This window comes from Strongylocentrotus purpuratus, unplaced genomic scaffold (genome assembly GCF_000002235.5).
Source record: "Strongylocentrotus purpuratus isolate Spur 01 unplaced genomic scaffold, Spur_5.0 spur5_scaffold_20, whole genome shotgun sequence".
NCBI lineage: Eukaryota > Metazoa > Echinodermata > Echinoidea > Camarodonta > Strongylocentrotidae > Strongylocentrotus > Strongylocentrotus purpuratus.
The window spans coordinates 5,967,979-6,095,134 of record NW_022145606.1 but is presented as its reverse complement, the minus strand read 5'-3'; the positions used below and the strand labels follow the sequence as shown (position 1 = coordinate 6,095,134).

At 37.0% G+C, this 127,156-nt stretch overlaps 1 protein-coding gene, 1 long non-coding RNA gene and 1 other non-coding gene across 5 annotated transcripts; 1 reads left to right on the top strand and 2 right to left on the bottom strand.

Moving 5' to 3' along the window:
* Positions 1-31,810: 31,810 nt before the first annotated feature.
* Positions 31,811-31,919, bottom strand: LOC115927812. Its single transcript, XR_004065775.1, has one exon. It is a non-coding gene; the product is annotated as a U6 spliceosomal RNA (small nuclear RNA).
* A 786-nt stretch (positions 31,920-32,705) lies between these two features.
* Positions 32,706-96,868, top strand: LOC587208 (kinesin-II 95 kDa subunit). Its single transcript, XM_030992662.1, has 21 exons — positions 32,706-32,846; positions 35,553-35,650; positions 37,004-37,194; positions 48,744-48,868; positions 80,692-80,816; positions 81,442-81,525; positions 83,227-83,306; positions 83,581-83,650; positions 85,457-85,549; positions 86,101-86,179; positions 86,830-86,971; positions 87,300-87,472; positions 88,781-88,917; positions 90,132-90,329; positions 90,669-90,788; positions 91,699-91,817; positions 92,046-92,162; positions 92,827-92,932; positions 94,317-94,456; positions 95,095-95,148; positions 95,790-96,868. Exons 2-21 carry the CDS (start codon positions 35,648-35,650, stop codon positions 95,860-95,862), a joined length of 2,229 nt encoding a protein of 742 aa, XP_030848522.1. The 5' UTR covers positions 32,706-32,846; positions 35,553-35,647; the 3' UTR covers positions 95,863-96,868.
* Positions 96,869-100,313: 3,445 nt separating this feature from the next.
* LOC115927181 lies at positions 100,314-126,402 on the bottom strand. Of its 3 annotated transcripts, none has more exons than XR_004065485.1 (8): positions 126,118-126,402; positions 114,978-115,060; positions 113,783-113,833; positions 112,621-112,671; positions 111,366-111,416; positions 104,792-104,839; positions 101,527-101,650; positions 100,314-100,500 (listed from the first exon to the last, which is right to left on the bottom strand). It is a non-coding gene; the product is annotated as an uncharacterized LOC115927181 (long non-coding RNA). The 3 variants fall into 3 exon arrangements; XR_004065486.1 differs by having other exon boundaries at positions 114,978-115,057; positions 126,118-126,145; XR_004065484.1 differs by lacking the exon at positions 126,118-126,402 and having other exon boundaries at positions 114,978-115,106.
* Positions 126,403-127,156: the final 754 nt, after the last annotated feature.

The window sequence follows — 127,156 nt, the reverse complement described above, 5'->3', positions numbered from 1 at the left end:
CCAAACTTTAGAAACTGTATAAGAAAGAGTGTCAATGGATATACTCAACCTCTAATTGGGTCGATATAAATAATGAATTACGAGCACCATGTATAGAAAGAGGCGGACCGAACAAAAATTGTCAGGGCATCCAATTTGTATGACGCTTAAAGATGCATCTCCAGCATGTAACACGTGAAATGAAATCACAGCACAGAACATTACGTTCTTAACATTTTTAGGCTCATACTAGTATATGCCGTGACAGCTTTTGAGGCAGGGGCGTAAAATGTCCCCTTTCATGAACTGCACAAAAGGGGGAAATCCTTCCGCTCCTCCCCCCCCCCCCCCCCCCCCCAACCGTGTACCTGCGAACTTGTTACCCCAATTCGATTGTGCTGCCCCTATAGAAGTATAAATACTACATAATTTCTCAAACGGCCCCCAATTTTACTTAATGTATGTAATTTTAGTAGAAAATATGTCAATAATTCTAGCTAGATGGAATACACATATCCACGAGGCATGATGGAACTTCACAAGCGCTTTCGATTTATTCTCATCAGGTGAAGTGATCAATCCATGGTTTTACCAAGGAGGTGCTGGTACCTCCTTGTTTTACATGGCTATATATACACAAGTATATGGTAACACATTCAAATTAGGATCAGGATTATTACGCCGCCTTATGGATTTACTTATTGATTTTATGACTTTGATTATTCTGGGTTTCCTCTTTTCTTCTTAGGATTAGGTGTTGAGGAGTGAGCGTACAGGTATAGTCTGTATTTGTTTCAGATGACTAATAAATGTATACAATATTACAATATACATACATAATATCCTCGATCCGCTCTTGTTTGACGATAATATGTGACAAATATAAACAGAATGCCCCAAATCAAAAACTTCATTAATTCTTGTCAACACAATTGCGAAATAAAAATCATAATATCAAATTTTATCACCATTATTCGCAGAATTGCTTGGTCTCGATAGTACATGTAGTATTACTCGTGACATCTTTTGGAAGATATCGTAAGAAACACAACCTTTTATAAAATTCAGAGTCTAAAAGAGTCCAATCAAAACAGAAGTTACTTTATAACATGGTCGTAGTTAGCCTTTAAACAAGGCCACATGCCTGATAGACGCCGACCGACTAAAAAGAGACTAATCGCGAAAACCTGAATGAACGCCAGTGCGAATTGTCCAGACCTGGACATTCGTCATTCGGTCGCGCGTTCACTCCGGGTATCTAGACTCATCTCAGCCGCTTAGCCAGAGTCAACGAGGCCTTGTCAAAAGGCTAGGTCGTAGTAGGTCCATGTTTATAACATCTGCTTTTCAAGTCTCGTCGTGACTGTATATAAAACACACACATTACCGTCGCAAATAGTTTTGTACGTAACCACAACTAAATTAGCTAGAGATATTTTGTATTTATTTATTTATTTATTTCACATATTTAAACAGGGTTTCATTCAGATTAAAAACTGGTCTTCCATAAGGCCATGTCTCAATAAAAAATACACATAATTATACACAAATTCTCAAAACAAAATTATACATATAACACTAGTAGGAAGAAAAAGACAATAAATTGAACAAATAAAGCATATTAACATCAAACCACAATGATAAACAAGTAATTAAAACTAACGATATGAAACAAGTTACGATAAAAAAACAAAAAACCTGATCTTTGCACTGCCGAAGTTCACAATATACAAACTTGACCTGTGCACGAATTACTATAATGACTATTGAACAGTTAATAGTGCATCCAAAGTTCACAGGAAGATATAGTGAGTATACTATTATCTTAAAGGGAAAGTCCACCCCCAAAATAAGTTTGTTTCGATAGAGGCAGAATAATAAGAAAATCAGGTGAGTGAAAGTTTGAGCAAATTCTGAATGAAAATAAGAAAGTTATGAATTATTGAAGTTGTGATCAATCAAATACAAATTGGCAACTCTGTGACTTATTACACGAGCTCTCCTTCATTTGTTTTGTGCATAATATTCCATAAAATCATGTTTTCTTCGTTATTGATGACGGAATATATATTTGTTCCTTGCAGGGGGAGTATAGAAACATATTTGCAATTATCATATTTAGGGTGCATGTATGGTTGAAATTTTTCTTGAGAAAAAAATGAAAATTTTAGATTTTTTAGTACTGAGCAAATGGAAGTTGAGCTCGCATGATACGTCATAGAGTTGCCAATTTGTGTTTGATTGATCACAACTTAAAAAATCCTAACTTCCTTATTTTTAATCGGAATTTGCTCAAACTTTCACTGACTTGTTTCTCTCATTTTTCTACTCCTATTAAAACTAACTTAATTTCAGGGTGGACTTTCCCTTTAACGCACATGTATGCATCAGACCATAGTCAACTTACATCGCGCTGTCTTGCATTATATATTTTTGCGAGTGAATTAGTGCATTGCACGCAGGTCACTGTCACAGTAGGATAATAAACGAGACTTCCCGAGTTTATTCTCTGTCTCATTGTGACTTAAAGGGGCACGTTCCCGCCATTGTAGTTATCGCTGCTCTAGTCATCGCCATCTTGGTTCCGAAGATCGACTTCTAATTTGCATACAGCTGTCAATCAAAGTACGCGCGGCCTGGCCTGCCTTCGTCAAGCCAGCTGATCGTTGCCGATCCTGACGTCACGAAAGTGGGCGGAAACAGCAGCCAAATCTTAGAACCGAACTGCGATTGGTATTACTTCGGCACATGTATGCGATAATCGGCATTGTGCGGGCATTCGGAACATGCCATCTGCGTAAGAGCCGTGTTCTGTTGGTGTCAATAGGCAGCTAGCACCGTCCGCCGGCGGCCTGCAAATGGGACATAGTACCTTTAACAACGAACGCCCTCAGGAATACGGGGAACATGCCTCTTTAACCAAGAGCAGTGCATATCACAAATGCACGAGCTAAAAACATGTAGTATTCGATTTATAATATGGGTCTACAATACGAGTATAAAGTCGAAAAATCAACGGTTGTTATCACAAAATTCCCCTCCCTGTGCATATGGTAAAAATGAATGCACGCCCACGTGATCCATTTCGACGCTTCTCATTGGCTACATTCTTGAACCCATTTTATAATGAACACTAAAAGGTATTACGTAACCTAAATTGTGCATTTCATGTTAGAAAAAAAAGAAGATACAAAATAACAAAGCGGGGCAGGGAGGCCTCATTGTACTCTGATTGTGGAGGAGTAACGGCCTCATCACACCGTCATGTATTTCCTGATGTAAACAAGAATCATAACTGCATTATGACTGAAAAAATAGGGGGAGTGGGAGGGGGAGGGGGAGGGGGAGGGGGAGGGGGAGGGGGGAGGGGGGGGGGAGCTAGGGTGGAGGGTAATTTTAAAGTTTTTCAAGCAGATATTTTGATCACGAGTTCGAAGCGTGGTCATGCATCGCTGTTTTCATTGCTTACTCTCGTATTCACCACCATGCAGGGGAATCGGAGTGCGATTAAAGATCACGGGGTCATTGACAGAGGTAAGCCGACACAGTACAGTAGTACGTCGTGTGGATGAATAAACAATACACAACTTCTCCCCTTGCAAACTCTCTGGCTTATGTAGGCTCTCTTCACTACTTTGCCTCTTTTCGTTACTCTCTCTCTCTCTCCCTCTTTCGGAATCTCTCTCTCTCTCTCTCTTTCACTTTTATCTATCATTATCGATATAAATCTCACCTTTTTTGTCTCTTTCTCTCCGCCCCCCCCCCCCCTTTCCCGTTCATAATTTATGTTCCCTCCATTTCTAAAGCAGGGCTCCCACTTAGCCGAGTTGGAACCTCGAGTTGTGGCGAGCAGGCGCGATCTTATGGCAAGCCGTTTTATTATTAATTGATATCAAGAAATCAATTCTTGATATCAAGAAATAATTTTATGTTGTAAAGCAATGGTAATTCTTGAGATCAAGAATTCGATTTAGTGATATCGGGAATTCGATTTCGTGATATCAAGAATTTAATTCTTGATATCAAGAAATATGCTTTATTCTCTGTCTCTATTAATCTCCTCCCCTCTCTCTCTCTCTCTCTCTCTCTTTTTTTTTTCTCTCTCTCTCTCTCTTTCTCCTACTCCTCCTCTTTCTCTAAATCAGTTTTCGGAATATCTCTTCCGTATGAAATTTACCATTCCTCAATTTATTCAAAGTATGGCGTTGTTCATAAAAGATTTTTTTTAAATATTGTAGAAATAGTTCATAAAGGGGCTATGTATCACTTTTGCTGTCCGAGTTTACATCAAACCTTTAAATTCAAATTCATTTAATTAGAATCAGAGCATGTGAGGTCATTCTCAATCTTAACGATGGATAAAGAAAATAAAAATTGTAGTTTTAAGAAAATAAAAGAACTTTAAATGATAATTATTTCCCCTCGTTTGCTTGCTATTATCAAGAGCTACCTGATTTGAAGCATACGGTTCCCATCTAACGTACCCGCTTAATTATGATGTTTACTTTACTCTATCTGACCATAAAGACATATTTTAATCTTCAACAGTCTCATTTACACCGTTTTATTCTAAAGAATCACTATCACAGAAAGTAAACAAAGAGGACACGACTAAGGCTAGACACCAAGGCGATATTATTATTAATGACCCTGATCAATGCCCACTATCTAAAACACACAATGACTGGCTCTAATATGAAGCTGATTGCTTTTTATAAAATAATGAACTTGAAGGTCACCTTGACCACGAGTCCATGTAATGGTGCTCTTGACCATGAGTTCATGTAATGGTGCTCTTGATCATGAGTTCATGTAATGGTGCTCTTGTGACTGCCCTTGAAAAAAAAATCAGTTGTTTTTCTTTGAGGAGGGGGAGGGGGGGGGGCTTTGTGGGCCTCGCCAAAATCAAAAAATGCTCGAACATCCCGTTCCTTGCCCCCTGTTCTTTCTTCTCGGATCGGTATATGATTAATATTATTCATGTTCCAAGTAATCTAATACATGCATGCCGTGGTTACATGTTTCTTTACTCCTTTAAGAGAGTAACAAGTTAAAGGTATGGTTTTTCATAGAAGACTGGGCTCCCCCCCCCCCTAATGACAAAATGCATAAGCAGTTTTTTTTATATCAAACTTTGTTTATTATTACTGCCCCCATGCGAAGTGCTATAGGAATCGTATAATTCGTCGATCTATATATGAAGTCCATTATTGTATAGTCACTCTAATCTTCAAAATCACCCCTTCGGTACAATTATTGTCTGAAATTCAAGACTATTACTTTTGGGCTCTAAAGCCCTAAAGTCGATTTGACAAATAATAGTCGTTATTCTCCCACTTGAAGACATTTTCAAGCCCCACCTTTTTTTTAGGGAAGTTCTAAATTAGTATTATCTTTCAAATGCAGTTGGAATTAAACTTTTTCATTTTTTTGGCCTGCAAATGGGACATAGTACCTTTAACAACGAAGTTTAACATACGAAGTTGAGGTAATAAACTTTTCAAAGTGTATATAAATACAGAATTTTTAGAGGAGTCAACAGCGCTTTTTACCCAACTTAACACTGAACACACAGACCTATAATTGTATGTGATTAACGTCTCGGGTGTCCTTTTGAATTCATTTGATACAAAATTCCTAAGGACTACACTAGTATGAGACAATGAAGTCAGTTCTTCTCTTATAATATCAGATACATTTTTAAGACTGCGGTATAAGATTTCCTAAATGATAATCTTCATCATAGGGAATAATCTTAAAAGATCACAGAAACTCTTTAAAATCTTTCTCCCAGATGTGAAGAGTAATAGGAGGAAGTATCTGATTTCAATGTCTTACGTCGTAATAGATCTTAATCACGGTTCATTGCAATGTGATAACGCTATGATAACCATCATAACAAATAGTTGTTAGTACACGATGTATGCTTTTTTTTATGCGTCCCTTTGTTTAATTATCGTTACATTCGATACCAACTTCAAATTTAAAAAATACAATTATTTTTAAAAATAATTATTTTGGTCACTGCCCAAAAGATGAGATCATACCGTATTTCCTTGTTGTAATAATCACTGCCCACAGTATTCGACGTAAAGGCATGTAAAGAGGAAAACGTCTTAAAAAACACAAATGTATTCTTCACGTGGGTGCTATGAGCAAGGAAATGGTTGCCATGGTTACACAGCATCCAATTACTCTGGATATGGTTCGACATTGAAGTATCATCGTGAACGAGAGTGTTTGCTTTTTATTTTGTTACGAAACAAGGTGAGGGGTCATAAACGTATGATGTCGGACAAGAAACATTTCAAATTGCATTAAACATTCACATGATTCACAGTGGGGTGGATAAAGCGTACTAAGCCACTTCCCAACCCTCACCCTTCCACGATGTATTTTGAGAGCCATTGTGTTGCTTGTCAGCGTATTTTTTTTCTCTCTCTCTCTCAATCCCCCCCCCCCCCCCCCCTCTCTCTCTCTCTCTCTCTCTCTCTCATTTAAAAATAATAATAATTTAAACAAATAAAGAAAATCTGGATCCTCCAGTACAAATTCCAAGAAGACATGATTATTTGTTCGAACTTTGAAAGGAGGAAAATGAAGGAGAATCTAAATGTCGCTATCACCTGTGAAATTAACCGGAGAAGAGATCAATCAAGACGTCGAAGATTTGAAATATGATCCAGTATCCTCTTTGTTACCGGGTGTTTATTTGCTAATATCCTGAATAGCGTTGGATTTCGGAACATGATCCGTCCATTGTATACCAATGTAACTTCCCCATCCCTTGAAGTATCGTATTATATGGAATAACGGTATATAGATTCATGTGCCAACTATATATAGGAGATGATGAGGTATTGTTTTCGTAACAAATTGAAATTGAATATTTCAGTATGCGGCATTGCAATATCAGCATGTTCAAACGTGTTCGAACAGATTATTACTTCAAGAACCATTTTTGTTCGCAGCTTCATATTATGTATTGTGTTCCAAGCACGGTTGTTAAATATTATTTTTGACTGCATAATAAACTGAGAATGTTGCTTTTATTTAGGTGGGTAATTCAGGAAAAGGAAAATATTGCTGAAAACTGTCGAAACTTTTTCTCTGGAAATGATATTTCAGTTGAACTTGGCTTGACCTTACAGGATATTGACTACCGGAAATAACGCTCTACGTGATGATAATATACCTGCACTTCAAAGAGCCATTAGACATTACGTGCTATTTCCTGAATTATAATAACACTATTATCCGAATGTGGATGGGCACTCCCCATTCCCCTCCAAGATCATTGTCATCCAACCCAGGGCCCCGTCTCACAAAGAGTTTATACCAATCACAACTTATTTGTGATTGATATCAATCGCAACTATGTACATAAGAGATTGGAGACTGCAAACTTGGGATTGATTGGAGGACTTGCGATTGATTTGGATCGATCGCAACTCTTTGTAAGACGGGGCCCAGATCTCACAATGTTAGAGGCATTACCTGTTGTTATCCAGGGTTGGTTCTAACATGGCCGTACTAGGTCCATGGTTCTAGTGAAATTTACCGCTGGTCTACTGTCTAGGCCACCCTTTTATGGTAGATTGTAAGTTTGGGAACAATGGGATTTTAAAGATAAAGACCAGTTATGGTCATGCGATTGTATTTTGAAAGAAACGTTGTGAAACCGATCAGAAAAGGTTGATCATTTAGCATAGATGTACTGCAAGATTCTGGAATCATCAAAATGATAAGATATTTGGCCCAGTCTTCATAAAGTTTCAAGCAATATACACAAAAGGATGTACATGGGACTACGCACACGTGCGCGACACGTGCGTTTTTATCTCTCACAGGCCAATAGATAAACTAATTTACCAAATATATTAAATAGTAGGCGGTTTCCCGGCAAATTTTGTATCATCATGTATTATTAAAAACATATTCTTTCACATGATAGAGCTTCCATTTCATTTTTTTAAATTGGGGCGTTTCCAATACTGGTCTCTACCTTTAAGAACTGTAAGACTCAGCCACAAACCCAGATGAGCGGTCGCGATAGCTTAGTGGTAGACCAGTGGTCGCGTTACCGGGAGGACCCGGTTTCGAGACCAATCGATACGCCTAGTGCGATTTGTTACACTCTATACAACTTAAATGTTAAATCACCATTTACAAGGGCCGAGGAGTGCCTAGTTTTTAAAAAAAAATCAAATGGTCACTCCTCGGCCCTTTCAAATGGTTATTTAACATTTCAGTTATGTGGGTAAGACAGTAATCCTCATTATCAAGTCCCTCGGAGAGGTCTACAGACGTCAGTCCACTGGTTGCTTACTTATACTTCCTTAGCAGTCAGTTATAACTAAACAAAAAACGAACACGATAATTTGAAAATACCACTTTACATTTATCGAAAATGTAAGCTTTCCCTGGCGAATAACAAATTGTCCTCCTATACCCAGGACTATGACATAATGGACTGCTTCCTTTAAATTTGACCAACGCACCGTCTATCAGTATCAGACAGTCAGTTGACCTTCAGTCTTCAAAGACAAGGTCAAGTTCCTTTGTTCTGTCACTGACTACCACTGCACTCTTACAAGAATATGTTTGCATATACTTACAAGCAGCATGTAAAAAATATGTTTGTTTGGCCTTTTATTTTCTTCGCTGATTTATGGCCGAGATAGCACTTTTATAATCAGAGTGTTATTGAACTATTCCATGTTTGTTAACCAGTCACGCGTGAGATGTGTGTCCTCAATATTATGAACGCTCCATGTCTATGGGGCTTTATAGTGCGATAACAACATCACGAGACGTTCAAATATGGCATGGATGTTCAAGTTGACTCTGAGTATAGCCTCCATTGCATCATCGTGGCTAGATACCTCGACTTGAATGCGATAGAACATGGTGTACAAAAGGGGGTGAATAAAGTAATGTGTTTTCAGAATGCGGCACCAACGCTTTCAGCAAAGGTAAAGGTGAGGGGGGCACTGAAAAAATATGATTTTGAGGCGTTGTATTTTCCCGCTGTTTTTTTCTCCGAGGATGCGTAGCGTATTAAGATTGAACCTAACATTACAATGCATCACAGAGTCTACCATGGTACTCAGCAATGAATTATCATGTTTTACACTCATTTATTGCCCCTTTCCTTGTGGGAGACACACGGGAGGGCGTCCCCAAGGCCCCCACCCCGGCCTACGCCCCTGAAGGCGACGTATAAAGCGTACATGGGTATAAACAGGGATTTCTTTTTTGCAAAGATATTTAGAGGGTCAGAATGAAGTACCAACACAAAAATCCGAGAAAGAGAGTGGAGAGGGCAACAGCTGATTAATTGTGAGAGTCTCGACAACTAAAGGGTTTTCATAAGTATTAACAGTTTAAACAAAACAAAACAACATTTGCATTATTATGGTAAGTTATTGGCTAAAAAACCCCGCATTGCATGATATGCCCTCTTAATTTCCCACAATTCATCTTCGCATGATGCATGACCTATACGGCATACGTCTTACGAGTTCGTATCAAGACAATCATGGAGATCATTGACGGTTTGCTGTAGATTCTCAAAAAGTATTACAACCCAAGGTCTATGAATACAATCATGTTTGTTTGCAGAGCTTGACCTGAATGTACTTTGTGTTTTAGTCCCTATTGTGATTCGGGTAATATCAATAGACCTTGACTTGAAAGAATATCTTATATTTATGATTCATGAACTGTTGCCCATTAATTTAGCATAAGGTTCCATTGAAAGATTAAGACAATTATTCTTGACAGATATAGTTTGTGTCTACTCGGAACTTTATTGTTCAATCTGAAGAGTCAACATGATTGATCTAAAGAGCTCTGGCAATATATGAACTTTATCAATCAAAAATAATTCATATTGTAGCAGACATTTTATGAAAAAAGGTAAAGAAAAAGTATTCAAACTTTACGGGCAAAAGTGTACTTATATCAGTGGCGAAGTTATGGAGGGAGGGACACCTGATTTACCCCTCCCCTCAAATTGTCAGGTACACCATAATGCTCCGACGTCAAATCCGCCGCGGTAACTTTCTTACACTAATCGAATTCCTAACCGAACCCAACATTCCAACTAAACTTTAACCCTAACCCTAACACTAATGCTAACCCAACACGTAACCAGAAACCCAACTGTAACTCCAACCATAAACCTTTATCTCCGACAATAACATGTCGGATATCTAATCGTCCATCCAGGGGCGCTCGTCATCCCATCGCATGCAGAGATTGATGGGGTATACACACATTAAATTCTGAACGATAACAATTATTTATTATGATAAATCAAAATATGTAAGGACCCTCGGCTTGCTAGTGTGAGATGGTGATTTGCTCAACACCCTACTTGCCAGCTTCCCCCCCCCCCCCCATCTCTAGATATAACTCTGTACAACCAACTAAACCTGGATAACACTGATTTATGTGTCTTGTTCTATATTATTTATGTACCATTGTATACATTTATTTCATGTATATAATTTCTTATGATATATGTAACATTATTGCCTTGATTCCTGGCATTCTATATACAGAGAAGTGAGGAGAGAGTTTCCAGATAAGTTGATAATTCTCCTTATCAGCTTGTGTTTACGCCCGGGTCAGCAACTTCATAATCCCCCAAACAGTAGGCCCTATGTCCTTGTGCAGCTGTAACATAAACAGTGACCGTGTGGTTTCCCCCATTCACCCCTCTGTTAGGAAAAAGGGTAAAAACAAGCATCTGTACTGTAAGATACTCATTAGATTAAACTCAGAACACTGTCCCTAAACGGTTGATATAGAGAGCTGCTTTAGCTGAATGTAACAAGGAATTGCTGGAATCAAAGTGATGAATCTACTAGTTTAACGCCTACTTTGTAAGCTTCGAAAACAGGACCCTGACTGTTGCAGTTCCATATTCAAGGACCATACAGATGCAGAGTAGGCTACCTCAATGCTGTGTTGGTTTTCTTTGATTTGTTGAAATACTAATGTCAGTATTAGTTGCTATTGTTTTCTACTATTTTCGCTTAATATGTTAAGGTAAGCTAGGATCCAAGTTCTCCTTGTACTTAAGCCTTCCCGGGTTTCGGCACCAAAATTATGTGACCTCCTATTTGTGTACAGGACGTGTTTGAAATATAATTATAACGACTGAAATTAACTAATTGATTACAAGGTTCTACGAGAAGGCGGTAATAAAGGGAGAGTCTGGAATCTTTTGCTTTTACCTTTCAACTGAACAAAAAGTTCTTTTATTAACTATTCCGAAACTAGCACAAGACTCAAAAGTATATGAGTACAAACAATGATAAATATAGTACGATCAAAGAAAACCAACACAGCATTGAGGTAGCCTACTCTGCATCTGTATGGTCCTTGAATATGGAACTGCAACAGTCAGGGTCCTGTTTTCGAAGCTTACAAAGTAGGCGTTAAACTAGTAGATTCATCACTTTGATTCCAGCAATTCCTTGTTACATTCAGCTAAAGCAGCTCTCTATATCAACCGTTTAGGGACAGTGTTCTGAGTTTAATCTAATGAGTATCTTACAGTACAGATGCTTGTTTTTACCCTTTTTCCTAACAGAGGGGTGAATGGGGGAAACCACACGGTCACTGTTTATGTTACAGCTGCACAAGGACATAGGGCCTACTGTTTGGGGGATTATGAAGTTGCTGACCCGGGCGTAAACACAAGCTGATAAGGAGAATTATCAACTTATCTGGAAACTCTCTCCTCACTTCTCTGTATATAGAATGCCAGGAATCAAGGCAATAATGTTACATATATCATAAGAAATTATATACATGAAATAAATGTATACAATGGTACATAAATAATATAGAACAAGACACATAAATCAGTGTTATCCAGGTTTAGTTGGTTGTACAGAGTTATATCTAGAGATGGGGGGGGGGGGGGAAGCTGGCAAGTAGGGTGTTGAGCAAATCACCATCTCACACTAGCGTTCTGGAACGTTTTAATCTGCGATACCCAGAATCGCAAAGACTTCCAATAAATAAAATCAAGAGCAATTCCGTGCAATGCCAGATTGTATATCAGATTCATGTTATAAGTACATTAGACATAATGTATAAAACAAAATGAAATAAGCAATCATGTTTGGATTGAAGATACGTCATACTAATGTTTTATAGGTGATGAACGAACTATTGAAATTGACCGTTGTCAGTCAAAGAGCGTCCGTCATCCATCTCATACAGATGGGGTATACACAATCGACAATCATAATCAATTTATTATGATAATTCAAAATACGTCGGAACTGCCTGCTTCCTAGGTTCTAGACGATTTTAATCGGCGAACACAATGACAAAGAATATCAATAAGTCACCTCAAGAGCAATAATACCCTATTGTATATCGGATTCATGTTAAAGGTACATTCGACATAATATAGCCAATCATGTTTGGATTGAAGAATACGTAATTGTATTTGTTTTAGAAGTGATGAACGAACTATTGAAATTGGTTGATTTTTGATAGTCTTGGCCATCGTGTTTGGTATTCACAATATATTTGTAAAGTAGTTTGCAGGCATAAACCCTTCTAGTCGAAGAGCGTATACAGTGTCTGAAAAAGAATAGACTATACCGACGGTCTGCCGCACACCATCATGATAGCCAGAGACTGGCTGATCTAGGCTCTGCTCAAGGCTTTATAAATTATGGTAAAGTGTCAAATTAGAGTCTGATCTGGCAGACTATACGATGCTTACATGGACCTGGGGTCTGCGTGAGGTATCCCTTTGAGATGGGTAAGGCGAGGAGTGCTTAGAGGCAATCAATATTGCTCCCATTATCGGTATTATCATTCGAAGGTGAGCTAGACTTCCAATACCCACCCCTTCCCCCTCCGTCTCTTCTCCGCACCATTATGACTCCCATCGTCTCTCTTGTTTTTCTCTGTCTCTGACATTTGAGTTGGGTCCATTCTCTGACTCACATTACCTTTCCATAGGCTAGATATCCTTCTATCTATCAGCATGTATTATCTATCTCCAACTCCCATTCCCCACCCTCTCTCTCTCTCTCTCTCTCTCTCTCTCGCTACATCTCTCTCTCCACCTCCTCATATTGTCCTTCTTCTCCTTCTCCTCCTCCTCCCTCTCCTCCTCCTCCTCCTTCTCCTCCTCCTCCTCCTTCTCCTCCTCCTCCTCCTCCTCCTCCTCCTTCTCCTCCTCCTCCTCCTTCTCCTCCTCCTCCTCCTCCTCCTCCTCCTCCTCCTCCTCCTCCTTCTCCTCCTCCTCCTCCTCCTCCTTCTCCTCCTCCTCCTCCTTCTCCTCCTCCTCCTCCTCCTTCTCCTCCTCCTCCTCCTCCTTCTCCTCCTCCTCCTCCTCCTTCTCCTCCTCCTCCTCCTCCTTCTCCTCCTCCTTCTCCTCCTCCTCCTCCTTCTCCTCCTCCTCCTTCTCCTCCTCCTCCTCCTCCTTCTCCTCCTCCTCCTCCTCCTTCTCCTCCTCCTCCTTCTCCTCCTCCTCCTCCTCCTTCTCCTCCTCCTCCTTCTCCTCCTCCTCCTCCTCCTCCTTCTCCTCCTCCTCCTTCTCCTCCTCCTCCTCCTCCTCCTCCCTCTCCTCCTCCTCCTCCTCCTCCTCCTCCTCCTCCTCCTCCTCCCTCTCCTCCTCCTCCTCCTCCTCCTCCTCCTTCTCCTCCTCCTCCTTCTCCTCCTCCTCCTTCTCCTCCTCCTCCCTCTCCTCCTCCTCCTCCTCCTCCCTCTCCTCCTCCTCCTCCTTGCTCCATCATCTCCTCCTTCACCTCTTTTCCTCGCCACATCTCTCTCTCTCTTTTCTCTCCTCCTCCTCCTCGCTACCTCGCTACATCTCCCCCTCCATTCGTTATATGTAACGTATAGACCGATGTCGTACCTCCCATTATTTCCTCAAAAAGTAGAGAAAGGCTTGCCATAATATTCAAGAACATAATAATTAAGCATGACTTTTAGTAGCATAACTGGAGATGCACAACGTTACCTTTATCAACGGCTATTTAGGTGGAACGTCATTTTAATTACTGTAATTAGTCTTTTTTTAATTAATGTTTATTTAGCAGTGATTTTCATATCAATTTCCCCGACCGATGTGTTCATACAAGCCGGTGTTACAATATTCTCTTGATGTGCAAAGCGCGATAATTATTACTGACATCTAGGTTAATTGCGACTGCAAACAAGTATAATTATACGTTCTCCAAGCAGCATGGAACCTCCCAACTAGAGCGTCATCTCAAGGACTCCATTTATCTTCTCATTATGCGCCCAATCCAATCCTACGCCAGTTAAGTGCGCCCAATACGTTAATCCAATCTTAAAGGGGTACACGACGAATTAATACATCATAATAGTAGCCCCGTATCATTTCGCCGTACACGGGATCTCCCTTTTGTATCAAAAGAGAAAAATACTAATACGAACACTTTTCTGATCAAAACTGGTAAAATTATTGTTGACAACTATACCAAGCAGGAAGACAGAGAAAAGATGGAAAAGGCAAATGCATAAGATTTAATGGCGTAGTTAGAAATGCGGGCATCCCAGATTAAGTTGGCACCTGCCCAGATTGAGGTCTAGCAAAGTGGGGAAAAGAGTGGGGAAAAGAGTGAGAAAGAGAGATAGAGAGAGAGAGAGAGAAGAAAAAAAAAGAAAGAGAGAGAGAGAGAGAGATAGAGAAAGAGAAAGAGAGAGAAAGAGAGAGAGAGAGAGAGAGACAGAGAGAGAGAGAGAGAGAGAGTGGGAGGGAAAGAGAGAGGTCCGAGGGAAGAGAAAATGAAAGGATGAAAGCCTACTTTGCTTTAGAATGAAGTCAATTATAAATGAGACATGAATAACGCTTTCTTCATATTGTTAAAGCTATTTGATTAGTAATGCTGTTTGAGGGGATACGGTACATAATTTTTACGCAAATAAAAAACTATAAATTCATTTTACATGTACCAGGAATCCGCTCTAGATTGTTTAAGCAGTTGATTAAGTCGACAACTAAATGATGTGACGAGGACATAATGATCAGACAAAGTAATTAATTCTCACTAACGTATTTGCACTGTATAGATAATCCCCCGATGATCAACCAGCCTTCGAACGCTCGCTCGCCCGACCGACAGAATAATCTGTGAACTAAAGCGCGCTCCCATGCAGTGACGTAGAAAGAGCGGGGCATTTGTGTGCGCCTTCTATACTTTAAAAATTGATGACTAAGAAAAAAAGGAAGAGAAGAAGAATATAAACTTTAATATGAAATAAAATTGGTATAGTTCAAAATATCAGATAAGATTTAATACGGGTAAGGGCTGAAGTAGTGCCCCCCCCCCCCCATTGAAGGTCCGCCAGTATGACTGACAAGCTAGCTGGGCCTGTAAAGCTTAAAGGCCGTCTGTACTTATTTGGCCAGGGGGATGCGACCACACAGCGTGGTCTCTGACAGGTGGTTATCTCATCAACTCAGCTCTCAATTAACATAAGAAAATAGGATCATGGGGGACCAACTGGCACCGATTAGGCAATGTTTTCTATATAGAGGGAGCAAGTAGTACAGTGGGGCTTAAAGTCTAAAGATCATGCATGACGTGGGCAAGAGGGAAATGTGACCTGGACACGTGACCTGGACACGTTCATTGTGAAAGTGATCTCGAAGGTAGTATAGGATTGAGTTTGACCTTCACGAGCAAAGGTCACCACGGACATCCATCCTTTGTCGAGACAGGAAAGAGGATTGGGCGAGGTGTTGCTTTGCATGCTGGGACAATAATGCCTTAGTCAAGATTAAGGTCTGATTTTATGAAGCATGTTATCAATAACAAGTTACAATGAATGTTATAAGCTACTGAAATCGTGGCATATGATTCGCCGAGAGCAAAATTTGTCATAGAAATTTAGCATTTGTTATTAATAACAATTTTTATGAAATAGGGCCCAAATTCATCGATCAGCCTATAATCAGGTGGTAGGACGTAACTCATAAGCTCAGACAACTGGACATTTGGAGCGATCTGAAAAACTATTAAAAGACATTATAGAAGCGGAGAGTGATTTATTCTCTGCTAATAATGGTATCTTAGAAGCGCCAAAACACTTCCTTCTTGCAAAATAATAATAATGAACGAAAACGACTCAAGGTTTTTGTTTTTCTTCTTTCAATTATCTAAATCTAGAAATATATTTCGAGTGGACAGGGCAAGAATATAATGTGTCCATATTTATTTCTCTTTGTGTCAGTTATCTCTCCTCCCCTTCCCATCCCCAATCTGTTTTCCTTGATCATTAATTACGGCTTGTCTGTCTGAATTCTTGCTCAATGTCGCGCGCAAAGTCTTACCACCCCTCCCCCCCCCCCCTCTCTCTCTCTCTCTCTCTCTCTCCACTCTCTTTCTCTGTCGGTGTCTCTCTACCATCTCCGTCCGTGTTTATCTCTCCCATACGTGCTTGAGAACGTTGTTTATTTGTCCATCCTCTAAAATATCTCACTCTATCTCTCGCTGTATATACCATGTGTATACAGAATGTATCCACCCGGGATGCATAGCATTATGAGCAGTATAGTTAGCAGGTACAATCCACTGTCCTTCGTTTTCCGTAACAGTGTCTGCATGTTGAGACTAGGCTGACGTCATACTACATAGGCTCTGTACTCGAGCCACACAGCCAGAGACTGTCAGGGCTAGGCTCTACTCAAGGCCTTTAGGAATTGACTTAATGTGTCATTATTAAAGGTAAAGACCAGTAATGGTCATGCGATTGCATTGTGAAAGAAACGTTGTGGAATCGATCAGAAAAGGTTGATCATCTAGCATCTAGCATCTGCAAGGTTCTGGAGTCATCAAAATGATAAGAAATTTGGCCCATTCTTCGTAAAGTTACAAGCACTATACACAGAAAGATGTATATGGGACTACCCTATATCTCTCACAGACCATGAGAGAAATAAATTTACCAAATATATGAATTAGTAGGCGGCTTCCCGGCAATTTTTTTATCATCATGTATTAGTTAAAACATATTCTCTCACATGATTGGTAATGAGAGCTTCCATTTCATTTTTTGAAATTGGGGCGTTTCCAATACTGGTCTTTACCTTTAACGAGCGTGCAGACGGCACCTCCGTCTAGCCTAAAGTGCGCGGCCTTCATCGCACCGGTGGCCTCTTCGTCCCCATCAAAATATTCAGACTCCCATTTCAAACTTTCAGAAAGTTGAATGTATAATGTTATACGTGGGCACGTACCTATTACACCTGCATGAATTTCATGTTTTATATCAGGAAATAAGATTTAAAATGACTTATGCAGCTGCTGACGGACTTCAGGAGAGTTAGGGGGCATAACTGTGTCCTGTGCCCCCCCCCCCCCAATCCTCTCCCATTGAAAACCTCGGTGGTATACCTTTAGTATGCATGTCCATGCAGGCATGACCTCCTTTAATATTTCGAGGTGAGGTTTTTTTTTTTTAATACCAATGTAGCTGAATAGAGTGTGATAAAAAGAACTATAGTGAGAGAGAGAAAAAAAACATATTGTGAAGCCATGTAACGTTTATCTTTAAAAAGAAGAATTATGAACAGACTGGGTGGATCCAGAATTTGTAATTTGAGGAGTTGAGGGCGTTCTCTCCCCGAATAGCGACAAGCAATAACAGAATATTGTATAATCAATCAATATTGACTAGAAAATAGGAAAAGTGTGTGTATAATTTAATGACCAAGACACGTGAAAAGTAATAGATCGGAGCTCCTAATAACAAAAGTGCCCAGTCGCTTTTAATATTGCCAAATCCGTACTTAAGCGAAATATTAAATAATTTTATAAAACATATTACGTGCAGAGTCAATCATATAATAATGATTTATTCTTGTTTTATGAGCACCAAAGTTCAATAAAATCAATCTGATAACACATAGTCAATATAAACATCATAGTACGTGCTCAGATACATGTAACAGAATATGTGACTTTCATAAGGGTTGGGTATTTCTTTAATTTGTGGTAAGGCGGAGTAACGAAAGTGAAATAATAATAAATCTGGAATTTGGAATACCGTCTCTATTAAAGCGCTTTACGGATATACACTACAGGGCGGATTGTTGCAACTTGTGAATGCAACCGAATGTTTATTGTTATTTTGTTTGTTTGATTAATAATATTGTTGGATTGGGTTTAAAGGCGCTTTTCATTCAACTTTTTTGTTTAAGCCCCACTGTCCTACTTGTAGCTACTAATTGCTCCCTCTATATAGAAAACTTCCCCAATCGGTGCCTGTTGGTCCCCCATAATCCTCTTTTTCTTATGTTAGTTGAGAGCTGAGTTGATGAGATAGCCACCTGTCAGTGAACTCGCTGTGTGGTCTAATCCCTTCTGGCCCAGTAGTATTGACGGTCTTGAATTAGTGTGGCCTTTTTCTATTCAAAAATCACATTCTATTTTTCCTTCCGCAAAGAAGAAATAGCAAAAATAGGGATACACAATAAGTATAAAATATACAATAATATGCAAATAATATGATACATTAATTAATCACCCTTTTCTCATACTGGACATCAGCTTCCTTGGATGATTCTCGTAAACAAGTAATTCTCTGTTTTTTCGTACATGTATTGTACGCCTGATCGTTATGTGGTATACATAATGTCTGGTATGTACAGGTGTCGTGGTCGAGTGGATAAATTATGTCGCCGGACTGTGGATCACAAGGTCCGCGGTTCAAGTCCCGCCGCGGCACTAATGTCCTTTGGCAAGACATGATCTACATAATTTTGCCACTCTCCACTCAGGTGTTAAAATGGGTACCCAGTAAGATGCGAAAGCTAATGTGGTTTGATTAGCAATGGCGCTTGTAAAATGGCGCCTGGCTGGAATGCTCCCCAGGGAGTGGAGAATGTGCATACCTTGTGTGCGGGTAAGCCTGAATTCGATGACCGGGGTAATAATGTTCCGCCGTTTGCTTGGTATGTTTATGGATAGGTCCGTGGTATAAGCCAGACCGAGCGTTTTTGAATGTTACGTAACTGTATTACCCATATATTAGTATGTGGGTGCATTATAATATACATCCATCTACATAAGATTTGCATTTGGATAAAAAGGTTTTGTATTCATGTCCGAGCTAGCTAGTGCAGAACAATTCACGTTTTTCAAAAATGAAAGAGCTTCATTACACCCACCCCTTCCCTTGCACACATTAATGTTAAAAACAATTCAATGCGGAGTATAATTTGTTCATAATGACACACGTACACATGGCCATGGGCGTCATTTACAGAGGGAAAAGTGGCGCCCCCCCCCCCCCCCCCTCCCGGGAAAAAAAGGGGCGGGGGGGGGGGGCTCATCCGCTTTTTTAAAGTTTTTGTTGAGGGCAGTTTAAATAGCTGGTTTGAGACACTCGTTGTTGAAGTTGTTGAAGGCGAATCATGTGAACTTTCTTTCATGCAATGAATCGATTTATCATTAGCAGATTGAAAAAGGCATCCGGCATGTTTTAATCCCGCATACATTGTGAACAATAGTAGATGCAGTAAAGATTAGAATAACATTTAAAATAATTCAAATCTAGACCTATATACATGAAGAAAAAAAGCATTTAAGAGGCTTGTTCATCCTATAATATGTTTAACATATCATTAAGATTTTTTTCTTTCCCGATAGAACCACATAATGAAGCATAAAATAATAATATCCATACGCAAAATATTTATACATGTATGGTAAATATCGTAACAGAGGCGGAGTACACACAAAAAAAATCACATACATATTCATCTCACGCAAACGGAAGCCTTAGTAGCCTACTTACCTGTAAAAGTAGAACTCGGAGATGCTCGGGCGTATCTAGGCCTAGTTATAATTTCTGCTCAAACAGACAAGACAATCCTTTCATCTCAAAACACAGTGATTCCTAAATCTAAAGACTGCAACACTAGTTAAAACGGTACAATTCCTGGTAATTTGTGAACGAAATGGCATCAGTCTGCCTTTGAATCCAAGCTCAGCTGAATACAGTCCCGTTTTAATGCAGTGGAAAATTATAGTAAGTTCATGACCTATATTTATTATGTACGTAGAGTGCCTGGTCGTATTACAGAGCGGGCCCTCGCTGAGCGATCAGCTGTTCTCTGTCAAGGTTTGCCGCGTTCAATGGGCGACCTTTCTATAACGCAGGTATGAATGCGCGTGTGCTGATATCGCGTTCTATGGGCGTATAAATGCCTTTTTACATGCAATGATTGAAGGCCCGCGGCGCGTGCGTTATTGAAACTTGTTCCTTTCGCCCAGCTCCAGGTCAAGAAAAGAGTCTTAGATATCAGACTCTTCTGGATTTTATAACAGTTTGAATTCATTATTTTTTCCTAATTATGCAATCATCATGCCTATGACCTCGAATTCTTGCAGCATTGCAAAGCCCTTATAGATGATATAGACTCTAAAGTTTGTGAGAAATTTCGAGAGACAAACATTAGTGAATTTTCGTACTTACCGACAGTCATAAAGCTTGCAACTCCAGACGAAATTCCAAGTGTCGGAAACGATATGCAATCAGCTGTGAACGTAGGTGGTTAACGATTGTAGGTTTGTCAGTAGCTTTGTTTTCTTTCTGAACGTCAATATCACAAAGAGATAAAACCTGAAACAAATTATTGAATCATTGAAATAAACACGTGCTTATATTGCACCAAAGCGCGCTTTACTGACTGCGTAACATAGAGCGTAGGCTACACGCGCAGATATGATATTTAGATTAATTTAGATTAATAGTTTAAAGGGAAACATTGACCTTACATTTTCATGTAATTTATTGTCAGAATAATAATTGAAGCCTACCATAGTATAATAATTTAGCAGATGTATATCTTGAATATTTTACCTCGGCTGAGAACAGAATGAACCAACAACAACAATAAATGTATGTAATGTGGGGGGGGGGGGTCGTAATTAACAAGCTAAAATAAAACGATGCAAATCACCTTGCATTCACCTGTATTCACCTGTCTTTTCGGGCTCCTTATTAAGACAATGTCTTGTCTAATTTGTCTTTATTTAATTTCGATTGTTGTTTAACTCATGATACATTATACCGATGGTTATAGGCCTATTTTTGTTTATACCCATATTTAAAACATTACTCTAAAATCAAATTCATTCTTACTTTATCGTAATCAATTCAAGTCTATAAAAGAAAGTTCGGAATAATTATATGAGTTATATTTTGCCGTGTAAAATGATCGATAAAGTTGAAATACTTAAATTGTATCGAGAGGATTTATTGTTTTCTTATACGTTAAGGAATTAAAAAAAAAAATATGGCGTCTAATAAGATAGAAGTTATATGACTCTAACATTTTGATGACAGCGCCATCTCGTTGATAAGACAGGCTGGTAAAACAGAAGGGGGGGGGGACAGGACAATCATAAGAAAGGAAAATGGAAACTGATCAGGTTTGAAATTGAGTAGGAGTAATCATAAAAGATGAAAAGGGAGACTTATACGGAGGGATTGCAGTAAGAAATGGAGCACTGATCAAAAAGGGCCATGCACCTTTCCGAATAAAAATGGGACTTTCCGAAAAGTTAAAAGGGGGCACTTTTCGATATAAAAAAAAAAGTAGTACTTTCCGAAGTAAAAAAGTTAACATTCATACTAGAAATAGTGGGAACACTGTGACCCTTGACCTCCCCCTACTCTCTAAATGAAACCCCTGATTAGTAAGGTAACCTCTCTCAGTAACTCTGCTCTCATCCATCCTTATATTTTCCCTATTTTGTTCGCATCTTAACCTGTTGACTACTAAATTATCTTATTCCCATAGACTTAACACATGGACCACCAGGTTCCAGTAAGCAATGGGTTAAATGATTATTATTCAAAAGAGTAAACTTCATGCATTTTTATGTTTAATGATGCTGCCTAGTATGCGTATAAATATATCTAGTATATATTTTATCCTTTTATATGAAATTAATTTTGTATTATGTTTAAATGGATATTCCTGTATTTTAACCATCATGATGTTTTTTTCCTTGTATACATGACTTGCAATTCAGCTTCAGCTGCCAGAACGTCATAGGAATAAGCCCTTATTGAATTGAATTGAATTCATTATCAAAACCAGTTGTGAGAAAATAACGACTCTTCTATCATGGATAATAACAAAACTATTATCTAACCGCCCATTTTACAAATACAGTCGATCCTCACAATCTCTCTCTCCATTCTTTGTCTGTTCCGTACTCTGTTTTCCCATCCAGCGTTTCTTATTCTCTCCCTTGTCTCATTATTAGTTTTTCCTCCCAATCCCTTCGATTCAAAACACTTTCTGTGTCAAGGGCATCGGAACTCGATTGTATAATGCTAATCCATTGCATGTGAGCTCGGTGAATGAAAATGCATATACTTATTATTTAGGCCAAGACCTTTGATCAGAGGCGTGGGTATATAATGACGTCGACCCCCCCCCCCCCCTTCTCTAATCACCTTTTCTTCCCAATCCCTTCGATTCAAAGTATTGTCTCGTTTGTGTTTCAAGGTCATCGGATTGTCCATAATGGAAACCACTGTGAGCATGATGAATGATGAAAGACTAAATACTTCATGTAAGTCAAGGTATTATTTTGATCAGAGGCGTAGGTATGTAATGGCACTTAAGGACGTAGCCTACCCCCTCCATCGAATTGTTTTTATTATCAGTTTTTCTTCTCAGTCCATTCGATTCGAATTATGTCTCGTTCCTGTGCATGTCAAGGTCATCGGAACTCGATTGTCTATAATGTTAAGCCATTATTGTCTATGTCATGGTGAATGATGATAGATCTAGGATATTAATCAGAGGCGTAGGTACAGCACCTAAAGACATAGCCCCTTCCTCCCCCTCTATCGAATTATTACATTATCAGTTTTTATTCCCAATCCATTCGATTCGAATTATTCTATTGCTTGTATGTCACCATGGTCAAGGGCATCGTAACTCGATTGTCCAATGTTACGATCTGATGTGAATGGGATTAAACTAAAGACAAATGAAGACGTCTTTAAAATTCCGTAGTGTAAATATGCAGGGACACGTGGGGTACGACCCCCCCCCCCCCATCAAATAGCGAGAAAAGAGAAATTTCATTAATTTATTGACTATTGCCCCCCCCCCCCCTCCCTACCTCGCCCCATTTATTCAATGCCTACCCAATGCCTCTACGCCAGTGTCTTTGATTTTATTAAAACTGTTTGCTGACGTTCGTTACTGGCGTCAAAAATTACTTGTTTCATTACAAAAAGTGAGCTAAATTTATTACAAATAATTTGATTTAAAAAAAATCCTAGACATACAGGTTGTGTGATTGATTTCAAAGTGCCTCTTATAAGGTCATCTTCATGCCTAAACTATTTTGGGGGCAGCAAGGTAACAAAATAAAATAAGTATTCTATTTTTTAAATTATATTCATGGACGGTAACATCTCTTCACCAGATCGAGAAGGCCTAAAGGACGGTGATCTTCCATGAAACCCTGTTTTGATTATTAGATGCCTATTCATAATCATACCGATTAACACAATGACAAGAATCTCATAAAGTATATCATGACTGCATGTGTCGATTTACGGAATCATGGTAAAATTTTAACTGTTAATCTCCCAGACAACCAAATTATCTCAACCTACTCCTGTGACAGTTACCATGACAACTGGTTTCTCGAGTAACTTAATAATGAGCAGAACTTGGCTTAACGCACTAATCAGAAGATTAGCACTCGGGCGAGTATTATCAGTATTTGTCAGTGTGGTGCATGTTTTTAATATTGTTAATTAACAATACTTCAGAGCATAGATTGCAACTTGAGAAAGAGATACAAAAGAGAAAATTCCAAATGAAATAGGAGTATCCAAGTCGCTCTGAAACAGATCAGAGACAGAGGAAGGTAACGGATTATGATGATGCTTGCACGAAAGCGGGAGGGGTAGAGAGAGCGAGAGAGAGAGAGAGAGAGAGAGAGAGAGAGGGAGAGAGAAAGGGGGATATAGGTCTACAGAACTCTCAGGAACAAAGATAAAAATATCATAGGCCTATCAAAAAAATAACGATGAACGGATGAGATATAGGCTAATTGGGAGAGATGGAAGCAGAAAAGATATAATATAATGCGCAGATAGGGGACTATACTCTCTCATATTGCCTAAAAGTACAAAAAAATAGTAAGATTATAAACACTCCAACAAAGTTATGATCCCCCCCCCCCCAAAAAAAAAAAAAAAATAAATAAATAAATAAATAAAAAAAATAAATAAATAAATAAATAAATAAATAAATAAATAAAAAATATATAAATAAATAAATACAAAAAACAAAAAACAATAACAAAAAGCACAAACGAAAATCAACTTCAGCAAAGAGAGTATAAAAAACAGGAAGGATAAAAAGAAGAAGAAGAAGAGGAGGAGGAGAGAAGAAGGAGGAGGAAGAAGAGGAAACGAAAACGAACGAAAAAATAGAAAAACAAACAATGGACATTATATCAGAAACATGACAAAGAAGATGTTTTTTAAGGGGGGATACAAAATTTACACCCCGTAATCGCTTTTAGGGAGACTACAAGATTGAATAAATCTGTTAATCTTTATCAAATCCCATCTCATTTTGCGATGAGTTCAGATTATATGACTCATGTTGACAATGAAATTACATGCTGGCCCCGTTTACTTTACTCTCGAAATGAAACCCATACATCCGGTCAACAAACATTCCTAATCAATGGATAACATTTTAATAGTAGTTAAATCTAATTTGATCGGAGGGCGCCCTTGATGTCGAGCTAAGTTGTAGGTTTTTTATGGAGCTCCAGTTTAAAAGATGAAATTTCGGCAATAATCAAGTCTTTTCTATAAATAGTGTGACAATTCAACTAAGGATGGGCAAGAATAAACTTAAAAGACAACGTCAAGCCACTTCCGAGGAAAAAAACGAAGAAGAAGCGGAAGAAATGGATTCTACCAACAAGACTGCCACGCCCAAATCATCGAGAGACCCGGAAAGTACGGTACGTACTAGTAAACCTACATACGGTACCAGTAGCGACTCGATGTTACGTAACATTCTGGAAAAGGTCTCTGTCTTAGATGAGATTAATATTAAAATTGACGCTATATCTGAGAGAATGAGTAAAATTGAGACCAAGTTTGAGAGAATGGATACGAGAATTCAAGATTTGGAGAATGCAACTGAGTATATGGAATCAGAAATGGGAGAAATCAAAGAAGAAGTTCAAAATATTCAAGCGTCGAAAGCTAGCTATGAATATGTAAATGAGCTTAGAAGAGGCGTGGTCGACCTAGTTAACCGTAGTAAACAAAACAACGTGATTCTACATGGCATCCCCGAAGGGGAAGAGGGAGTTGCGAGCGAAAACAGTGATTGCGTAACATTCGCACGTAATTTTTTCAACACCTATTTGCATATGAAAGATGTGGAAATAGAACGTGCTCACAGAACACCTGCAAGAGTCCATCGAGCTGAGCAGCGAAGCGAGAAACAACCCCAATCAAGACCCCGTCCAATACACGTGAAGCTTCTGCGTTTCGCCGACAGAGTAGCGATATTGAAACAAAGCAGCAAACTTAAAGATGTTAAGATCCGTGGGTCTCGAATAGGTATCAGTGATGACGTCCACAAAGATACAAGGATCGACCATAATAGACTTATGACGAAAGTAAAAGAGCTCCGTTCGCAGAACAAATTCGCGTTCATACCCAACTCAGTGCCCCGTGTAATCAAATATAAAGATGGTCCCAAGGATCAACCCGGCCCCTTGAAAACACTGAGGTTGACCGACCTTGACAACAGTGACGGGAAAATGATTTACTGAAATGATTTCATGAAAATATAGCCTCATATTTTAAGTCACACAAAAACCATTACTTGTCATATTAATGTGCCGACAACTATGATATTTTTATATCCATAGCTCCTCTCCTGAGCTTTACAACTATGTCAGGTAGACGGAAAGTGGTCGCCCTGCCGTTTTCCTCTTTCTCTGTAATATTAATTTATTTGTCATGGGTAGTTAGATTTGTATGTTTATTTTTGTTTGCCTATAAGTCTAGGCCTGAAAGCAATTCACAACATTTCTTATTTCGTTTTGTTTTGCTGTTTTTATTTTTCGTGTACTATATAATGTCAATTTGCTTCATTAACTTTAAAACAATTTCATTCGACTGTAAAATTATTTATGCATCAACAGATTATGGCTGACTATACAATTCATGTTAAAATATGTTCTCTCAATGTAAGGGGTCTAGGAGATAGATTAAAAAGAAGATGCATTTTTGATTGGTTTAGGAACATGCAATTTGATTTATTTCTTTTACAAGAAACACATAGTGTTAAAGAATCGGAGAGAATATGGGCAAGTGAATGGGGATTTAAATGTTATTTTTCTCATGGTACATCGTGCAGCGCAGGAGTATGTATTTTGTTTAAATCAAATAGTAATTTGAAATTTTCCTCAATCCACAGAGATGATCAAGGGCGAATTCTTTTATTAAATGTAATGCATGATAATACAAATTTTACTGTTGTTAATGTATATGGTCCCAATAGCGACGATTGTAATGTATTTAATAAATTACATGATATGTTAGGAACGTATGGATCCGAGCCTCTAATTATTGGGGGAGACTGGAACACGGTGCAAAACCCCTTTCTAGATAGACACCCAACTTCAAAACAATATCACCCTAAATGCTATGACTGCCTTGAAATTTTAAAAGAGGACTATGATTTGATTGATATCTGGCGTGTTGAAAACCCATGTAAGATTCAATATACTTGGCAATCTAATGGCTCTCAGAGTAGAATCGATTATTTTCTTCTTTCTAGTAGTCTACGGGAGTTTGTTAATGAATGTGATATCAAGTTTGGCTATCGCAGTGACCATTCAGCTATAACTATTGAAATCAATCGATCAGTTCCTAAAAGAGGACCTGGGTTTTGGAAACTTAATTCTTCTCTATTGATGAATGAAAAGATAAAAGAGGAAATTAGACTATCCATTGTCTCTTTTTTAAATGAAACTGAGGAAACAGAAATGGAAAGGAAATGGGAATATTTTAAATTCAAAATAAAGCAAAAAATAACCTATTTGTCTAAATTAAATAAAAAAGAAAATAATCGAAATATAGATGAATTAAGAAAAAGAATCGAAAAAACACAACAACGTTTAAATTTGGATCCTCGAAATGATGAATTGAAAGAATTGATTGATGTTTATGAAACAGAACTGATTAGTTTACACGAAATTTACATAAGAGGTGTAATGGTTCGTACAAGAGCAACTTGGATAGCTGAAGGGGAAAAGAATACACGATATTTTTTTAATTTAGAAAAACGGAATTTTGATAAAAAACATATAACAAGATTATCTGTCGATGGGAGACTAGTGATTGAGCCAAAAGATATTTTGTTAGAAGAAAAGAATTTTTATGAAAGACTGTATTCAACTAGACGAACGGAAAAGGAAAACAATGAATTTTGTTGGGATGAATATGACTTACCCGTTTTAGAAGAAGAATCTGCAGTTTTATGTGAAGGTCCTATTACAGAAGCTGAATGTTTTGAAGCAGTAATGTCTATGCCCAATGATAAAACGCCCGGATCAGATGGGCTTTCTGTTAATTTTTATAAAGTGTTCTGGCAAGAGTTAAAAGATGACTTATGTCAGGTATTTAATAAATGTTTTGAAAATGGTGAACTTTGCCCCTCAATGAGAAGAGGAATAATTACTTTACTCCCTAAACAAGGAAAAGATAATTTATATTTGAAAAATTGGCGTCCAATTTCTTTATTAAACACAGACTATAAAATATTAGCTAAAATAATAGCAAATAGAATAAAAAAGGTACTTCCACTCTTAATATGTTCTGATCAAACTGGTTTTATGAAAAATAGATATATTGGAGAAAATATTCGTTTGTTTTTAGACATGATAGAATTTTGTAAATCACATTTTGTAGATGGTCTTGCTTTTTCTATTGATTTCGAAAAAGCATTCGACTCTTTAGAATGGAATTTTTTGTACATATGCTTAAAGAAATTTGGTTTTAAGGAAAATTGTATTCAATGGATAAAAACACTTTATAATAACATTGAAGGTTGTGTACTTAATAATGGATATTCCTCACCGTCATTCAATATAAAGAGGGGTGTAAGACAAGGTTGCCCTCTTTCACCATATTTATTTTTAATTGGTGCTGAAATTTTAGGGGTGATGATTAGACAATCAAATGATATTATAGGGATCCGTGTAAACGACTCGGAAGTGAAACTTAGTCAATATGCAGATGATACTGTTATTTATTTATCAGCGACCGAGGATAATTTAGAAAAATGTTGTAATATGTTATCACTATTTGCAAGTATATCAGGTTTGAAAATAAACATAGAAAAGAGCAATATCGTTCGTTTAGGTAATTTTCAGGGTACTTTATGTTTAGATAAGAAATTTAAATGGGTTTCTGATTCATTAATTTATTTAGGTATAAAAATACCTGTCTCAGATGAACTTGATCTATATAATTTAAATTTTGAAGACAAAATTAAAGAAACTGATAATTTGCTAAATGTTTGGAGTAATAGGAGTTTGTCATTAGTTGGAAAAATTGCAGTAATCAAAACACTTGTGATTCCAAAGTTTGTATATTTATTTAGTAACACTCCTAGCCCACCCAAAAAGTTCTTTGACACTCTTCAAAAAAGATTATTTAAATTTATTTGGAACAATAAAGGTGACCGAATAAAGAGAAGTATAATGTATAATAATTTGAACGATGGTGGATTAAAAATGACGCATATAGAGAGTTTTTGTAAAGCCCTAAAAATTGCATGGGTAAAAAGAGTTTTGGACGAACAAAATGACGGTCATTGGAAAAAGTTGTTTTATGCCAATACTAAACAAATAGGTGGAGTGTATATATTCTTGTGTAATTTTGTAGGAAGCGACTTGAACTGTAGCGGCATAAATGGATTTTGGAAAGATATTCTTTTTGCTTGGTCACACTATAGGTACTACAACCCCGTGAAATTTAAAGATATTATGAATCAATCGCTATGGAATAACTCTCATATCAAAATAGATGGAAAAACAATTATGTATAAAAAATGGTTTGATAAAGGAATTTTGTTTGTAAAAGATATAATGAAAATAGATGGATCATTTAAAACTTTTTTGGAGTTACAGGAAATTTTACAGTTGAATCAAGGATGCTACTTAGAATATTTTGCATTGCTATTTTGTATGAAAAAAGAATGGAAAAGAATATTGAAAATAGGTGATTTAGAACAAGAACGAGAAGAAGATGGATATATGAAATTTATTACATTAAAAAAAGTAACCAAACCTTGTTATGAAAAATTAGTGTCTACATTTTGTTTAAATTTATTGAATACGAATCAATGTGAAAAATGGTCATATGATTTGAATGTAAATTTGAGAGACTTAATTCAATGGCAGAATAGATTTGAAATTGTATACTGGGTAACGCTAGACACAAAGATTCGTGTATTTCAATTTAAATTTATCCACCGTCGTTTGGCGACGAATGATTATTTGTATAAAATCGGCATACACAACTCTCCAGTCTGTAATTTCTGTAAAAAAGAACCACAAAGTTTATTGCATTTGTTTTGTACATGTTCTAAAATTCAGCAATTTTGGTCTGATATAAATGCTTGGTTATTAAGAAAAAATGTATACACTCAAAAATTTTCATACCTAGATATTTGTTTTGGTTTTGGCGAAAAAACTCACCATCTTATAAATACAATTGTATTTTATGCAAAATATTTTATTTATAAAACAAAGTATGAAGAAAAAAATCTTTCGTTTTTACGTTTTACAAAAGAACTAGATTTTCTTCAACAAGTAGAATATATAATTGCATTCAGAAAAGGAAAACAGAATACACACAAACAAAAGTGGAGACCTCTAATTTAATTTGATTTGATATTTGATATCTAATTATTCGTTTACATGTTCATTTGTTAACTTTGAATTGTATTGTATTGTATTTGTTATGCAGATCGAATGTTATAATGAACAACGATTGTAAATATCTTTGATTTGAAGCAATAAAAAAACTATTAAAAAAAAAAAAAAAAAATCTAATTTGATCAAAGTGTTGCGGTGGAACGAAAATCGGCATTTCAGTTCCTTATAGTGGTAACCTTGCATGTTGATTTAGATAATGATTATCAGAATATAGAAAGAGACAGACGAAACAGACAAAAACAAGCGACCAAGATTATGGTCCCAAAGAGGACCCCCCCCCCCCCATATCTTCAACGACAGAGGTAAGACTCATTGGCAATGGAGGATTTTACGTGAATACCATAGTTGGGTAAAAACATGTTATTCTCATCTCCTCCATTAAAAATGACCGACTTGTTTTCTGTTGTTATATTATTTATTTATATTTTAGTTTATTATTATTATTTACGATTACCAGACCAGAATGATAAATACAATTGTAGGCCTAACTTTGATGATTTTGATTTTTGATTTGATTTTTTTGATTTATTGGTTTCTGCATCTTTTTTTTTTCTTTTTTCATCATACATTTTCATGAACATAATATGGTTTGATACAATATTTTAAGTGTATATAATTTTATACATATAATAAACGAATTTAAACAAATATATTGAATGCATAATTAACATACATTAGATGCAGGAGGGCTACATAAATAAGCATAGTAGCTTGACGTGGCCGCAGCCCTCAACTTAGATACAACAACAATAACAAATACAAATAGAAAAGACTGACTTGCAGAGAAGAAAAGGAAAGGGGAGAGAAGGAGCGTTGGTAATAACACAATAAATCTCGTACATCTGCTGGTTAAATGCAGGTTCATTCATAAAATGGCTAAACGATGCTAGGTCATGGACGAGTACACATCATTATTGAATATACAGTCAATGTACACACGAACATGAATACAGTACAATAAACCAAGTCTCTGAATTGCTTGCACCCCTTTGTAGTAATAAGTGCGTGGTTATATATACCTCATGCCCTCCCGTTTGAAAACGTTTTTAAACTTGGTAAACCGGGGAATTATATCATTTGGATTTATTGTTAATTAATAAATTCTACCGCAGATGGCGTACGTTCACTTTATCTGCTCTGTTTTTTCTACCAAATTGCAGAATTGTATCACAATTTGTTTTTGTATACTTGATTGAATATGTATTATATTAGTTTGGATACTTATGGAAAATATATATTTTTAATATGTCTGTGTTTATTATGAATGAGACAATGTACTATGTTTATAATCTAAGAACAAATATGTTCCTCTTTATCATTTTGTGTATGAAAATCTGAATAAAAGCATTTGTTTTCCTTCACAATTTGTATACTCGGTTGATTATGGTGGATACTTATGAAAAAATCATTTGAAAATATGTCTGTGTTTATAATGTAAAAGATATTGTACTATGTTTATAACTGTGAGAAAAATTATATTCCTCTTTATTGGTATATGAACATCTGAATATAAAGGCAAAAAAGCTTTAAACAAAAAAATGCTCTGATATCATCATCACGGAATCATTGTTATCATTATCCATAATCCTAACGATTAGGCCAATATCAACCCCAAACTTGGTTCATTAAATTTTTAACTAGATGTAATCACTAATAAAGATGATAATGAAAACAATGGTAACTATGATAGTTAATTAATTTGTCACTATTTCGAGATATTATTGTTCTTATTGTGAACTGTTATGACTATATTTTAGTATCGACTTTAAAACACATTTTCAAAAAATAAAAATAAGGAACGCTTCACGATTGTGCGTGTCATCTTTGTGCAAGGGGCCATGCTAATCTTCTCTGTATCGTTCCAATTTTAATAGATGTCAACAATTTCTTGTCGACACGATCTCAGAGGGAAAGCAAGTAGATATAGGTGCTTAGTGCATTGATCGCAAAAATATAGTTAATACTTTATGCCACCCATTGTCAAAAACGTTTCCAAAACGTTTCCTTAACTACGGACGCGTACGTGTCACGTGCACTGATCACGTGATTTTGATTTCCCATCGCGCTGCCACTGACAACTATTGTCAGATATAGTGCACCAAGCCAAGCATATATTCCCTGATTATTTTTTAACTATCAATTAAACTAACGGTTTCCTAAACTGCAGAGAATGTTGCAAGTAAATTATATCTCCTTCTCTTCTCTCTCTCTCTCTCTCTCTCTCTCTCTCTCTCTCTCTCCTCTCTCTCTCTCCTCTCTCTCTCTCTCTCTCTCTCTCTCTCTCTCTATCTGATCTCTTTTCTCCCTCCCTCTTCCCTCCTCCCTCGCGTTTCCTCCCGCTCTATCCTTCAAGATTAAAATTGTTTATCAAAATAATTAATAACTTGTCACCGACAAGCACTGCTTCTCCATTTTTCGAACGCACCCCATTACAAGATAACGAGAGATAGGCGGTGCATGCAGTGATCGAAATAGGTAGGAGATATATACACCCAACATAAAAATGTTCTTATTTACTACAACATTCTATATCAAGCAAAAACGACAAAACAAAAAAGGAGAAGGATTCTAAGAAAAAAAAAAGAAAGAAAAACAAGAGGAGAAGCTTGTACTAAATCAATGGAACCTTGATGGACACAAAATAAAACAAACAGAAACGGAACAAGTCAACATTTCTTTCCTCTAACACAAGGTGGCAGCAGATTACTTCGCAAATTTGACATTCCGCCTGTCAAAATTTGTTTCTCCTGTCTACGGGAAAATGGTTCATGATATGGACTAGAATTTCATAGTTACCGGCGATTTTGAATCATTAAAACATAGGTAAGAGTGACTTAGATGATATTCAATTATAATTGATATGTTGATCATATTTTGATATTTTGATGATAAGTACATCACCCTTCTCTTGCCAGTGTTTGCGAGTGCATAAATGTTCGGTCCCGTCCATTTAAATGAGTGTTTGTTGCGAATGAGTGAATTGATCAACAAAGCTCGGCCCGGGAAAATTGTGTTCAGAGTTTTAATGTTTTTAGAATCAAAGCGTTATCGAGTCATGTAGGTTAAAACCAACACATTTATAAGATATAACTGAATCTACAGTTATACACATGTTAATGTCAGTGGGAGGCTAGTGGAACTTTGTTGGAACTGGAAGTGGAAGTCCTTTTTTGCCCCCCAAAAACAAAAAACAAACTAAGTTCTTCTTCTTCTTCTTCAAGATAATCTGCCTCCTTCAATACTGAAGATTCTTGCAGATGCTGTATACTAGGCCTGATTGGGGTGTGCTGGTGGACCATTATACTGGGGTTTCCCCCTACTCTTATAGTGCAATGGGTTTGTAATGTTCCATACACCCAGTTATTGTGGGGTTAACAAACTTTCAGAAATTGCAAGATATCAGCATTTCCTTCCTTCGTTTATATCGGCACTTCCTTTTTGTCTTGTAAATTACGTGCATATTTTAAGTAACCTCGCACCTGCGATAAGACATTCGTGGTCTCCATGGTTTGTTTTTTTCTAAGCGCCAATCACGGCATTCCAGAGTCTCGTGTTTTTGGCTAGCGGCGTGATTTTCGCCACTCTTCCGTTTTGTACTCATCAGAGATACACGTGTTCTTCTTCTTCTTTTTGAGTACAGACCTCTTTTTACAGAGTATTATCGTACTATACTGGGGGTGTGTGCAGGTGGACCACTACATCGGGGTTTCCCCCTACTCTTATACAAATAGTGCAGTGGGTTCTTAACGTGCAAAGGTAGTGACTCTTCTCTACACTGGGCCTCCATTTAACGTCCTATCCGAGGGACGGAGTGTTTTCCACTTGACATAACCTGCGTCTATGAACAAGGGAAGGGGCACGTTAACACACAACGCAGACTTCAGTCATCCGCCTGGGTGGGAGTCAAACCCGGGATCTTTGGTTCCACTGGCAGACGCTTTACAGACTGAGCCAACTCGCCTCCTTAGTGGCCAAACGAACCCCCAAAATTGACTGAGATAAAAATAACTGGGTCTACTGAACTTATTTTATTGCCATGGACATGGTCGGTTATTAGTTGTGTTTTCTGTTTTTTCTGTTTTTCTTATTCTTGGTCACAGTTTTTGGCATAACGGCGCAGGTTTTTGTAGCCACATGTCTTAGTCATTGTGTGCGGGCTAATTTAAAAACGGGTGCCATTGCTTGAGAACCTTGGACTTGGAGTCAGACGTGGATGCAGGCACTCCAGCAAAGCATAGAGAGTCAATAAATGTGTATTGACCTCTAGCTCTGCACGACGTGTTAATAGGCAGCATTTGCACTAGGTCTGAGTCATGTCAGGACTTTTATAAATCGGGTCCGGACGGCCTTGCAACATTCGGGACCCGGTGTCCCAAAATCAGCTAGTAGGATTTGTCACTTGCCTCTTTAAGTAGCGCATATCATCAGTACCTGTATGTCCCTTAAAAGTGACCTTTTTTATCAATCAAATAAATCAACACATGCGTACCTCGGCTCAGATCGGTATTCTACCATCTGACATTACTTATCCATGATTAGCGATGTTTAGTGCCATTATCATGCCTCTAAAAGGAAAGAAATCTGGGGCAAAAATAGAAACACAACATTCGAGCCACCATTTTGATTCATGCAGGATGAATAAATCGGGTAAAAAAAATTAATGTTAGAAGAAAAAAAACCGGCTTTCTAAAAAATTCTATTTTCACATACCGATCATATATTTTTGAAAAGACAAAATTAATATTTTTGTCATTGTTTTAAACACCGCATGCTTCTTTTAAAAGCTGAAAATTACTTGGTAATCACAACAAGTTTTGATACTGATAGCTGTTGCAAGGCAAGTTCAGACTAGTCACAGACTGAATGCGCAGTGCACTTCATTAGCTGTAGTGTAATGCGTGCCGAAATGAACCCAAACAAATATATGTGATCGTAACAAGAAAAGAAATCTTTCAAAACTACGAGACCACAAGTAGAAAGACAACTACTGCTCAAAATTACCATAATCAGATACATAACTTGGACAAATAATTCAATTTAGTCGTCTAAGAAATGCCACAGAAATTGTAATATTCCAGGAGTAACTGCGTACATTTTTATCGAAAGGGGCCTGCTGCACATATCTAATTACGATGCTCGAATCCATTAATATACTGCTTTTACCGTAGAGGGCAGTATAGTGGATTCTAGCCCCGTGTTCAACATAAACACATGTAATTCTGCACGGACATCACAGCAGGCCTGTTCCGTTAAATAAATGTACCTATAGTAACTCCTTCAACATCACTATTTCTGTGGCTTTTCTTGGACAACTATTGTATTCTTCCTCCAAGTTAAGTATCTGCTTACGGTAATTTTGAGTAGTTGTCTTTCCAATTGTGCTCTCGTAGTTTTTAATGATTTCTTGTTATGATCACATATATTTGTTTGGGTTCGCTTCGGCATGCATTACAACATATCATAGAGAGCTCATTACATGGGATGGCACATAAAGAGTTAAAACTGATTTTCTCTTATTTTGATTTGCAGGATAATTACTAGCCTACACTCCATGATGTCATACAGGACAGAGGAATACTAGAGGAGATATTTTTACTTTACTGGTAATCTGGAAAGAAAACATCATGGTAAGTGTAATGTTTTCTCTTTCTCTTGTGCCTTATTTGCTCTGTAAGCGTGCCCCCCTCCCCCCCCCCCCCCCCAAAAAAAAAAAATAAAAATAAAATAAATAAATAAATAAAAAATAAATAAAAAATAAATAAAAAATAAAAAATAATAAAAATTAGAAATACATACAGGTAAGTGAAGAAAAAAAAAGATAGAAAAATGAGATTATAGAAATAAAATTTAATGGGAACCACAGGGAATAATTTTCCTCAAATTTTTTGATTAGCAATTTCAGGCGATGGATAAATATTTCAAATGAAATTCTGTACATTTCTATGGAAGAAAACTGCTACACAAAAGATATTTTGTATAGCAGTCATGCAAAAATGCATAGCAAATTGCGATGCGATACCAGGAAAATTATTCCCTGGAACCACTTGATTTTATTTCAAATTTCAGTGTATCATGATCTGCAGGATATCAATAATTAAAAAAATGCCACTGCAAAATAGACAAACAAACAAAAACAATAAACATTAGTAATCTTTGTTGCAGAATTGTTTTCTATTCTAAAGGCTCCTTCAGATGTGGCACAGTAAACTGTTGGGGAAAAAAAATTATATCATTTTACATTTAAAGGCACACTGTACTACTTGTAGCTACTTTTGCTCCCTCTACATGTATATAGAATAGAGTTAATGAGATGTCACCTGTCACAGTGACCTCGCTGTGTGGTCTAATCCATTCTGGCTGAACTAGTACAGCCGGCCTTTAAGACAATGGCAACTGTGCACAATAACACTATGAAAATGACTGACAAAGAAAGCGGACAAAATATACAGTTCCTCAGGTAGACAAAGGAACATCCCTTCACTGCTATTATGTAAAAAATTGTAGAACAGGTGTCACATGCATATTCACCTTTTTACATAATAGCAGTGAAGGGATGTTCCTTTGTCTACCTGAGGAACTGTATATTTTGTCCGCTTTCTTTGTCTGTCATGTTTATAGTGTAAGTCCCATATTTACTTTAATAGCTCTGTGTTATAAGAAACAGAAATGTGAAGCCATGCACAAACTGATGCTGTTTACGGTACTGCAACATATATTGGAACGAGGGTTTACACTAGTACTAGAGAAATAGAAGTCTTATTGTTACTACAGTCAAACCTGCTTTAACTGACCACCTGTATACAGTCTACAAAGACCACCTGTCTTCAAGGACCACATTTTTGGTTCCCCTTGAAAATGATTTCTTACAGAATTACAGACCACTATTCTTGTCTACCTTGGGCGGTCTTTATGGACAGGTGTCACTGTATTTCTACCAAAATAAAAACCATTGTCCTTAACCGTTTATCCTCTTGCTGCAGTCAAAGAAAAGTGCTGAGACGGTGAAGGTGGTGGTGCGCTGCCGACCTATGAACTCCAAGGAGATATCGCAAGGTCATAAGAGGATCGTTGAGATGGACAACAAGAGAGGATTAGTAGAGGTCACGAACCCTAAGGGTCCCCCGGGTGAACCCAACAAGTCCTTCACCTTTGATACGGTCTACGATTGGAAGTAAGTCTTTTGCGATCATGACTGATTATCTATGCTTTAAGAACCCAAAACTTTTGAAAGCATTTATATCCCCAAACTTTAAAAATGTTGGCATTAAAACATTTTTAAAAATCTGCTGATTTTTTCCCGATCATTTTTATTGATCAGCGATCAGAATTTATTATCCGATCTCCCCTGATCGGCCAATGACCGGCCCTCGATCCGACAATCGGTTACAGGGTTAGTTTGTCCCTCGATGAAAAATAGATCTAGAACTTTAATTTGAGTTTCCTTGTCTGTATGTACATGTTCCTTGTCTGTTTGTATCTGTTATTCTCCCTGTATGTTTCCGTCCGTCTGTTTTTTAATGAGAATCTACAAATTATCAAAGGGTGTGACTTTCACATTTGGGTTTCCTTTCAATCATTCATCACATTTATTACATATTGAATTGTATACAGTTTGTTTAAGGAATTACATAGAAAGTAAATTTGTGCGTCATTCTGTAACAAAGCTTTTTAAAATACAATATTTCACAATTTGATGAATGGTTAGTTAACTCATTTTGATGAAGACATCAATTGATAATATACTTTTTTTTAAAACTGAATAATATTGTACATAGTAGATGTACAGAGAATACTCTACATAGGTACATTACAGGTAGGTCATGGGCGATCTCATAAGGCTTACTCATCCTACTCTCACTCATCATGAGAACATGGTAGTCAATCATGTTTTTTTTCTCTTTATACTTCACTCTCTCTTTCTCTTACTCAATCTGCTTATCTTTCCCCCCATCTCTCACTCTTTCTTATTTGATCAATCCCATCCCTTTCTCCCTTTTCCTCTGGATTCTATTTGAGATCTTCCTCTGTCTCCTCTCTTTGCTTTGCTCTTTCTGTTGATCTATTGCTCCAGGTTTGTTACTATTGATTTCATCTAATTTTCTGTCCCCTTTCTCGGTTCTCCTTCTATCATCTGCATCCCCCCTCTCCCCCCCCCCCCCTTCTCTCTAGTCTCCATCCCGTTCTCTACATGTATCCTGTTCCTTTCTGTTCTTCTCTCTCTTCATATTTCAGCCTCCCTCTATATCCAGACTATCTCCATTCTCCTTTGATCTCCTGCACTCTCATCTCCCTGGTCTCCGTCTTCTCTTCTTTTCGTTCTTCCTCCCCTCACTGTCCTATTGAACTTTTTCTCTATCTTTCTACTTTTCTCTCTGTGATTTTATGCTGTACTGGGACATTGAGAGGTTGATTGAGTTTGTTTCTAAGTCTAATACTCTTCAGATTGTACATAAAGTGGAACATGTAATATAGCTATTTCCCCTTCTCCTGCCCCCTCTCTATCTCTGTCTGTCTCTCTCTCTGTCTCTTGCCCCCTCTCACTCTCTCTCTCTCTCTTTCTCTCTCTCTCTCTCTCTTTCTCTCACCCTCCTGTCTTTCCTCCCCTCCCCCACCTTTCCCCTTTTCTCTCTTCCTTTCTCATGTTCTTTCTCTGGAATTGTTTCTCTGGTTGATTGTCAATGATTGATGATAATAATTACAATGTCTTGTTTACTTTGGGGTAGCCTCATCAGGGCCCTGCAATCATATTATTACTGCAGCTTGATATGTATATTGATGAGTTTATATCTGATTTGCTCAATCTGGGAATCATGTCATTAGTCTAGAAACTCTTTGCATTAATTGTGAGAGTGTGATACATTTAATCTCATCATTTTAATCTTCTCCTTTTACCCAAGCCTATATTCTTTACTCTGTCTCTCTCTCCCTAAAACTCTCTCCATCTCTCTCTGTCTCTGTGTCTGTCTGTCTGTCTCCATCTCTCTCTCTCTCTCCCTAAAACTCTCTCCATCTCTCTCTCTCTCTCTCTCATAGCAGTCAATATATTTATATCAACCTCATACAATGACCCACATCATTTTAAGGCGATACACGTCATGTAAATGCTATTTAGGGCATCAAGGGCTGATAACCACAAACTAAAATATTACCCCTCTGCTTTAGAGCTTGAATTCAAATACAAAAAGCTCATGTAAAATAAGAGAGAAGAATTAAATCTGCACCCTTGTCACTTTCAAAGTATTTCATAAGAAAAACTATGAATTGATGATATCACTGGCCCAATTTGCCCTGAGCCAAATTCATTTTATATAATGTGATCAATGTATGTACAGGATGACTTTGTATGGAACAAGAGCAGTTACCCCTACCCGTCCTATAAGATGACCCATATCGTATTTAGGCTTCAACGACTGATAATCAAGAACCAAAATATATGCTATTGAGCTGAAAAATAAAAGCTCATATAGAAATTCTAGCCGTATACGAGTACATTTTGTAAGTCCACTTTCCCCTGTTAACCTACAATGACACATATCGTTTAAGGGTAAATGTCATTAGGCCTGTCTTCATCAGCTCGATATTGCCAAATAGCCCGCTAAGTCTGATTTAGGAAATAATCCTGAAGTTACAAATCATGTCCTCATCAGCTCGAGACTTGACCTTGAAACTTGAAACTTGAGCTCGAGATATTTTGCTCAGCGTTTGCGCATAGTCAGAGCTGCCAACTAGTACGGATTTCCCGTAATTGGTACGGAAATTAACGACCATTACGGAATGTTGTTTAAAATTACGGATTTAAAATCCCCCCCCCCCCATTTTTCCTGAAAGACTGTGTTGTGATGATATGAAACTCATTATTTAACAACTTTGAGTGAGTAAAATCACCAAAAATTTCAGATAATCATGTGTCTGTGCAATGTTGGCGTGCCGTTTTTATTAGAGTCATAGCGCCGCATAGGAAATTACTGATTTATACCCAAAATTACTGATTTTGAGCCTTGTGATTACTGATTTTCTGTTCTGGAGGTTGGCAGCTCTGCATAGTGCGAGTGAAGACGCACCGGACAAATAGCGGGATATTTTGCAAACTAGCCCAAGATATCTTGGGATGATTATCTCGACCAAATATCCCGCTAATTGCAAATTCGTGCTGATATGAAGACGCAAACTAACTGGACAATTCACGACCGGGATAGTTCAAATAGTGGGATATTTGTCAATCTCAAGCTGATGAAAACAGGCCTATTTAGGGCTTCAAGGACTAATGACCATGAACCTAAATATCACCCCCTTGCTCTAGAGCTTGAATGAACTCTATCTACATGTATATCACATACAATCTCAAGCAGCTCATAGATGCTATGTTAGTGTTATTATAGTCAGACCGTGTGTGTATGTATACTGTGTGTATGAATGACTCATCTCTCTAAACGCAGGGCCAAGGAACCCATTAAGCTGGGAATATTAACCAACCGCTAAATTAACCTTCCAAGTATGTAGGCCAATGAGTACCAGGGTGAGAAACAGACGCTGGGATTCAGGCTGCAAGCAGGAGAAATTATGAAGAAATTCATTAAACTTGAGGCATAGATTAATGAATGGAGTCAGATGAGTAATATATTTGATTGAAATGTTCTTTCTTGTTTTGTCATACTATACTGACGGACAGGGCAGTATCGATAAAGGCTGCAGGCTAGTAGGAAAGGTTCATTTCAAATACTCGTTCCTTTTCGGGGAAATTAAATCTGACTTATTTTTATTTTTTGTATCGTTTTTTGTGGCCAAGATTAATAATAAAATTGAAAGATTTTGTGTAGACGTTTCTCATGTAAGAGCTTTAAACAATTTCCCCCCATATTTTTTGGGTTGTTAGTTATATCTGATATTTGATATCTTCTCAAAAAGACTCAAATACATGTACATATTTATATTTCTAACCTGCTCTGTCTGTTAGTCTCTCTCTCTCCCTCTCTCTCTTTCTCTCTCTCTCTCTCTGTCTGTCTCTCATATCTTTTTGTCACTCTCATTTTATGTTTCTTGAGAATGTGACATGTTTTAAGAGAAAGTTGAGTTCTAGGAAGAGGTGAAAAATAATTTGTGAGCGTTATCATTCTTATTATGCAAGTGTGGAAGAACATCAGATAAGACATGTTCCCTGAAAAACATAGCTCTTCAAATGCCTTTATATTCTAAATATGTCATGTAACATCGTAAAACTCGGGGGTGGGATTTTAACGACCACATGTTCGTGTAGTCCCATATATTTCTGTGTACTGTGCTTGTAACTTTACGAAGACTGGGCCAAATTTCTTATCATTTTGATGATTCCAGAACCTTGCAGTACACACCTATACTTACATTGTATATGCTAGATGATCAACCTTTTCTGATCGATTCCACAACGTTTCTTTCACAATGCAATGGCATGACCAGAACTGGTCTTTATCTTTAAAGCTGACATATATTTATTTAAAAGTATTCAACAAAGACCCTAATTCAAGCTATGCACCTTTCATTCTTGGGTTAAAAAAACCCACAAACACCATCAAATTTATACCCTGGGGTATGAGTAATTTAGTTGTTAACTGTAGGCAATGTTTACTGTGTGGCTCATATTGAAGATGATGATTCATCCAGTAATACTGAAATAGTTTAGGGCAGGTCCAAGCTATTGTCCCCTTTGGGGGTCAAATTTCATCTTTATATATATTCAAGAAACTATACATCATTTTAAAGCTGAAACTATGAATTTTATGAATCTGATAAAAAAAATTAAAAATTATCAAAATACGAAGAATGCCAAGGTCACGAACTTTGATTTGTGTTAATTAGCGTGACGTACGGGACATTACATTTTTATTTTTGTATCTCATTTGAATTATTTTTTCAAAATTAAATATTTTAGGACATGTAGACCATCATACTAGAAAATAGGAAAAAAATATAAAAACTTTCAAAATTAATTAATTATGCAAATGAGGTAGGTTCCAAAGTGTGATGTCCCGTACGTCACAATTTGACATTAATTTGTTTAATTTTAATTATGAAAATAATTTTTTTTTTTAAAGATATTCTAGGAAGTTCTAATTTAGATGAATACCTAACAAAAAATAGGTTTAACAAAAATTACGAAAATTCTGTGTTGATTACATAATCAAATTAAGAAATGTGACGTACGGGACAAGTGTGTGACGTACGGGACAACCCCATATAAAACCAATGCAAGATGTGAAAAAAGGAAATGACCAAAAGGAGAATATATATGTGTTAGGAAACTTGTTGTATACAGGGATATATGAACATTCCAACTGGTTCCCTTCTAGGAATTTAATTCAATTATGAATATTTATTGATGTAATTAGTCTTCAAGCCAGACCCCTGGTATTATCAACTTTGGTATTTTGCCAGTTGATGTCCCCAACATTGGCAGGATGCTAAATATGTAAATCATAATAGTACAGTCATGTACATGTTATGGAGCCAGCTCAGGAATTTTGATCTCCTAAAAACTAAATCATAACTTTTAAGGAAGGACAGCCTCTCTCACTCTCACCCACTTAGAATTTTCATCACTTTTACACCCATGCATTTTTGTTGAATTGTGGAAAAGGTCACACAAACCTTTAGGGTTTTAATTTATTATATCTGGTGGTGTTAATAAGATGTCTTTAATCAATACAAAATACATTCAAGATTTATATTTCTGTATCCATCTTTCACAAACATGTACATTAATGTACCGGTACATTAAAATTCTTGAATATATGACAGCAACATATACATGTACATGTACATGTTCTAATCTGTGATAAAAAGATTCCTTCAAAATTCTATGATATTACTAAGTAATTCAAACAAGCTATGAAGAAAAGATTTCATATTTGTAATGTACTGTATCTTTGTTCACAAAATATGATGTGCCAAGTGTGCCCCTGTCTTTCAAACAAGTTTTAATGAAAGTTTTCAAGTTCAAGTTCATCTTCTTCATTAATTATTATTTTAAAACATTTACATGTACATGTAGCACTGTTGAATGGAATGGATGAAAGAAATGAGAAAAGAAGCATGACTGCACATAATAGAAGGGTAAATGGAATAAAAAATGGTAATATAGTGTGTGTGTATGAATGTAATTTAATTTGTTTTCTTTATTAATATTTGTATTGATTTACCTTATAAATTAACACAGAGGATATTGAGTGATGGTCAGAGGATCTAATTGGGTTCTAAAACACTCTAATTGTCACTGATTTAAGTTAAAATTGTTCATATTTAACAAATTTTGACGAAAATTCTTCATTTCAATGCATTTTCCCATAGGGAAAAGTTGTCCCGTACGTCATGTGTCCCGTACGTCACATACACACATTTATGTTTTGGTATATTACATAACAACGGAAGGTCAGAAAAATATGGTTATAGTTGTGATTAATGCTTGATTCCATAATGAATTAAGATATCATTACCATAAATCTCATAACTTAATAAATTCAGAGAATTTAAACGACAAACTGATTTTTGAAAAAGTCAGAAATTCTCTGGTCCCGTACGTCACGCAGCACATTAATTACATTAAAAATTAATTTATGAATTGGTCAGAACTAAAACTTTCCACAAATGAACTAGCCCATAATAGCCACAGACTCGTACATGTACCAAAAGATAGCCATATAAATAATTTCATCCATTGTTATTTCTTGTTTAAAGTCTCTGAATGTCCCGTACGTCACAATCCAAATAGCTTGGACCTGCCCTTTAATAGTAATGTTAATGTATCACATTGTAAAGTAGGCCTCTTAATACTCTTTTCACACCGGTTTTGCTTAACCCCGTACTTTGCTTAGCCCCGTACTATCCTTAACCCCAGACTATTTTGTTTGGCTTTTCTCACACGCTGTTTTTTAGTCCCGTACTAGCGCCTATTCTGGAATAAGAAAATTCACGCTGTTCTCACTGCAATTCGTTAGCCCCGGATATCGTGAATGTTATGATTGGACAGTGGGCTCCTTACTTCGCATCTGGCCAGCTGCGATACGCTCCATTTCGTAGTACCAAATTATTTTTTGTTTCTGTTCTCATTCATTTGCTTGGCACCGCAATTGCGGGGTTAGCAGGAGTTAGCACCACAATTGTGGGGTTAGCCCTGCTATTTTGCAGGGTTAGTTAACCCCGTACTATACATGTAGGTGGGGCTAGCCCACTTTGGTAAATACAAGTCTGAACAGAAAGTGGAATAGGCTTAACCCCGTACTATAGGTGGGGCAAAGACCCCCCCCCCCCTTAACCCCACCTATAGTACGGGGTTAAGCAAAATTTTGCCATTGTGAAAACAGTATTTATCTTCACACCCCTCTCTTCATGGACCCCATCTTGAACTTCTTGAATGTGGAATTACAACTTGCAACAATTTTCTGTTAAAAAATAAACAAACAACTAAATTGTTTAAAGTCTCTGAATGTCCGTACATCACAATCCAAATAGCTTGGACCTGCCCTTTTATAAACCTTTGTATTGTATGATAGGTGATTTGGTATGTTTAATGAAAGAACCTGCAATGTGATACCGGTATGGTTTTTGTATCAAATAATGATTTTATATCAAGTGTCAGACAGTCTGAAATGAGATGGGATTCTCTCTGCAAAGGTTACAGCTTTCCAATTATATTGAGTGGATTTTCAAGCATCTTGTGGCATGCATTAAAGGCACACTGTCCCACTTGTAGCTACTTGCTCCCTCTATATAGAAAACTTCCCCAATCGGTGCCTGTTGGTCCCCCATGATCCTCATTTTTCTTATGTTAAATGAGAGCTGAGTTAATGAGATAGCCACCTGTCACAGTGACCTCGCTGGCTCGCTGGGTGGTCTAGCTGAAGTAGTAAAGCCTGCCTTTAATTCATGCCACATTCATACAACTGTATATGAAATTTAATCTTAAAAGATGGCCTTTGAAAAGGGGTTGTACTTCATATGAGGAAAATATAAACCATACAACTCCCAGGGGCCCTTTATTAAAGGTAAAGACCAGTATTGGAAACGCCGGAATTTCAAAAAATTAATATGGAAGCTCTTTATTACCAATCATGTGAAAGAATATGTTTTGAATACATGATGATACAAATTTCACTGGGAAACCGCCTACTAATTGATATATTTTGTAAATTAGTTTGGACTGTGAGAGATAAAGGCACGTGTCGTGCACGTGTGCGTAGTCCCATATACAGTACATCTTTCTGTGTACAGTGCTTGTAACTTTACGAAGACTGGGCCAAATTTCTTATCATTTGAATGATTCCAGAACCTTGCAGTACACACCAGTACGATAGATGATCAACCTTTTCTGATCGATTCCACAACGTTTCTTTCACAATGCAATCGCATGAACATAACTGGTCTTTATCTTTAAAAGCAATTTTCTTGAAAGTATTTTACCATTTTGTTCCTTACCTTTAATGCTGACTACATCTACAAATAATATTCCTGGGCCCGTATTCAATAAACTTCTTAAGCATGAAATCTAAGTACTTTTTCTTAAATTTTGGCTAAGAAAATATCTTAGCCAAAAATCGTATTCTATAACAGCAATGGGGACTTAAGAAATTTGCCTTAAGATTAAGAAGGATTCTTAGATTTTATCTAAGAAAAAGGACTTAAGTAGCATGTCGTATTCTAATACAATCGAGATATCTAAGATAAGTATTAAAGAAATCTACCCTATATTTAAGCATACATGTACTACGAGGATGCCTTTGGCACCGGCAGCTCAGTGATGCTGCAAGCAACCGCTTCGGGTTTCGATCAAATGGAATAAAAACAATGCATGCAGCGCGAGCGCAGGTTATCAGTTGACCTATATAACAACGTAAGCTTCGCGCGTATACAGCGTCGACGGCGCAGCGCGCAGGAATCTAGGAGCGCCATAGGCTCTGTGTACTTGTACTTATGTATGTTTGTTTGTACACAACTAAACGAGTAGTAGCATACATGCATAACGCTAAATCATGACATGGCTGTCGTATACATGTATAAAGAAACCGTCTCTTACTTTATTAGTCTTTGGCGCTAAAGTATGGAAACAGGGAATAATGTGCAATCGGCATAATATTAGGTGAGACAAAATTTGTTATAGTATGAGTCTGATAAAGGTTACATCTAGCCATTTGATTAATTTTAGGCCATCATAACAGTAGACGATGTAAAACAATGAAAGGGTAGCTCCAAATCCAATGCTAGCGCTGGTCGACCGGCTAGTGACGGCGCTCCCTTCATACTCACAGACCCTGCGGCTGCGACATAATAAGTAAGCCCGGTTGGGCTCCTCGGAGTTGTTTGACAGAAAAGTATAAAAAGCCTACAGTGGATGTGAGATCTAGCCTCAGGTGGTCTTGACTAGACTGTTTTAGTGTCAGTTGGTCAATCCCGAAATAATTATGTGAGCATCGTTCCTCCCTTACGCTCTCCCATACATGTTAGTGTATAATTTTCGTGCGGTGCGATTTTTATTTTAACACGCAAATTACATAGGCAAATCGAGTTGCAATTAATTCGCTCGAGTCGACCACATCAACTTTCCCACATGACGTCATCGGGTCTAAGAATTTGTCTTATCTGTCGTCTTAGCTAAGACAAACTGCTTTACGTGTTTAGAATACGGCTAAGGCAACTTTCTTAACCTAGACAAATTCTTAGACATTTTCTTAGACTTAAGAAAAATGTCTTAGAAGTTTATTGAATACGGGCCCTGATATTGAAGTCGATAGCTCTACATGTATTATCAGGCTCTTATCAGGCCACCTACATGTACATGTACATGTATGAAAGAAAATGACACTTGAAAATGCATACATGTATGTACATACAGATAACAAGTGAATTATTTATACCCTTGTAAATTTGATGTTTTTTGGTGTTATTTGTAATTCAAGAATAAAAGGTGGATTGGTTATATTAGGGCTATTGTTGAATACTATTTATATGTAAGCTCTAATATGTCACAGTATTGGTACACTTTCATTTTCCAAATTAACAATGCACGTACATGTATGTACAGCATAATTTGAGATGCACTTTCAGCTAGATGATTGGTAAAATATTTAGTCCAGCAGTTGCAGACAGCTGAAAGATGAATCTCTGGGATTAAGGAGAGGAATAAGAATCTAAAAATAATTCAGGCTTCAACCTTTCAGTATGTCTACTGCCTGACAGTAAGGACATACATGTAGACTTTATAGAATCACAGTGATAGTGTATCAGAATGATTAATAATAATAATAATAATATTCGTATCAGGACAATTACCTCCCCCAAAATTACCACTCCCCAGAAAATCTCCCCCCCCCCCTATAGGATACTAACCTGAGGAAAATTACCCCTGTTGAAGAAAATAAGCCCTTGAGGGGTAATTTTCTGGGGGTAATTGTCCTCTGGGGGGAGGTGGGGGGGGGGGGTAATTGGCCAGGGGGATGTCAAGGGGGTACATGTACACGTAGTTGTCCTAGAACCAAAAATAATAACCTAGGATTCTAGCGCATTTCATCTTCAGAGAAAATATCAATGCACTTTACAATAATAACGCAAACAAATATACAGATAACTATTTATTCATGACCCAAAGAAACGTCAAAATAAGAACAAGATTAAATACTTTTTAACATCGATTATAGATGATCAGAAAGCTCCTAGGTATAGTGTGATGTTGTTGGCTGTACTTGTCATATCTGGGGTATTTTTGATGGTTTTAATAAATCTTTCAGCATGCACTCGTAGACAGCTACCATCCTGAATTGTATGGGCCCTCTCTTGAGCAGATGCCATGGCTCAGGGGGAATTAGCCCCCAAAATGCCCCAAAGAGCCCCTGAAAGTCATAATAGAGCCCCCCTAAAAAAAATTGCATAGAGTTTATTGCAAAACCAATTAAATTATCATGCTATCATGTTATTTTCATGCAGGCAAGCTTGAAAAGTATGTAGCCTCCGAAATATTTAAAGTATTTTTTTCCCTGTTTTTGATAATACCCTGGTATAATATTTGTGTAGGTTACTGTCATGACATGGCCCTATGCATAAACTACAATCACATTCTGTTTTTCATTATTTTTCTTTCAAATTTAATTCTTTAAACAATCTGAAGAAGATCTTGTGACTTTAACTGTTCATGTACTGCAGTCCTTTGGCAAGACGTAAATCTACACTTGCCACTCTCCACCCAGGTGTTAAATGGGTACCTGTTAGGATGCTATATTTAATGTAGGGTACCAGGTAGTTTGCTCAGCATTGTGAGCCTCTGTAAAATGACGCCTGGCTGGAATGCTCCCCAGGGAGTTGAGAATGTGCATACATCGGTTGCAGGCTAGCCTGAATCCGATGACCGGGGTCATAATATATATCTGTAAAGCATCCTATATAGAGACATCATCAATGTATTAAAGGCCATTTGTACTAGTGTTGTACAGGAGGGATTAGACCACACTGAAAGGTCACTGGCAGGTGGTTATCTCATTCAATCAGCTCTCAATTAACATAAGAAAAAGAGGATCATGGGGGACCAACAGGCACCGATTAGGCATTGTTTGCTACATAGGGCGCAAATAGCTATAAGTAGTGCAGTGGGGCTTTAAGCACTATATAAACACTGAATATTATCATTATAATGTATACCTGTATTGTTTGACCATGTCAGTCACTGCTCAGACCAATTTCTTGTGTTCCTTTCCCCCTCTTCAGCTCCAAACAGATAGACCTTTACGATGAGACGTTCAGATCTTTAGTGGAGTCTGTGTTACAAGGATTCAACGGGACAATATTTGCATACGGGCAGACAGGAACCGGCAAGACATTCACTATGGAAGGTAGGTTCTGCTGATGTGGAGTGTAATAGTAGTGATGGGACTTAAGTTGCATTGAGGGACATGATTTGGAAAGACATTCACTGTGTAGTGTACATGAAGAGCCTAATTCCAATATGAGCTAAATCCACTTGTGATGAAAATGGAGTAATTGATATCAGAACATTGTTCACTTAATGTACATGTAAGTACCCGTCTGTCAACAAAATTTTATTTACATTTTAGGAGCAATTATGTAAAAAAATGCACCTTCAAATATCACTTTTCTATAGACGCCTGTACGAAGTCTGGTAAACAATTTCTCTTTTCTCCGAAGTTACAAAAATGGATTTGGCTCCTCTTGGAATTAAACTCTTCCTGTTCTCTTTTATCTTGATGCATTTGATGAAGAAATATTGTATCCACTATTAAAAGTGAATGTAAGCAAATACTCAGACACTTTGTTTGCTTGCACAGCTTAGAAACAGAGGAGTTGCGATAGCTCAGTTGGTAGAGCAGCTAGTGCCCTTTGGTAAGGCATTAATCCTCATTACCAGTTCTCTCAGAGAGGACCTAAAGCCGTCAGTCCTCTGGTTGCTTACTAACAAGCATTTATGCTTTTTTAGCAGTCAGGTAAAAATAACCACCACTACACACAAGGTAGTTGATATTCAGGCAAAACACATCAGCCCTACTTGCATTCATGGATGTATGTTTAATCAGTCACCCAAGATGTAAAATTAATTTGAAAGGGAAATCCAACCCTTGTAATAAGTTGAGGAATAACTGCTACATGTACATGTACATGTACATTTTGAAGGCCATTCATACATTATTTGAAAAATAAAACATGCATTTGACGAAAGGGAGGACGTAACTCTTCTTCAAAATCCTTCGTCTTTCGCGGCTCTGAGAATTTTCAGTACGTTCCATTGTGGGTATCACATGGATTCAACCGTTATTGCGTACACCTGTACATACGTTTCCCTGCTGTAAACTGTGAAATGATTACTGCAGAACACATCGTTTTTCCTGTCGTACTAGTACTTTTCTCCACCTAGACCTTCTGCTACATAGCTTGAATATTTCATTGCGATTGTGTTGGTCTGGAAACCGATGAAATGATTTCCCCTCAAATGGTTTTCAAAGAACAATTTTTACAACCAAACACCTAACAGTACACCATCCTTGACGTGTAGCGCGTGCGTTGCGCGTTACATCAGTTCTCCTTGCGAAACTTCACAATACAGAAGTTTTTAAGGGAAATTTCTACAAAATGGCAGCTTTCTTGGGGACCAGACAACCTTGTAAATATATGGCGAAGTAGAGTATCTTTGTTGTACTTGAAAGAATATATTATTTGGCCTACAGCAATGGTTTATATTTCAAATGAAACGTTGTTTTAGTCTCTATATCATGTAAACTCCTGACGACGGATAGTCAACCTGTTCAAAACATTGATCCACTCCAACTACCCATCCTCTCCAACCGGCGCTTTATTTCTTTTTAGAACTTTAAGCTAAGACAGATTGCAAACTTTTTTCATGACTGCCAACAGTCTTTTACATGACTACCAACAGTCCTTTTTCAGGACTACACACACACACACACACACACTCAAGAAAAAAAGATTACTGACATTCTTTTTAAGGACTCCCCAATCCTCCCTTCTCTCATGATAATGCTTCATAGACGACAGGTTAATTCCCCTTTAACTCTAGCACGAAATTCACTTTGTTAACTCTGTGTTGTTAAAATATTTAGACTATAATTCTACAATTACAAATTTTTCACAAACAAATATAATATAATAAAAGGATCTAAGGTCTTAGCTTTAAATTGATTGATTGATTGGTTTTATTCACCAAGCCTCAACATACAACAATATAGAATAACAGATCAAAATTAAGTCACCTTGAACAGGATAACCTAAGAAAGCTCAAGAGCTTATTTCCAGAGGGGTCCCTGACATACATGCTTATATTTTGCTGTATTTGATAAAGTTTGATACTTGACAGCGAAGGAAGGGATACCTTGGATCAGCCTGGTTCGCTTAAAGGGATCCGGTAACCTAGTCTCAGATTCTGGCCCGGCCCCCCCACTCAGTGTTATTTAGGGTACGCATATGGATGTTCCCTCCTTTTGAAAACACCCCCCTAAGTACGGAGTGTAAAGTCAATACGGGCCGTATTGTTGTGTACTACGAGCTGGACTTTGGTGCGTGAAAAGTACCCCTTTACCGGACATTTTGGTAACACAAATGGTATCGGGAGCTCATGCTGCAATGATAATTATAAACCTGTATGTCAGTCAGGAACCCCATGACTTTTACAAGCCGATCACCTGTCCGATTATCAAGATATTTATCATTGGAAATCGAAATCATATTTTGCATTTTCCTAATGGTTTTCATAACTGTACAGTCTATTGGGGAAAACGAGTATGGTACAACCGGTCACTCAAAGATTTTTACTCTTTTGAGGCAGATTTTGATCATTTTGAAGCACAATTTTTTTAGTGCTTCAATATTACACCATATCACAGACACTGATAGCACGTAGGGCCGTGCATCTTAGATTTATAATTGTTAAACGATGCCTTTGATTCCTTTGTTTTAAAAACGCAACTCAGTTGATGATAGTAACAGAAAAAAGAGTTTATACATGTAGTTCAACAAATCAGTTTATGATAGTAACAGAAAAAAGAGTATATAGTACAACAAATCAGTTTATGATAGTAACAGAAAAAAGAATTTATAGTATATACAACAAATCAGTTTATGATAGTAACAGAAAAAAGAGTTTATAGTTCAACGAATCAGTTTATGATAGTAACAGAAAAAAGAGTTTATAGTACAGCAAATCATTTTATGATAGTAACAGAAAAAAGAGTATATAGTACAACAAATCAGTATGATAGTAACAGAAAAAAGAATTTACAGTACAACAAATCAGTTTATGATAGTAACAGAAAAAAGAGTCTGTAGTACAACAAATCAGTTTATGATAGTAACACAAACAAGAGTTTATAGTATATACAACAAATCAGTTTATGATAGTAACAGAAAAAAGAGTTTATAGTATGTACAACAATCAGTTCATGATAGTAACAGAAAAAAAGTTCATTGTACAAGAATACTTTTAAGAATACAACTTTTGTCAGTAAACTACAACTTTTGGGAATAAAGAATACAGTTTTTGAACTCCAGAGGTTGGCAGGTCTGTATTTTGTAATGTTCAGTTTATTTTAAGACATGAAAAAAGGCATTTATTTTGAAATGAAATAACATATTATCTTTCAGAAAGCTATAATAATCAGTTGTCTTGTTTCACTCTGTGTACAGTTTCATAAGCTCTTGAGAGCATCACATGTTCCGATGGGAGCTGACAAAAAACAGAAAACAATTTCCATCGGAATATTGGATCAATTTTTCCTTTATGGCATCATGGACCAAATTGTGTGTGAAGGAAGGCAAAACATTAAAAACAATGAATTTAAAAAACATGAGACAGAAACAGGTTGCATTATAACACAATTAATACGATTGCAAATAATTTAGCTTTCCTCGATATATACATACATGGAGGCCAAACTACCCACTATGGACATCAAACGTTATCCTCTTTTAAGAGATGAGAAATTTACTATGATACACTATTCCATTGTAATGTAAATATACATTTTATTAGATGCTGCCTGTAACTGTATCAGTTTGCATGGTGATGTCGATATACAGTAGGCTTGCGGGTGCACCATGTGAGAGAGTGGGAGGATTGAGGGCTCTTGAAAAAGACTGTTGGTTATCTTTCTTAGCTTATAGTTCTAAGCGCTATAGTTCTTCTTAGAACTATAAGCTAAGAAAGATAACCAACTGTCCTTTTCAAGACTATACAAACAGTCCCTTTCAGGACTACACACCCTCAAGAAAGATTATCGAGAGTCTTTTTCATTACCCCTCAATCCTCCCTCTCTCTCTCACATGGTGCACCCGCAAGCCTACTGTATATACATTTTATTATGATAATTATTATTATCATAATTTGTACTACTAGTACTACTACCTGTACCATCAGGGGCTGTGCTGTTGTTTGGTATGTATTTAATCAAAGGGCCACTCTAACCAAAACGGGCTAAAAAATGGAGAAAAAAAAGACATGTAAAATAATCATTGACAGAGATTCCGAACATGACAATGATTTTTCTTAGAAATCATCAATAATTCTGGAATCTAGCTTTAAAAATGACGACTCAGAACGCTCAGAACAAAGCCCAGTTTCTGAGCTGTAGTTTGGGTTAATAACAAGATGCCGAATTCAAGGAAGGTTTGATAATTGTATTGCTTACACAATGAAACTATTCTTGTACGCAAAAAACAAAAAACTTCTCCCCGCTACAAGCTACAAGATTACCAGAAGGGGTTAAGAGGCATGGGCTCATCAAGGTGGAGAATATGTCTGATTGCTTGTATTCCACGATCCTCTTTGCCTGGATGATACCATCACATGACACCTGATCAACTGCGTAGATAGTGCGCTTTGTATTCCAGTATTTGATGTAGAGTGTGTCTGTCAGTTTGTCAACGTGACACCCTGACCGGCGCCACTCATCAGAGTGTATGACAGCTTTCTCTTCTCCTGATCGTGAGATGACAGTGAATCCATTACAATCTGTCGCCACAACGATATTACCTGATGACAAGGCTCGTATCCCAACCACCACCACCTTGCCCTGCATCGTTATGGTGTTTACTATCTTACCATCAGCAGGATTGATGACATAGATATTAGACTTACCGAGCTGAGCAGCGAGGATCATCCCATCCCTGTCAACATCAACGTACACACTATTAAAACCGCGTGTATTACTTGGTATGCTGATGTCTCTAATCACCTTCCATTGTCTGTCATAGAGAGTGATGCATCCATCCAAGCTGTCACCCGTGAAGCCTCCTCCGGACTTACATGTACCACATACTATTACGTTGCTGTCTATGGGGGCGCATGATATAATAAACACGTTACTTCCTCCTTCAATGACTTTCTGTGTGTGTTTAGTGCTGATATTTGTAACATACGTGGCCCTGTTCATTGCGTCCCGCACACATATCTCATCATCACTGATCAAACCACACACTACAGGTTCATTAACAATCGATGGAATGTGGATTGACTTGACAAGCTCCCATTTACCGATATAGCCGTCAATTCTCCCGCAGTGTTCCCCACCTACTTCACCCTCAACAAACTTCAATCTCTGAACTTCACCCTGTATTCGGTCAAGACAGTCGCTAACATCTTGATGAACATTCAAACTTAAATGTTCATGTAGGGATGCAAGTACTTGAAGAGTTTCATGCACTAATGTTTTGTCCTCTTGTTTGATTCTTTTGATCTTGGAATCAATATTATCGATTGTGCTGATTGCGTGCTGATTCTTATCTTTGAGATAGTTTATCTTTTTAGGAACCACCTCGCTTATTGCTTTTGTTTCTAACTCGACTTTTGCTTGGCTTTCTTTGAGAATTAATTGTTGCTGTTCTGCTTCTTCATGACATGATTTGATCCGTCTTTCCCTCTTTTCGTTAATGATTTTTATTTCTTCATCTGCCTTGTCATCGATCGAACGAATCGATCGTTTTTCCTTATCTTTCACACTCTTTAATTTGTCTTCGAATGCCACCTTAAGTTCATCGTTGACTGATTGAAAATGGTTACTTGCAGAGGTTACAGTGGAATCTAGTTTAGCGTCAAGGGCTTTCAGTTGTTTCTTCATTTCCTCTATCTCTTGCTGCTTGTCATCCAGTATCCTCCTCCTCTCCAAGATGACATCCTCAATGTCTTCTAGCTCACATGGTTTCTGACAGTGCTCTTTGGTAGCACATGGATGACAAACAGGGATTTTGTGTTCTTTGCAGTAAAATTTGATTGGCTCCCCGTGTTTGTCACATGACCATGTCATGTCATGACCCTTTCTAGCACGTAGCTTGACCTTTTCATCTCTCTCTTCTGGGAAATTGGACGCCATGATGAGGAGCAAATGGTAGCAAATAACCTGCATCGTTAACAATAATACAAATACAATTAGAGAAATGACTTCAGGAGAAAACATAGAGAAGCGGATCACCCCTATACAAATTTCAGTACGCTAACACGCGAGCTCGTCAGCGTGCTCGCCCACGAGTTCGTCGACGAACTCGCAGACGAACTCGCAGACGAACTCGTTTCGTTCCAAATATGCAAATTAGCTACGAGCATGCACGCGAGCTCGTTGACGAGCTCGTTGGCGAGCTCGTTGGCGTGCTCCAAATATGCAGCTCGTCACTGGCCGATAAGCTCGTTGGCGTGCTCGTTGGCGAGTTCGTACGAGTTCGTACAAGTTCGTCGACAAGCTCGTCAACGAGTTCGTACGAGTTCGTCAACGAGTTCGTACGAGTTCGTCGACAAGCTCGTCAACGAGTTCGTCGACAATCTTGTGGAAAAAAAATGGCTGCGAGCTTAATGGCGTGCTCAACAGCATGTTGGCATTAGGGACTTTTAGATTTGCGTGGACTGAAACCTGTGACGTCCATTGAAGGCAGTGCATAAAAAGGACGTCGACCGTAGCAATCCACATTGTCTTCGTGCAAATCTAAAAGTCCCTATTGAGAACTAATTTGTGTCTACATATAGAGGTGAACTTGATGATCCTGTTGAGCTATTGGCATGCATATATATTTATCTAACTTATCAACCTTCCAATATCCTGTTAACATCTGCAGGCTGGCTGTGCAGGGACAATTCAGTTGGCAAGCTGGTGAAGAATACAGTGATCCTCTTTAGAATAAGGGAAAGTTAAAAGCTCATTACTTCTGGGATATCAATCAATGGAAACACTAATATATCAAAGTACAGAAAGAAAAGATATAACATAAAATATAACTTAAAACAAGTATCTTTTTATTAGAGTCAATACAAACCCTGTAAAATACATGTTACCTGTATGCAGGGTTCACAACTTCACACAACGATATGAATGAATAAATGATTTCCAAATTATATAATTACACTGTATAATGAAATTAAATATGTGAGTAATTACACTGTATAATACTCTGCCTTTGAAGAAATATTATTATCCATTTTGGTAATTATTCCATCATTCTAATCACTCATAATATTACAAAGATCCAAACTAATAAAGCGGTATTCATACAATAACTATAGCATCCCCCTTCTTGTCAGTGTATTCACCAACCCAGGGTACCAAGTAATGATACATGTACATATACTATAGGATCTCTAGAACAATCCCTTCTTTATATCCGCTAGCAAACTAGTTTTCAGTATTCAGACAAAATGCATTAATGTGCTCTCATGTTGCCTAAATGATAGGGTTTGTCAGTCAAGATACAGGAATATTTACATGAATATAACCTTATCACATAGATTATATCTAATGTTACTTTAATGAAGTGAATATACTATGTGCTATATAGATAGAGAAACAAACTTCCCAATATATGAAAAGATATCTCACTAGAAAGAGAATAAATACTTTATCTCATTAATCATTACTCTACACTTCTCTTTCATAAATGTATAAGAGAGGTAGGCCTAACTGTTGGCCTATAAATACACAAGTAGAACATTTAGTTATAAGGTGTGAGGAATTAGTTTTTCTCTTACCTAAAACAAAGGAGCTGCAATACCATTCAAAACCCATGTCTGCTCTCTACAAAAGCAAGATGGAGAAAGACTTGCCCAAAGTGGCCTATAACACATCAATTCATTCTTATCAGGAATGCTAACAGTGGTAATTCCACAAGAGAGAGTAAACAAGAAAGTGAGAGTGGGGAAAAGAGAGGAATAGAGATTTGTGTCTTAGCAGTGGGGAATCCTATGTACATAAGGAGAGAGCAAGTTAGAAACAGGGAGTTGACCTCGAATCAAGGTCTGGGTGTGTGCTCTTATGTAATACCTGATAGTGACATTTCAAGGTGTTAAATATATGATACAGTCAGAATAAATGGCAACCTCCCCCCTTCCCAATCTGGTATGCTGCAAATAAATGTTTCAAAGTTTCAAAAGAATTTAATTAAATTTACAAGTAATTTGACAGGTTACTTCAGCATGAAAAAGCTATTGTTTCAATTTCAACACAAATTTTCTGAACTTTCAATGTAATTGCATGTACACTTTATGTTCTGACAAAGAGGCTCAAAAATGTATCAAAATAATAAAGTATGCATTTGTTTACCTTAATTATTTCAGGTGAGAGATATCTTCAGATCAATATTTTTTATTTTAAAAAAAATTACATAAAAAGGATGCTGGTGGAGACAAGAAACTAGGAAGTAGGAACTCATTTTCCTTGGCCCAAGACATTTTAAAAATACATGTACATATATTAATAGAATAAATAAAAGAAATTGGCATCCTGAAGGGAACTTTAAAATACATATACATGTATACCGTGTGAGTCAAAAAAAAGTTTACAACTAGAAAAATGCTAATTATTCTAAAAATCATCTATGAACAGTAAATTATTATAGGAGAGAAAGAGTGTTTTATTCCAAATCGTTTTGTATCACTTTTGTGTGGTATGTGTTCACGCTTGGATGAACAGGAGGCATTGTTTGTAAAAGTGCAAAAATTGACTTGCGCCAAAGTGATGCCTACAGTATGTATTATGTTGGGATCAGCGGAGTGAGAGAATGAATTGAATGTATCAAATGAAATGCATTGCATATGTTTTTTGCAGAAGCAAAGTCACAAGCAAACACACTAACAATGTTCGTTGATATTATATATTCAATTTTTGATATGTGTGGCATGATTAATTTTGTTTGGGATGTTATGTTGATCTGTAATGACTGAAATAATACCCATATCGCAATTGTTTTATTCAAACATCACATTAGCAACTTTGGCGCAAGTCGATTTTTGCACTCTCGCATACAATGCCTCCTGTTCATCCAAACATACCACACAAAAATGATACTAAATGATTCAATGATTCAAGATAAAACACTCTTTCATAGAATGTATAATAATTTACTGTTCACAGATAATTTTTAAAATAATTAGCAATTTTCTAGGTGTAAATTTTTTTGGGACTCACACTGTGTACCTAACTGTTTTCCTGGGAGCTGGATCACCTGTTTACCAGCGAGATCGTGGCGAGCTCTGGGGAGCTCTGGGGAGCTCTGGGGAGCTCCTCAGTTTAACCCCGAGCTCGCCACGAACTCCCCCTTTTACCCACGAGCTCCCCCTTTTACCCACGAGCTCCCCACGAGCTCCCGAGTTTACCCCCGAGCTCGCCACGAGCTCCCCAGTTTAACCCCGAGCTCGCCACGAACTCCCCCTTTTACCCACGAGCTCGCCACGAGCTCCCCCTTTTACCCACGAGCTCCCCACGAGCTCCCGAGTTTACCCCCGAGCTCGCCACGAGCTCCCCAGTTTAACCCCGAGCTCGCCACGAACTCCCCCTTTTACCCACGAGCTCGCCACGAGCTCCCCAGTTTACCCCCGAGCTCGCCCACGAGCTCCCCAGTTTACGCCCGAGCTCGCCACGAGCTCCCCCTTTTACCCACGAGCTCGCCACGAGCTCCCCCTTTTACCAACGAGCTCGCCACGAGCTCCCTCTTTTATCCACGAGCTCGCCACGAGCTCCCCAGTTTACCCGCGAGTTCGCCACGAGCTCGTGGCGAACTCGTGCACGAGCTCGCCAAGATTTTGTAAGATCGTTACAAGCGTCCTGGGAGCGTGTTACGAGCTTAAAGCCTAAAAAACGATCTTATTAAGCTTACCACGAGCATAATACGAGTTCGCGACGAACTTAAATTTGTATAGGGGCAAGAAACAACGAGAGACAAAAACATGTACTACGAGGAGTGGAGGGAAAATATTGTAACGATCCGCTCCGCGGTCGTGACGTAACAAAGAGGCCTAACTTAAATGATTGTTGTTTTCAAGCGCGTCATCATACACCGACGCACAATGTTTACGTTAATAATTTGCATACGAGCGATTGACATTTGGATCCATTATTGAGATGCTTTAAGATGTTAAACTGTAATTGTTTATCAAAATATCACATGAATTTGGAAGGAAAGTTGTTTAGACAATGTGACTTGTTAATATTTACTGCAAATGATATGTCATTCAGAGTGTTGTATTTAATTAATGGTAAAATAAGAGATTTACTTAGATATTTTGCTCTGAACTAGCACAGTCTTCATGTTAAGTCCATTTTCGCTGCGCGCGTACTTTCCAAGATCGCTTAGCGCATCGATTTCCCCCACGTCCGCATTATGCCTTTATAACCCGTAACATTTCTAAAACGGGAGGAGTTGGAATTGGACGCTCGTCGGAATCAGAACTATTAGTCTCTCCCTGGAAATCCCCCCCCCCCCCCCACCTAAGGACTTGTCTTGGAATTGGGCGCTCGTCGGAACTGGTACCATACATAAGATCTCTCTCCCTCCCTGGAATATAAAGGTACACAAGGAAGTCTACGCTGGAATTAAGATGCTGGAATTAATGAACCACTATTATTAAGATGCAGGAATATTCTAAGTCCACCTCTCCCCCTATGATGCTATGGAATTAAACTAAGAGAAAAACTTCCAAGTCCCATAAATCCCAATGAATCATTGCTTTCACTTAATTACATGTATTCGAATATAATAACGACAATCGTATAAATTCATTAAGCACAACTATGAGCACAAGGTATTTGTGACAGTGGTGATATAAACATGTTGTAAATATTTGAAGTACATGCATTAATAAAAATTGACCATTTTCTTTTGTCTTGAAACTGAAATTATGAGTCTATAAACACTTTGTCTTTCTTCTTGACTGGTACTCCTTCATAGTCGTATATTTCGACGAAACGAACGTAAATAAGTATTGTAGCTTCCCCCGTCTTTCCTCAAATAAAAGATAAGATCTAATTACTCTAACCGCTCGGACATACATTATAAATAATGTCGGCTGACGAATATCCTGACAGATATAAAGAATCAGTTTCCCCAGCTGGGAATGAGAATAATCCCGACGTAGAGGTCGAGGTTGGAGACGGAGGCGGGGGCGGCCGCCACAAATTTGGTGTCAGAAGTGGGATTATTAATATGGCGGAGGTACCAGAGTCTAAGAAAGAAATAGATGAACTAAGTTGCTCCTCAGATGAGACAATGTCTAGTACAAAAAGTTCAAAGAAAAAGAAGAGTAGGTCAGAGAAATTACAAAGTCGGATATTAAGCCAACTAACGAAGTTAATGGGGCAAATGATGAAGTTGACAAAGAAACCTAGGAAGAGGAGTGTTGGCTCAGACTCCTCCACGGAAGAACTATCTGATTCTTCAGATGATGAAGTGGAATTCAACTTCAAACCAAATAGACGACCGGAATTAGGAATGGAAATCCAAAATGGAGACGAGGAAGGAATATCTCATGTCGATGAATCAAAGACGAGGAAACATAAGGAAGAAACTAACCAGATGAAAGCACAAAAGAGGAATGATGATATTCGCTATGCCAAAGAAGATAGAATTCGGGAAACTACTCATCGACCACTGATCATGCCGGACAAGTATGATGGAAGTACCGACTGGAAAGACTACGCCTCGCATTTTGAATCTTGTTGCGAAATCAACAACTGGAAAGATGAGGAATCTGCCAAGTATCTAGCTGCTAGCTTGAGAGGTCAAGCTCTGAGATTACTAGAAGAACAAAGAGGCACCAAGTGGAACTTTGAAGAAATAAAGAGTAAACTGTCATTCAGGTTCTCTTCTGCCAAACAGGAGGAAAGCTATTTGTTGGAACTTAGGAATCGTAAGCGACGTCAAGGAGAATCACTTCAGGAACTAGGACGTCATATTAGGGAACTAACTGATAAGGCATATCCAAACTTTGAAAGTCAAGGGGTCGATAGACTAGCTAGGATTCATTTTACTGATGCTATTCGTAGTAGTGAGATTCGTATGGGAATATTTCATGCTAAGGCAACAAGCTTAGATGAGGTAATTCAAGCAGCAATAACCACTGAGACATTTCTACAGACGGAGACTGAGAGGAATGGATGGAAGGTTAAGCCTACTTACAATAGAGGAATCGGCTCTGAAGTGGATCTAGAGAAGATGATCAAAGATGAAGTCAACAAAGTCCTAGGCCAAGCTATGGAAAGTCAACCTAACAAGGAAAGATGTCAGGGATATGTGAAGAAACCAGGAACTAATCAAAGACCAAGCCAAACAGCGCATGAAGGAAGATTTGATGTGAAAACCCAAACATGTTTCTATTGTGAGAAACCTGGCCATTTCGCAAGAGAATGCCGTGAGAAACAAATGGATCGAAGAGGAAGGAACTATCCAAGTGATGAATCTAACTGGTCAAGACAAAGATACCAGCGTCAGTCAAACGACAAGTGGTCGCCCCAAAGGGTCGTGGCGCGGCCAAACGTCCAAAATTAACTGAGACCCAACCTAGCAAAACAAAGACAAGTTTCATACCCAGTATAAATCAAAATGTTGATGGTCTTTATGTTCCAGTGCACATTCAGGACAAGGAATACAAATTTCTAGTTGATACTGGTGCTTCAGATTCTTACATTTCTAGACGATCATATGAACAATTAGATGAAAAAGATAGACCCCCTCTGCAACATCGTAGCATAAGTGCACAGTTAGCAGATGGTTCACCATTAGCCATTTATGGAGCAATAACTCATGAGATGAAGATAGGACCAAATAAAGGAGTAATTACAGTTTTGGTAGCAGATGTGAGTAGTGATGGAATCCTCGGCTTGGACAATCTAACAAGAATGGGGGCTAGCATTGATCTGACTAATTTCAAACTCACCACAAAATGGGGCAAAGTAGAGTGCAAGAATGAAAGTGGAGAAAGACTATCCTGCCGCATAACTGCGTCAGAAACTACTACAATCCCCGCAGGACATGAAGCTGTAATACTTGGATCAATGAAGGAAGGAGATCGAATTAAATCTAACACCCTAGGTTTAATAGAGGCTGGAAATGTTCAACAACAATTAGTGAAGAAAGGACTCATTACAGCTAGAACTCTAATCAAGACAGGGGAGGAGTTAGTGCCTGTTAGAGTATTCAACCCATCTACTTCCAACAAAGTAATAAAGAAGAACACACCAATCGCTATGATGACCGTAATAGATACAAGTGAAGTACAAGAAGTCCCCAAGTACACCACTGTTGGTGATGGAAAAGTTCCGGAACATTTGAGGGATTTGCTAAAGAGAAGTACAGAAGGAATACCAGATCAGTATCGCCAAGACGTTGGAAAGTTATTGACGGAATTTCAGGATGTATTCTCAAGAGGAGATGATGATATTGGAAGGACTAATTTGGTACAACACAAGATAGATACTGGAACTCAGCGACCAATTAGACAACGACCACGCAAGCACCCTTTTGGGCAGAGAGACGAAATCAAGGAGCAAGTGGAAGGGCTACTACAGAAAGGTCTTATTGAACCAACTGATAGTCCATGGGCTTCAAACATTGTACTCGTAAAGAAAAAGGACGGAACTCAGAGATTTTGCGTGGATTATCGGCAACTGAATGCTGCCACGATCAAGGACGCCTACCCCCTACCTCGTATAGACGAAACATTGGATGCTTTGTCAGGAGCGCAGTGGTTTTCAACCCTGGACTTGGCAAGTGGATACTGGCAAGTAGGCTTAAGCAAAGATGCTAAGGAAAAATCAGCTTTCGTAGCTGATGGTGGACTCTACTCATGGAACGTGATGCCTTTTGGACTTTGTAACGCCCCAGCCACTTTTGAGAGATTGATGGATAAAGTACTAACCGGATTGCATTGGGAAACATTACTTGTCTACTTAGATGATTTGATTATCTTTGGTAAATCGATACCAGAGGAACTTTCACGGTTACGTCAAGTATTCTATAGACTACGACAAGCCAACTTAAAGTTAAAACCAAAGAAATGCTTTCTATTCAGGAAGAAGGTGTCCTATCTCGGACACGAAGTATCAAGCAAGGGAGTCTCAACACAGCCAGAGAAGGTTGAGTCTGTAAAAACATGGCCGACGCCGAAGAATGTGACGGAAGTTAGAAGTTTTCTTGGTCTTGCATCCTACTACAGACGTTTTGTTGAAGGTTTTGCTAGTATAGCCAAACCTCTTCATCAACTCACGGAAAAGCGCCGTGCCGGACAGTTCGAATGGAGCTCTGTCTGTCAGGATGCGTTTGAAGAGTTGAAAAGAAGATTGATTACTGCACCTATTCTGGGATACCCGAATACGGAAGGTGCATTCATTCTTGACACAGACGCCAGTAAGGATGGGATTGGAGGAGTGTTGTCACAAGTACAAGATGGAAAGGAAAGAGTAATTGCTTACGGAAGTAAAGTGCTAAGTAAGGCAGAACGGAACTACTGCGTTACAAGAAGGGAACTACTTGCAGTTGTCGTTTACTTGAAGCATTTCAGACAATATCTCTACGGTCGACATGTAACAGTGAGAACAGATCACGGAGCTTTAAGGTGGCTAACAAATTTCAAAAACCCTGAAGGACAGCTGGCAAGATGGCTTGAGGTCATCGCAGCTTATGATATAGAGATCATTCACAGGGCTGGTAGAAGTCATGGGAATGCAGATGCATTGTCGAGAAGACCATGTGGCCAGTGTGGAAGAGGACTGGAGTGCGAGTTCAAGGTCAAGGAGGAAGAAACAGCCAAAGCCCGTGTAATAATGATGACAAATGAGAAGAGACTGTCTGAGATGAGGAAAGATCAACTAGACGACCCAAATATAAAGCCTGTGCTAGAGGCTATGGAAATGAAGACCAGACCACCAAAGGAAGAAGTTTCCGCAATGTCTAAGAAAGTTAAAGTCTTGTTAGAGCATTGGGAACAACTTGAAATCAGAGATGGAATACTCTATCGTAGATGGGAATCTATAGATGGCAAAGAAGTGAAGTGGCGACTAGTATTACCTGGAAGGAAAATAGATGAAGTTTTGAAAGAACTTCATGGTAGCGTTTTAGCTGGTCATTTGGGAGCAACTAAGACACTGAAGAGTAGTCAGATGAGATACTACTGGGTAGGAATGAAGGCAGATGTGAGGTCTTTCATCCGTAAATGTGAATCTTGTGCTCGACGGAAGTCAGCTGGTAAGAAGAGGCGAGCACCTCTACAGCAGAGAAGAAGTGGAAGTCCGATGGAACGGATCGCTCTTGATATACTAGGACCTTTGCCAGAAACGAATGACGGAAACAAGTACATAATGGTAGTAGCCGATTACTACACTAAGTTCGTAGAAGCTTATCCCATACCTAATGAGAAAGCAAGTACTGTGGCACCCAAACTAGTTGAAGAGTTTATATGTAGATACGGGGTTCCAACTGAGATTCACACAGACCAAGGAAGGAACTTTGAGTCACAGTTGTTTAAAGAAGTTTGCCAGATCCTGGGAATAAAGAAGACAAGGACGACGGCATATAACCCTAAATCAGACGGAATGATTGAACGCTTCAACAGAACATTGCTCGATATGCTTGTCACGCTAATAGAGCCTGGAAAGAATCAGCGAGATTGGGACAAGTATGTACATATAGCTACAACGGCATACAGAAGTTCAGTTCATGAGACAATAGGAGAAACGCCAAACATGATGATGTTCGGAAGAGAACTGAAAATGCTTTCAGATCAGTACATGATCCAACCAGATATGGAAGTTGGAACAGACTACGTCGAGGAACTACGAGACAGGATGGATAAAGTCTATACAAGGATTACTGAGCACAGTCAGAAGAATCTCCGAAGACAGAAGAGAAACTACGACAAGAAGATTACTGGAAGTAGTTACGAGGAAGGAAATTTCGTTTGGTTACGAAATAATCAGAGACACAAAGGCATCAGTCCCAAACTAAGTTACAGATGGAATGGCCCATTCAAGATTAAGACGAAGTTGTCTGATGTGACATACAGAATCCAAAAGAGTCCTGGAACCAAGATGAAGGTTGTACACTTTGACCGTCTAAAGCCTTGTGATGGAGACGAGCCTAAGGAATGGAAGACAGCTCATACTAGACGTGAAGATGATGGAAATGATGCCAGAGAGATGGAGTCCAACTCTGAAGAGGTTGATCATGATTCAACGCCAGACGTGACTGTAAATAGAAGACAAGAAGATACTCGACGCTATCCACTGAGGAATAGAAGACCCGCACATTTCTTTTATTAGAAATGGTTTTGTGGAAATAAACTTTAGAATAGACATATTTTGTTATACTTTGGATCTGTTTCCTTCTCCTCTTTCCTTCTCTATAACTTTCTTTCTCACTTCTTTCTTTCTTCTATTCATCTCTGTTTTTCTCATCTATATCTCTATTTCTTTCTTATACAGATTCCATTGCTTATATTGTATATACATGTAGTCCAGGCTAGAGAGCAAGGAACCTTGTTTTGTTATATATACATGTACAATGTTTTTTGATGGTTTCTTGTCAATTCGAGGGTGCTGATTCCAAATCTGATGAGTGCCAGACGCGTAACCTTGAGCATTTCTCGTAAACGGCGAAAATTCAAAATGGCCGCCAAAATGGCCGCCAAATCATGAAAACGCTTATTATTTGGCCATTTAACGGGTTATTTTATGTTTTCTTGTCAATTTGAGGGTACTGAATCCAAATCCGATGAGTGCCAGATGCGAAACCTCATGCATTTCTCGTAAATGGCGAAAAATTCAAAATGGCCGCCAAAATGGCCGCCAAATCATGAAAAGGCTTATTCTTTTCAAATGTTTGGCCATTTAACAGGTTATTTTATGTTTTCTTGTCAATTTGAGGGTGCTGAATCCAAATCCGATGAGTGCCAGACGCGAAACCTTGAGCATTTCTCGTAAACGGCGAAAATTCAAAATGGCCGCCAAATCATGAAAAGGCTTATTCTTTGCGAATGTTTGCCCTTTTAACAGGTTATTTTATGTTTTCTTGTCAATACGAGGGTGCTGAATCCAAATCCGATGAGTGCCAGGCGCGAAACCTTGAGCATTTCTCGTAAACGGCGAAAATTCAAAATGGCCGCCAAAATGGCCTCCAAATCATGAAAAGGCTTATTCTTTGCAAATGTTTGGCCATTTAACAGGTTATTTTATGTTTTCTTGTCAATATGAGGGTGCTGAATCCAAATCTGATGAGTGCCAGACGCGAAACTTTGAGCATTTTTCACAAAATGCAAAAATTCAATTTGGCCGCTTTGCTAGAGTTCAAAAACTTCTGTCTGATGGGAAGAGATTCCCACAGAATTTCAGGGTGCTTCGATTTGTCATTGAGGAAATATTGAGATAAGTACTGGAAGACCACCACTTCACTGACTTCGACGAGTTGTTTGAAATAGCCAGCAGTCAAGGCAGTCAAACTACTAAATTGTGGGTGAACTGTCTTGTAACACCCATGATCATCTAACGGGATTTTGTTAGAGCTGGAAGGGAGGGTGATTGGTCTCTCCATCTGCAAACTGTCAAGGAAATATTGCTCTATTTCTTCGCTTCAGGGCATACAAATTTTGCACGCTATGGGCTGTATTATCTCCTTTCCATGCAAAGTCTAGCTGCCACCAGCATTACTCAAGCAGTCAGATAGAGAACATGACTTGTGATGCACCATCTGGTCCGATATGTACATTGAAACGGCGTACATTCGCTATGGAAAGGGACCTTCCACTTTGAATGGCTCTACCCTTGCTCTCTGGGTTTTGTCTCTCAGCCTCTTTGGACAACTGAAGAATGACTTGGAAGCCATGCAAGAAGGGGAAGATCAGAAAGTTGTCACTTGTCACTGTAAGGAGAGAGTACATGTACGTCTCAACAGAATCAAATCAGATGTGGCTGACAGAAAAAGAATTCGTGAGGCGCTATCGACTTGTTTAGATGCATTTAACAGTGAGAAGCACCCTCCTTCAAGCCTGGTGAACATCTACACTGGAAAGGTTGTGGATGATTCAGCAGTAAATGCCGATGATCCAATCAAGATTGGATCTGATCAGATGAACGAGAACGAAAAAAAGTTGCTGAAGGGGTTCCATGGCACAATTAAGAAGAAAGTCAAAGGAATGGCAAAGGCTTCTGATATATGTCGTCAAGAGCTACAGTCGCCAATACAGGGATGATCTACGACCAAGTAATCGAGATCATGGCTACATCAAGGGAAGCAATTTTAACCAAAACCTTCTTCTATTATGAATTGGCTCCCTATGCACCCGCACTGTTCGACAAGAATGGTGATGCACGTTCCACAAGTAAGTCTGCCTTGAATTCAAGGAGCAAAGTTGAGGTACACTGTAGTCAACAAAATGCACAGGTGCCAGATGTTATATCAGGCTTGATGGATGTGCTCTTCTTTGGATTGTTCCGTGTCCTGCTTCTCCTGCAAAGGTGTGTACTTTTGTAGATGTTGCTGTAGCAACATTCATGAAATATGCAGACAGATGACCAGTTATTCATGTGGTTTTAGACAGATAGTATGAGTTTAGCATCAAGTCCGTTTTTTACGAACAGCACGTGCAAAAGGTTGCAGCCGTGTAAAATAGCTGAAGAGTGAGTATCCTCTGTCAAAATAGAACGTCATCCTAAATGTTTCTGCAGACAAGCAACAATTAAGTCATCAAGGTGATCGTAGATCAGTTGTGTTCCATGCAATTAGCACAAGAGGGCAAACGACTGATCATAACTGGACCCGATCCGCATCCAATAATTATTGTTGTTGGGGCACTTGAAGAAGAAGCAGATGTAATAATGGCCTACCACGTGATAAAGGAGGCTGAGAATGGTCACTCACCTATCAAAGTTGTGTGCGATGATACAGATTTTCTGTTCATTCTGGCACACCATCTACATTTTCAAACTAATAGCATACCACACACAAAAAAGGTGGTAATGGAATCAACATCTCACACTCGAGCAGTCATAGATATCAATGAGGTTATCAAGAAACACAAGAAAATCATGCCCTATCTACTTTGAGCCCATACATTAGGTATAAGTGACACCGTTTCCTGTTTGATACAGAGTAGGAAAGGCTTCTGTACTGAAGAATTTGGAGCTATAGCTATCCTGATTCTCTATACCCTTTGGGAATACTGAAACCCTTCTCAATGAAGTAATATAATCCTGCTTGACATACGGGGCATCCATGTAAGGAGAAGAACCAAATGATTCTCTTGACACAATGCGAAGGATCATTTTCGCAAGGAAGGCTGGTGGCAAGCACCTATATAGCCCCTTTCAAATTGATGAGTCTTCCACCAACTATGGCCGCTTTTCGGCCAGATTACCAGCGTGCCTATTATCAAGTGACGTTGTGTGTGGCTGCTGGCAAGCCAGTACCCCCAGCCCTATACCAGCCTAGAATAAGACCCATTGAAGAATGGATGGAGGAAGAAGTTTTCTACGATTCAACCTGTATATTTTGAAAATGATCAGCCAGTCGCACCGGAATAGTCCTCAACATTAAGTGTGGGTGTAGGAGCGACTGCCGAACAGCCAAGTGCATCTGCAAGAAATCTTCACTGGCATGCTCGGAATTCTGCCGCTGTATAAAGGGCGATGTCCATTGCCAAAATCTAATGAATAAGGCATTAGAAGAGAGTGACAGTGACATTAGCGGTTGTGAAGACTAGTGCGATTTGACATTGTTCGGTGCTGTTATTAAAGAGGTGTTAAGACTTAAAACTTAAAAGACTTCAATAATGGTAAATGATTGTCTATAATGGACAAGGATATGGTTTACAATGAATATCTATATCATATATTCATGTTTTCATTATTTTATTCATATATAACCTTCCCATTGCACAACGTATACTTTGTTGTTTTCTAGCTAGCCTGTTGAGTTTACTGTAATGGTATCCACTGCGAAAATGCAGGGGTTAGAGCAGCACAACTTATTGGACCACGCGGATAGATACAATTTGCTGTTATTATCACTCGCGTATTCCAGTATACTGTAGTTGAAGCACTGGATTTCTGTCTTTAGCTAAATCAAAATTGTTGACCCTTGAATAATAAACCATCCGATGCTCAGTTGCTCACAATGGTAAAGCTACCCATATTAAGACTAACATTTGGAATCAATAGCATTGCATCTAAACTTATGTGAGTAACATCTAGATAAAGCACACACTCGGTATACAGTTGGCATACATCATTGCACATGTTGGGTTTTTCGGCCATTTTCATTATAATTGGACAGGAGAAAATCAACCTAAGAAAGGAAAGTTTATTTGTTTGCAGCTATATGAGCTTACGGTGAACAATTTGTAAACTATGATGATAAGAATTAAAAAACTGCGTAATAATAAGTGGTGTAGTGAGATTCACATTTGGTTCGCATCTGGCCCTTAATTTGCCCCAAAACATCAAGCAACAGGATAAATGTCCTTAGAATAAACGCTTTCATGATTTGGCGGCCATTTTGACGGCCATTTTGAATTTTCGCCGTTTACGAGAAATGCTCAAGGTTACACGTCTGGCACTCATCGGATTTGGATTCAGCACCCTCAAATTGACAAGAAAACATAAAATAACCTGTTAAATGGCCAAACATTTGCAAAGAATAAGCCTTTTCATCATCTTGAATTTTCGCCGTTTACGAGAAATGCTCAAGGTTACGCGTCTGGCACTCATCGGATTTGGATTCAGCACCCTCAAATTGACATGAAAACATAAAATAACCTGTTAAATGGCCAAACATTTGCAAAGAATAAGCCTTTTCATGATTTGGAGGCCATTTTGGCGGCCATTTTGAATTTTCACCGTTTACGAGAAATGCTCAAGGTTTCGCGTCTGGCACTCATCGGATTTGGATTCAGCACCCTCAAATTGACAAGAAAACATAAAATAGCCTGTTATATGGCCAAACATTTGCAAAAAATAAGCCTTTTCATGATTTGGCGGCCATTTTGGCGGCCATTTTGAATTTTCGCCGTTTACGAGAAATGCTCAAGGTTTCGCGTCTGGCACTCATCGGATTCGGATTCAGCACCCTCATATTGACAAGAAAACATAAAAATAACCTGTTATATGGCCAAACATTTGCAAAAAATAAGACTTTTCATGATTTGGCGGCCATTTTGGCGGCCATTTTGAATTTTCGCCGTTTACGAGAAATGCTCAAGGTTTCGCGTCTGGCACTCATCGGATTCGGATTCAGCACCCTCATATTGACAAGAAAACATAAAATAACCTGTTAAATGGCCAAAGAATAAGCATTTTCATGATTTGGCGGCCATTTTGGCGGCCATTTTGAATTTTCGCCGTTTACGAGAAATGCTCAAGGTTACGCGTCTGGCACTCATCGGATTTGGAATCAGCACCCTCGAATTGACAAGAAACCATCAAAAAACATTGTATATATAAAAAAGCAAGGTTCGGGTCCTTTCCTATGGGGCCTAGCCTGGACTAATGTACATTATTGACATTGTAACACCACTGAGTAGGTTTAAGAATTAGAATTTATTTGTGATAGGTAATCTAGGGCGATGAAAATTTAAGAATATATAAGTGCACGTTCCATGTTGCATAGGAACAGAGAATTGACAAGTTTTGGAAGAAAAGCAGATGTCTTATGTTGTAGATGTATATTTGATTGATGCTGGTGTTGATAGAGAGATTGTGATGTAACAGAGAAGGAGAAGATTAAAGTGGGCAAAATAAGACAAGTGTTTTCTTCCAAATGTCACCTATTTATTTGGTAATATTGATTAAGGTTATTTTTGGTTTTGTATATACTTGCAATCGAATTTTGACAAGGTTGCATGGTAACAAGGTTATCGCCCAGGAAAACCTAATAATGTCTCAAATGCGAGGACGCATTTTGTAAGGAGGAGGGCTGTGTAACGATCCGCTCCGCGGTCGTGACGTAACAAAGAGGCCTAACTTAAATGATTGTTGTTTTCAAGCGCGTCATCATACACCGACGCACAATGTTTACGTTAATAATTTGCATACGAGCGATTGACATTTGGATCCATTATTGAGATGCTTTAAGATGTTAAACTGTAATTGTTTATCAAAATATCACATGAATTTGGAAGGAAAGTTGTTTAGACAATGTGACTTGTTAATATTTACTGCAAATGATATGTCATTCAGAGTGTTGTATTTAATTAATGGTAAAATAAGAGATTTACTTAGATATTTTGCTCTGAACTAGCACAGTCTTCATGTTAAGTCCATTTTCGCTGCGCGCGTACTTTCCAAGATCGCTTAGCGCATCGATTTCCCCCACGTCCGCATTATGCCTTTATAACCCGTAACATTTCTAAAACGGGAGGAGTTGGAATTGGACGCTCGTCGGAATCAGAACTATTAGTCTCTCCCTGGAAATCCCCCCCCCCCCCCACCTAAGGACTTGTCTTGGAATTGGGCGCTCGTCGGAACTGGTACCATACATAAGATCTCTCTCCCTCCCTGGAATATAAAGGTACACAAGGAAGTCTACGCTGGAATTAAGATGCTGGAATTAATGAACCACTATTATTAAGATGCAGGAATATTCTAAGTCCACCTCTCCCCCTATGATGCTATGGAATTAAACTAAGAGAAAAACTTCCAAGTCCCATAAATCCCAATGAATCATTGCTTTCACTTAATTACATGTATTCGAATATAATAACGACAGTCGTATAAATTCATTAAGCACAACTATGAGCACAAGGTATTTGTGACAGTGGTGATATAAACATGTTGTAAATATTTGAAGTACATGCATTAATAAAAATTGACCATTTTCTTTTGTCTTGAAACTGAAATTATGAGTCTATAAACACTTTGTCTTTCTTCTTGACTGGTACTCCTTCATAGTCGTATATTTCGACGAAACGAACGTAAATAAGTATTGTAGCTTCCCCCGTCTTTCCTCAAATAAAAGATAAGATCTAATTACTCTAACCGCTCGGACATACATTATAAATAATGTCGGCTGACGAATATCCTGACAGATATAAAGAATCAGTTTCCCCAGCTGGGAATGAGAATAATCCCGACGTAGAGGTCGAGGTTGGAGACGGAGGCGGGGGCGGCCGCCACAATATATAGAAAAGCAGACACACAGAATAGAAGATCAAGCATTTTATCTGAATTTTTCTTTATTATTTTATCTTCTACTCCTATATTGCTCATCATTATATTATGGCTGATATATTCATACTGAGTCAGGCGAATATGAATAGTACGTCGTGCACTATGGGATCATTACATTTGTATTGTAGCGCATCCTTACTAAACTCAGCACTAAACATCAACCAATAGAGAAGACAACCATTACTAACATGTATCTAACGGCCACTTCACGTTACAAGCTATAATGTTACCAGAAGGAGATGGGGTCATTTTGTTAAAATGATTACCGGTAAAAGCATTAATTATTATAGATGGAAGATATTACTTACAGCCTGTTGTTTGTTCCTGCTGTAGCAACGAGGAATTCTTCTCCATCAAACAATGAAGTAGTATTACAGTGTACAGTTTGAATGCATTCGCACGAATGGAAAATGGAGTGCTCATGATCTCCTCATACATGTAGGAGACATAGTTCAAAGTTCAAAGCCTTGTGTTTAAGTAGTCTCAAGTCCAGTGGTTAGTGTGTATAATCTGTAAGACTGTAAATGACATAGTGCTCTTTATACATGTAGCAGAGCGACTGTCATGTTGAATTTCTCAAATCCAGTGTCTTTATATAGTATTTTAATAACAATACTGTAGAAAGGTGAATATTAGATTCTCCGATGGAACAGAGTAATATTACCAAGGTTTATACCCTCTCATATACATGGCTATTGATGTGATCTTAAAGATAATATTCAGAAGCAGAATGGATGTACATGTACATGTATGTATGGCAGTCTGTATAAAACATATTATACACTAGACATTGAATTTGTCACAGCGACGAATTAAACCTGGCCCTGTTAAACCTACGTCTGAAAGTGCACTGAGGCCGGCCCTGGAGGCGGCTCGACGTTTGAAAAGCCAGACTAAGGCCGCCTCCATTGGGTTCTCTTTCCTTGTGTTTATCATTCTATCACTTTCTCTTTCTGTCTTTCTTTATGTTATTCTTTGTTTCTTCCTTTTATCACCTTCTCTTATGTTATTCTTTGTTTTTATCATTCTATCACTTTCTCTTTCTATCTTTCCTTATGTTATTCTTTGTTTCTTCCTTCTATCACCTTCTCTTATGTTATTCTTTGTTTTTATCATTCTATTACTTTCTCTTTCTATCTTTCCTTATATTATTCTTTGTTTCTTCCTTCTATCACCTTCTCTTATGTTATTCTTTGTTTTACCATTCTATCACTTTCTCTTTCTATCTTTCCTTATGTTATTCTTTGTTTATTCCTTCCCAGGACCAAAATCCAGTTGAAACCAATTGGAGCAAAACCAATTGGATCCAATTGAAACCAGTTGCCAACTGGTTTCAATAGGGAAATTGGAACAACTGGTTCCAATTGAAACCAGTTGAAACCAATTGCCAACTGGTTCCAATTGAAACCAGTTGAAACCAATTGCCAACTGGATCCAGTTGCCTAATTGGTTTCAACTGGAACCAGTTGTTCCAATTTCCCTATTGAAACCAGTTGGCTTCAACTGGTTTCAACTGGTTTCAATTGGTTTCAATTGGATCCAATTGAAACTTACAGTAATTGGCATAAACTTAATTAGTTATAAGTTAATTAGCTCTTGCACTAATTATCGCTCATGTCAACACAGAAACATTGTTATATGTGTCTACATTAAGTACAATGTAAAGGGCATTATAATATGCAGACCATATAATATACTTAACAAGGAAGGCATTGCCATTATATATGTTTGTAATTGATGTATTTTGTACATGGTTAGTGTTTTACTCATCAACTTTTAATCTGTGTAATTACAAAAATATGTTACTAATGAACATGCTTATCATTGCTAATTAATCTTTATATTTATCTAAAACAAATGCATTACTTGCAAATGAAAATTAATTAATGAGTACATTGTAAATCAAAATAAATTACATAAAACATTGATCTGCACACAAGCATATAATATGCAAATTAACTGGTTTCAATTGGATCCAGTTGGGTAACTGGAAATATTTCCAATTGGAACCAATTGGGTAACTGGAAATGAATTCTAACTGGAACCAGTTGGGTAACTGGAAATTATTTCTAACTGGAAATGAATGCTAACTGGAACCAGTTGGGTAACTGGAAATGAATTCTAACTGGAACCAGTTGGGTAACTGGAAATGACTTCTAACTGGAAATGAATGCTAACTGGAACCAGTTGGGTAACTGGAAATGATTTCTAACTGGAACCAGTTGGGTAACTGGAAATAAATTCTAACTGGAACCAGTTGGGTTACTGGAAATGAATTCTAACTGGAACCAGTTGGGTAACTGGAAATGAATTCTAACTGGAACCAGTTGGGTAACTGGAAATGACTTCTAACTGGAAATGAATGCTAACTGGAACCAGTTGGGTAACTGGAAATGACTTCTAACTGGAACCAATTGGGTAATTGGAAATGAATTCTAACTGGAACCAGTTGGGTAACTGGAAATGACTTCTAACTGGAAATGAATGTTAACTGGAACCAGTTGGGTAACTGGAAATGAATTCTAATGGAACCAATTGAGTAACAGGAAAATCATCTTACTGTTTCCAGTTGAACTTCTAACTGGAACCAGTTGGGTAACTGGAAATGACTTCTAACTGGAACCAATTGAGTAACTGGAAAAATTACCTTACTGGTTCCAGTTGCACTTCTTATTGGTTTGAACTGGAAATGAGTACCCATAACAATATTTTCCAGTTCGGCAATTGGTTTCAACTGGAAATTTTCTATTCCAATTGAAACCAATTGAAACCAATTGAAACCAATTGAAACCAGTTGGAGATTTCAACTGGTTTCAATTGGATTTTGGTCCTGGGTTCTATCACCTTCTCTTACATGTATGTTATTCTTTGTTTTTATCATTCTATCACTTTCTATTTCTGTCTTTCCTTATGTTATTCTTTGTTTCTTCCTTCTATCACCTTCTCTTACATGTATGTTATTCTTTGTTTTTATCATTCTATCACTTTCTATTTCTGTCTTTCAAAATTGCGAGCCCGAGATCATGTGTAACAGGGGTCCTAGGTGATCAGTCGTTTTGATCGAGACATGACTCAATGGGAGATGTGGTCTTTAACAAAATTCCACCCTCCACTCATATAACACACTAGCTCATTTAGTAATCAAGGATATAGATACAGTAGTAATGACAGGAGTAGGCGAACAAACTACAAAATAACACGCCTTTCATAAAGTACAAGTTATAATTATTTATTATGTGAATATTTTGGATCGTACAGAGCAGCAAGAAAAGCGATGTTGGTGGTCGAGAATCGTGAGGAGAAAATGTGCTGATGAGAATTGTATGATGGAGAAAAGTAAGAACCAACAGGCATTCACCGAATCTAACCGTGAGACCAAAAGGCTTGACTAGATGTTTAGATCTATGACCCAGCCAAGTATCATGTTTTGATGGCGGTTTGGATGGGTCGGATTACAAGTAGAAGGAGCGTTAATCCTAACCAGCCAGAGGACTATGTAAACGTCGAAGCAGTCTTTACAGCAAACACGATACGTGAAATAGCATCTCCAATTCATACCCTATCAGAACATTAAACAAAAAATGGGGGGTAACCGGGCATTCTGAAAAGTTATAGCAGATTCAAAATATGTAGTTTTTTAACCAGCCACTTTTTGACATTTTTGCAAAAGCAGCTGTGCATCAATTTGGGGGTTAAATTAACATTTAGAAGCTAAATTTAGGTCAATAAAGGCTCTCAGTATGAAGTCCAAAACAAAAACATTTATTTCTATTTTATGTTTTGATAATTCATAAAAATGCATTAACTATACAACAAAACTAACCTCTTTGCCTGATTTTAATGACAATACACAACTCAAATCCCCATGATCCGCTGGAAAAAGGGGATCCTTGAACCTGAACACAACCATTTTTTTTTGTTTTCAATGAGATTTTATTTTCTCCATTGCTTTTCACAAACAATAACAAATATTATAATAACAAACAATAACAAAATCAATACATAAAATAATCTGGATGTTAATATTATTATATATAGAATATGATTTTACATTCACAGCTAAATAATACAAAAGAACTTTTACTATTTACATCAAATAAAGCATGAAACATGCATGCATAAAGAAGGCATGAACATAAAATGGCATTAAAAAAAACAAAAAAACAAAAACAACAAAACAACAAAACAAAAACAAAAACTATTATATACCTATGTAATTCATGTATACACGGTATAACCATTACATACAATATACTATCCAATCACTAAACTAAACTTTTGAGAACTTAAAAGTTGCATCGGTTTGCGACTTTGAAATATTGTAACGGAAAAGAACAATGGCAATGAGTGTTTAAGATATTCCTATAATGTTTTAAACAAAAGATGGCGCTAGACCACATTTGACAAGTTTTTTTTCCCTTTTTCTTTCCCTCTCTCCAATGATATTTCATTTTCTCCATTGTTTTTCACAAACATTAACAAAATCAATACATAAAGTAATCTGCATGTTAATATTATTATACAAAATATGATTTTACATTCACATCTAAATAATACAATTGAACTTTTGCAATTTACATCAAATAAAGCATGAAACATGCATGCATGAAGAAGGCATGAACATAAAAAGACATTTAAGAGGTGGAAAAAAAAAAAAAAAATACTTACATACACACATACACACACATGTTTATGTAGACTTCTGAGTGTTCCAGCAATAGATGGCGCTATATTAGACATATTGCATGAGGAAGTGCTATTACAAATATATGTCATGCATCGATAGAACAAATAAACAAATGACTTGTGTGATAAAGTATTTTCATGTGCACTTTCACAACAATAGTAAGAGTTTCTTGTTTGCTCTAGATGTTGATTGCCTAAATCAGGTCAATACAACTCGTCATATCAGCCTCACCTTTGGTTCGGGTAAGATATCTCGTATTGCCCTGAAGGCAGGCAAAATTACTTGATTATTATAACTGTTACTACTACTACTAATTCTACCAGGGGCGGTGCTGTTTGTTTGCTTTGTATTTCATTAAAAAAATGTTCTTAACAACTAAATAAAAACGTGAAGTTTAAGTTTTCTTTTCAACTATAAAGGTATTTGAGAAAAGAAAGAGCTCAGCTTCATTATTTGGGTTAATAACAAGATTCAAGGAATGTTTGATATTTGTATTGATTACACAATGAAACTCTTTTTATAAACAAGAAGGCTCGCCCCGTCACAAGCTACAAGGTTACCAGTAGGGGTTACGATGCATGCGCACAAGAAGGGGGACCATCTGTCTGAATCCTCGTATTCCACAATCCTCCTTGCCTGGATGACACCATCACATGACACCTGATCAACTGCGTAGATAGTACGCTCTGGATCCCAGTACTTGATGTAGAGTGTGTCTGAAAGTTTGTCAACGTGACACCGTGACCCGCACCACTCATGATCATCAGAATGTATGACAGCCTTCTCTTCTCCTGATCGTGAGATGACAGTGTATTGATTACTACCTGTCTGCACAACGATATCACCTGATGACAAGGCTTGTATCTCACCCTCCACCACCTTGCCCTGCTTCGTAATAGTGTTTACTATCTTACCATCAGCAGGGTTGATGACATAGATATTACATTGATAGCTTTCAGCCGCGAGGATCATCCCATCCCAGTCAACATCAACGTACACACTCAAATTATTAGAGCTGTTATTCCTCGGTATGTTGATGTCTCTAATCACCTTCCATTGTCTGTCATAGAGAGTGATGCATCCATCCAAACTGTCACCCAGGATGCAATATATAGGTAGTCTCCTCTTAATACCACATACTATTACGTTGCTGTCTATGGGGGCGCATGAGGTAATATCTACCTTACGTTCTCCTTCAATGACTTTCTCTGTGTGTTCAGTGCTGATATTTGTAACATACGTGGCATTGTCATCTAGGTAATACATATATATCTCATCATCACTGATCAAACCACAAACAGCCGGTCCTTGTACAGTTGATGGAATTTGGATCGACTTGACAAGCTCCCATTTACCGATATAACCATCAATTCTCCCATAGTGTTCCCCAGCTACTTCGCCCTCAACAAAATTCAATCTCTGAACTTCACACTGTATTCTGTCAAGACAGTCGCTAACATCTTGATGAACAATCACATTTATAATTTCATCAAGTGATGCAAGTACTTGATGAGCTTCATGCACTAACGTTTTGTCATCTTGTTTGATTCGTTTGATCTTGACGTCACCATTATCCATAGTGCTGATTGCATGCTGATTCTTACTTGTGAGATCTTTTATCTTTTTAGCAACCACCTCGCTAATTGCCTTTGTCTCTGATTCGACTTTGGCTTGGCTTTCTGTGATGATTAGTTGTTGTTGTTCTGCTTCTTCGTGACATGATTTGATCCGCCTTTCCCTCTTTACATTAATACTTTTTTATTTCTTTATCTGCCTCCTCGTCGATCGAACGAATCAATCGTTTCTCCTGGTCTTTCACAATCTTTAATTTGTCTTTGAATGCCACCTTAATATCATTGTTGATTGATTGAAAATGGTTACTTGCAGAGGTTACATTGGAATCAAGTTTAAAGTCAAGCGTTTTCAGTTGTTTCTTCATTTCCTCTATCTCTTGCTGCTTGTCATCCAGTTTCCTCTTCCAATCCAAGATGACATCCTCAATGTCGTCTAGCTCACATGGTTTCTGACAGTGGTCTTTGGTAGCACATGGATGACAAACAGGGATTTTGTGTTCTTTGCAGTAAAATTTGATTGGCTCCCCGTGTTTGTCACATGACCATGTCATGTCATGACCCTTTCTAGTGCGTAGCTCGACCTTTTCATCTCTCTCTCCTGGGAACTTGGACGCCATGATGAGAAGCAAGTGGTAGCGAGTAACCTGCATCGTGAACAATAATACAAATTAAATTAGCGAAAAACTTTATGAGAAGACATAGAGAAGCGGATCAGGAAACAAATAGAAAAAAAGACATGTACGAGGGGTAAAGGAAAAATAGACATACATGTAAATAGAATATCAAGCATTTTATTTAATATTTTTCTTTATTATTCTGTCTTGTTCTACTATCGATCATCAATATCTTTATTTAATTATTTATTATTTATTCTTCTTTAAAATACAGGGTAGTCCTTTCAGAGCCACAAGGCCTGCTTAACAAAGGAGCCCTGTAGGCGAGTCACACATTACATGGTAAAAATTACAACAACAACAACAACATATAAAAACACGATGATTGATATTATGATTGATATATTCATACCGAGTCAGGCGAATATGAATAATACGTGCACCATGGGATCATTACATTCGTAATGTAGTGCGTCGTTATTATACTCGGCACTCAAATCAACCAATAGAGAATACAACCATTACTTTATTTACTTTTCTATACTGAAATTGTTTGTTAAAATGATTAAAAGTATTTCTTATCATAAATGTAAACTATTACTCACGAACAGTTTGTTTTATTCAATGAAGCGATGAGGACTTCTCCACTATGAGATAAGGATGTAGCAGTGTACAGTTTGAATGCATTTGTACGAAAGAGAAGTGAGAGTGAACAGGAAGTGGAGTGCTCGTGATCTCCTCATTGGAGACCTTAGTCCAAAGTTCAAAGCCTTGTGTTTAAGTAGTCTCAAGTCCAGTGGTTAGTGTGTACAATCTTCAATACTGTACAAGACATAAAGTGCTATAGCACAAACTAAATGGGAGATAGCACATACCAAGAATCAGAATTTTGGCCATGATGCAGTCTTCTGATCAAAAATTGATTCATTATACGTGTGTACTAGGGTTAGGTCTCAGCTACAACATACATGTAATAACAAATATGGGAGACATCACAATAGGGACAGACGAGATACATTTATATCCAAAACAACAATGGCAAATGTTACTTAATCAAATCAAAATTCAATTTTCAAGTATTCTCAGTTTGAATGTATAAAATGAAAGAAAGTGAAAAGGGAGTAGAGTGTTTGTGAAATATCTGGCATTCACCAGCTAAGCGGTATTTGATCCATCCATTGAAAACATAGTTCAAAGTTCAAAGTTCAAAAGCCTTGTGTTTAAGTAGTCTCAAGTCCAGTGGTTAGTGTGTATAATCTTTAAGACTGTAAATGACATAGTGCTCTTTATACATGTAGCAGAGCGACTGTCATGTTGAATTTCTCAAATCAATTGTCTTTATATACTATAATATACAAGAAATAGTTGAATATTAGGTTCCCCAATGGAACAGAGTAGTACTACCAATGAATGTTTATACCCTCTCATATACATCCATGGGTATTCATGTGATCTTGAACATAATATTCAGGAGCAGAAGGGATGTATGTATGGCAGTCTGTATTTATAAAACAAATAATAAACTAGACATAAAATATGTCACAGTTAATAAGGTGATCTGTCACTTTGATCGAGACATGACACATGTAGAAACTCAATGGGAGAATTTGTCTCTGCGGCAGATCACCTAATAAAAACATAAATAATAATAATAATCTTATTTTTATTTTATTTAAAAAAAATAATTAAAAAATATACAAAATAAAAAACAACTTGTTGTAGTCATTGTTTTTAGTCAACTTTTTCCTGGTAATTGTTATCTAATTGGTCTCTGATTTATCTCTTACCTGTACTCTCTTCCTTTTACATGCCTAAAATTGAACTTTGGTTATTGTTTCATTATCTTTTTTTCAGGTGTGAGATCCAATCCTGAGCTTAGGGGTGTCATTCCAAACTCGTTTGAACACATCTTCACTCACATAGCACGCACACAGAACCAACAGTTCCTCGTCAGAGCATCATATCTAGAAATTTATCAGGTAAGACTCACTTAGACTCGCCTGAACACATCTTCACTCACATACATTCAGCACGGACACAAACATCTTCAGGGCTAGTCCAGATTTTGTTTGTTTTTACATTTTGTATTCTTCAATCACACGCATCCCACACATAGCGCGGTGTCTCCACTCATCGCGCGATCCCTAAAACAACCGTCAAAAAGAACGAGAGGCAATGACTACTGTCACCAGTTCACCGATGAGGGTGTATTTTTTTCTCAGCTGATTTGTCGCGCGACACAGAAACAGTCCAGCCTGTGGACTACTATAGGGCAAGCACCAGGACAAATTTCCCCCAAATCACTACAGATCTTTTAGATATGGAGAAATCTGAGTTTGTGCATTTTAGAGAGTTATCACTGACAAAGTGATGTACATTGTAGTTGCTTCATTAATAACCTTTGTTTGCCCTTATGAAAAGAATACTTACATCTGTACCTGTATATCATATCATGAACTATTGGTGTATAAATGAATACCGGTTACATACATTTTATGATCAGGCATTCAGCAATCCTCTTTCTGGGTTTTGCAGTTTTGACTTTAATCTGGCCCCTGCACCGTGAGTGTCTTAACAGGCTCATTGTTTGTTTGTTTGTTACAGGAGGAGATCCGGGACCTATTAGCCAAAGACCAGAAAAAGAGACTGGACCTGAAAGAGAGACCAGATACCGGGGTCTATGTCAAGGTAATATATCTACATCTTATTATCAAGCATTCAGTGTGCAAGTTAGAATGTTTAACATTTCACTCCTGACGACGGATAGTCAACCTGTTCAAAACGTTGAGCCACTCCCGCCACTCATCCTCCAGTTCTTCTTAGAACGACATGTATAAGCTAAGAAAGATAACCAACAGTCTTTTTCAAGACTACACAATCCGTCCTTTTCAGGACTATTCATCCTCAAGAAAGATTACCGAGAGTCCTTTTCAGGACTCCTCAATCCTCTCTCTCTCTCTCTCTCACATGGTGCACCCGCAAGCCTACTGTATATTAACATTACATGTTCACTGAGGCTTAAAGCCCATCTATACTAGTTTACAGGAGGGTTTAGACTAGGGCTGCGACGTGTAGTCGAATGCTCGAGTACCCTCACGGTTGACAACTACTCGGGTACGATTTCTCTTACCCGAATATTCGGCCGCAAAAAAAAAAAAAAATCTGTCCAGGCCGACGCTTACCCTTGCCAGGGTGAGCGGCGGCCGCCCGCATGGTGTCGTCGGTAAAAATGTTTCCCAACTCAAGCACTTTCAAACTCACCACTCAGAAACTGGGACCAAATGTCTTGATTTCTGTTTGGACTTGTAGGAAAATGGATTATTCTGCCATCTTTGGTTTTTAAAACAGCATTGTTTACTGTTATTATTATTATTAAATCGGCGCCTTCAACTGCAACTTGAAGTTAAATTGCATGCGTTTTTGGCGACAGAACTGGGATACTGCTCCAAAGGTATGGTGGTGGCAAAAAAAAAAATCAAAAATCAAAAAAAAAAAATCAAAAAAATTTAAAAAAAATTATAAAAATTATAAAAAAACATGGCGTCCAAATATTTGAGTATTTGCTTGTGAGCCTGGGAGTGTGCTCGGGTACCTCATTACACTGTTGTGCACAGCCTTAGTTTAGACCACCCTGCAGGGTCACTGACAGGTGGTTATCTCATCAAATCAGCTCTCACTTAACATAAGAAAAAGAGGACCAACGGTCACCGAGTAGGCATTGTTTGCTATATAGAGGGCACAGGTAGATATAAGTAGTGCAGTGGGGCTTTAAAGGTTAACTTGAGTTCTGGTAAATATAGAAAACAAACTTCCACAGAAGCCATTGAAACTTTAATACACTGAATGTTTAAGATTACAAATAAATGACATGTGCCAAACAATTTTGGTAGAAAATGTATAGTGGCTGAGTAATGAGTATAGAAAGATAAGGAAATCCGGGTTAGTAATCAAATCAAACATGATGCCAAGGATTAAACCTTTTTGCACTTTCACTGGTTCAAACAATCAACCTACTGCAGGATAAACAATCTTCAATAAATTGTAGCAATTTTCTTTCAAAATACGATTCCCATACCCTTAGCTTTAATACACCCTTTTACGGTAAAGGCCGCAATTTTAATATGCGCGTAAACATTGCGTCATCAATGTTTTCAGATGCGCATGCATTGTAGCATCACTGCCTGCGCTGTGCGCTCACATCATATTTGCATGGGCGCTATCTTAATTTATGCGTAAACCACTGACCTCTAGAGGTCAATGGTTTGCTTACCCGTTAATTAAAATGGCTCCCAAGTCTGAGCATGCGCACAGTTGTAACCGTAAACTGGTGTATTTGTAGATCTTTTCCTAAAACAAGTATTCATTTTAATATATTTTTTTCTTTTTCAGGATCTTTCTTCATTTGTGACAAAGAGTGTGAAGGAGATAGAGCATGTAATGACCGTTGGGAATAACAACAGATCAGTAGGGTAAGTCCTTTATTCACACTATATTTTTTTGTTTTCTTTTTGTCTGTACATTATTTGTTTTTCCTTTTCCCCTATCTCCATCTCTCTCATCCTCTTTCTTCTTTGATTTACGTGAAGGTGAATGGAATTGACAGTTGCAATATCTTGAGACTTAACATGCATTTTTCATTTTGGGTAGACAGTAATTGTAATCGATTATCATTTAAAATGTTTATTCTTGTTTCACTGTAATTGATTATTATTTATACTGTTTTCCTCTTGTCTTTCAATGCAGTTCAACCAATATGAACGAGCACAGCTCAAGATCTCATGCAATCTTCATCATCACCATTGAGTGTAGTGAGGTAAACTAGACAGGACCCTCTTACAATTCAGCCATTTTGTCTCATTCAATTTGGAGGTGTAATAGACCCTTTCCATTCCGTGCAGTGCCCCATCTTGTAATAAAATGGATGTGAGGGATCCAAAACTGAAGGGCCTCAAATTAATCTTCTATGATCAGTTTAGCAGTTGATACTACTAATAATAAAAATAATTATTCTTACTTATATAGCGCCTAACACTTACTTTATCAGAAGACTCTAAGCGCTCTACAATAATGCAGCATAATTACCCTGGCTTTAGCAGTGCAGCTGTTACGCGAGCTGCGTTTCAAGAAATAAATTCCTACCAGGTACCCATTTACTTCACCTGGGTGGAGTGTGGCAAATGTAGATACAAAGTCTTGCCAAAGGACATTAGTGCCGTGGCGGGACTCGAACCGCGGACCTTGTGATGGACAGTCCGGTGACGTATCCACTCAACCACAACACCTCTCTTTAAGTTGTGATTATTAATTTGGATCAATTCCATCTCTTCATTCTTGGGAGTTTAGATTCAAATGGGACAAAAATTTACTCTCACTTGTAAAGATACATGTAACATGAAGTAGTAGAAGTGGAATGGTTTTTATTAAACCAACTACAAAATGTTAGCCCGAGAGCTAAATATCACTGCAAGTTTTACAAACCCAGATTAAAGGAAAAAATTACAAATAATACTTAGTCATGGGCTCCTACCTTTTGAATGTCTGGGCATTTTTTGTTGTTTACAGTTGACTTCTTAATACAATCATCTTATTTTTTATCAATATTGGAAATGATGATTTGCCCGGGAGATCGATATACGTGAGAATAAACTCCACTTGGTTGACTTTGGGAAGAAAGATACTTGACGATTAAGAAGTAAACTGGAGGTTTTTAGTACCCCAGTGATATAATGTTATGGTTGATTGATTGCACAGCTTATTTTCACTTGTTTGAAAACAATTTATTTTCAAGTTAATGTGAAATTGTATCCATACAGCTTGGTCCTGATGGAGGGAATCACAAACGAGTGGGTCAACTCAAACTTGGTAGATCTGGAGAGTAGAGAACCAAGATAAATGAATGTTGTGCTCTCATTTTGTGAATATAGAATTCTGCAGCTCCCCTCTGACAAAAACAATAGTTTACATTGCTTGGGCAGATTTTTAATCCGATCTAAAACAATCATCTTTACTCTGATGTTCTTCCATACTTGCATAATAACAATGAAAACATTCACACACTATTGTTCACCTCTCCCCAGAACTCAATTTTCTTGAGCACAGTATGTGTATAATACTTTCCTACCTCTCCATAATACATCCATCTTTGTGGTGTTGTTTATCTTACCTGACTGCTAAGATAAAATAAATGCTTGTAAGTAAGCAACCAGATGGCCGATGGCTTTAGGTCCTCTCTGAGAGACCTGGTAATGAGGATTAATGCCTTACCAAAGGGCACTAGCGCATCGTCTTGGTTTCGAACCCGGTTCACCGGATTTAGAGACCACTGCTCTACCTACTGAGCTATCATGCCTCCATCTCTCTGCATATGTCCTTAGACACGGTTAGTTATAGTGTCCTTAGACACGATCATTTTTGCATATCGACCCTTATCCAGATTTGTTTCTCTTCACCCACCTTACTTGGATTTTTACTTGTACAGCTCGGTGTTGATATTAAATTTCCTATATTGATACTGATATGCGATTGGTCAAAATGCTGTCACATGACCATCGCTACAAGGATGATATTGAGTGGTTGCACAGCCTATTTACAATCTTCTTTACATATTGTACTTTCACAGCTTGGTGTAGATGGTGAGAATCATATACGAGTGGGTAAACTCAACCTGGTAGATCTGGCTGGTAGTGAGAGACAAGCAAAGACTGGTGCAACAGTAAGTTAACCCTTCTCAATCCAATGCCTTCTTAATTAATAGCTTGAGGGAGTGGCTAAAGTAGGAGCACCAGTTCAAAAGAGAGTCACAGGTTTATGAGAATCATGCTTTTATAAACGTTTGTCAAACTGTTTTTCTCACAAAATGTGAGTTACCATGAAACTGTAAACTTCTTGTGGTCCAGCTCAGCAAAATTAAAATTGCCATACCCGAAACTGATTGAAAGCGACCCTGTAATTTTTGTTGTTTCTTTTACAGTTAGTGTAGAATCATAATTGAGTCCTTTTTCAAATACATGTACAACAAGATCTTTTGATTATATTTATACATTTATGTTCATTTTCTATAATTTAGACATTTCAAATGAACCCATATTCCTTTATTATTTATGTAGTCAAATCTTGTCTAAGAACCTCCAAGAAGACAACTTCCCTACATCTATTATTTAAGTTGGAATCGTTGTAAATCATGAGTTTCATTAAAAAAACACATTTAAGTTTCTGTAACCTCTTTTTACCTCTCAATGTAACCTTTGACCTTTCTCTCACTAGGGTGACCGTTTGAAGGAAGCTACAAAGATCAACTTATCTTTATCGGCTCTTGGAAATGTCATCTCGGCTCTAGTTGATGGTTAGTTATCTTGTATTTTTTGTTGTTGTTGCCTGACTTGGTAATGAAGATTGTTGCCTAACCAAAGGGCACTATCACATCGACTTGGTTTTGAACCTGGGACCTCCCGGTTATGAGGCTGCTGCTCTACCACTGAGCCATCGGGCTTCACACTATGATGGTTTCATAACATGCAAACGTGTCTTTTGAGCAATGTGATTTCAAGCACATTCACAGTGCCGTTTGTTTCTATTTTCCTTGTCAAAACAAGTGATCTACTGCATGATAAATAAATGTGTGTCAGATTGAGATATATAGTACTGGAAACAAGACTATGGCACTGCTGAGTTTGTGAACACAATATGGACAATTCAGACATTTTCCAAGGCTATCCACAAGTGCCAACACTTAGCACTAATGTATGGCTATAGGAAACTTTCAGAGGTTTTTTTGTAGGTTAAATGCATATTAGTGACACCTGTTCCAGAAGCCACCTTCTTAGAAAGTAAGACAACCCGTCTAATATAGACCACACATTTTTGCCTGTTAACATTGTTTTTCCTTTACACATTTACAGAAGTAAAATTTATATGAAGTTGATAAAATTTGCACTTCTTGTATCTCTTTATGTGTGTATTTACATGTTCCCTTTGTATAATTCTGTTGTGCAGGTAAAAGCAGCCACATACCGTACCGTGACTCCAAGCTGACGAGGTTACTACAGGACTCCCTCGGTGGCAACGCTAAGACAGTCATGGTGGCTAACATGGGTCCTGCTAGCTATAACTTTGATGAGACCATCACCACATTGAGGTGAGTTGTTCAGAGAATCCCAGTAGATAATCACCATTGTCCCATGCATTACAATTGTTGTAAGCATTTTCAACCTTAGTCCCATATACTGAAATATGTGTTGTTGCTGTTGCAGGTATGCTAACAGAGCCAAGAATATCAAGAACTCACCTAAGATCAATGAAAACCTCAAAGAATTTGTTGCTAAGAGAATTTCAGTAGATTATCACCATTGTCCAATGTATTGTAATGTCTGGTGTCTTATCATCTGAATTGTTGTCCCATGCATTACAATTGGTGTAAGCATGGCAAGTCCCATTTATTGAAATCTGTGTTGTTGCTAATGCAGGTATGCTAATAGAGCCAAGAATATCAAGAACAAACCTAAGATCAATGAAGACCCCAAGGATGCCTTGCTGAGGGAGTTCCAGGAGGAGATCTCAAGACTGAAACAAGCTCTAGATAAGAAAGGTCCAAGCGACGGAAGGAAGAAGGGAAAGAAGAGAAAACCAGGAGAACAAGGTATGAAGCTAACCCATCGCCTACAGGAGCTGGGTGGTATCTGTATTAAGTCTATAAGAATGAGAGCATTCAGGAGTCAACAGTTTAAAAGAACCAAAGATAGAACAGGGACCCATTTCACAAAGCCTTTTTCAATGACAAATCTGCTGATAACCAATCAGAAGCAAGGCTTTAACAAGCTTATAACAAATGTGAAATTATGGAGCCAAGATGTGTTTTATTAATACAAATCTGTGAGGCCAAAATATTATCTAAACCAAACATGTAATTAAAAGATTAATCTTTTATTGGTGATGGACAGAACAGGTTATTCAATATATAATATACTGGAACATGTGTGTCTTGTTAAAGAATAGCTATTATTTGTTAGAAAAGAAAAAAGGGGACGATAATCACTAAAAAGAGAGGCTGGTATCATTTCATTGATACGTCTTCTGTCTGTCTAAAGGGCCTTTTCAGCTGCAGCACCTTCTCTTTAGAATAATTCACCATTTAATTTGAGAAACATAACTTCCTTAGAGACCTTTAAATCCTTGCTGAAATCTTATCTTTTTAACTATACCTGTACTTGGCACTATGACACTCATCCAAACTCATTTTCATTCTTTCTATTTTTCTTGTGCGCCTGGGAATAGAATTCTCTTGATAGAAGGCTCTATATAAATGCCTATTATCATTATCTGTCTTTGTTGCTAGGTGGAGACGATGATATTGATGCATCTTCTGTTTTGTCTTTGTTGCTAGGTGGAGACGATGATATTGATTCATCTTCTGTTTATCTTTGCTGCTAGGTGGAGACGATGATATTGATGTATCTTCTGTCTGTCTTTGTTGCTAGGTGGAGACGATGATATTGATGTATCTTCTGTTTGTCTTTGTTGCTAGGTGGGGACAATGATATTGATGTATCTTCTGTCTGTCTTTGTTGCTAGGTGGAGACGATGATATTGATGTATCTTCTGTTTGTCTTTGTTGCTAGGTGGGGACGATGATATTGATGTATCTTCTGTTAGTCTTTGTTGCTAGGTGGAGACGATGATATTGATGTATCTTCTGTTAGTCTTTGTTGCTAGGTGGAGACGATGATATTGATGTATCTTCTGTTAGTCTTTGTTGCTAGGTGGAGACGATGATATTGATGTATCTTCTGTCTGTCTTTGTTGCTAGGTGGAGACGATGATATTGATGTATCTTCTTTTTGTCTTTGTTGCTAGGTGGAGACGATGATATTGATTTATCTTCTGTTTATCTTTGTTGCTAGGTGGGGACAATGATATTGATTTATCTTCTGTTTATCTTTGTTGCTAGGTGGAGACGATGATATTGAAGATGAGACTGAGGAGGAAGGAGACGAGATGGATGAAGAGGAGATGTACAAGGAATCTCAACAGAAACTAGAAGAGGAGAAAGAGAAGATCATGGCCAACCAGAGCATGATCGCAGAGGTAAACTTGAAAAATGGGATGATTGTGATTTTGGTAGTGGGGATGGAGGTGGTGGTGGTGGTGGTGGTCGTTGGCGTGGTGTAGTGTTGGTGATGATGATATTGGTGGTGGTCCTGATGGCGGAGCTGATGACAATAATGATGATGATGATGATGATGGGGGTATTGTTGGCTGTGGTAGTGGTGATGGTGTTGGTGGTTATGATGATGGTGGTAGTGGTCTTGCAGATTTGTTGGTGGAGGTGGTGATGATATTGTAAGTGATGCTGATTGCGACGCTGATGTTGATGATGGTGACAAAGATGATGATGATGATATGATGATGGTGGTGATAATGATAATGATGGTGATGATGATGATGGTGGTGATGATGATGATGATGATGATGATATGATGATGGTGGTGATAATGATAATGATGGTGATGATAATGATGGTGGTGATGATGATGGTGATGATGATGATATGATGATGGTGTTGATAATGATAATGATGGTGATGATGATGATGGTGGTGATGATGATGGTGATGATGATGATATGATGATGGTGTTGATAATGATAATGATGGTGATGATGATGATTATAAGAATGGTGGAGAAGGGTTGTGATGGTGGCAATTCTGGTGGTAGTAGATGACATGATTATGCTGATGATGGTAGTGGTCTTTATGGCATTAGTTGGGGTGCTGGTGATGATGGTGGGGGAGGTGGTAGTGATGATAATGATGATGAGGATGACCTTATATTATAAAGAAAATAGTATTAAATCCTTCTCAACATAATATATTGCCAGAGAAAACACCACCAATAGAACAGAATTAAACTTGAATACTTATATAATATCGGATGACTTTGAGTGTGATACACAAATATATTGCTCGAGCTATGACAATATTGGACGAGTCTAGTACTGTCTTAGTGAGAGTAACATAATTCTTATATCGCTCAAAAACAAAGCCATACAATATTATTAATATTATCTATATTATTCTGAATAGTGAAATAACAAAATTTGACTTACCTCGGTAAATATGGCTTTGTTTTTGTGTGATATTGATATGATATTAATATCAATAGTTGAAGTTCTCTGATGACTGAGCAATACAAAAACTATATTTCTCGGTCATCCAGGTACTGCGCTAAAGACACTGATTCATTGTACCACTTGGAAGCCTTATATAGATAATTATATATTATAATGAATAACTGTAACAGGAGAAGCAGAAGCTCTTGAGTGAGGTCCAGAAGCGTCAAGGTGAGATAAAGAAAGAACACCAACAAAAGGAGATGTTAGAAGGCAAGATCAAGGCTATGGAGAGTAAGCTACTGGTCGGAGGGAAGAGTATCGTGGATCATACCAATGAACAACAGAGGAAGATTGAAGAACAGAGGCTTCTACTGGCAGAGGAAAAGGTAGGCAAATATTTGTTTCATTAAATTTCATTTCATGTATTCAACCATTTCAGAATCATACTTAAAATATAATCATATACAAAGTAATAAAGATTAGGAGCCCTAAAGAATCAAAATCTTGTAAACAGGACCCCTTGAGCAATTATACATATTGCAAACATAAAAATAAATCTTATAATAATATGAATATTCAATCAGCAACACACATACATACATTCAGACACACACAGCTAGGTGGAGGATGAGGAGATTATTTTGTCATAGAATAATGAGATAGAAATGGTGAGGAGATATACATCTTAATTATTTACTTTATTGTTATTCTTTGTTTATTCCTAGAATCGTGAGAGAGATATGGAGAGGAAGCTGAAGGAGCAAGATGACAAGACGGTGGAGATAGAAGGAACGTTCTCATCACTTCAACAAGAAGTAGAGGTCAAGACTAAGAAACTCAAAAAGGTGAGTTGAATAAAGATTTTTGCCATCAGAAACCCTCATCATTTGTACAGTGAAACCTCAGTATAAAGACCTCTGATATAACAAGGTGATTTTGCTGGTCCTAGCTCTTTATATTCTTTTGTTTTCCTACCCTGATATAACAAGGTAATTCCCTTGGTTCCAAGGACCTCGTTATAATACCAAGTTCCACTGTACTGCCTAATAGAGTCCCTGAAAAACATAACATTGTAGTGTTAGTCGACTGTATTTTTCATTTCACTTGTAGTCGGAGGTACCTTTATTGCTGAGGTTTGTTAAGCTCCGAACTCGCAATTTGTGAAAAAGATTAAGATCAATGTAGGAATAAAAGAACGGATTAAGTGTTCTGATCTAGCGGATATGACATCGACCTATGGATCACATGTTTCTCAGTTGAAGTCTTGTTATGGCACTAATGGCCAAACTCTTTGACAAGACATTAATCTACATTTGCCACTCTTCACCCAAGTCTAGTAAAAGGGTACTTGGTAGGAATATATTCCTTGTATGCTTTAAAGCCCCACTGTACTACTTGTAGCTACGAGCTACTTGCTCCTCTATATAGAAATAATGCCTAATCAGTGACCATTGGTCCCCCATGATCCTCTTTTTCTTATGTTAATTGAGAGCTGAGTTGATGAGATAGCCACCTGCCAGTGACCTTCCTGGGTGGTCCAATCCCTCCTAGCCAAACTAGTACAGACGGGCTTTAAGCTCCTTAGGGAAGCCAGGCTAAAGCCAGCATAATAATAGTACTTTTTAGGTGCCTGAGCATCCCTTGGAGTGGATTCATGTAATGTAAATCTAGTCATTATAGGGATGTTTACTACACAAGACAAGTGTTGCCAATTTGATAAAGGAAAATCTGGTTGATTTCTGTTTTTTTTTACAGTTGTTTGCAAAGCTACAGTCCTATAAGAGTGATATACAGGACTTACAAGATGAGCATGCGAGAGAGAGACAAGAGCTGGAGCAGACTCAAAATGAACTCATCCGAGAACTCAAACTCAAGTAAGTCATTTCAAAAGAGATAATAAGGACAGAGTTTCCATTAGTACAAATGTAGAGAGAGACAGACATAAAGATAAAGAGAGAGGGGGGGGGGGGGGGGGGGGGGGGAGAGAGACAAAGAGATAGAGATAGAAAAGAGGAGGGGGGTGGGGAGTTAAGTATTCAGAACAGAGACTCAAAATGAACTCATTCCTGATATTTCTACAATTATTTCTTGAATGCAAACAGGAAGGTGATAGCTGATAACTTCATCCCTGTGGAGGAGAGGACTAAGATCACGACAAGAGCTGTGTTTGATGAAGAGACAGAAGAGTGGTTACTAACCCCACTAGCAAAGGCTGAAGGGTAAGTCTCCTACAGACCTTATGTTTGAAACTTGGTAGTTTTCTTCTTAAGCACATGATGAAGAGTGATTACTAACCCCACTAGCAAAGGCTGAAGGGTAAGTCTCCTACAGATCTTATGTTTGAAACTTGGTAGTTTTCTTCTTCAGCACAGGATGTATTTTGATGAAGAATGGTAACTTACCCCACTAGCAAAGGCTGAAGGGTAAGTCTCCTACAGACCTTATGTTTGAAACTTGGTAGTATTCTTCTTCAGCAGAGGATGTATTTTGATGAAGAATGGTAACCTACCCCACTAGCAAAGGCTGAAGGGTAAGTCTCCTACAGACCTTATGTTTGAGAATTGGTAGTTTTCTTCTTTAGCAGAGGATGTATTTTGATGAAGAATGGTTACCAACCCCACTAGCAAAGGCTGAAGAGTAAGATTGCTGTAATTCTCATGACTGAAACTTAGTAGATGTCTCTTCTAATTTCTACCAACCTCTTTGACCTTTGATGTGGGTTGAGTGTGGCAAATGCAGAATAATGTCTTGCAAAAGGACTTTAGTGCCGCGGTGGGACTCCAACTGATGAACTTGTGATGCACAGTGCGGTGACATATCTATTCTACCACCACATCAATGTTCTTACTTTTAAAATTTCAATATGTTTATTCTCTGATCCAGACCCTCTCAGATGGCCAAGAGACCAGTGTCTGCTGTAGGTAACCGCCGTCCCATCGCAGACTACGCTCGTATGGCAGCACAGATGGGTGGCAACCCAAGATACAAGGTATCAACATAGATCAGGGCCCCATTTCACAAAACTTGACATCAGTAACAAATGACAGTTTATGTTATAAGCTACTGAAATCCTTGCTTCTGATTGGTTATCAGCAAATTTGTTACTGATTTTTGTAATTTGTCATTGAAAAAAGGCTTTTTGAAACACCCCCCAGGTTTGCTTTAATAATAATAATAATAATAATAGTACATTTATAGAGCGCAGAAACTCTCCAACATTAGGTATATATTCTACTGCGCTACAAGAGCTCCTGATATGCTTAGATTTACGGTACAGTTAATTAAAAAGGAGTGTTTTCAGTTTTGACTTAAAGACGTTTACAGATGGTGATTTCCTGACTTCAAATGGCAAGTTATTCCAGAGTTTTGGGGCTGCTCAAGCAAATGCTCGATCACCTAGTCTTATTTTTGTTTTGATAGATGGGATCTGTAGCAACAAAGTATCTCGGGAACTGCGCAAGTTGCGATTGTGTTGATTAGGTTTGAAATTCAACAGTTCTTTGATATAAGTGGGAGCTTGACCAAGAAGTGCTTTATATACAATCAGCAACATTTTGAATGTTATTCTCTGGCGTACTGGTAACCAATGTAGATTTCTTAAAATTGGGGTGATCCGTGTGAATTTAGAACAACCACAGATCAGCCTTGCACAGGTGTTTTGAACCCGTTGCAATCTCACTATTTGACAGTCAGGGATCCCATACAGTAGACCATTACAATAGTCCAACTTATTGGTGATACATGCATGTACAATGTCTTTCGAAATACAGAGTAATACAGTGTAACCTGTCCATAAAGACCACACAAGGGAGACAAGAAAAGTGGTCCTCATAGGCAGGTGGTCTTTATGTACAGGTTCCTTTAGTACATTTTAAATGAGAAACTATATTCAAGGGAAGCAAAAAATGTGGTCTTTGTAGACAGGTGGTCTTTGTAGACAGGTGGTCGTTCAAGCAGGTTTGTCTAGATCTTGGGTGGCTTAGAATGGTTTAGTAGATCAATGGTGCACTATTCATTCAATGTATGTTGCAAGGTCAAGTCCAGGACCCACAGTCATATAGAATGCATAACACTGAACTGGGATCTCATAATGACCCTACATTTCAGTGAATGAAATTCTGATGCAATTAACTCCCTTTAAACTGTTAAAACAAGGAAATTGTAGATTGTATGCTTTTCCAACAAACAAAACCCTGAACAATCCTCTTGGTTGTTGGTTGGCAAGTTCTAAAAAAGTAAAGAAGAGCCATGATTTTGTATGTTTATAACACTCTATCATTGGCAGGCTGAGAATATGTTAATGATAGACCAATCTCTTTATAAAAAGCCTGTCTGACTATAGTTATTTGTTTGTAATCTCCTTTTCTCTGCAGGCTGAGAACATCCTGTCCGTTGATCTTGATATGCCAAACAGGACAACACGAGACTATGAGGGTCCTTCGGTAGCACCCAGGGTCCAGGCTGCTCTAGATGCAGCACTGCAAGATGAAGATGATCTAGATCTAGAAGTACAGTGAGTATGGGTAGATTGATAGGAGAGAGAGAGAGAGAGAGAGAGAGAGAGAGAGAGAACAAAAGAGTTTGGGGGGGGGGGGGTGATAAGAAAGGGAGATGTAGGCAGGCAGAGAGAGGGAGGGGGCGGGGAGTCGGAATGGGCGAGAAATATTGGGTCTGGCAGAATAAACTGAGAGCCGTCAACCAAAGTTATCACAAGCTTTGAATATCTAGGTAGAGAGAAGAAAATTCAAGTATGATGAGACAGGGAGGGAGTGCAATCATTGTGTATGGTGTGGAATGGGTTGGAATGCATTGATAAATAGTAGCATGCAGACGAAAGAAAGAGAGAACGGAACACACAACACCCTCAGTGAGGGAAGAAAGAGAGATATGAAGGGGGGGGGGGGTAGAGAGAGGGGGAAGAAGGGAGGGGCAGGGGAGACAGGTATGCACCTGTTTTAAATAGACATGCAAGGTCTTGAAACTATCAAATTATCAAGCTGTCTATAAAGCCCAAGTTTGGGAAACAGAATAAGGTGGCAACAATAGAAAGATAGCTAAGGTTGCCACCGCAACGGATGTTACTGTTCAAACATTAGAGAATTGGATTTATTGAAGGATTGTTGAAAGTTATTTTTTCCTTTTTTTTTCCAGACCTGAAGTTTTCAAGGCCAAGACAAAGCTGAAGAAAGACAAAGTCAGATCAAAGTAAGACATTTTATTTCATGTGTTAAAGCGAATCAAGTCATATATTTTTCATTCATTTCAATTGCAATTGAAAATCAAAATGCTTACAAATGCAAATTGCAATATAATAAAGATATAAAAGCATAGCTAATTTTACCTATACATTGAATACAATACATAATTTGAGTAAAGGAAATGCAATAGATATTTAAAATGAACTTAATAAACATTGAACAAACTTAGCATTCCCTTTTTTATTTATTTATTCTACTGAAAATTAAAATCTAACTAACAAGTCAACTTATAAAGACAAATATTTCATCAAGATTCCATGTATTTGAATTATGCCTTTCACTCAAAATCATACACTCATGATAGAAGAATGGGAAAAAATAATGACTTGTAAAGCCATGTAAAGCCCCATGTACTACTTGTAGCGACTTGCTCCCTCTATATAGAAAACAATGCCTAATCGGTGAACATTGGTTCCCCATGATCCCCTTTTTCTTTTGTTAATTGAGAGCTGAGTTGATGAGATAGCCACCTGTCAGTGACCACCATGGGTGGTCTAATCCCTCCTGGCCAAACTAGTGCAGACAGGCTTTGAATGCACCATTAATTCATTTGTTTCTGTTTTATTACCTCTCTTTTTGTTGTTGCAGGCATAAAGCAGTGGCCAAACCTGGGTCAAACTCACAGCTCTACCCGCAGGCCAGAGGGCTGATACAGAAATGATGGCAGTACCTAAACCAAATGTGTCTTTATACGCATAATAAGTGGGACCTCTCTGTCTCAAGAAGGTCATATCTCACACACGCTATCTTCATAAATGGGACCTTCCTGTCTCAAAAAGGCTGTACAGTCAAACCTGTCTATGGCGACCGCCCAAGGGAAACACCATAAGTGGTCTTTGTAGATGGGTGATCACTACATAAAGCAGGTTTGACTGTACCTCACACACGCTATCTTCATAGGCCCTGATTAAAGGAAGATGGCCGTCAGTTTGCATGTGCAGTAGGTCATAATTCACTGACACTAGACTTGATGGAAATACCTTTAACTGTCCTCTTAATTATCCTTTCTGTTTCTTCTGCTGATGGAGTATTCTCTTTACTCAGAATCGATAGGTTGGTGCATGGCCAGTATATCCTCTGGCAAGGCATTTCATCTTCGCATCTCTCTTGACCATGTTAATTCCTACCAGGTTCCCATTTACCTCACCTGGGTTGAGTGTGGCAAATCTAGATGAATGTCTTGCCAGAGGGCATTCGTGCTATGACATGGATTCAAACCCCTGGTGACTATCCACTAGACCACAACACTTCTACATGAGCCCTATACGAGATAGAAAAATGTTATCACTATTACGATTGAAAGCAATATGTTCTTTGGAATTGCATATGGAATTTCATATCATAATATGATAATCCCCATACAAGAATAGAGTATTCTGTCATTTGGAATAAGGGTGCATAAGTATTTTCACATGTAACACTAAACAATACAGTGCCATGTATGAACACTCCTTATCCCGAGACTCATGTTTTGTTTCATCATGCCTCGTTAATAAAGTATTTCTGTGTGTGTTTGTGTGAGAATTTTCATAATCTGTGTTCTTTTTTTCCATGATGAATATTCATTATGAAGTTAGCAGCTACATAAGATGTATAATTATGTGTAAGCTGCATGTATGTATCAAATACTTAACATTTTTAATGTTACTATTGTGAATTATATTTAATGTATTCTGTAGCATATTTGAATGATCAATCTTTTCCATCTCTCTTTCTCTTTCTTTCTCTCTTACCATCCCCTCAAATATTGGTTTATTTCCCATGTCGGCTAAAAAATTCCCCTTTTTAACTTTTTTGTTTAAATATCTATTTTGATTTGTCTTCCCTTCTCTGTCTCCGTCTCTCTCCGTCTCTCATGGTAAAGTTGTTGTCCACTTTTTGCATTTAGAGCCCCTCCCCTTTCTGCTCACTCAATTATGAGACTGTGACATTTTCATGCACTTTGAATAGGAAAATGACAACAACTTTACCCATTACCAGGTTGACAAAATGGTAAAGTTGTGACACAGGTTTTTTCACCATGATTTGACATTGAAAAGTCAAGAGAATATAATTTTTGCAGAGGGAATAATCCATTCCCTTATAATAATTACTATGATACAGTAATCCACTTTTATTCCCTCTCCAAATTTGAAAAAGTATCCTCTTTAACATAATACTAGACAACCCCTAATGTGACCAACATAGTGAAGCAAATGTAAAAAATTGTTTTTACTTCTACTTGAAAGATCAAACTTTTTTTTCACTTAATCTTATCACACATTGTTCTCTTTTGGTATTAGTACTTAGATAATATATTTATGAAAGTAATTTAACAGTTTGTATGTTGATATAAACAGCGATATTTTTTTTAATAATTTTTTCTCAATGGAATTTATTGGGCATCATAGTCATTTTCTCCAGAAAATATGACCATAACATGGTAAAGTTGTTTCACAGGAACCAGTCAATTCTACAGTTTTCTTCAATGTCATTGCTCATTTATATAGAAAATATCAATCATATAGCCTCAACAAAAAAAAATTACCCTAAAAAACAACAATTTTGACTCTAAAACTCTAACCCTAATCGTGTTACTTAAAAATTTCGCCTTTGTTTTCTATTGTTTAGTTCACTATTTTGGTAAATGTGTGCCAGATAAAAATGACAGTAAAATGCAAATAATACAGGGAAATGCCCTATTATCAAGATTTCCTATATTTTGAATATCAAAATTTAATGAAAATGATCATCCCATCCTCCTAAAGCTTAAAAGTAGTAGAGAAAATATGTTCTCACTTTTTCATTTTTTAAAGTCCCCAAAAAATAATTATAGCGCCCTCTACTGCCACCAAAAGTTTTCTAAAGTAATGCCTTCTACTTTTTGTATTAACTATTCTTTTATTCTTATAATGTGTGTAAATAACACCAGTCAATAATACTACATGCTGCATTTTAGTTACATGTGTATCATTTTCATAGCATTGAAATTTTCATTATTCAAGATTGATAATAATCACATCTACAAACAGTTTTAATCTCTTTTATTTAAAAAAATACATGTAATTTAAACAATTTCTCATACGGTGATAGTTTTCTATCCCTTATTTATTTATTTTTTCCTTCAAAGCAAGCATTATGCTTTATAATAACTTGTGGACACCCATGGCTTTTAAATACTGTATAGCGGAACTTGAAATTGAGGAATAATGCCTTTTAAAAAACGGCAGTGAAGCTAGAGGGGGCAGAGAAGGGAGCCTGTGCCCCCCCCCCCTTTCTCGTCCTATGCCACTACAAAAGTACAATTAACATACAGATTCAGTTTGCAACCCAAAATCTGAGTTATTTGTACAGCGCATTTGAACATGTATATGGAAAATACGCTATATAAATTCAGTATTATTATAATTATTATTATTATTTGAACACTGTTCAGCCACTGATCCATCAAGCCCCAAATAATGTAGGCCCAATGTTCATTTCTGTTAGTAATGTACCAATCAATAACAGTTGATAAAAACATTTCAAAATCTTTATCTGCATAATTACATTATTTCCTCTTTGATGACCACCCCCCCCCCCCAACACACACAGTCTTTAAAAAAATCACGACTTTTTTTGTTGTTTTGTTCCTGTCACATAATGTTCTTGAAGGTATATCTGCTTTATTTGCATCTTATATGTATGCCTAACAACCAATAAGGAGGGCAAACAGAAATGAATATTTATCACCACTATTGGTTGTTGTTCTTGTTGATATTTCATTATGTATCACACTGTTAATGTTTGATTTTTATGTTCCTGGAAATCATATTGATAATTAAGTAAACTAAATCAATCAATCAATCAATCAATCAAAATCATCATCACCCACATAATTATCATTATCTATTAGATTATCTGATCAACAGCATATCTCGACAAAATGAGATATGTCGATTAAGAGATTTGATTTGTATTGTAACTTGAAAAACCATTCTGCTAAATAATAGTACACCATGCAAATGCAATGTTTGGTGAAATTTTCATCTTCAACACACAATCAACATGAGCATCATCTTCACGATCATCAGATTATCACAATCATTCCCATCACCATAGCCATCTTCACTACCAACACTTATGTCATCATAAACGACATTAGGATATGTAGAACAAAAATATACAAAAGATGTTATATTTGTTTTAAACATATTGCATTGTGTAATGTTTTTAATGGTTGAATGACAAACAAAAATATATAACAGTATAAAGCGGTCACAGTCATAACTTTTTAGACAGTTTTCATATTAAGCATAACAAAAACAAGGGTTAACAATTGTAGCCGAAAAAACCCACAGAGCTTTACCAAAAATGTTCATTTACATTCACAGTAACGAAAGAAACAGAATCTGTTTTTTGCGGTTATTTGAGATTTATTGTTTTCTTGTTACCCTGAATATCAACATCATGACAATAACAACAATTACAACACAAACTTTCCCAACTGAATATAATAATAATATCAAATATTTAGGAGCGCTAAAAACAATAAGTACCATAGCGCTTACAAATACATATATATATGAAAAGAGGACAACAAAATGTTCTCACGTGAAGTAGATCCCATAGATCACTGGGGAAAAGGGTAAGTTTTGAGGGATCTTTTGAAGGTGGCAAGACAGGTAATTTCCCTTATAGAAAGAGGGATGTTGTTCCAAGTCTTTAATGCAGCTACTGCAAAACGTTTTTCAGCTGTTGAGAGTCTAGATTTGGGAATGATAAGTTTACATGCGTCGGCTGCTGAGCAAAGATTCCGAGATGGTGTAATGTGTATATATACAAGGATAAACCATTGTCGTACTTTGACTTTACATGTTACACTGCTACAATCCACCCCTAGGAAGGACCCAGGTATTAATTTTTCGATCCATTTATACAAGTATCTGCATATGCATACATTGGAGCATGGAGCTACCATGTCCAACTCTAAGTACTCTCTGCATCGTGGCCACCAACAGACAAGACTTTTGTACACACCCCCCCCCCCCCCCCCGGCCATAAAAAAGGCGACACTACTCCGTGCATTGAACAGGCGAAACAGTATTACTTTCTTGCCCGGACCAGGGAATACAGGTTATACATACCCCCCCCCCCCCCCTTGCATAGAAGGCAAATAGGTCCCTGCATTGAACAGGCGAACAGATGAAAATACAATGCCATTTTATTTTGTTGACAAGTGACAGATTCCTTAGTGTTACATGATTAATTTTTTGTAGAAAGCCTTCGCTGAGCATCCTAGGGGTCCTTTCCTAGACATCGGGTCATACACAGCATTGGTCTATAAGGAATAGAAAATGAATTATATGTTAATTTCAATTCATGCACCATATAAAAAATGTACTTCTATGATTCAATTATATGTATTATTTTTTTCATATAATGGCGAGTTTGACCTCATTCCAAGTAGCAACAGCTAACTATGAAATGGACTTGAAGGGTGTTCTACAAAGAGTTAAGTTTGACTTAAAGTCATACGTAAGGGCCAATTTGCATACGTTATTAAACGCAAAATCTCATTGGTAGATTAAGTAACTAGGACTTTAAGTGCCACTTTAAAGGTAAATGTCCCATTTGCAGGCCAAATAAATGAAAAGATTAAATTCCAATGGCATTTGGAAGATATTACTAATTTATAACTTCTGTCAAAAGTAAAGGGCTTGAAAATACCTTTTTGTGGGAAAACAACGACGATTAGTTGTCAAATCGACATTAGAGATTGCAATCACTGAAGTAAATTGTCTGATTTTCAGACCCTTGTACCGAATGGTCATATAATTTGTGCTGCACATAGACCAGATCAGTTTAATTTTGGCCATTATAAGAAGTGGGTTATTGATGTAGACAAATGCTGCATGTTACAGCTCATTTATGTACTATGTTATTACCAAAGAAAAAAGAAGTCAGTCAGTCACTCAATGTTGTCCGACAGTGAAGTCTATAATGTAAACGGGTTTCCTTACATAATTTGAATACTAGGACTTTGCTAACGTTTAAATTTCACATATAGGACATACATGCCATATTCATGATTCCTGCAATGTTCTACATAATTTGATGTTGGTTGCAAAAGGGACACAGTATCTTTAAAGTCAAACTTAACTCTTTGGGAAACATACCCCTGATATTGTATAGGAGGCAGTCATAGTAGACCAGTTTAAAAACAGACTGAAAATTCACTTTTACTAAAGTGCATAGGGACTGAAAAGTGATATGATCTATACAAATACAGTTTATTATTATCATTATCTATGCATCTAATACTTCACATAATTTAGCTGTAGTATATGACAATTATTATGCTTACCAATGCTCGAAATGGCCTTTTCTTCATCTTGGACGCATTTGAAAGGGCAGCCTGTAAAATGAGCTTGATCATTGTCTGCTCTCCATCTGGTTAGAGGAGTCTACGCTGAAGGACACGTTGTGTGCTGAAAGAAATGTGGAAAATATAATTTCTTACTCCTCAAAAAATAGATTTCTGTTTCTTTCCAATACTTAAAGGGATCCGGTAACTTTGTCTCAGATTCTGAAACAAAATCCTGGAATTAGCTCATGCTGCAATGATAATTATAAACCTTTAGGTCAGTAAGGAACCCCCAAGGCTTTTACAAGCCGATCGCTTGTCTGATTATCAAGATGTTTATGATTGGAATTACAAATTTTGACACTACAGTCCAGGGTGCTACAAGAATTTTTTTCACCACTTGCCCTGTCGGGCAAGTGGGTTTTCAATTTACTTGCCCAAACAATATTTCCACTTGCCCAAAACTTTAAAGCGAAAAAGGACTCGAGGTTAAAGCATTTATTATCTCGTAATGATAAGTTAGTGTTTTAGATAGCAAATTAATGCACATACATGTACATGTACAGTGTAACTGTACTGAATAATAACCTAATATGTCAAAGAAAATGGTCAACAAAGGATGGTTGAAGGTTTAAAAAACGCATTTTATTGATTCTCCATAAATAATCAGATTCACATGAATCTCGGCAAGGTAGAATGGTTCAAGCAGGTTAAGTTTTTAATATTCAGTCATGTAAAAAAGCATAATGACCCTGTTGTAAAAAATATGATACAAACATGTCATTAATGGTAGCCACATGTACCATGGTGCAACATCACATGTGTGTCTGTGCAAGCCGCTGTCATTTGGAAACGTAGGCTAATTTTCAGCTGTTAATAATTTGGGTCAACTCTTCCATCAAGAAACGTCATGTAAATAATGGGTAATCAACTATTTTAAATAAAGTACGGACATTTTTATTTCATCATTCACTGCTATAAATATCATGCCAAAATTTGTAAATTCTTACTAAATAATAATATTGAAGATATTTTACGATAAATCTCGGATAAGTATGCGAAAACTAGACTAAACAACGTCGCTAAAACCATGAAAACAAAACAACAACGGCTTATATTCTGGGGGTCTCGATACTATTATCAAAATGACTCGCTCGGTCGGATCTTGAGACCGCAGTAATAAATTGAAAACGAGACAAAAACATTCATCTGATTTATATGAGCAGCGAGTTTTAAATAATATGTTCACAATCATTAACAGTCATTATGAATAAATATCAAACATTTGACTTTTTGTACTTACTAGAAAATCCCTGTTGTTTATTCCATTCCGATTCGCACGTGTTCATTTCCCTAGAATAATGACGTCATATTTGGCGTGATTCAACCAATCGGCAATCAGAGAATAGCAAAGGCCTGTCGGTGCGGCCTGCAGAGCTAGAGAGAGAGAGCGCGAATAAGCTCGCAGCTGGTACGATCGCGCTAGCTGTCTCTAGCTAGCTCACGGCCGGCCGGCCGTGCGTGGAGGCGGAGCGGCATTCATGGCTTGAAGTGTCACTGTTGCATGCGCGCTGAGCTAGCTGAGCTGGCTAGCTGTCTGTGAAGTTTTTTCGAAATCGGAACGATCGCTTTTTTGCTTCTGGATTTTGACGACGGGTAAGAAGTTGACGGGTGAATGGTAGAGTTCTTGGACACTAGGAAATTACTGTAAAAGTATCACTTGCCCGAATCGGGCAAGTGATAATTTGATTTACTTGCCCGACGGCTCAATTTGGTTGCCCCGGGACGTCGGGCAAGCGGGTTTGTCGCGCCCTGCAGTCTATTGGGGAAAACAAGTGATGATTTTGAAGCGTGATTCTTTTAGGGCTTCAATATTACACCATATCACAGACACTGATAACATGTAGGGCCGTGCATCTCAGATTTAACATTGTTAAACAATGCCTTTAAAGTACCTACATACATATGCATGTATCTACTAGCAGTGTCATTTGTTTACATGGCAAGTATTTTTTTCTTCTAAGTTTGGCGTAACAGAATTTTTGTTTACATTTTATCCCACAGAGTACCTAACATTTCATTCAAATAAATCTTACACACTGTACAAAAAAAATTCCTCTACAATATTTGTAAGTAGGATGGAAAAGACAGACAATTGCCCATTACAAATGTTTTATAGGAAATGTGTATAACAAAAAGAAAAATTATGCTTAAATTTTCTTGGAAAGCAAAATTATTAATCATTTGAATATTGGTTTGGACTATTTATCATCTACAAGAAAGTTACAATCCACGTCTCATTTAAACACACTTTATTGTGGATATACAGTGTACTTTATAGAAAACAGCCCTACATGTATTTCAGGTTCCCCCAGTATCTATACTAAGGTGAGTTTTGAGAGCTTTTGTCACATAAGATTAAACTTGTTTACAAAATGCTGCCCTAATTTGGCAAAAGGAACAAGTGACAACAGTGACATTTCATGTAAAAGAGTAAAAGAGCAAAATGCATCTGTCATTTACACTGACCCTAATGCAATAGCATGTCTTGCCTAACATATCTCTAAGCAGGACGAGTGTTCATGCATAAAATTTGGCCCGAAGAAGAGCCCACTAGGTATAATATGTCTTTGCTTCCTTTTGACAAAGCAGGGCAGAATGTTTATTGGACAGTTAAGGATGTACAGTGTTTGGTTTCTACTAGCTGGTCTATAAGTACTGACAAATGTTTACAAGTTTAGGTACATTACTACATTTTAAATCTAAACTTATGATAAATCCATTTTAATCACACTCCCAAGTGTGATTTACTTACATGTGACTTTGTTGTGCTCAATTATATTAAATTGTGACAATTTCATAATTTTCTTGATATCCAAACATCCTGCAAGAAATACATATTCCCCCAAAAAGATGAGTTGCAAAAGTCTGCCCAAATAAATATTTCAATACCTTTTCAAGAAATTCCTTAGAAAATATCTATAGCTGATGGTTTCTTCTATTAAGGTTAAAAGAAATGAGTTTTCAAGAAATAAATTTCACTAATTTCTCATGCTCAAATAATATAGAAATCAAAAGATAACAAACTTTTAGGACAGTGGGAAGGGAACTATATTGTCATGGAAACATTTTTTTCTTTTTAAAATTAACTGTAGGGTGTCCTGTCATATATTAGCTATAATGACTGGATAAATTTGCATAGGGAACAATAGGGATTTTTTTCTTCTCATTTAATAACGTATCAAGATAATTCTTTCAAGCTTACCACAACTGCTTCCCCAATACTCGGTTGCCAACTTTGTACAACAGTAAGCTGTAAACGAAGAGGGAAAACATGAAATCAGTATAATTGCATTAAATTCATAACATTCTATTTTGTTGCTTCTTATTTTAGTGTGATCAGTTAAGGGTAAGCATTCTGTCTTACAGAGAAGAATAAAGTTATCATAAGATCAATTCAAAGCCTATCACTACCTTGAAATTCATTAAAGTTGTTATTTCAATAGGTAAAATGCTTTTTTCTTGGGTCAAACTCATTCAATGTTAATGACTGATGATATAAGGTAAATAAATACAAACAAATTGGGAACCAGTGCATTGCCTAATAATTTCCATATGTCACACCACCGTTCACATCATAACTTGCCTCAATTGCTTTTGTTAGGAATTATTGACCTAAGTTACATTAATTGCTTGCAGAAAAATACTTCTTTAACATTTATGGAAAAAATAAATTACACATTGTGCAGTTTTAATTAGTTTAGGACATATACTAAGTTTGTCTGTATTGACTACTCAATTATGAAAGGTGTACTGTTCATTGCAAGTACGTGTAGTTAAAAATGCTTATGTGATCTAACAGAGTAAAATATGAAGCTAATAGCAATTGTAGTCATCAAAACTTCTTAGAAAATTCACTTACAAACATAACTCTCTTTTGCATGTTATGAAAGACAGGGTACAATGTATTCTATGGTTTATTTTGGATGTTACACAATGTTAACATTTCAATCAGATCATCAATTTCTACAAACTCTACACTATAGATGTTTAATCAGCTTGCTTTGTTCTTTGCTATAAACTACATGTACAATGTGTCATTCAAGAATATCACTGAAACATATGTATGAACAAGCAAAACATTAACAATTACAACAACAACAAAATGTAAAAAGTTTCCCAGCCATTTTAAGTTTTAGAAAAAGGGAATCCTAATGCATTGTTCATCCTGAGAATTGGACATTTTACATGTATTTTGTATGTTTCAGGTTTTAATACTAGTTAGTAACAATAACGCTCTTAATCTTAATATGTATTTATCTATTTACTTGATGACCGATGGATGGATGGATGGATTGATTGGTTGGTTGATTGATCTTTACTCTTGCTGTGCCGATATCATAAGTGACAAACAGTTTAGGTTAAACATGTATTTTAGATTGCACATTGCTCCAACATGTATTTGGATACCAAGATATTCAGAGCATAAATCAATCATTCTAGTTATCTGTGAAATGTGAAATATAATACATTATAGATTCATAAAAACATTTATTTTCTTCTTGATCTTTCCAATTTCTCTGTTTGACAATAAACAATGGTTAAATAAGCAAGAGAAAAAGGACAAGCAGTATTAAAGCCCATTTACATGTATATTTCACACTGCATGTACCTTATAAATGTACAAAATACATTTGAGGAAGATACAATATATATGTTTAGGATCATTGAATAAGGTATTAATGCTATTTTCTTTTATACATGTACATGTATGTAAATCTTGTTGGAAGGGTCAAGCGTTTGAAAGGTATTTGTCATTAGTACATGTGAGGGTAATGAAATGAAAGGAAAAATGTATGAATAAATTCATTTTGAAGAGGCTTCACCTTATTGCGCCCACAAATTGGTAATCCCTTTTCTTGTAATTTGGAAATTTGGCAGAATTACAGCAACATGAACATGTGTTTTACAAGTTTCTCTAATAGGAAATGGATACTAGAACTGATTATTGTTTTATGAATACATACTGTAAGCCCTTGTGCTAATCAATTGTATTTGTACATGTATGCAACCAATGAGTGTGTCTTGTAGAGTGCAAGCCTATTTCATAACATTTCTTGATAAATTGTTATCATTTAAGAGAAGGTTCATTGATTTTCAAAACTAACTTTATTGCAAAGCTAGGTGAAACTTTAATTGGACAAGGTTATCAAAATTCAATGCTTGGAAACATTTGAAGTAAGGATTATTATCAATTACAAAGCGCTTAAATACAGCCCCGGCATAGCACCTGAAGAGCTCTCTGAACACTTGAGATGTGTGACGTCACATTTTGAATATGATTTGCTCAAGCAGACGCTGTCCCATGACATCTCAAACATTTTCATTGCCTGTTTTGTCATCTTCTCTTCAGTTATTTCTCTCACTTCACTACCCTCAGGCTAAATGTTTAATCTATTGCCTCACTCTAAACCTCGTGCATGGTATTATTTTGATAAAAAATGCAGCGATTTAAAAATTAAGGAATCCATGTAACAAAAATAAGACGCCATTTTATTTTCAGCAGCATCCACGGTGGTATGTTCGGCATTTCAAGAGGAAAATTTTATAAATCACCCAATATGGAGTTGACCTCAAACTTGTACGATGGCCATCTGTTAGCTTACCAGTTTCTAGTGATACATAATTTGCCATATATATATACGGACTTACAGATATATGTGATTTTCTTTGAACAGGCACTGTGAATGCAAATTTAAGTATTGAATAATGGCAGTAGTAATCCTTTCTACATAGATTAGTTACATGTACTTGGTGCTTTTTTAAAAGATATTGTAATATATTTTTAGATTTTAAGCTGGCTTTCGATTCAATCAACCATGATATTCTTCCTTTCAAAACTTTATTGTTATGGAATTCGTGGAGTTACCCTCAAATTTATTTTGCAGTTATCTAAATGATAGAAAACAATTCACTGTTTTCGATTCTAAAACTTCAAGTTTACAGTCAGTTTCCTGTGGAATTCTGCAGGGGTCAATTATAGGCCCCCTGCTCTCTTAAATTCATTTAAATTATTTACATTCAGTCTCTCCCATTTTGAATTTTATACTGTTCACGGACGATACCAATATATTTTATAAGCATAAAGATGTCGAATGCCTGACCCAAAATCTGAACAATGAACTCCTAAAAGTTAGTGAGTGGATAAGCGCAAATAAACTGCAAATGTTATGTTGTTTTACTTTCCAAAGATGTGTGCTAGTGAAGTAAAAATATATATGAATGGGAATTTGATTAAACATACAAATTTAACAAAGTTCTTAATATTGATAAAGATAAAGTGGAAAGCACACGTCTATGAAGTTCTATGCAAAGTGTCTAGAACAATAGGAACTATGAGTAAACTAAAAGACATCTTGCCAACCAATATTCTTACAATGTTATACAACTCACTAATCTTGCTTTACATATCCTACTGTAACATTATATAGGGGTTTTGTAAACAACATTTACTTGATCATAATTACTTATATATCTGTAGCATATCCATGTCATGTACACTGGGTATTGTTTAAGTGGGTGATTTTGAGCTTTTTGTTATCTACCAAATAGTTTAAATTGACCATCTACATTCTTTGGTTATATGACATCATTTGGAACACCCTCTATGAAAATGAAAACCTGATGATTTGCAAACACACAACAATAAAAATATCAAGAGGAGAGGTTGAAAAATTGAAATCTTACATCTATATTTGCCCCTCATTTAAACTACTGTAGTTAAAGTATGAAAATGTCTGTTAAGTGTTAACAGTCTAGTGTAACGTCCGAAACGTGCTAACAGCATACCAGAAAGTGCTGTTAAAATGGCTGAATAATTTTTACGAGTCCCTTTTGTTGAGATTTTTTCAGATAAAGTACAATTATGGATTTACTGTTTAAAGCAGCAAGCAATGCCTTGCATCACAAAGTGTGGCTTCAATATTGTATGTTTTATAAATCAATTTCGCAAAAAGTTGAGATATTTTACAGAAAATTTGATTTACTTTTTTAGCATCATATTTCTTAATATCTTTATATTCAAACCTATATAAATTTATCAAAATAGTTTCCTTAACAGGAGTGTTCATTGTGAAATCGTAACTTGCAGATATGATCAAAAATGGTGTTAACAATGAAATTGTGTAATGTCCGAAACAGCCTTCTTGTGCTTACACAAAAATGATTGGATAAGAAAGACCTGATTTGTGTTTTGACTTGTGTTAGGACTTATGATAACTCATTTAATAAACATTTATGAACTCCAGATATCCTAAAATATGGATTATCATCATTAAAATGGTATTTCTTGATTTAGACATTAAAAGTAAACTGTTAACAGAAAATTGGTTTTAACTATAAAAAATATTGTAATGATGCATTGCAAAATTTCTTTGTTTTGGTGGTTAGCTGCCTTGAGATGTTCAAAAATGTTATGATAGATAGTTCCTGCAGTTCATATCTTCTGCTACCTCTAATGAAAAAATTTTCGGACGTTGAGACAACTTTTTCAATTTTTGACTTTATTTCTAATATGCACTACTATAATTTGATTTCATTTCATTTTCATAGAATCACTTGGAGTAACTAATAAGCTTATTCAAACTATATACAATCTCATTAATTTATTTTTCTAGTGAGTTAATTGGGGATCTACATTGTTTACAGAAAATGTAACATCTGAAGCAACATTTTCAATTGTACTGTTCCATCAAAATACAGGAGATGATTCAGATTACTGTTAACTTTCTTTAAAGTCCCTGTTCAAAGAAAATCACAAATATATGGCAAATAACGCTTCACTAGAAACTGGTAAGCTAACAGATGGCCATCGTACAAGTTTGAGGTCGACTGCATATCGGGTGATTTATAAAAATACATATAAAACCACCTCCATTGCATCTGGGATATACGAGAGATTCGCCAGAAAAATAACGATGTTTTAATGATGTCACATTATGAACCATCCCTGCCCAAGCAGACGACATCCCACAAAGAATGAACATAATTGCAATGCTATTATTTCTCAAATTATAATGAGTTTAGTGAATATAAATGTGATGGCATTTGACACCATTCAAAAAGGGGTATGAAACCGATTCTAAATTCTTTTATTTGTAAATACACAGGATAGGGGTTAATGATCAATCAAAGAAACCACACTTTCAAATTGAAAAAACCCTGAATGATAGCATGGACAGCATATGTTCCCTTTTGAAACGCCGAACTACCACAGTGTATATGCAGCTGAAAATACAATGGCATCTTATTTTGTTTACAAGCAATGGATCACTTTATTTAAGCGTTTTGTAACTGATAATAATCGTTACTTTGAATGTTTCCAAGCTTTGAATTTTGATAACCTTGTCCAATCAAAGTTTCACCTTTGCAATAATGACAATAAAGTTAGTTTTTAAAATCAATGAACCTTCTCTTTAAGATCCAATTATGCTCATTAATCATCAATAGAAAATAATCATATTGTTTGTAGCTACATATTTTTTTCAGCTCCAACCAAAAATGGTATGTCAATTTTGTTACAAAATTCTGTAAACAATTTGCTGTTCAGGGATACCTCATGCACATAAAGCAAAGTTGACAATTTTTCATCAAGCTATGGGAGGTCAATCTAGGTCCATACTACAAGAAAAATTGGCAACTGATTTCTAATACTTTATCTTTGAAAAGTTTCAGGCTCTCAAAGAGCCATTTAGCTATTTGGTTTTTAAGAAAACAGTGAGTGCCTTATAAAATCTAAAGTTTTTTTGGAAATTCTGAATATATCTGATAGGGAAGCCAATTTCCCTGACTAACATTGGCAAGTGATTGTATTAGACAAGTTCATGATGTTCTTATATGAAGAGCAAAAGAGTACTGGGAAGTCAACACAAGATTTCTATCTCCCACTTTGAGAGACTGAGAATATCACTGATTCTTAGTTGAATAAGTAATGATGGGAACTTAACTTTATCAATTATCAGTACACCTGTGATACCCTCCACAATATATCCTAAAACAATCCATCATATCTAATTATGTCTTACAGGCCTTCCAACTACAAATAGTTCTTTGACATTAACTAATCACACTCATTGATGAATGTGAAGATAAATTGCAATCACAATTTGTGAAACAAAATCACCATGATAATGTCAAAAACTGTGGACAACTAGGTTTATGAAAATTACATAAGTGAGCTTCAAAGCTTTTGAAATAAAAGAGAGAGCATTTTGAGAGTTCACATCAGGCAACCAGAGGCTGCATAACAATGGGCCTGGAAGTAGGTGTGGATGGGGGGGGGGGGGGGCTCATTTGTACACCAAACAAAAAGGTCCCCCATCCACACTTATATAGTCCGAGCTCGATGCTTGGCTGCACTTGCAACATATTTTAATTTGCCAAAGCAAAAAACCAAAAGATTGCCCTTAAAGAATAAATGGCCCTTTTTACATCATTCAAAACAGCTATATTGATGAGAATGGGACATTATTGGCATTAACTGCCTGAACATCATTAAAAACACAATCCATCTTCAAAAGTAAAGAAGAATTCACTGTTGACAATAACAGTGTTGTATCAAACATTTTGCTTTTGGACATATTTAGGATTGCTGTATATTCCATGAGAAAACATCATTAATAATAGGCATCATTGCAGGGGGGGGGGGGGATTCCCTTCGTAAACATACTGTAAGTAAATTAGAGCAGTAAATGAAAATGAGGAATATCAGTGCTCAAACCTGACTTGCAGAACTTTTTATGAGGGGTATTTACATATCAATACACTAGCCAGAAACTTACCACAATCAAATCGCTTCTTGATCCAGAAGGAACATCCTTACATCCAGGCTCCTATTTGTAGGACATAAACAAAAATGACAGGGGCATCGTTCATGGCAGGTAATACAAATGGAAGTAAACATTAGAAAATCATAAGTTTGAAAACAATTTATAGGTAACGCTGTACAATGTAATTCTTAGTTAAAGAATTTCATTTCATTTCATTGATTGGTTCAACCATTTTTTTAAAACAAACATTCAAAATTACAAGCTCGAAGGCTTGACTGCACCTGCAACATATTTTAATTTGCAAAAGCAATAACAAAAAGGAGCTGATATGCTTTAAAAGACAAACAAAATCAATAGGAATAAAGTGAAAGGACGTGAAGATTTAAGGTACATAAAATGTTTGAAAGAGTTACAAAGACCTACTCTCAGGATTACTATTTTAAGTTTTAAGAGTCACATACAAATAAATCCCTCATAAATGTTCATAAATCAAGTTTGACTGATGATGTCTCTCGTATAACAATATCCTTGAATTTGGTGTGAATTTAAATGGTGTTTATTCCCCTTCATAATGATGCCCCATTTGTAATGATTATCTGTATGTAATCATGGAATGTGCAATAAACATGAGTCTAAGGCAAAATTAAAAGTGAAATGTTGCAAAATGCATTGTAATTGTCAGGAAAGCATTCTCCATTTGTTTGAAAGATGTTGAGGCCTTGCAAAGTAATTATATGCAGGACTAAAAGCTGTAAACTGACAGACTTGCAACAAATGTATGATGTACTCAAACAAAATGCAACAAATGTATGATACTCAAACACAATGACAATTTCTCAATCAGCTGATTACAAATGCATTTCATCTTACAAACAAAGTTTAAAAACAAGATTGCCCTTAAAGAAAAAATGGCCATTTTCACATCATTTAAAACAGCTTTATTAATGAGAATGGGACATTATTGGCATTAACTACCTGAACATCATTAAAAACACAATCCATCTACAAAAGTAAAGAAGAATTCACTGTTGACAATAACAGTGTTGTATCAAACATTTTGCTTTTGGACATATTTAGGATTGCTGTATATTCCATGAGAAAACATCATTAAAAATAGGCATCATTGCAGGGGGGGGGGGGATTCCCTTCGTAAACATAAGTAAATTAGAGCAGTAAATGAAAATGAGGAATATCAGTGCTCAAACCTGACTTGCAGAACTTTTTTATGAGGGGTATTTACATATCAATACACTAGCCAGAAACTTACCACAATCAAATCGCTTCTTGATCCAGAAGGAACATCCTTACATCCAGGCTCCTATTTGTAGGACATAAACAAAAATGACAGGGGCATCGTTCATGGCAGGTAATACAAATGGAAGTAAACATTAGAAAATCATAAGTTTGAAAACAGTTTATAGGTAACGTTGTACAATGTAATTCTTAGTTAAAGAATTTCATTTCATTTCATTGATTGGTTCAACCATTTTTTTAAAACAAACATTCAAAATTACAAGCTCGAAGGCTTGACTGCACCTGCAACATATTTTAATTTGCAAAAGCAATAACAAAAAGGAGCTGATATGCTTTAAAAGACAAACAAAATCAATAGGAATAAAGTGAAAGGACATGAAGATTTAAGGTACATAACATGTTTGAAAGAGTTACAAAGACCTACTCTCAGGATTACTATTTTAAGTTTTAAGAGTCACATACAAATAAATGTTCATAAATCAAGTTTGACTGATGATGTCTCTCGTATAACAATATCCTTGAATTTGGTGTGAATTTAAATGGTGTTTATTCCCCTTCATAATGATGCCCCATTTGTAATGATTATCTGTATGTAATCATGGAATGTGCAACAAACATGAGTCTAAGGCAAAATTAAAAGTGAAATGTTGCAAAATGCATTGTAATTGTCAGGAACGCATTCTACATTTGTTTGAAAGATGTTGAGGCCTTGCAAAGTAATTATATGCAGGACTAAAAGCTGTAAACTGACAGACTTGCAACAAATGTATGATGTACTCAAACAAAATGCAACAAATGTATGATACTCAAACACAATGACAATTTCTCAATCAGCTGATTACAAATGCATTTCATCTTACAAACATTATTGGCATTAACTACCTGAACATCATTAAAAACACAATCCATCTTCAAAAGTAAAGAAGAATTCACCGTTGACAATAACAGTGTTGTATAAAACATTTTGCTTTTGGATATATTTAGGATTGCTGTTTATTCCATGAGAAAACATCATTAAAAATAGGCATCATTGCAGGGGGGGGGGGGGGATTCCCTTCGTAAACATAAGTAAATTAGAGCAGTAAATGAAAATGAGGAATATCAGTGCTCAAACCTGACTTGCAGAACTTTTTATGAGGGGTATTTACATATCAATACACTAGCCAGAAACTTACCACAATCAAATCGCTTCTTGATCCAGAAGGAACATCCTTACATCCAGGCTCCTATATGTAGGACATAAACAAAAATGACAGGGGCATCGTTCATGGCAGGTAATACAAATGGAAGTAAACATTAGAAAATCATAAGTTTGAAAACAATTTATAGGTCATGTTGTACAATGTAATTATTGTTACAAGAATATCATTTCATTTCATTGATTGGTTCGACCATTTTTTTAAAACAACATTTAAAATTACAAACGATGTTCGAAAGATATATTCAAAACATATGTGACATACAAAGTAAAAATGGTAGAATCATTGACATATAGTAAAGACGTGCTTAAGGATATGTCAGGAGGAATAGGGTTCCAAATAACAGAAAAATTGTTTCTTACAGGTTTAAAAAATATAGTTTTTTCCTGGCCAAAATTTAAATGAGTCTCGCCCACGAGTATTATAATAATGAACATCATTAAAACATCAGAAAGCAATCAGTGAAAACTGAAGAAAAAGGGAAGTGTAAAATACAAGCAGTTATGAAATTTGAAAGTATGCTCAATTAATCAGAAGTTGGATATCTGCAAAATATTTTAAAGTCTACAATTTTTGGGGTAGAGAAATAGTCATCAATTTCTACTTGTTTTCCAAAAAATCATTTTCTAGCACCTGTGTCCTATTGAACCAGGGAGTGCCTACTAACTCTTGATTATGTTGATCTTTCTTCAAAATAGATCTATTCCTTTGATCAATTAAGGATGGTTGTGTTGTGATAATTAATGGGAAGGCTTCTCACAAGAGAAAACATATAATTACAAAGTATTGTGTTTAACTCATCAACTTGAAAACTTTAACATGTCTTAAATGTCTTAGCTTTTATATAGAGTTCCCTTTAGATTTCACTATTTTGTTTCTTGCTTTTTTTTAAACCAACATAATAACAAGATGGACATCCACTTTCATGACTGGTGTTACATACAGGTACTTCCCTATTTTAAAAATCATTATCCTTATTGACAGAACTGTAAGCGATGTCAGAAAAACAAAACTTGTTCAACCTAAACAACAAGGAAGTCTACAGCTTTTTCAGGCTGGGGTAAAGACTGAGATGTTACAGATACAAACAAAAAGCCAGATTCCTAACTTACAATACAAATTAAAAATAGAAAAGGACTTTCATTTGTGTAAAAAAAATTGGCAAACTTACAGTGCTAGTTGACACTCTCTTGGAAGAACAGCTCTGGAATCACTGGGAGCACCTCCATTCGTAATTCTCATCTCATTCATCTGCTAAGAGACAATGACCAAAACTTGTACATTCAAGAGATGCCTTAAATTTACATTACATTAGTTTTAGCAGAAACATCAAATTTTTCTTTTAAAATTGAAACCAATTATGTCATGTAGTGATTATTGAGCATTACTGGTATGACTCCAAACTTTAATAGCGCTCAGCAAGTTCAGCAAGCTCAGCAAAATAAAGTTGGAACTAAAGTTGATTAAAAATGGTAGTTTTAATTATTAAAATAGAAAATCAACATACTATAACAAATACAAATTAGATAAATTGGAATGTTTTCTGTGACTAAATAATTCTGAAATTCATAAGATACATCTAAATTAGACTCTAGACCCAACTCCACTTCTCAACTAAATCTACAAACACCCAGTATGGGCACATCATAGGTATTTACATGTGTACAGTATGTTATTGAGGTTTTATCAAGTTGATGGCCATGCCCTTACTCGCACTAATGTAGCCAGGGGACAGGGCGACACATGCCTCCTTAATAATGCTTTTGGATAAAACTTATTTGTTGTTGTTGGTTTTTATGGCGTTTTCCATAGTCATTGGTAACATTGGTAAACCAAACTGACGTTATTGGTACAACAAACTGACAGAATGCAACACACATACCAACAAAAGGTATAATTTACAAACAAAAATGGTAGAAGAAATACCATTTTCCAGTTGTGAATGTGTGAAAATTATCACAACTCACTTGATTCACTCACACAGAATTGTAATCTTTAGTCAGTTGTAAAATGTGTCTGCCAATGTTATTTTTATTATATTTGGTTATATTTACATTTAGGTCCAAAGGATGAACAGGACAACATGATATGAGCTTAAAACTTAAGCATCATGCTCTGTTATTAGCTTTGGAAAAATTGTCAGAAAATTGATTATGATGTACCCACATCATGTGTGATTTACCAACAACAACAGTTAAAGAATACATTTTCAAACGGTAAAGTGTAAAATTGTCTCAACCTGCTTCCTTTGCTCACTTAAACAAAATGTACTTCCTGTCCTCCATCTGAATGAAATTTCTTTCAAGTTTGATGGAGTTCCAAAGGACCAACAGAAACAGAGTTTACTAATGTATACCTAGCTTGATAATGAGCATAATTAATACAAGACCTGTTTGACAGCCATTAATTAAACCTGCAGTAAAGATGTGAAACAGGCAGGAAATCAGAGGACAATGATATTCTGGAATTAGATGACTTCCCTAAGCTGGGGGATGCAAAACCTCCCACTCCCTTCCCTTCCCCAATTCAGGGCAACCAGCTCATATTAAGGCAGCAATTACTTGCCTTTAGCCACTTTTATTGGGTTTTCATAATTTGTTGATAAGATATCAAACATAAATCAAGTCAATCAAACAAAAAACAAACAAAATGCAGCAATACAACAGCATACAACGAAAACAGTGCTTCGTAACTATCTACATGTAATAAAAGCAGTCACTTTTTCTCTTCCACATATCTATCCTCTGTAATTAGAAAAAAAACAAGTGTCTAATTTAGTAGAGGGATAAACATTTTTGCATTTAAGTATCAAGTATGTAGAATTTGAAAGATTAAAAAAGCAATCATCATAATAATTTTGCTTTTGTAGATATACAGACAGGATTACAGATCATAACAATTAAATTTCCTTTTCTTCCAGAGAGGGAGAAAAAGAAAGTATTTTAAAAAAAAAGGTAGTTTCAGAAATTAATAACTGTACTCATAACTTAAATCTCCATTTCCGAAAATGAATTGGAAGTTTGTCATTTTTCTTAGCAATACGATATTCAATATCTTTGTTAACGGCAATACATGTACATGCTTTATAACCGTAAAAGGTTGGTGGTTTATTTTGAATTTGCAAACATACATGTAAGTATAATATTTAGGTCAAAGAAACAAATATATTAGGAATTTATCGACATTATAACTAAACATCTTTTCAAATGTTGAAACATTTTGTACATCAGGCTTTTTGGTTTCCTGAAAAATAATATTTTCATCCCAAATGTGTTTTACAATAGGAAATTCAATAAAAAGATGTACCGGTATATAGGTTTCAGGGGCATTAATTGTTACAAAGGGAACAGTTGGGGGAGTCCTTTCTTTTGATTTTATACAAAATATCATTCAAACCTAGTGCTTTAAGAAATAAATTTAAATAGAAAGAGTGCATACATGTACTTATGGTGGATTTAAAATTATTTACATGATTTTTTTCACATTTGACCTCATCAGAGTTGTGAAAATCATTCCTAAATATCATTTGTTTGTATGAAACACCTGGTTTTAACATGACACTGTATGCATATTTTGGAATTTTCTGAGTTTTCAAAAGTGTGGACTGTAGTTCTAATTTCTTCAATAATTTCATGTGGGGTTAAGTGAGACTAACCTCTCATTTTGTTTATTTTTCACATTCAAAAGTTGCATTTCCTCCTGTCCTGTGCACTAATATCATAATCAAGAATAAGCTCCTCAAATAGTTTATTACCAGGGTGAGGAGGGTTGAGTAAATCACTAATAAACAGTTACCTCTGTCTAACCTAGCTATCCTGATATATGAAATGTTGCTTTCATTTTGAGCAAACGTTTCTATTCAACCAAATAAACTGACAAGAACCAATTGGGAAAAGGGTGAATCAAATTCAGCTTCCAAATTTTTTCCCCTAAATATATAACATGTTCGGAGAGACTTGGCCAATTGACTTGAGATTAATCTGTTAAGAACATATTCAGATGCATGTGTGTTCCATAGAATATCCTTACTATCACTAAAATTGTTACAAACAGAAATTTAATAGACTTCCACCAACTGTCATAATTATCATGAAGGAGCATTTTAACCCATGACATTTTTTGTGAAACAGACGAAAGTAGGGGTCAATCATTCGTAAACCACCCAAAGAAAATTCATTACACATGTATTGTCTTTTGGCCCTACCATTTCCACCACTCTATATACATCTAAACAACAAAGTATTTAATCGTTTGAAAAAACTCTGTGGTATTTTAACACATAAGACAGAAGGAAGAAAAAAAGGAGTAGTGGCAACAATAGGGTCTTTACAACACAGAACTTCCCAACGAGGGATAAGATTCTACCAGCCAGCACTTTAAAGTCTTTTTAATGGATTTGAGTTTGGTCCTATGATTAAGTTCATATAGTTGATTTAAATTCAAAGAAAAATGGACACCTAAAGTTTTTAAAGTAGAGTTATTCCACTTTTAACCGTTAACAGAAAAGGAAATGCATAAGAGCCTTTCTTAGAACCAATCCATATTGCTTCTGAATTAGATATATTGAGCTTACAACCAGAGCTATCAGAAAAATTACCAATAGTGTCAAACAATCATCTAAAGGAGGTAACTGAGCCATCAATAAAAGATGTGGAATCATCTGCTAACAAAGATATTGTTATGTATTGCTAGAGGCATGAGCGTCCCTGGACGGTGTGTGGGCTCTATAAGTTTACACTATTATTACATTATTATTATATTTTCAATTGTTTAAACAAATTGTTGGCTTACACCCAGTAGATGCAGGTTCAAATCCCACTAGTTCCAAGATTTTTTCTGACTTGTTTTTTAATTACAGATCAATCAATCAATCTTTATTTACTGGGTGTTAGCCAGCAATTTGTTTAAACAATTTAAATTTCTCCCAGGAAGCATTACATTTATAAAGATATATATTATTTTCAACTGGTACTCCTTCGCTTTGAAAGTTTTGTTTAATAGTAAGAGCCATAGTTTCAATAACTAATAAAAACAAGTATGGAGATATGGGACTTCCTTGAAAAATATCATTTTCTCATGTTAATAGAATTTATCAAATTTCCATAATTATATACATAACTTTTTTGACCAGAATAAAACATTTATATCCAGTTAATGAATTTATTACTGAAATTAAATGCTGTAATACACCAAGAAGGAACTGATGAGAAACACTGTCAAAAGCTGTCTGAATGTCAAGCAGAACAATTGCACCTGGAATTTTCTTTGAGTCTGTATAAGATTCAATTTAAATCTGTTATCAACCAGAAATTGTTTCCAATATTCCTACCCTTTAAAAAAAAAGATTGGTCAAGTATGACAGACATTTTTTCAAACGGTTTGCTAAAGTTTTGGCTAAAATCTTGTAGTCTACTGTTAATAAGGAAATAGGTCTAAATTTTGGTAGATAGGAAGTATCTTTATCTTTTTCAGGAATCTAAGTAATAACTCCATTCTTTTGAGAGGTAGACATTAGTCCATCCTGCAGAAAAGAAAATTTACACAAGTTTAAAAGCATATCAGAAAGGTCTTTCCAAAAAACTATATAAAATTCCACAGGTAAACTGTCCAGTGATGGTGATTTGTTATGACTCATTGAATTAAGTGTCTCCAACAATTTTTGCTTAGTAATGTGTTTTTCAAGAAAATCTTTATGAACTTCATTTAATTGAGGAAGTTCAATGGAATCTAAGAAATTAACCATTATACCATCCAAATTATTATCATTGCATCTTCTCTTATACAGGGCTTGATAAAATGAATGAATTTCTCCCAAAATCGTTTGTTGATTAATGTCATTACTATCATTCTCTAATCTAAATATACTCTTCTTTTCTACAACTCTGTTTTATAAATTACAAAAATATCTGGAACTCTTCTTCAGTCCATTGGATTAGAGAACGAACAATAAAACCTTGGGTTTCATCATTTTTTTTCATTATTTTTTGTCAAGAAGCTCAGTATTATCTATATCTGCACCTAATTTGATATCTAAATTCTCAATATCTTTCAATTTTTTTTAAATATTGATAATTCTCGGTTTCGTTTTTTCTGGGACGCAATGTATATATAAAAGAGGTTTTGAACTGTGACATTCAGTAATTTTGTTTCACCTTCTTTGAAGCTTGGATTAAAAAGAGGGATGTTTTCACCAAACTGATCTGATAGTAATGAAATAAATTGATAACCAACAAAACTATTGTATATGGTATACACTAAAAACATAAATCCATTAACAGTCCCTCTGCTATGAAAAACCAGTTCAAATATTCATCATTAGTTGCCATATTTGTGAGAACAATAAACTTAAGAGCTACAGTGTTATTTTGGGCAACTGAAAAGTCATGCATAAAGTAATAACAGTAGACTTGTATTATACAACATAACAAATCCTGGTTATTACTGCAAGTTTTACAGGTTACATGATACTGTATTTTTCATCTCAAATGTTGATCACTATCTTTTAGAGTACCGGTAAGTTTTCTGGTAGTTTCATTTAGAGTAAGTTTTCTTATACATATATCTTTTAGAGCAAGTTTTCTTGAAGTTTCTTTTCTTTCTTCTAAATTTTTCACTGCTTTGCCTTTAATTATTTATAATCCTTTCCTTTTGTCATTGCTCTATAGAGTAGTGTCTTTATCATTTCTTCTTATTTCATTAGCTAAAACAAAACAAAAATAGTATATCACTTTCTTTAGAAGTTCTCTATTTTCTATGTTCTCTATAGCATCTTCAACTTGTTTTTTCCTGACTTGAAATAGAGTTCTTGTATCCATAATTAACATTATCTAAGAATAGGGTCGCATTTCATAATACAAAATTTTTGTCGTTATTCCTAAGGGTCCCTATTCATAATACAAGAAAAGAGTCACTATTCATAATGCGGGAAGACAGTCGCTATTCATAATGTGGAATGAGGGTCACTATTCATAATACGAGAAGAGAGTCATTATTCGTAAGGACCACTATTCATAATCGAAGAAGGGAGTCGCTATTCATAATACGAGAAGAGGGTCGCTGGTCATAATACGAGAAGAGGGTGGCTATTCATAATATGGAAAGAGGGTCGCTATTCATAAAAATTAAATAAGCAGACAGAATGATAATAAGAAAGGGAAATATTGGATGGGGGACACCCCCACGGCTATGGTAAAGCTATGGGGGGAGGGGGCGGCTCATGGCCCTGAATATTTGTTGAAAACTTATATTGAAAACATACATTTCTGAACAATTAAAGAAAAAAGGCATGCCCCAGTAATCTAAACAACCCATCATCCCGGGCCCCCAATCATCAATCAGCCCCCCGGAAATAAATATAAATGTCTGACATCTGAATGTCCGAGTTGTCATCATTGGCATAAAGGGCAGGGGGCTGGGGATATTTCATATGTAATGATGTGTTTGTTCTGCAATTATCTATCTTGTTTCATGACAATTTATGTCGACCTCGTTTGGTTTGTTCACTTTATTGTAATTTTATATTTTGGTTTGGCTGTTTAAAGTTATTGATTCTTTATATATCGTGTGTGAACCAGAATGCATGCAGAAATGGATTTGATTAATTATTGCGTGTATTTTCCGTGTTTGCTTTGAATTTATCATGTCTCAAATTGATTAATGTTAAACTTTTTCTGAACCTGCACGCATATTTGTATTTACATTCCATATTTTTCCTGTTTTTGTTCTGTATTTATCATTATATCCTGCCCCCTTGTTGCTACAAGGGCTAGATATCCCACCCCCAAAATAATAACATAACCAAATTTCTCACATATTTTTGTTGTTGTTGTTGTTGTTGAACTAGACCTTATATCAGACCTCCTTACCCATCATCATCACCACCCCCACCCAACAAAAAAAGACAGTAAATGTTTGGTTTATATTCAGATTGCATTACTGCAAAAAACCTCAAAGGTCCAAAAGTGTTCAAGCCCCCTTTTCCCCAAACAAAACACAATATCAAAGTGCCCCCCCCCCCCTCCCCGCCTCTCTACAGGGAATTACTTAGCTTCTGGTCCAGTCCAACTCCTAATGTTTTTGGTGTTAGGAAAGTTTCAGGAAATCAAGATTGTGGATGAATAGAGTTAGGTTAATTAGTATGATTACCGGTACTAGTATCCTGAGGTACAGGTGTATGTATTGAAAATCTTGAAACTCTACATTGGCGAAAATTGAAAAGCTTCTGGGTGCCTGTCCTTGACTTTTGGCACTGGATATGACATATGGCTAAGGCTATATAATTTGTACGTCCATAGGTCCTATTAAAAACCATTTCCTACTAAAACATTGCTGTATAAACAATTACTAGTTTCTAAAATAGCATGGGCCTGCTTGTTCTACTTAATGTCTCAGTGGCGTAGCCAGGATAAGATCAGTAAGGGGCAGAGTGGTGGGGCAAGATTTCTCACAATGGGGACAAATTATGATAGGATAAGTTGTTATGCTTTACTTTATTTTTGTCATCACAGAAGTGGGGCAAATATATTAGCTAGGTTATGAGGATGTCTCTATATAATTATCAAAGATAAAAGGTAATATATACTTTTAAAGGTAAAGACCAGTATTGGAAACGCCCCAATTTCAAAAAATGAAATGGAAGCTCTCATTACCAATCATGTGAAAGAATATGTTTTGACTAATACATGATGATAAAAAATTTGCCGGGAAACCGCCTACTAATTCATATATTTGGTAAATTTGTTTCTCTCATGGTCTGGTGAGAGATAAAGGGTAGTCCCATATACATCTTTCTGTGTATAGTGCTTGTAACTTTACGACGAATGGGCCAAATTTCCTATCATTTTGATGATTCCAGAACCTTGCAGATGCTAGATGCTAGATGATCAACCTTTTCTGATCGATTCCACAACGTTTCTTTCACAATGCAATCGCATGACCATTACTGGTCTTTACCTTTAAAGAAAGACATAATACAGGGGACGCCAGCACTGATTGCATATGGCATGACGGTCACAAAATCATATCTTATTTGGCTAAAAATCTTGATAATCTCGTATTATAAATCGCCACCCTCTTCTCGTATTATGAATAGTGACCCTCAATACAAATTATGAATAGCGCCCCTTCCTCATGTTTATAAATAGCAACCCTCTTCTCATAGAATTGAATAGCGACCCTCTTTTTGTATTATGAATAGCAACCCTATTCTCTGTCCTTATGGGTAGCGACCCTCTTCTCGTATTATGAGTAGCGACCCTCTTCTTGTTTTATGAATAGCCACCCTCTTCTTGTTTTATGAATAGCGACCCTCTTCTCGGTCCTTATGGGTACGGACCCTCAATACAAATAAATAGCGCCCCTTCCTCATGTTTATGAATAGCAACCCTCTTCTCATAGAATTGAATATCGACCCTCTTCTTGGTCCTTATGGGTAGTTACCCTCTTCTCGTATTATGAATAGCCACCCTCTTCTTGTATTATGAGTAGCGACCCTCTTCTCATATTATGAATAGTTACCCTCTTCTTTTATTATGAATAGCCACCCTCTTCTTGTATTATGAATAGCGACCCTCTTCTCATATTATGAATAGTTACCCTCTTCTCGTATTATGAATAGCCACCCTCTTCTTGTATTATGAATAGCCACCCTCTTCTCATATTATGAATAGCGACCCTCTTCTCATATTATGAATAGCGACCCTCTTCTCATATTATGAATAGCGACCCTCTTCTCATATTATGAATAGCGACCCTCTCCTCGTATTATAAATAGCGCACCTTCCTCATGTTTATGAATACATGTAGCAACCCTCTTCTCATATAATTGAATAGCGACCCTCTTCTCGTATTATGGATAGCAACCCTCTTCTCATACATGTAGAATTGAATAGCGACCCTCTTCTCGTATTATGAATAGCAACCCCTTCTCATAGAATTGAATAGCGACCTCTTCTCGTATTATGAATAGCAACCCTCTTCTCATAGAATTGAATAGCGACCCTCTTCTAGTATTATGAATAGCAACCCTCTTCTCATAGAATTGAATAGCGACCCTCTTCTAGTATTATGAATAGCAACCCCTTCTCATAGAATTGAATAGCGACCTCTTCTCGTATTATGAATAGCAACCCTCTTCTCATAGAATTGAATAGCGACCCTCTTCTCGTATTATGGATAGCAACCCTCTTCTCATAGAATTGAATAGCGACCCTCTTCTAGTATTATGAATAGCAACCCTGTTCCCGTGTTATGAATAGTGCGCGTATCCCTGCGTGTATCTGACGCGAAGGCAATCTGCATGTAATCGAAAAGGCTTGACTCGAACTTTAATTTATCTTTATAAGGAGTAAAGCATAATTTGTTGATTAACGTTCTATTAGGTCTTCTTCGATGTTGTATAAAACAAATAATGAATGTTTTTCATACGTTTAATAGTGCAAATATTTTCATTCGTTGAAAGATTAACGTTAATTCTATTCAACTCGGCTGACGCCTCGTTGAATAGAATGTTAATCTTTCAACTCATGAACATATTCGCACTATTGAACTCATAACCATTCATTATTTGTATACTATGTAATGACCCTTAATGTGAATTATGAATAGCTGCCCTCATCTCACATTATGAATAGCGGTCCTTATAAATAATCATGCCTTTATGAATAGTGACCCCTTTTCCGTTTTATGAATAGCGAGGTTACCCCTGTAGATCACCCCTGCAAAACAAGGGGTACGTACAAGGGCTGCTATATTAACCAGCAGAGCCAATTGGCCCTCTGCCCCCTCCCCCACAATTAGTTTTGGGAAGTTTTTTGGGGGGTTGATTTGAAATTTCATTCTTAGAAGCGACTAACAAATAGTGGAAAAATACAGTTTTTAAAATGTAAAAATGTAAAGTCTTTTCAAAACATACTTGCTCTGCTTACCCAAGCAAAGAATAATTTGATTCTGATTCAATATTTACAGAATAACTTATGAAACACATATGACACAAAATTACCAAATACCTTGGACTTGCCCATACACGAGCATCAAAACAATATGGACTTGAAAATTTGAATTGTTGATATTTATCGTTCTAAATTTCACAACTATCCACATCAGGATGTATAACAAACCAAAGTACCAGTACTGTGAAAGAAATTAGCTGAAAACACAAGATTGGTTGGCTTTTTAAAAATTAGTTTTTAACCTTAGAAACTGCCATGGACCCCCCCCCCCCCCCCCCCCCTCGACCAAAGCTTCAGTCTTGTAGTTGTATGATGGGGAGCCCTTTGTCTGTGCATCTATTATTAGAATACATACATGTAGGCGATTGAGGCCCTCCCCCCCCCCCCCCTCCGATCGAATAATGAAAAAAGGGAAAGAAAAAAGAAAAAGAGAGAAAAAAAGAAGGGGAAAGGAAAAGGAAGATAAAAGAAGACGATTAGACCCCTTCCCCCCTGATCGTAAATTTGCATTCAATTTTCTGACTAGACCTGTGCCCCCGTATGATGCCAGCTAGTCCCCCCTCAACTTCTGACTCTAGCTACGCCAATGCATATGTTCGGGATTTATGACATGATGGAAACATTTTCAAGGGTTGTAGTATGTGAATATAATTACTGAAATAAGACTAAATCAGTACTAATGTTATGTAGATCTAGCCTATAGTAATCCCAGACAACTCGCCCTAAAGACAGCTCGCCCTTGGAAAACTCGACACAATACCCTGGACATCTCGCCACAATACCCTGGACAACTCGACCATGGCGAGTTGTCCAGAGTATTGTGGCGAGATGTCCAGGGTATTGTGTCGAGTTGTCCAGGGTTGAGATGTCTTTGTGGCGAGTTGTCTGGACCCCGTCTAATGATGTAGCTGCTAGCTGTTCGTTCCCCCATGATTTCTTCTTAATAACATTCTATAAATTAGGTACCTGTCCTTGTCTAGACCCTCTACAGATACTACAGTATACACAAACCTAACATTACACTAGTCCAAATCAAACAACACAGTAACACTAAACAACAGTTATAGTACTAGTATTTATAGTATATTAGTACCTGCATGATCTGACATGTACATCATGTACATGATGTAGGCCTAGGGCTAATTTATTGAAGATACATACAATAATGTATGTAGGCGGCTAGGCCTACCCTGATTTAATTAACATTGACTTGTAGTTGTACACAAGTCATTACTTGATCTTACTGTTACTAGTGTTATAACTAACCGTTCTACGACAGCACAGTCACAGTCACAGTGGCAATCAATTAGTCAAGATAATCAATACAACAAAGATGATAAGGCAACAAGTATAATTACTCACCCATAACACCATCATTCTGTCAAACTGTACATAGGCCTACATGTATATATGTAGGACTCCATGCATGCAGCATGCGCATCCATCAAGCGCCTTGGTAGTCTCTTTTAAAGTCTATGCGATAATACACGCAGGAGCAGGCTCGTGTGTATTGTCAATGGTGATGACAACACATTTACCAATTTTCATATGGAAAGTTGTTGCTTTGGGCAACAACTTTACCAAATCGGTAAAAAAAGCAACACATTTACCATTTTTGCAACAACTTTACCATTCACAGGCAACAACTTTACCAAAAATTGGCAACAAGTTTACATGGGAAAACCCTCTCTCTCTCTCTCTCTCTCTCTCTCTCTCTCTCTCTTCTCTCTCTCTCTCTCTCTCTCTCTCTATCTCTCTCTCTCTCTCCCCTCTCTCTCTCTATATATATCTCTTGTTTCTCCCCCCCCCCCCCCCTCTCTCCCCCCCCTCTATCTCTCTCTCTCTCTCTCTCCCTCCTCTCTCTCTCTCTATATCTCTTGTTCCCCCCTCTCTCTCTCTCTCTCTCTCTCAAATATTGGTTTATTTCCCATGTCGGTTAAAAAATTCCCCTTTTTAACTTTTTTGTTTAAATATCTATTTTGATTTGTCTTCCCTTCTCTGTCTCCGTCTCTCTCTCTCTATCTCTCTATTTCTCTCTCTCTCTCTCTCTATCTCTCTCTCTCTCTATATATATCTCTTGTTTCTCCCCCCCCCCCCTCTCTCTCCCCCCTCTCTCTTTCTCTCCCCCCCCCCCCTCTCTCTCTCTCTCCCCCTCTCTCTCTCTATATCTCTTGTTTCTCCCCCCCCCCTCTCTCTCTCTCTCTCTCTCTCCCCCTCCCTCTCTCTCTCTCTCTCTCTCTCTCCCCCTCTCTCTCTCTCTCTCTCTCTCTCCCCCTCCCTCTCTCTCTCTCTCTCTCTCTCTCCCCCTCCCTACACCATTCTTTGTTCTTTCTAGATCTCTTGTTTCTCCTCCTTCCCTCGCTCCTCTTTCTCTTTTAACCTGTATTCTTTGTATTCATAT

Coding starts and splice junctions, on each gene's coding strand:
- LOC587208 (XM_030992662.1), top strand. Junction 48,869..80,691: donor CAAGACATTCACTATGGAAG/GTAGGTTCTGCT, acceptor TCTTTTTTTCAG/GTGTGAGATCCAATCCTGAG. Junction 85,550..86,100: donor AAGCAAAGACTGGTGCAACA/GTAAGTTAACCC, acceptor TTCTCTCACTAG/GGTGACCGTTTGAAGGAAGC.